This window comes from Tasmannia lanceolata, unplaced genomic scaffold (assembly GCF_043159265.1).
Source record: "Tasmannia lanceolata isolate RefF3 unplaced genomic scaffold, GAP_Taslan_0.1 ptg000044l, whole genome shotgun sequence".
In the NCBI taxonomy this organism is placed as follows: Eukaryota; Viridiplantae; Streptophyta; class Magnoliopsida; order Canellales; family Winteraceae; genus Tasmannia; species Tasmannia lanceolata.
Genome location: NW_027518721.1, coordinates 5,880,456 through 6,011,335, shown reverse-complemented (window position 1 = coordinate 6,011,335; position 130,880 = coordinate 5,880,456). Strand labels below are relative to the sequence as shown.

At 39.2% G+C, this 130,880-nt stretch overlaps 3 protein-coding genes across 4 annotated transcripts; 1 reads left to right on the top strand and 2 right to left on the bottom strand.

Moving 5' to 3' along the window:
* Positions 1-27,481: 27,481 nt before the first annotated feature.
* Positions 27,482-47,581, top strand: ICU2 (DNA-directed DNA polymerase). The gene is made up of 31 exons (XM_077374565.1): positions 27,482-28,633; positions 30,291-30,461; positions 30,561-30,644; positions 30,764-30,838; positions 31,098-31,162; positions 33,708-33,798; positions 38,124-38,312; positions 38,914-39,077; positions 39,206-39,320; positions 40,069-40,248; positions 40,364-40,477; positions 40,616-40,735; positions 40,818-41,138; positions 41,285-41,377; positions 42,990-43,108; positions 43,213-43,285; positions 43,411-43,467; positions 43,672-43,764; positions 43,947-44,069; positions 44,165-44,262; positions 44,384-44,429; positions 44,532-44,645; positions 44,784-44,867; positions 45,223-45,339; positions 45,750-45,839; positions 45,988-46,064; positions 46,165-46,381; positions 46,471-46,524; positions 46,655-46,774; positions 46,922-46,996; positions 47,097-47,581. The coding sequence occupies exons 1-31, from the start codon at positions 27,548-27,550 to the stop codon at positions 47,241-47,243; spliced, it is 4,572 nt and encodes a 1,523-aa protein (XP_077230680.1). The 5' UTR covers positions 27,482-27,547; the 3' UTR covers positions 47,244-47,581.
* An 804-nt stretch (positions 47,582-48,385) lies between these two features.
* Positions 48,386-126,789, bottom strand: LOC143863801 (nicotinate phosphoribosyltransferase 2-like). 2 transcript variants are annotated; one of them, XM_077374567.1, is made up of 15 exons: positions 126,433-126,789; positions 108,747-108,894; positions 107,808-107,927; positions 107,468-107,602; positions 107,325-107,386; positions 90,713-90,788; positions 86,336-86,437; positions 85,318-85,485; positions 61,316-61,374; positions 56,094-56,268; positions 55,572-55,706; positions 55,390-55,488; positions 54,129-54,237; positions 49,077-49,189; positions 48,386-48,953 (listed from the first exon to the last, which is right to left on the bottom strand). In XM_077374567.1, the coding sequence occupies exons 1-15, from the start codon at positions 126,594-126,596 to the stop codon at positions 48,876-48,878; spliced, it is 1,743 nt and encodes a 580-aa protein (XP_077230682.1). In that variant the 5' UTR covers positions 126,597-126,789; the 3' UTR covers positions 48,386-48,875. The 2 variants fall into 2 exon arrangements, with proteins under 2 accessions (XP_077230682.1, XP_077230683.1); XM_077374568.1 differs by having other exon boundaries at positions 48,388-48,953; positions 85,318-85,434; positions 126,433-126,788.
* LOC143863800 (uncharacterized) lies at positions 100,519-106,294 on the bottom strand. Its single transcript, XM_077374566.1, has 3 exons — positions 101,345-106,294; positions 101,050-101,254; positions 100,519-100,950 (listed from the first exon to the last, which is right to left on the bottom strand). Exons 1-3 carry the CDS (start codon positions 103,149-103,151, stop codon positions 100,656-100,658), a joined length of 2,307 nt encoding a protein of 768 aa, XP_077230681.1. The 5' UTR covers positions 103,152-106,294; the 3' UTR covers positions 100,519-100,655.
* Positions 126,790-130,880: the final 4,091 nt, after the last annotated feature.

The following is a 130,880-nucleotide window of genomic DNA, read 5'->3' as shown; positions in this document are numbered from 1 at the left end:
GGGGCGAATGCTCTTAGAGAGAATTTGATTTTTTTTTCTGAGCTTGGGGCAAATGTTATCAAGAAGAATTTGGTTTTACGCTCGGGGCGAATGGGTTCAAGGAGAATATGGTATTTCGCTCGGGGTGGATACTTTCAGGGAGAATATGGTATTTCGCTCGGGGTGGATACTCTCAGGGAGAATATGGTTCTACGCTCGGGGTGAATGCTCTTAGGAAGAATTTAGTTCTACGCTCGGGTTGAATGCTCTCCAAGAAAAATTGGGTTCTACGCTCGGGGCGAATGCTCTCAGGGAGAATATGGTATTTTTTTTTAATGCTTGGTTTGATTGCAAACTTCGCTTGTGAGGGGAAACTCCGCTGGGGATTATGAGTCAGACTCTCAATGAAATGATGAGAAAGACTCTCAAAGGATTGCTGAGACAGACTCTCAATGGAATTTAACTGAGGAGTTGAATTCAAAGACTGTGTTCAAGCTCCTCTTATCTTCATTTGTTGAGAATAGCCATCTCAATTAACATTGCTCACTTAATATCTTTTATGACCTGATTGCTCAGCTCATAAAAGATGCCCCTAGAATGATTTTACTTCCATGGCAAATTCATAAGAGAGCAAAACACAGGGAAATGATTAAAAAAAATTATATTTCTTGAATATCCAAGGTTACAAAGCTTTCTCATGTACAACAGACTGAATCTGGTTGCAAATTTTCATTTCTAAGTGGTTACTGCCATTTCAAATGAGTAGAGCTCGCCAGATGGGCTTAAAAATCTGCTGCCTTTTGAACTTTGTTCTGCTTTATATCACCTTTGAGAAGACACAACTTCATTATTCTTCACTTTGGCTTTCTTGCTTCTTGTTACCCCAGCTTTGGGAGGGATATTGGACTACACAGGCTTCCCCACACAAGACTCTAGAACTTGAACTTGAACTTGACAAAGAAAGGACTTCGACGGACACAGTGACTTAGACTCGAAGAGAGACTGAATTTGCTTCTTAGTCTGATAAGTGTGTTAAAATGGTACAGTCTACCACTCTTAGAATTTTTTGAAAACCGTATTTAAAGGTGTTTCATTCCTCTTTCTCGTATTTCCATCATGGTTATTATCCCTTTCGATTGCTTAGTCTTAACCCCTAGCTTAGAGAGTGTGAGAAGAATCTTTGCTGACGCTTACTTAGATTTTGGAGTAGTGTCGCAGAAAAAATGAAAGTCTTGTTGGCTTCTAGAGGTTTTGTCCTTTATGAAGTCACTGCCATGATCAAATCGCTTTTTCAGGTTTTCGATTCGTCGGACTGCATGCCTTAATTTTTGCCTGGACTGCCTGCCCTTACAGGTTTTCCATCCAGCAGGCTCAGCACCCTGATTTTTGCCTAAGCCGCCCTCTCAGGTTTTCAGCTTAGCGGGTGAATGACCCTAACTTTTACCTAGACCGCCCTTAAGGGTTTTCAGTCTAGCAGGTCTAAGAATCCATCATTTTTTCTTTTCTTTCTGTTTCTCTACAAACCTGGGCCTAAATACACCAGAAAGATTTTTAGTTAGGCTTGGGTTCAAACAGGTTAAACTTTGGTAAGTTTATGTATTTTGACCGAATCTGGCCCACTAGAGTGCCTACGTATCCCCAAAGAGAATGGGAATCAGGTCCGCGTAGTTCGCCCATTTGGGTTTCAAGATTTGTTTGTTCTGTTTGGTTTATTTCTCTTCTTTTGAAAGATTGCGAAGAATGTGACCGAACCCGAATTGATCAGGCTGCCTACGTACCCTGTAGAAAGGGATCAGGTCATAACGTAGTTCATAGGGCTGCAACTCGAGCCGGGTTTTACCCGACCCGCATCGACCCGACCCGAAAATAGCCTGGGTTGGGTTCAGGTTTATTGGGTTTCGGGTCGAGCCGGGTTGAGCATTCAAAAGCCCGAATGAATCTCGGGTCGAGCTGGGTTTGAAGGGGCCCGACCCGACCCGACCCGAGTTACATAAGTTATAGTATGTACATTTTTTTCTAGGGATAATTACATTTACACCCCCTCTAGTTTCTGATACATCCACTTCCACCCCTATAGTTTAAAATGTGACAAATACACCCCTGTAGTTTCAATTTGTTTAAGGTAGGCCCCCTCAGCTGAAGGTTCGTCCATAGATTGAAGGGTTAGGATGATCCGATGGAGCTGATTTTTTGGGCACACCCTATCTATGTCAGGGCCCATCAAATGAATGCTTTGGATCATCCAAACAATGTGGGCCCACATTATTTGGATGATTTTTTGGTAGTGTTTGGATTCGGGTATGGGCCCACATTATTTGGATGATCCATAGCGTTCATTTGATGGGTCCTGACATAGATAGGGTGTGCCCAAAAAATCAGCTCCATCGGATCATCCTAACCCTTCAATCTATGGACGAACCTTCAGCTGAGGGGGCAAACCTTAAACAAATTGAAACTACAGGGGTGTATTTGTCACGTTTTAAACTATAGGGGTGGAAGTGGATGTGTCAGAAACTAGAGGGGGTGTAAATGTAATTATCCCTTTTTTCTATTGTTAGTTAAAAGTTAAAAGTGAAAACCCACACACCCATTGTTATTGTAAGTGAGTGTAATTTCTGCTTCTATGAGTTGAGTTGATTCAAGTGTTTGATTCAGCATTGTATGATTGTAATTACAACATTGTTTGATTACATGATTGTTTGATTCAAGTGTAATGTGAGTGTAATTACATCATTGTTTGATTCAAGTGTAATGTGAGTGTAATTTCTGCTTCTACGAGTTGAGTTGCCTTGCCAAACAAGAATTTTCCTTAAAAAATTGCGTCAACGTGAAAAAACCTGACCCGACCCTCGATTTATCACGGGTAGGGCCGGGTTTGGGAATCGTGGGTTTTCCGAAAAAAAACCCGACCCGACTCGACTTGAGATATTTCTCGGGTAGGGTTGGGTTCTCCAAAACCTGACCCGCCCGACCCGAGTTGCAGCCCTAGTAGTTCGGGTTCAATATCTTTTATGACGCAAGTCATAAAAGATGCCCCTGGTTTAAGTTTATCAAAGAAAGATGTTTGTTTTTTAGGCCAAAAGGGTTTGCAAACAGTTTTTGACTTTGAGGTTGTTGGATTTTAAGCTCTGATCGACCAAGGACGGCCTCCTGGTGTATCTAAGCATAGTACTTCTTTAGTTGGTCCAGGTTTGTAGGTTATGTTAATTTTTCTCCATTTTCATCGAGGAGTCTTACGGCTTTTCCAGGCAGGACTTCATCAACAATATAAGGTCCAGACCAATTTGGCCTGAACCTCCCTCTGGGATCAAATACCGATGCCCTGTATGATTTCAAGACAAGATCTCCTGGCTTTATATCTCTGACTCAGACTTTCTTGTTGAAGGCCCTTTCGATTCTTCTCTGATACCCTTGGATGTGATATAAGGCTCTCAGCCTCTTTTCATCTATCATCTGTAATTCCTGATGTCTGGATCTTGCCCATTCAGACTCTGGCTGATTCGCTTCCATCATAACTCTTAAAGATGGGATTCTCAGCTCAACAGGCAAGACTGCTTCCATTCCATACACTAAAGAGTACGGAGTTACACCTGTAAAGGATCTGATCGATGTCCTGTAAGCCCATAAGGCAAAAAGAAGTTTATTCGACCAGTCCTTATCAGTCTCGGTCATCTTAGTGATTATGACCTTGACGTTCTTATTTGTTGCCTCTACATCCCCGTTTGTCTGAGGTCTGTAAGGAGATGACTTGTGATGCTTGATTTTGAACTCTTCACATAGGTGTACTACCTCTTTCTTGAAGTGAGATCCATTATCAGAAATCAGTTCAAGAGGTACTCCATATCTGCAAATGATATTTGCACGGATGAACTTCGCAACTGTATTCGAAGTTATGGAAGCATATGAAGCAGCTTCTATCCATTTCGTGAAGTAGTCAATGGCTACTAAAATGTACTCATGTCCACTTGACGACTTTGGATAAATTTTGCCAATAATATCAATCCCCCATACTGAAAATGGCCATGGCGAGGTCAAAGAGTGTAACTCTGACGGAGCCACATGAATAATATTTGCATATACTTGCCATTTATGATATTTCTTCACAAATGCGAAGCAGTCTGCTTCCATTGTAGGCCAATAGAATCCAAGTCTAAGGATTTTCCTTGACAGCATCTTACCATTCATGTGAGGGCCACAAACACCTTCATGTGTTTGCTCTATGAGCTCTGCAGCCTGATCTTCATCAACACACAGAAGCTGTATCCCATCAAATCACCTTCTGTACAACTCTTCATCACAAATGATGAAGTTGGCAGCTAACCTCTGAAGAGTTTTCATCTCTTTGCCGGAAGCCTCAGGCGGATGCCCCTTGCCTGAAATGAGAATTCTAATGTCTCTGTACCACGGCTTTCCGTCCGGACATCTAGCAGATATCTCTATGTCATTCACATGTGTTGGAGCCCATTGTAACCTCACAGCTAAAGGTTGAACCTCCATTATCGCAGAAAGGTCTAACATTGAAGCTAGAGTGGCTAGTGCATTAGCAAAATGATTCCTTGTCCTCGACAGATGAGTGAAGGTGATACTCCTTAACTTCTTGACCATAGATTCTAAATATGTGTTGTATGAAATCAACCTTGCCTCTTTTGTTTTTCAATCCCCATTTATTTGACAAGTGATCAGGATTGAATCCCCGAACACATCTATGTCTTGAATTCGCTAAGCCGAACCTGCCTCAAGTCCTGCGATGCATGCTTCATATTCTGTCATATTATTGGTGCATTCAAACTGCAACTTAATGGATATAGGGATATACCCCTTCTTTGGAGATACCAAAACTGCCCCTATTCCTTAACCATGGTTATTGACGGCTCCGTCAAAGTACATTAACCACTTGGTACCCAGAATCTCTTCTTCGACATCCATGATCTCTTTGTCAGGAAAGTCTGCTTTTAAAAAAAGCATTCTCCTCAACAGGAGCATCAGCCAACTACTCAGCGATGGCCCGCCCCTTAATTGATTTCTGAGTGACATAAGTGATGCCAAACTCAGACAACAATAACAACCATCTAGCTATTCTTCCAGTAAGAGCAAATTTTTTGAACAAATACTCTAACAGATCCATCCGTGAGAGCAAAAGTATCTTATTCGACAACAGGTAATATTTAAGCCTTTTAGTCGCCCAAACTAATGCTAGACAAGTCTTTTCCAAGATAGTGTACTTGATTTCATACTCTAGCATTTTCTTGCTGATATAATAGATGGGCTTAGTGTGGGACCCGATCCTGCAAGAGGGTCGCGAGCGCGCGAGGCGCCATACTCTCTTGGTCGTGTGCCTTTTTTTATTATTGATAACTCAACCAAGCCGGCAACAACCAAGCCATAGAGTGCAAACAAACGTGCAACCCAGTACCCACAAGGGCATGAGTAAGCCACCGAGCATAGCAATGTGTGATTTAATTCATCATTTCCGTGAACTTGGCATTACTAAAAGAATCTGAATTTCACACAAAGGAGAATGACAGAGTCGCCACCTAGATGAGGGATCTAGGACCCATAAATAACCATAAATCTAGACTCGTTACCTGGTTACGAGAATGGAAGGTATGGGGAGTTACCACCACATGCACCATCCTCGTACGATAATCCGGTCTTTGATTCCAAAAGTTAACTCTCTTGAATTTCTTTTAAATGGCTCATTTAACTCTATTGAAGTGCGAACTACGTGACATGCATCCTAAAATCTAATTTCTAAATGTGTATCTTGATTTTCGTAATTTGTTTGAATTCAATCAAAGTGAAAGTTCTCCTAAAATTCTAATTTCATAAAAAGTTCTAAGTGATTTAATTACTTTTAATTTAAGGATTAATATACAAAACCCTACCACTTATGTGTGGAGCCGACTCGGGCTTGGTATGCCACTCAAGTATCCAAGTTGCCTACGTATCCCAGCCTCATTGGAATCAGAGTCGATCGTAGTTCTGTGCACCTAAACTAAGCTACTTATGCCTAACTCATCTAGGACACCGATCTAGACTGGATTGACTGTTTCAACACTTTTAAGAGAAATTATTTGGTTCAAGTTGAAGATTTTATTGTCCTAGGACTACATCTAAGATGTTATATGGTCCTAGCTAAATGTAAGACGTCCCTTTGACTAAAGCAGGTTAACCTACATCCTAGGCTTGTCCTATGGGAAAAAGGGGTAACTAGTGTAACTAGATCTATGACTCAATTGCTAATAATAGCAATCGGTCATGATGAGGCTGAACTCCCTAACTCTAGGACACCCTAAGACCTAGAACACGACATGACATAAGTGTTCCTAAAGGGGACTCTAAAGGTTCATACGATGGAGACCGCAATCCAATGGTTCCGAAAGACATGGGGTAAATTAATTCAGTTTGTTGAAATTAATGATTTTCAGTTCTGTAAAGGTTTCCAACTCCTAAAATCTAAGGAATATCAAAGGCTTTAAGGCGTGACAAATTTTATGCTTAGATTGCATTCATGGAAGGGAATCGTGCGTTCTCTCCTTGCGCAATTTAATACTTACGTTATAGTATGTTATTTCCTGGCATGCTTCTCAGGATTTTCGTGGTCAGTAGACCTCGGAGCCAACAACAGACTATAATTTAAATACTCAAATTGTCAAGGATCTTGCAATTGGGATACAATTATGAATGCAGTCTCGGCATCTAAACTATCCTAGCATGACCATTTTACAAAGAAAATCTATGACTCCTAAGATTTCTGTTTCAACGGCTTAACGAATGAATACATGATAGAAAATTATAGTTCTCTGGAATTTTTTATAATGTTTTTGGTTAATTTCGATTTTTAATAGATTTTATCAATTTCAGATCAAATAGATGATTTTTCAAAGAAACTCATTGCAAACGAAATCCAAACAAGCAGAAATATTTACAGTAATAAGATATGAATGGATATAGCTTATTGAGAAAATTTCATGAATTTTTATGATAATTTGATATCAATTTCTGATTTAATAATATTGAGACCAGATTGTTGGAATTATAAATAAACTCTTAGCAATTGAATTTCAAATTAATTCAAATCTTTAAAATAACAAGGTATGAATGGATATAGTCTACTGTGATAATTTCATGAATTTTTAATACGATTTACTATCAATTTCGGATTTTTAAATATTCAGGTCAGATTATGGATTTACACAGCATACCCTAGCAAACAAATTTCAAATCAATTGAAACTTTTAAAGTAACATGATATTCTTAATGTAAGACTACTGTAAAGTTTTCAAGGATTTTAGTTATGATTTGATATTAATAACAAACCTCCAAAAATTTAGCTGTTTCAAAAGAAAACATCAAACAACATACCTAATAGAATCCTAAAATCATGAAAAATTCATGGCAGATTATATCAGTATCAAATTATGTTACTACAAAATTTCATTAATTTCAGAACTTATTTGGTATATTTTCCATTTTTCTTCTTGAAAAAGATGTCTTTTATGAGTTTTCTATTTTTTTAAACATGATTTTTGAGAAAATTATGACTTTGAAAGATGTTCTCTAACATTGTTCTGATATGATGAACACAAGAAAATTATAATATTATGAGAAACACATCATCCTAAGATAGCTATTTTTCTCAATTTTCTAATATCTAGCCCATTAATTCAAATTAAATCTCAAACTTCATTCAAATTCTAGAAACCCTTAGGTCTAACATCCGATCCGATCCGATAGTTCTTTTAGTCCAATTAAATAGATCATTGTATTAAATTTTGAGATGAATCGGACTTGAAACTCTCATGTAAAACACGATTTTGAGCCAACCCATATAATATTGAATTAAATAAGCGTAAATACTAAAACCATGCAAAAATACGTAAAAAATACGAAATAATTCTAGGAAAATCTGAGAAGAAACAACCTACCTTTGGTGGCGATCCGAGCCGAAGTTGTCAACTCAAAAAGTTTTCATCAATGAATTTTCTGAAATTTTGATGTTGAACACTTTCCCTAAAAAGGTGTTTTGGTTTCTCTGTTTTACAAAACAAAATTGGAGCTTTTTAAAACAAAACTGCATAAATGAAATCTAAAATCAGCCCAAAAATGGCCATTTGTCGGCCACTTCCGGCAAGAACTGGCCATTTGGATAGTGTGATTTTCAATACAAATGTTTAGCTTCCATGTAGAATGCAAATGCATGCTTTTGATACTTGATTCAAGCTTAGCCTCGTTTGCAGTGGAAGAGTCATCTAGAGCCCTCACTAGGAGACATACTCTGTCTCATTAAGGAGATTCTCCCTTGAAGACATGCCTCGTTGTCTAGAGCCTCCCCTTAGGGAGTCTAGCCTCATATATTGTACCTAAACTTGTACGCCCTACTAGTTGGAGACCAACTTGGTCTAGTAGTTGCTTTATTCCTTATTTATCATTGCAAGGGCGATGATAAAGATACTTGGAGCCCACCTTTGTGTCAAAGAGACTTGCCCAGTCTCACTAGTACCCTTATTTATCTCTTTTGTGTTAGTATTCATTCTTTGATTCATTTGCACCCACTTTTACAGTGTAAGACATTCTTTGATACATTTGCACCCACTTTTAGAGTGTGAGACATTCTTTGACTCATTTGCACCCACTTTAGAGTGTGAGACATTCTTTGACTCATTTGCACCCACTTTAGAGTGTGAGACACTCTTTGACTTATTCCCCTCTTAGAGTTGGTTGTCTAGGAGTCCGTTTTATAGATTTTTAGTTTGTCCTTAGCTTAGGAGTTTGCCTTTTAGAGTTGTTGCCACTCCCCTTGATTAGAGACTCACTCGGTTGTGTTAGAGCTACTTGGGATCTTATCATTTTCATGTTCTTGGGACATTAGTTTGTTGTTGTGTTTGCATGTTCCCTTTAAGGGTGAAAACATTTAAAAGTCCAAAAATATTTGAACATTTTAAAAATCTAAAAACACTTGAACATTTTAAAACTCAAAAAAATCAGAAACTCTTAAAAACTCAAAAAATAGTAGAAAGTTGAAACTTAAAAACATTGAAAAACTAGAAAATTTCATAGTTTTAGGAGTGTAGTTAGGAAGTTTGTTTCCGAACTACGTTGGCTTGATCCTCTCCCACGAGGTACATTGGTAGCTTGGGACCTTTATCCCAAGTCCAACCAAACTTTGTAAATAGGAATTTGTAAACCTTTAAAAATAAATCATATAAACCATTTAAAACGTTGTTTTTGAAAAGATCTTCGTCTAGAATTAGGAATTGTCCTAGATGTGTTGAGTGTTTTGGATGTTTTATGTTTGTGTCAGAGTTAGGAGTTTGTCCTAAATAAGAGTTTGTCTTCGCCTCTGTCCAGTCAGTTGGCGATTCACATCGCCGACTGATGACTAGAATATGGTGCGTTAGATAGCCCATTATTTTTTCCATGACGTACAGCTTAGTTACACATAGGATGTAGGGCCCATCTGCATTAGCATAAGGCTAACTTGCATTTAGTTAGGGCATATAGGAAGTCCTAAAATCTACAATTCACTTTAACCTAAATAACATTTAAGAAGCTTTAAAAATCAGTCCAGTATTTTAGGTTGAGTCTAGTTTAGTGGTCTAGATGTGTCAGGCATCATAATTTAAAATAGGCGTGCAAGAACTACGTGGCCTTGATTCTTGTAGAGGCGGGGATACGTAGGCGGCTGTGAATGAACATCAGACCATCCAAGATTATGGCCTGAAAAGTGCTTAGAGTTTTAGGGTTTGTTGTTAGCATTCTAGGATTTGAGTTTATTATTCAGCATTGTTTCTTGCATATGATCATGCTAGTGTGTTTACTCCTTTCTTATGATTATCTTTATTTCTTACATAGTTTCACATATTTGCGCACATCTAGCTGTAGTGCACTTTTTTTTTTACTATTTTCTTATTGCTATCTCACATGTTTAGTTATAGTTCTTTATTGCTTTTCATGTTGCTATCCCACATATTTAGTTATAGATATTTACTGTTTTTTTTTATTGCTATATCACATGCTTAGTTGTAGTCTTTTACTGCTTTCCAGCTTATTATATCTCATCATATCTGCTCTTTTATCACCTGCTTAGTTGTAGCTATGCATATACCCTAGATGTGATGAATTAGGACTAGATGGGATGTATAGAGACCAGAAGCAGGGTTATCTGTTATCGAATTGACTCTAGTTTTCTTCGCCTCTTTGAGAGACGATGGATTCTAGTGATCATTCTAATGATAGATGATACTGGTTCTAGCTCTCTTTAGGCATGGATGTTAGATGTGATGTATGGAGATAGATAGCAGGGTATTTGGTATTTGATGAATTCTAATTTTCTTCGCCTCTTTTAGAGACGATGGCTTCTAGTGTTTATTTCAATGTCAGGTGATACTGATATCAATTCTTTGTAGGACTTGGATGTTTTATTTTCTTCTGCCCATCCCCGGGTCATGCATGTTTAGGTAGACATTTACTCAGGGATACTTATTCCCATTTCACATGATTTTCGCCCAAAACTCTTCAAAGTTAATAAAATATGGCATAAGAGACCGAGTGCGCTCGAGCGAGTTGGATGCCTAACACCTTCTCAACTCGTAATCAGGCACGGACCCTCTCTTCTCTGGTTATCCGTTGCAAGCAGAGCATTTGCGATTGGTTCCATGGCCTATCCATGGATGGGGACTCCTTATCATTTTTAAGTACGTATTGATTTTCGAGCATTAGCTCCTGATCAAGAGGTATCTCATTTATCGTCATATGACGTTTTGTTTCGAGAGTTCCTTGGTAGAGCTCTCCTTCATGTGGAGATCCAAAGGACCGACAGGGACTCGTTCCTCACCGCCTCCTCAGGATTGGGGTCCACACCTACTAAGCAACAAAATAGGAAGAAAATCCTATAAAATAGGGAACTACCAACACATTTAGCAACCTATCCTACCACAACATCCTACCTCAACTTATCCAACTAACAACTTTATTCAATCTTCATTGGTTTCTCCTAAAAAGTAGCAAAACCAACTTATCCCTATTGATTGCACAAGTAACATTTCCTCCCCTTAGAAATCGTCCTTGTCCTCAAGGCCTTCTTCTTCTTCGTAGCATGCCTCCATGAGGAACAACTTCTTACACAGATGTCCCGGGACAAACTTCTCGTTACAGTTATAGCATAGTTGTAAGCCCAAGGGTTCCCATGGGTCTAATCATTCACCTTACCTTCTTGTTTTGATGCTAGCAAACTCAAATTGATTAGCATTTATAGACTAATGTGTTGCTTTGAGGTGTTGTGTTATATATAGGATTTTCATGTCATAATCGTCATTACACAACTCATTTCAACACATGACTTGTGGATCAAGAAGCAAATGAACCAAGAGCCTGCACCTACAGTGAAGACATCCTTATTTAAAGATGTTCAAGTCAAGAAGCTCGAATATGAAGATCCCACAAGTTCCTAGCAAGTGTCAAGAAGGAGTTTGGAGTTGAACATGTCATGGTGACACCTCATGTACCTCCAAACATGCTTTAAAGATTGGAGGGAGTCACAAGAGCCAAGACAAGTTCAAGATGTTTACTCAAGCCAAAAAAGCCCAAGAAAGTGCAAAGGAGCCGATACATTCTAAGAAGACTCAATGGTATCATTTTTAGAATGTATTTAGAGTCCTCTTGATTTATGCATGCACTTTCAAAAGGTTTTCAAATGGTTTTCATACTTAACTTTTTATATCTTTGGAAATCTTTAACAAACCCAAAAATGTGTTTGAAAACCTAGGACTAAAGCCCAAAAACCATGGCCCAAAATCCCTGAATTTCTAAAGTTAAAATGGAATTTTACATAGGGCCAGTCGACCGGGGGTATCTCGGGCGACCGCGGCAAGGTAGCTAGAAATCCAACACTTGCAGAAATTTAGCGGGCCGATCGACCGGGGTAAGCTGGTTGTTTGAAATATTAAATAACCGCAAGTGCACGGATCGTGTAAATACGGGTCGAACTCAAGGAAGAGAAATCTAGTTGTCAATCCTATTCTTTTACCGATTAGAATACTAGCTATGATATAATGTTGCCTGGAATGGACTCAGGATTTCCGTGGACTTAGACCTCGGAGCCAACACTATATATAAGCGTGTATTCTATTCAATCTAAGAATCAAATTCAACTACGATTTTGATTTGGAAATCTTAATTTAGGCAAAGTGTACCAAAATTCTAATGATCTTTATTAACTACTTATCTAATCTAATTAGAAAACTAAAATTCTAAAGGCCTAAGTTAATTGAAAAATTGCGAAAGTAATTTGGAATAGTGTAAAAACCTTAATTCAATATAAAAGATTACTTAGGGTTAGAATCCACCATGGGTTTGGATTAGATTGATTAATTAAAACAATCCTTTGAATTAGGTTGAAGATCCAACTAAACAGTCAATAAATAATAAGATCTGAAAGATGTCATTATTTATGAGTATTTTAATCGAATTAACCCTCTAATTTATATTAATTATATAGAATTTAATCTTTGTTAATCAACAATCATCCATACGAAAGGGGAAAGCCAATGGCATGAATGATTGGGATTTTCCAAACACAAAATCCTATACAATTTTTCAATTGAGTAGATTGATTTAATTATAAATATTTCTCCTTCCCCATGGCTTCAACTAAACCCTAAGTAAATAGGATTTAGTTACTCATGAAGAAGGGAAGAAAAACAAAAATAAACGAGATAGATAGGAGAAGAATTGCCATATAGAACTTGAAAGAAAATTAAACAAAAACTAATTACTTCTTCACTAACTTGAATTGAAACAAAATTACATCAAATTGAACTTAAAATAAATAACAAAAATTAAATAGAACTTAGTCTTTTTCTCCTCCAACTTTGGTTGCATCTTCCTCCTTCAAGCTTTAATGTCACCTTGAGTTTGAATGGTGGATGATGATGCCTTGGATTGAGAGTTGAAAAGAAAAAGAAAAAGAAAGAACAAGAAAACCTAAGGGAGAGAGCTTGAGAGTAGTGGAGAGAAAAAGAGAAAAAAAAAATAGAGTGAAAAAAATCTCTTCTTTTTTTTCCCATATGTAGCTTTCTAACGTGAACATAGTTGCTCGGTATAGGATGTAAGTGGGTCCCACTTATGCATGTATAGCAATTAGGAAATTGCTATTTCTTTCAAAAGGAAACGTGGGCTACTTCCTTATAATAATAAAAAATCCTTCTTTATTCCTCACCCATGCAAATGTAGCAACTGCATGTCCAACGTCCAAAGAAAAATCCCGTTTTCTTTGTTGCCCACAAATTAACCGAATATAGTATTCTTAAAAACAATCTTGGTGGGGCCCTTTGTAAATTGGCAACAAGATTTGGTCCAAGCAAATTTCCTTTCTATTCCAACTAAATTTCACTCTAAAAACAGCAGCCATCCGTATTTATTCTAAGGAATTCAAAAAGACCATTAGCATTGTTAGATTCTTTCTAAATTTGCATTCTTATATGCTAACCATTTTAGAAACACCTTAAAACTATTTGAGTGCCTTCTTAATATGGAGACTCCACCCGTGGACTGATTTCCCAAATTCAATAAATATCCCCACTTTAATCATATTACAAAATAGCAGGCCCACTTATTTTGGGTTGATCAAAACCGTTCACTTGTTAGGCAATATTGTAAATGGGTTATCCCTCTAACTCAATTCCATAAACTGATCTGGGCCGTCCACTTTATAAGCTGCAAAATAGATGGGCCATATCCCCTTAAATAATTCTCGTGGGCTGATCCGAGCTCTCCAATTGATTGCACAGGTGTGGCCAAACCTTTTTTCAGTGGTTAATCTAACCTGTCCATTTGTTAGGCCACATTTTTAATTAGCCACCTCCATCTCCACTAATTGTACACTTCCTGGATAAATTCAAGCTCCCATTCTTTTATTCTTGAAATGATCCAAACCATTTGTTTTAATGGGCTGGTCTTATGGTCGGTTGGGCTATTTTTATAAAAAGTGTAACCATAGTCAACTTTTATAAGGAATGTAAATACAAACTCTAAGTGGGACCCACCATTGAGGAGCAAGGTACCAAAAATTATCACCGATCTCAAGGACAGAGAGTAGCTTGCCCAATTTCTTCTTTTAATGGTATCACTTAAATGGCAAAACTACCCTTCTATGGTTAAATTATTAACAGCCTACTCTCACCAATTGAGATACAATAACAGCAGCCCACTCTTGCACGTTTCTGAATTGAATAAGGGATTTGAACTTTTACAAATAGTGGGTCCCACCATTGCCAAAACATGTAATTCCCCAACACAACCGAACCACCTTAGCAGGCCAGTATTTCAATTCAATATCAGCCCATCACTTTTGATATCCACAGCCCATCCAAAAATCTATAGGAATTTTGCACCCAAAATCCACTTTATCAAAACCATCAAAATTGTGAACCTAGATGGAATTAGTTGTGGCCCAAACCATTTTCATGCGCTGATCTAAACCTTTCAAAAAGTGGGATGTACTTTAAACAATTTGTACCTGAAACAATCAATTCTATGAAGTGATCCAAACCGTCCAAGTGATGGCCACAACATAAATGGGTTGCCCTCAAAAACATCGTTCTCAAGGGCTGATCTTAACCACTCATTTGAATGCCGTGATATAAATCAATTGTACTCCTCCATCGGGTGATCCAAAGTGTCCACTAGGTGGGCCAAACTGTTAATTGATCGAACCGTCATCTTAGAATTCTATCTCTTGGAACTAAATTTCCATTCCTTGAAAAATTATGGAAAGTTCTTCACTTTTTGGTCATCTTAGCTCCATTCTACGTGGAATTCATGAATAACCCTGAAACACCAAAGATACACAAAATATCTTAGTAGCACCGCTTTAATTATGAAAAATGCATGATTCCTACCACTACAATTCACACATAAATGTGTTCATCACTGGTCGACCGCAAAAATGGTTCTGTGAAATCAGAACCATTCCGTCATGAGTTTGGGCGAGCGACTGCCATGGTTCGGTTGACCGCAGATAGGTTTTTGAGCCAAATATTTGAGCGAAAAGGTAGCCCTCGCCGGGCGATCGCCATAGGGTCGGTCGACCGCGACGGTAAGAAATTTGAAAATTAAAAAGGGCGCCCGATAGGGGCGGCCGACCGCAGTGGCTCAGTCGCCCGGGACGGTTGGGCAAACTAGCTGTTAGGGCTTGCGCAGGTTGACTTTTTCAACCCTATTTTTTACAGTTTTACCCTCAAATGGTCATATTTTCAAATTAGCTATATATACATCATTAGAACCTATTTAAACAAGCTTTTGAACATTTGAGAAAGATCAGTTCCCATTTCTTTGAGCCAAAACCTTCTTATAAAAAGCTAAACCTCTTTGAACTTGCATTTGCACATTCTATCAAGATGAACTCCATAGGCTTTACATTTTATCTTCCTTGGAATGATTGTGAGCTAAAGAGTTGTAATCCGCCTATCAAGAGGCAAGAGAGTTCTTTTATTTTTTATTTTCTTCATTGTACTCGAGGGTCTTCTCTTCGGCCCGTTAAGAAAGTTGAAGACATAGAGAGGGTCTACTCTTCGGCCCATTAACAAAGGTGAAGATATTGTAAGAGGGTGTGACCCCTCGCCAAGGCTTCATGCAGAAAGGGTTTGTTCCATTTAGAGTTGGAGGAGATTGGGTGTACGGCTTGGAGATTCTCCCTATTGAAGAAACTCATTGTTTTAGTGGAGCGCCTAATGAGGTAAACTTGGAAGAGTGGAGAAGGTCTTGTGATAGACCGAACCACTATAAATCTTGTGCCTTGTGGACGCTTTCTCTCCTCCTTTCCTTTGCACATTGTGGTGATTGATTTTCTTGTATTTATGTTTTATTAAAACAAGGATTAGAGTATATAGGCTTAAAGTAACATCTAAACCCTAGATTTCACTATATTGATTATTTTAACAAGGGTTAGATTAACTAGTGCTTAATTAACAAATTAATTTCTAATAATCCAACTAATTAAGCCCAAAATTTTTAATTGACCAATTCACCCCCCCTCTTGGATTGTCACACCTACATTTCAATAGTCCTTGATTCCGTCTCTCTTGCAGCTCATTGGGTGACATCCGTCGAATTGGAAGCGTAGGACCACTGTTGGTTGTGATCGGTTTGTCGTGTCTGACGTTGGAATGGCGTGTTGTGATAAATCACGGGCCTCATACAGGCGGGCTAGTCCGATAGCACCAGATAAGGTCGTGGGTCTATTGGCCTGAACGTCAATTCTAATAGAATCTTGTAACCCACTAACAAAACAACTGACTTGACGATCTTGGGGAAGATGTCCGTCCTTCGTAAGTAACTTCTCGAACTGGGTTTGGTAAGCTCGTACTGATTCAGTTTGCTCCAATTTGGTGAGTTCTGCAAAGAAATCTAAGAATTGGCTTGGACCGTATCGAGAATGGAGCCCATCCTTGAACTCATCCCAAGTAACTACCTTCACTTCTTGCTTCAGCAATTGGTACCATAGTTGGGCGTCACCCTCAAGGTGGAAGGAAGCCAACGATACTTGTTCTGTCTCTGGGGTCTCATGAAATTGGAAAAATTGTTCCGCCCTACATAACCAACTCGTTGGATCTTCACCACCGTTGAAACGCGGGAAGTCCATCCTCACAAATTTGGGTGTGTATGAGTTGGTGGAACCAGCATGATGAGAGCCACCATTGCCATTAACCGGATCTCCATTTATTCGAATAGGAGCGTGAGAAGTCTCCCCGTCTCCCTGGCAGATTGATTAGAGATTTGATCCACACATGCGTTCAATTTTTCGAACATCTTTGCCATTCGATTCATCATGTCTTGCTGGCCTTTTGAAAGCGACTACAGTTATAGCATAGTCCTTGATTCCATCTCTCTTGCAGCTCAGTGGGTGACATCCGTCGAATTGGAAGGGTAGGACCACTGCTGGTTGTGATCGGGTTCGCCGTGTCTGACGTTGGAATGGCGCGTTGTGATAAATCACGGGCCTCATACAGGCGGGGTCAGTCCGATAGCACCAAATAAGGTCGTGGGTCAATTGGCTTGAACGTCAATTCTAATAGAATCTCGTAACCCACTAACAAAACAACTGACTTGACGATCTTGGGGAAGATGTCCGACCTTCGTAAGTAACTTCTCGAACTGGATTTGGTAAGCTCGCACCGATTCAGTTTGATCCAATTTGGTGAGTTCTCCAAAGAAATCTAAGAATTGGCTTGGACCGTATCGAGAATGGAGCCCATCCTTGAACTCATCCCAAGTAACTACCTTCAGTTCTTGCTTCAGCAATTGGTACCATAGTTGGGCATCACCCACAAGGTGGAAGGAAGCTAACGATACTTTTTCTGTCTATGGGGTCTCAAGAAATTGGAAAAATTGTTCCGCCCTACATAACCAACTTGTTGGATCTTTACCACCGTTGCAACCGTTATTTTTGAAGATGGAAGCCCAATTTTAATTATGTTACTCAACGAAATCATTTTCATCGTGATTTGGGACCCCGGTGGATTAAAGTGTTTTGTTCAATAATTCGACCTTGAGGGCAAGGTCGTTTCTAAGGGGGAAGGAATGATATGTGCATATAATTAGGGTTATTATGGGTAGTTATAATCTAGTTATTATCTAGTTGTGGGAGTATGTTTTAGAGTTATCGATGTTAGTTGTGGTTTATAGTGGGTGTTGGTTGTTGATGGAGTGTGTTGTAAGTGGGAAAATGGACGGGTTATGTGTAACTACTTTGTGTTTTGTATTTAAGTAGTTCTAATATAATGAAAAACGAGGAGAAATTTTACAGCACAAAGGAAACTTTGTAGGAAAGTCATGGTTCCTCTCGATTTGACCCACTAGGAGGTCCGGTTGCCTCGAATCAACCTCTCTCCCCCTCTTTTTCTATTTTCCGTTTGTTTATTTCCGTTACGGCCAATTAGGCATGTAACAGTTGTTGATGGAGTGTGTTATAAGCGGGAAAATGGATGGGTTATGTGTAACTACTTTGTGTTTGTATTTAAGTAGTTGTATTATAATGAAAAAAGAGGAGAAATTTAACAGCACAAAGGATCCTCTCGATTTGAACCACTAGGAGGTCCGGTTGCCTCGAATCAACCTCTCTCCCCCTCTTTTTCTATTTTCCGTTTGTTTATTTCCGTTACGGCCAATTAGCAATATTTTTAGCACTTATTTATATTTAGCAGGATATGGAGATTTGATATAACTCTTAGCATATTGGCTACTCTTAGAATAGAAAGCTATTATTTAATTAGGAAGTAGATTTGGGTAGGATTCTTATTAAGTAGGAAAGTTGATTAGGATCTATTGGTTATAAATAAGTTGTAATCTTCTATTTCATCAATGAGGAAATCTTATTAGAAATTGTGTCTTTTTGCACAAAGGATGATTGATCCTTCCCTTGAAGTGGATCAAGAGGCTGATCTTCCCTCTAAGAAGATCAATCGCGTTACGAACAAATTCGGGTTCGTAACAAGTAGTATCAAAGCGGCCGATCCTACATCATGGCCGCGTCTTTGGAGCTTTTGAAATCCATACGTGAAGATCTGCAGGAGATTAAAGCACTGGTTTCGAAGATGATGGAAGGACAACAACATGCCTAATTGGCCGTAATGGAAATAAACAAAAGGAAAATAGAAAAAGAGGGGGAGAGAGGTTGATTCGAGGTAACCGAACCTCCTAGTGGTTCAAATCGAGAGGAACCATGACTCCCCTACAAAGTTTCCTTTGTGCTGTAAAATTTCTCTCTTTTTTCATTATAATACAACTACTTAAATACAAACACAAAGTAGTTATACATTACCAATCCATTTTCCCACTTACAACACACTCCATCAACAACCTACACTCACTTTCCACTACCCACAACCCTAAGCACATAAACCACAACTAACACCCATAACTCTAAAACATACTCCCACAACTAGATAATAACTAGATTATAACTGCCCATAGTGACCCTAATTATATGCACATATCATTCCTTCCCCCTTAGAAATGACCTTGCCCTCAAGGTCGAATTATTGAACAAAACACTTTAATCCATCGGGGTCCCAAATCGTGGTGAAAATGATTTCGTTGAGCAACATAATTAAAATTGGGCGTCCATCTTCAAAAATAATGGTTGCAATCTTTGGAAAGCCACTTTCAAAATCCGTCGTGATCAAACTCGAAAAGAAATATGATTTTTCATCTTTTTCGGCATCAATTCTCACAGTTTTCTCTACACGAACAATAGCTTCCTCAAGTTTCAACTGTTTATCTTCTTTGCGCATTTCCTTAATCTCCATTCTGATTTTGTTCAAGCTTTCCGCAAATCGTCAGTGTTCTTCCATCATCTTCAAAGCCAGTGCTTTAATCTCCTGTAAATCTTCACGTATGAATTTCCAAAACTCCGAAGACGCAGCCATCGCACTAGATCGACGGCTCTGATACCACTTGGTACGTGCCGAATTGGCCGTAATGGAAATAACCAAATAGAAAAAGAGGGGGAGAGAGGTTGATTCGAGGCAACCAGACCTCCTAGTGGTTCAAATCGAGATAAACCATGACTCTCCTAAAAAGTTTCCTTTGTGCTGTAAAATTTCTCTCTTTTTCATTATAATACAATTACTTAAATACAAATACAAAGTAGTTACAGATAACCCATCCATTTTCCCACTTACAACACACTCCATCAACAACCAACACTCACTATCCACTATCCACTACCCACTACCCACTACCCTAAACACATAAACCACAACTAACACCCATAACTCTTAAACATACTCCCGCAATTATATAATAACTAGATTATAACTACCCATAATGACCCTAATTGTATGCACATATCAGACTCTTTGTAGGAGAGTCATGGCTCCTCTCGATTTGAACCACTAGGAGGTTCGGTTGCCTCGAATCAACCTCTCTGCCCCTCTTTTTCTATTTTGTTTTTGTTATTTGTGTTACGGCCGATTAGGCACATAACAAATTGGGCGTAACTACTATAAGTGACAATTTGTTATAACAATTTGTTATAGTTATAACAAATTGCCTCGAATCAATCTCTCCCCCTCTTTTTTCTATTTTCCGTTTGTTTATTTCCGTTACGGCCAATTAGGCACATAACACAATGACCATGGGCTTTGGAGGATGAGGACTAGGATCTTTCTGAAATATATGGAATAGGAAATGTAGACTAGGATCTTTCTGAAATATATGGAATAAGTTGAAAAATATGAAATTTATGGAATGTGTTATGTGCATATAACTATGGTGCATATGGGTAGTTATAATCTGATTATTGTCTAGTTGTGGGGATGTGTTTTAGAGTTATGGGTGTTAGCTATGGTGTATGGGTTTAGGGTAGTGGGAGTTAGTTGTTGAAGATGTGTCTCGTTCGTGGGTGTTGGTTACTTGTTATGTGTTATGTAAGTGGGTGAATGGGGTAGTTATATGGCACTACCTTCATTCTTGTATTTAAGAAGTTTATGTTAATGAAAATGAAAGAGAAAAGAATTTTCCAATAGCAAAGGAAACTTTGTTTAGGAGAGTCATGGCTCTTCTCAAATCGAGCCGTTAGGAGGTCCGGTTGCCTCGAATAAACCTCTTTCCCCGCTCTTTTCTATTTTCTTTATGTTTATTTGTGTTACAGCCAATTAGGCACATAACAAATTGGTATCAGAGTGGAAGATCCTGCGCCATGGCTGCGTTTTCGGAATTTTGGGAATATTGACGTGACGATTTGGAGAAGATTAAAGCACTTGCTTTGAAGATGATGGAAGAACATCGTCAATTTATGGAAGGCTTAAAAAAAATCAGCACAACGGTAGAGCAAATACGCAAAGACGAAGGAAGGCTAAAGATTGAAGATTTTGATGTCCGGACAGATAAAAAAGCGACAATTGATGATCATGAAAAATCGTATTTCTTCTCAACTTTGATCACAACAGATTTCCAAAGTGAGATTCGCAAGATCATGGTCATCACTTTTGAAGAATACGGAGGTCTAAAGTTGCTTGTGTTTCTCAATCGAAGTGTGCCCAATAAGATTTGGGACGCCGGCGGAATACAATCTTTTCTATAGTAATTCGACCCTGAGGACAAGGTAGATTCTAAGGGGGAAGGAATGTTATCTGCATATAACTATGGTGCATATGAGTAGTTATAATCTTATTATTGTCTAGTTGTGGGGATGTGTTTTAGAGTTATGGGTGTTAGCTATGGTGTATGGGTTTAGGGTAGTGGGAGTCAGTTGTTGAAGATGTGTCTTGTTAGTGGGTGTTGGTTACTTGTTATGTGTTATGTAAGTGGGTTAATGGCGTAGTTATGTGGCACTACCTTCATTCTTGTATTTAAGAGGTTTATGTTAATGAAAATGAAAGAGAAGAATTTTACAGCAGCAAAGGAAACTTTGTTTAGGAGAGTCATGGCTCCTCTCGAATTGAGCCGTTAGGAGGTCCGGTTGTCTCGAATCAACCTCTCTCCCCTCTCTTTTCTATTTTCTTTATGTTTATTTGTTTTACGGCCAATTAGGCCTGTAACAAGTTTTTAATGTTAGGTACCTTACCGATACGCCAAAAGCTCTAGAGCTGATGGAACACGTTAGGCAAGCCCCTTTAAACCTGTCCCATACCAGGCTGGGTCCCACCCAGTCACATACCTAGGCGGGCCCCCACTTAAGACCATAACATACCACCACGCTTCCGCCATCCTCGGCGGCCCACTCTGTGACGACTTTCACTCTGGCCTTTTTTCCAGGTAGCCCTTTTCACAGGTCGCCCCTTCCGTGACTCGAACACGAGACGTGGTGGCTGCTCTGATACCAAATGTTAGGTACCTTACCGATACGCCAAAAGCTCCAGAGCTGATGGAACCCGTTAGGCAAGGCCCTTTAAACCTGTCCCATACCAGGCTGGGTCCCACCCAGTCCCATACCTAGGCGGGCCCCCACTTAGGACCGTAACATAATGTGTGGAAAACTAAAAGAAATGGTGAGCGTGGATGTGTAGGCTATAGAGGATTATCACTACTACTAGTACTTATTTCTTTTCGGTCTCTTTTTGGGGGGAAAGAAACGTTGTTATGGTTTGTTTGAGATTTTATATGGTGTAAGCCATTATAGTCCCGTATTTTTCAAAAAGTACTGTACGGACCACATCATAGGATGATCTAGACCATCCATGTTATTGAACAAGAAGTCAATAGGTTGTGCCCCAAAAATCATTTCCATTGGATGATCCTAGCCCTCTGATCGATAGAGGTTTCCATAATATGCAGTTCCTCTATAGATCGGAGGGTTGGGATCATCCTATAGAAATGATTTTTTGGCCCTTTTTTATTGGTGGTTTGTTTATCTTTCTGTCTGGCCCCTTTTTTAACTATTTATTTGCAAAATCATTGCTTCGGATCAATAGACCTGATCACCTGATCACGTAAATGAAGCAGAAATGGGGGCCAATAAGTTTTATTTAGAGCCCTTATAGCAAGACTTTGACGTGAGTGTTTGACAACAATAAGAACCTGAATTGTCTTTCTCATGACACTTAGTCAACGGTCTGAAATCATTGGATGAGGGTGGGCCAGGGACTATAGGCTGAGCACACATGATGGCGAACAAGATTCACGCATCTCATTACCACGTGTGATGGGTTTAATGAATTTATTATCATTATTATTATTATTTATGAAAATGAAACTAGTTCTTAATTCACGAGAAAGGTTACAATTTCCCTCTCACTTGTTAAGGGGATTTTCTTTCATAACCGCTTTTCTCCGCTGAATAATAAGTTGCTCTTCTCTTATCATGAGTTTCACTACATATTTGTGAGTTATAATTTTACAAAGATTTTTTTTCGAACATGAAAATGAATTTTCCAACATTCGGTAAACTTATTTTTCATAATTTTTTTTTTCAAAAATAAAATTTTCTCTTTTTCAATGAAAGTTGCACACCTGCTAACTCCTGGATATTTTCTATGAAATTTTATTTTCATCAATTTTTTTATAAAATTTCCCTAGATCCAGACACCTCGCAAGGGCACGTTTGGCTACCATGGATTTATTTTCACGATAAATTACCTTCTTCAAGTGGTGAGGGAGGCTAGGAGAGGGATTTGTTTTCTATAATACGAGAGGGACTCAGTGGGGAGAGGGCAAGAAAAAGCCTGAAACAAAATCAAGAAACAAAAAATTCCACTTCAATTGTGATCGACTTTTTCCTGATTTTTTAGCCACTTCCCACCCGCAACTCGTTCCTGTCATCTCGAATCTCTCCTTCTCCTACTCACCCTACCCCTCTCACACCAACCAGTGTTTAAAAATGCGGATTTGACGCAGCCAAGAAAAATCCTTGTCTACTCAGCGCGGACGCGGCCAAGAACGTGGTTGACATAGTGGACGCGGTCATAACTCGGGAGAGTCAAAGGAGTTTATTGACTTTGTAGGGCAAAACGCGGAATGCGGATGTGGTGCAACGCGAAACGCGACTGAGGTAAAAAGGAGTCGACTCGGGCGAGTTCCTTGTCGAGTCAAGGAGTTTTTAAACACTGCGCCAAACATCTAATATTAAATGTGGCTTCCACACATACATATGTCTACATAAGTTTTCTTAAAATTACATTAATGCCCAACTTGTTCTAAGACCCAAGCCATTTATTTGCTGGGCTCCAATGTTAAATAGGTTGTGCCCTGAAAACCATGCCCATAAGATGGGCAACCATTGCATGTTATTTTTGCTCTCGAGGAGGTTTGAACTCTGATACCATGTGAAACGACCAATTACTCCAAAAGCTGAAGCTGTTGGAGATAGTGTTATTTAATCTTTTATACTTAAACAAAATCTGAAGGTTACGATTATCTTATGGAGATCATTTTTGGGGCACAACCTATTTAAGTTGGTGATCGTGGGATCTACATGATGCATGGGTTTGAGTTTAGCTATTTGATGGTTAAAATTTTGGACATGGCTTAAGTCTCTCTCCCCGATAAAACTTATCCCCGAAAATGCATCGATCATTACTATTTGATGGTTAAAAGACAATTAGGATCTTCTGAGCATTTGAATTTGAGGACTAGGGGTGCAACTCAGGTCGGGTTCAACCCGAATTTGGGTTGGGTTGGGAAAAACCAACCCGAATTGGAAATCGGGTTGGGTCGGGTTGGGTCGGGTTGAGGTGTCGGGCAACCCGACCCGACCCGAAACCCAAATTGTCTTTGTTGAATACCAAAATATTTTGAATATGCATTGAAAATAATGGCGTAATCTCTTTTCCGCAAAAGTAGAGAACTGTTATGCACTTTTCTAGATAGCCATTACTTCTCTTCCCATTTTTAACTTCTCCAGTTCTCCCAATGCCAAAAAATAAAGTAGGTTTTCCTCTCTTGCTACACGTGTAGAACGATGTAAGAAAGTTTACTTTTTTTAATGACTTTTATATTTATAACCTCTTTTCTAGAAGACATTTACTCATTTATATCCTAGGGACACCCGTTTTATAATTTTCAAAAACCACTTGATAGAGGTAGAAGCGACGGTATTTTTGTAATTTTCAAAAACCACTTGAGTTTCTTCTCCCCTCTGAAATCGGGTTGGGTCGGGTTGAGGAAATTGGAAATCGGGTTGGCTCGGGTTGAACTCAGCCGGGTTGGGTTGGAAAAAATGGGTTCCTCGGGTTGGGTCGGGTTGAGTTGCACCCCTATTAATGAGGACACTATGAAAAAAGTCAGTTTCACGTTCAATGTTAAAAGGCAATATTTGGATCTATGGGTTTGCAATTACGTGAAATTGAGACTATTGATCTTGATGAACATCACGGGTGACCCACATAGTCTTGGTTAGATAATGAGCTTCAAAAATTGGAAATTTAGGGTGTTCGGTAACCATTAGGCCACATTTGGATACCCACAAGATTTAGATTTGGATTTCTCATATTTGCAGTTGAGATTTGGTACTGGATCAGATCCTTAGATTTCCAAATCGGCTACAACAGTGAAAAAAATTCCGATTTTCAAATATGTTCTGCAAGACATTATTTGGAAATCAATGTTTGTGGCAATTACCTTCACCCTTGTTGCTCTTCAACCTTGCTGCTGCAGCAGCCAGCCCTCCCTCCCTCCCTCCCTCCCTCCCTCCCTCGTACAGCATGAGCATGATTGATGTGTTTTGTATCCAAAACTCAAATCCAAATCCAAATCCATGAGGCATCCAAACGTGGCCTTATGGTAATCACATTTCTCTCTTTTTTAGGTGCAGGGAGAATGGAAAAAGACGAGGATTCCTAAAATCTTGTTCAGCTCATCCGGTTCATTAAAGCCCGTTTCAAAAATTTCTCACTTTTACACGATTTACATCCGTAAAAAGATGGGATTCTGTGGGGCGATTCGGAGCCGCTTTCCAAATCTCATCAATCCGTTTCTACCCATTAATTTGGGCAAGAATGAGAAGCCTTGCCGAACACACCCTTAGCTTTTATTGACAAAATCCTAAAATGAAGCTTTACAAATCAAGGGCCTAGGATCATTTTGATCAAGGTGTCCTTGATGGGAATTGTTTGGACTAACTGTCGTTGCTCGGATTAACGGACTTGATCACATATATGAGGCCGAAGTGGGGCCCAATAAGTGTCATTTAGGGCCCGTATGGCAAGACTTGGATGTGAGTGTTTAACAACAAAAAGATTCACACACATCACATGATGTGTAGTAGAAATATAGATCGACCCCCAAAGCAAACCCGAGCATATTCGTGATTCACGACACATCATACACTTGTTCACTTGTTCGATTGGGACCATTGATCTTATGGGTCCTACATAGTAAACCTGGTATCATCTTTCTCATCGCCCTTGATCAAAGGCCTGAAAACATTCAATGAGGGTGGGACCAGGGACTATAGGCCAGCCATGTGACGGCCAACAAGATCCATCACCACGTGTGGTGATGGGTAAAATGATTTTTCTTAATGAAAATGACACTTGTTTTTTATTCAAGAGAGAGGTTGCCATTTCTGTGTCATTTTCTTAACTTGTTTGGATGGCAAGAATTTACCATCCCCATTCAAATTTTATTTAGAGAGACTTACCATTTATGATAACATCAATCCAAATTAACCGTAATCATATCATTTCCCTATAAACCATGGAAACAAAAAAGAATTCCCAAAATTTTTTTTTCCATCAGAAATGTTTTTCTTGCAATCCAAACAGGGCTCCGGCGTAAATATGTTCTGCCTCGGGAATCATCCCCATGCAATGATCCTAACCCTTTGAAATCATCCCCATGAGATATAACCCTCCGATTTGTAGGAGACATCACCATAAAAAAAATCCTCTACAAATTAGAAGGTCAGGACTTAGGATTATTCATAAGGAAATGATTTTCGAGACACAACCTATTTAAGTGGGCCTTTGGATCTTCAAACAAGACGGCCCACTATTTTTCTAGAATAAAAAAAAATACATGCACCTGCACTCAGACACCATATACAAACTCTAAATCTGGATGCTTAACGACCAAAAGCGCATGCTATTGATTATTATAATATGGCAAATATGGATCGAATGTAAGACATATCAAATGGATTGTTTAGATCAATCAGTGGTTAAAGTCCCGAGTAGAGGCCTGCCTAGGTATGGGATTGGGTGGGACCTAGCCTAGTATGGGATGGGTTTAAAGGGCCTTGCCTAACGTGTTCCACCAACTTTGGAGCTTCTGGCGTATTGGTAGGGTACCTAACATTTGGTATCAGAGTAGCCACCACCTCCCGTGTTCAACCACGTCCCGCGTTCGAGTCACAGAAGGGGCGACATGTGGAAAGGGATACCTAGAAAAATGGCCAAAGTGAAAGTTGTCACAGAGTGGGCCGCTGAGGATTGTGGATGCAAAAGTGTAGCGCGCCTAGGTATAAGATTGGGTGGGACCTAGATTGGTATGGTACGGGTTTAAAGAGCCTTGCCTAACGCGTTCCATCAAATCTAGAGTTTTACCTAACACAAAGGTACAATGAGGTTCTGCTTACTAAACATTCATCTATATGTAGACATTGGAAAATACTCATAGAGAGGAATAAGGGTAACCCTAGCCCAACTCAAGGTAGCATTCCATCAACCCTAATCCGATCCAACCCAGGTCGAGGAGGGTCAACCCCGTGCCAACTCGTCTAAGCCATATTTTCTAAATTGGGTCTTTTTGAGTCGACCATAACCTAATCCAATATCAAATCGGATTGGCTTTTTCTAACCCTAACCCAACCCAACTTGATCCGAAATTGGGTTGAACCCCTTAGATCCGGGCAGAGCCCGACCCAAGTTTTACCGCTACCCCAAATAGATTTATCGTTTGGATTGATCCGGACCGTACGCACTGTGAAATGAAACTCCATTTAAGAAGATCCAACGTCGTTTCCGTAATTTCATCAACAACACAGGGATGTTTCGGTAATTTCATATTTCGACAAAATAGAAAAAGACTTTCATTTGGCGCCAATCCTAGGGTTTTCCCGCCAAAAGCCCAAAACAAGCAGACCAGAACGTTCTCTCCTGTAGAGAGAGAGAGAGAGAGAGAGAGAGAGATGGACGAACCCATTGCTTCAACGCGGCGAAGAACCAAAGGCGCTGAAGCCACGGCTCGTACCGAAGCCCTAGAACGCCTAAAATCCCTCCGACAATACGGCGGCCGGAGATCCGAAGGCAGTTTCCAGGTAAAACTCGAAAACCCAATTTACGACACAGTCGCAGAAGAAGACTACGCTGCCCTAGTCGCCAAACGCCGCGAAGCGGCCCGCGATTTCATAGTTGATGACAATGGACTTGGATACGGTGACGAAGGCGAAGAAGAGGATTGGACCCAAACAGGGTTACCCCCTTCATCTGATGAATCTGATGGAGAAATAAAAAAATTGAAGAAAAAAAAGCCCGCGAAAAAAGACCCACGACCCAAAAAGCTCTCTTCGCTTTCGGCCGCCGCTGCCCTAATGGGGAAACAGCAGCTTTCTTCGATTTTTACTTCGTCGGTTTTTAGGAAGAGTAGGGATGATAAGAGTAAAGGGTCTTTGGCAGATAGTATAGTTGATGATGTTATAGCGGAGTTTGCGCCTGATGAGGGTGATAGAGAGAGGCGGCGTGCGAAGAATTTGGGGAATGTTTTTCAGGTTAAGAATGAAAAGCAACCCATTTTGTTTAATCCTATAGTTAGACCTGAAAACGACACAATTTTACGCAGCGATTTGGGCTCAGGCTTTGAAGAAAATGGTGATTTGGACTGCAAGAAAGATGAGAATGTTGTAAACTCTGAGCTAATTGTTGATCCAAATCCGCTACAGCTGAATTCATTGGAGAGTAAGAGTGTAGTTGTGGAGGGATCAGAGAATGGTGAATTGAAAGTGGAGAAGGCGAAGAGTGAGGAGGTTTTTTCGCTCAATGCGAAGATTGAGATGAATGTTGATCCTGCGTTGAGTGCTGCTGCAGGATGGAAGGCTGTTTGTAAAGGAGAAAATGGGAATGGTGCTTGCAATGGAGGGGGTGTAGTGTCAAATCTCAATTGCGATGAGAAGTCAGAGTTTGTGTTGGATTCAGATGGGTCACTGCCTTTCTATATGATCGATGCTTATGAGGAGCTCCATGGTGCTAATTTGGGCAATCTGTATCTCTTTGGGAAGGTACTTATTTTGATTACTTTGTGTTCTTAAAATAAGACTCTCTCTATTAAATCCAGATTGTAGAATTATGAATTGATTAGAGTAGCCACATGTGAAACTTTAGATCTAGGATGTTGCCTTTTGCCTTCTGATTTGTGCCCAGATGAGAATGCTATTTCATTTCCAGTATTTGTTCTCGACTTCTCGTAACACAGCTTAATTTATGTTGCATTCTATTATTAGATTCTGACTATATATATACACCTATGATTTGGGGACACGGACACGGCAAACCCCTAAAATTTAGAAAGAGGGACACAATTAAAACAGAAAGTATATATAATCATGATCCGTGGACATGGATTCATGTGTAGAGTTTCGACACGGACACGAGGTGTCATGACAAGTGTGTGCGTGTGTTTGTTGGCAAAGAAAATTGGCATATGCCCACTGGGATGGTCTCAGTTGTATTGTTGAGGATCTTGATTGCGTTTGCAGCTATATGAATTTATGAGTGAGTGGGACCCAATACCATGAGGGCTGCATTTTCATGTACTATTTGATGAAGAAAGACGGTCTTATATTTGATAAGATCAAATAAGAGAAGACAAAGAAATGACAAAAATAATCTCTAAAGGGAGATGTGACTACTTACACCATACTACTATAGTTTGTCAACTAAGCGTAAGGGTCAATCTTGACTCGTAGACATAGTGAATAGGTCAACAAGTTGCATGCTGGAAGAGATGTAAGGAAGCCCAAATGATATCTTGCAACTGTTAGAAAAAGTGATGATTGATTTCTATGGTTGGTTTACTTGCAAAACATTTAAGTGGGGGCAATGTTGATAAAACTCTGGTTGCCTCTGCTCTCTATAAAGTAGTGGTGGTACTTGGTAATATAAGGTAGATATCAAGGTCCCAAAGAAGTGTTGGAGCCAGATGTTTGGCCTCGATGCTAGATTTGGTAATTGTGCCTGTTCTTATACTTCCAAGATATTAGAGGAGCCAAGAGAAATGCAATAGTACTGGTATGCTGATTATTTGGCAACCAACCCAATTAATATTGGAATAGATGATTAGGCCTAGCTGAAATGTGGTACATGTAGAACATATCTGATGTGTATTGAATGACTAAAGAGGGATTATCTTTCATTTATATGGTCTAGGGAAAGAGTTAAGCTCCTAGGTAGGATTTTGTGTCCCAGGTAATTCTAAAGCTAAATTTGAGTTGTAATGGTCTAACTTGTCATTCATTATGAGTTATTTATGCAACTTACTTTGTACAAATTGACAGCACAACTCTAGAGAGCTTATCCTATGATTAAAATAATGTTAAAACGGGAAAGTTCAACTCCAGCCCATCACAGCGTATTTTGAATAAGATTATATTCTTTGAAATCAATGCGTCGGTAGTGTTCCATAGTTCCAGAGATGCTACATTTATTTTTGACCAATCACTTTGACCTTTACTTGAATTGTTGCTTTTTCTCACTTTGACCTTTGAATTGTTAGCAGAGTTTATATCTTCCCTAAAGTTATCTTGGTTTTTTAATTTGAATGTTAACTAAGAGTACATGGAGATGTTGTACTTGTCTATCCTTTACTTGAGGTATTTTATTTGCAAATTTGGATGGTAGGCAACCTTCTGACGGGATTACATCTGTATATGTGGTAAGGTTAAAGCAGGAAATGCATATCTGAGTTGCTGTGTAGTTGTAAAGAACATGCAGAGAAGCTTATATGCGATCCCAAATGGTTCCGTTTTCCCAGACAATGTGATCATGGAGCTTGAAAGAAATGCCAGTGACTCCCGAATATTACCCGCAGATTTACGAACAAAGCTTCAAGTAAAATTAAAAGCATTTATTATGTTCACATGGCATATTCCCTATTTCTCTTTTCTGCACACACATACATAGCTGATGAGTTTTTTTTTTTTTTTCTAGGAGATGGCATCGGGATTAAAGAATGAAGTAGCAAATCGGTTGTTGCGTCTGAATGTGTCAACTTTTAGCATGGCGCCAGTTAAGGTTTGAAAATCCAATCACTTAATAAGTAGTTAACTCTGGGTAAATCACTATACCTTATATATCATGCATTATTATACTCTTGTTTTACTTTCATAAAATTATCTTTGAACACATTGCAGCGAGCCTATGCATTTGAGCGATCTGACATACCGATTGGGGAACATTATGTTCTTAAGGTCAATTACCCTTTTAAGGTAATTCAGTCTGAATATTTAATCTGCTTTTATGTGGATATTTTTAGTTTTGTAAATTTTTTATTGCATGCTTTATTATGGAGTCAACATGATTCTGCACTCCTATTATTCTGGAGTTTGAATGAAAATTTATTGCTAGTGTTAGGTGTCTGTTTTTCTCACTAGGAAAATGGAATTCGTTGATTTGGGACTATAGATCTTTTCTAAACTTTGCTTGGCATGGCTCTCAAGTCGTTTCTATTGAATTCCACAAATGCAGGATCCACCACTTCCATCAGATCTGAAAGGAGAACATTTTTCTTCTCTACTTGGGACAAATTGCAGGTATAGTCAGTCATAATACGGCACATTGGATCATCAATTTTGCATGTCTTCTTTATGGATTGGTCTCTCTTTTTACATTTGATGATGTGTTGTGTTGACCTCTTTTAATTTTTTTTTTCAAACTTGATTAATCTCATTTGTAGAAAACAGAGAGATCTTTAATCTCTCAAAATAGGATCAAGCACAATGTGCATCAAGCGACAAGAATAGATGCAAGAAACACAATCACCCAAACAAAGAACACAAGATTTATGTGGTTCAGAAGTGTGACTACCATGGGAGAAGAGTCTCACTATTTTGGCTTAAGGTTACAAAACTCTCCTTTCCTCTCGGCCAAGAGAATGTACAAAACCCTTGCTACTTGTAACCCTAATACGGAGAAATTATATGGTGTAAGGCCTTACAACAATAAGGTCATTGACGGTCGAGGTACCACGCTTGATATTTGATCCAACAACAGCTGCTGTTGGTTCAAATACCGTATTGTTGTAAGGCCTTACACTATATAGAAACTCCTCTAATACGTGGCTTATATATATATATATATATATATATATATATATATATATATATATTAATGCCACTACATAAAAAAATTACCGAAATAAGCTTTAGCTCGGCCTGCGTGGTCGCCACAGACATTAGTCCACCAGAGTCATCAATCACAGCCATAATACAAGACATCTGCACAAAATCATTGAATGTGCGAATTGTATCATAATTTAATTGATATTGCGATTGCTTCTTTGTAAGACACAAAATAGTTCCCAGCAGAAAAAAAAAAAACACTATGGTAAAACATCACGACCAAGGATAAATAGGTAAAACAAAATGACAAATTATAAAAGAATGTTTTGTCATCTTTGAAGCAAATAAACCAGAAACCTATTGGTGTAAATAAATCTCGAAGCCTTATTTTTTGTTTATGTATTTTTTATTTGAGTGATCTCAAAGCTTTGCAAGAGCCTACTATTCAAAAAAAAAAAAAAAGCTTTGTAAAAGTGAGGGATATTTTCAGTTCAAAGATTATTGGGTGGTTGGCTATCCAAAATGGAGTCTGTGTGTTTTCTAGGGAGGATTAGGAGAAATTGGTTTGTCACTGTTGGGGGAGTGAGGCGAAGCAGGGGATAGTTGGGGTTGTGGGATTAGTTTGTCATTGAAAGGGTATTCGATTGGATTTTTCAGGTCTGGAGGGTGTCAGAGACTCTTTTGAGGCTGAAGCTCTTGCTCTCTTTCAAGGCATCAAGGTTTTCGTTGATCATCTTGTGTGCCCATTGGCTGATTCTGGTAGCATTATTCGATGTATGAAGGGGGATTCCAAATCTTCACGAAGATTGTTTGACACCACCAAGGAAATTAATGATAAATATAAAGACCTCCAAGTTTCTGTCAGCCTTTTGCGTAGAAATGTTAACAGATGCATGCATATTAGCTAAGAGGGAACGCTAAGAGAGAAGCCCACTAATGTTTCTTTCAGCCACACTCATAGAAAAGTTAACAGATTTACGTTCTTATTCCTGAAGCTTCCTGAACGTTTCTTTTCATTCTTTTATACACGCGTTCTCTCTCTTCTGCATAGGGAGAAATATCAAATACACGCGTTCTCTCTCTTCTGTTAAGAGCAAAAGAGTAGTTAAGTAGTATTGTTTTGGTGTGATTTTTTGATGATTTTTCACATTAGTAGGATGGGACCCATCACGCATGGTCCTAATAGCACCGATGTTAATTGTGTGTATGTAAACTATAGTGGGTCATGCGGCTGGAATTCAACTCCCATGAACTCCATTCTCTCCTCTTTCTTTCTTCTTTCCTCTTCTCTCATTCATTATCACAACTTTGGTGCTCCTCCATGGTTTCTCTCTTTTCCTTTTTTACTTTAACAGTTGCACTAGTCACCAGCAGTAAACACTATGTTTCAGACTTAATGGAAGATAATAATTGCAACGAATTTTCAGTTTAGTGACAAATTAGTCCCTTTCTCTGGTGCCTATTGATCCACTTTCTGATGTATGTGTGACAATTAACAAGGAACTGCTATCAAGTGTCAGATTTTGAGAAGAAGCTTCTAGTACAGGTCAAAATATGGCATATTAGCATCCTGTTTGCAAATTAGCTGTGATATATGTATGGATTTCTGCCATTATCCAATGCAGATTTCACTCTCAAGTGGCACCGTTAATAGAATTTTACATATCCTGCCCCTGAAATTGTAATTGAATTAATTTGCCCTAAATTAGTAAAAACTCAAAACTTCAATGTGACCACAAACTCATATTTCGACTTTTTTATTCATGATTCTGCATTATTACTCTACTGATTGTGTCTCCGTTTCGAGAATTTTTTACATGGTGCTCACCGCTTAAATATTTTTGCTTCTGGAAGGATTTGTATATAGAATGTTTCAAGGAAATTGTGCTTGGTCACTAACACATTTCTCCCTCACCCAATATTGATCTCTAATGTCTAAACATGCATGTGCATTTGTACGTCTTACTATTCATCACATGCGTATTTTGAGAAAAGATGACTGAGGTTGTGCTTGCAGTGCGTTGGAGCTTTTTTTGGTCAAAAGGAAAATAAAGGGACCTTCTTGGTTATCAATTTCAAATTTTGTCAGCTGTTTTGCATCCCAGCGGGTGAGATTTTCGAGTTTGGTCTTGTTTATTGTTTAGCTTAAATTGTGGGCACAAAATAAAAGGTTATTTAGCTAGTTCTTGTACAAAGGCCTGTTTGGGTGCACTATAAAATATATGGTGTAGGATTAATAGAGGATGTTTAATTTTATCTCTAAGCTATGCAAAATCCCCAATATTATGTTTGACAATCTGAGTTTTACACACTTTCTAAAAATAGCTTTAGATCTAACCTTCAATATGCTTCAAAATTCACACACAAGGTTAATCTCGTCAAACAAAGTTGAAATCAATCCTACCAAACCGTTGGATCTTGAGATCAACACAATCTATAAGCCTAATGGTTGATACCAACTCAGATCAGCCGTTAGATTTGCGATCAGATTCATTCAGATTGATTCTTTCGATGACAATAGTATAATACTAACTTCCAAGGGAATTTTAAATTTCTAAATCAATAAAATTAGAAGGGTTCATACCATCCAATGATTGAGATCAAATGTTTCTCCCATTGTATACAATATCGGATTCGAACAGATTACTCCAATTTAAGCTCTTAGTAAAATGCCTTGAATCAAACTAACAACCCAAGTTGAAAGAAATCATACGAAAGGAATCTTGAAAATTTTGATCAAGTGAAGAACAAATAACGATGAAGAGAATATCTTGAGAAGTTGGAATATGGAATATAGAAAGGTAAAACCATAGGCCTCTCACCAATGGGTGATTAAGATATCCCATCAAGAACGAAAGAAGAGAAAATCTTCATTACAAAAAGCTTCATATCACTCATAACATCATATCATCATAGGAGTGCCTTGAGGGTACATACATACAAAAAAAGAAAAAGAAAAGAGAACTAGAAAGTTCTAAAATCCTAAAAAAGAACAACACTTTTGGACCAAGATACCTTCTCTAAACCCTACGGAAAAATACCAAATTCCCGGCTTTATACGAAACGAGCATCTCCGCACCCCCCCACCCAACCACACACACACACACACACATGAGAATGAGTGGACCGTCCATTATTTGTAACTTAGGTGAGTTTAAGTGATCCTTTCAAAATGCTTCTAACTAGACTTCAAGGCTATCCGATACCGAATTCAAATACTGAACATTCTTAGGAAGCTCAAGATGCTGATAGTTGATCACTGTGTACTGTGCATAGCGGCAGGGGAACAATGGATCATATTTTCATCCATTGTAAAGTTTCCAGGCAAGTGTGGAGTGGCATTCTTTCGAGGTTTGGAATCTCTTGGGTTTTTCCTTCTACACTTCACGAGCTAGTAGAAGGATGGTCCTTAGTGCCTTGGAAGAAGAAAGGACAGATTTTGTGGAATATGTGTCTTCTCGCTACTTTGTGGGTCCTTTGGAAAGAAAAGAATGCTAGATCATTTGAATGAGTCGCCAAGTCTCCTCAATTCTTATTTATTTAAGAATGCCTTCCTCCCTGCCGGTTCGTGTCCTCCTTTGACTTATGGGAAGGGTGGAAGGAAGTCTGTTTCAGCATCGGGAGGCGTGTTCCCATTTTGCAGGTTTGGGAACTCCCTGCCAACGGGTTGTTAAAACTAAATTTTGATGGGTCCAATCTGGGCAATCCTAGTCCAGCAGGTATAGATGAGGTCATTAGGGATTCAAGGGGTGAAGTTTTGTGGGCATTTTCAGGGTCAATTGGTATATCAGATGCTAGTGAGGTGGATGTATGAGCTGTACACTAAGGATTCACGAGTTTAGGAAGAGATGAGATGAATAGCGTGATTGTGGAGGGCGACTCCCTTAATACCATCCATTGGGTTCGAGGTTCTACGGTTCCTTCGTGACGTTTCACCCATTTATTTGATGAAATCTTTGATAAAGTTGCAGGAGCATCGGTTATTTTCCTGCATGTTAGGAGGTCGACTAATAGTGTTGCAGACCGCTTGGCTAGAGAAGACTGGTCTAGAGTTGTATGACTTTCTTCCCCCGTGATATGGGCTGTTTTTGTATTTCTTTCTATAGGGTTTCTTTGTATCTTTTGGGCGACCCCTCTTAGTCGCCTTCTTATTAATGAAATCTGCTACCATTCAAAAAAAAGAAAAACTACTCTTCTAGGCCCAGGATGGGGCCCATGTATTCCCAATCTTTAATGAAGCTCCAAACGAAGGCTTAGGGTTGACCTGAAAATGACCATTTTTCCTTTTTCTATTTTTGCAACTATAATCCTTGAATTGATTCTTGTCATTTCTCCCTGACTTGAAAGAATTCGACTGTCGAATTCTTAAACTTATAGTGGTCATAGAGATTGAGATTGATTTGTTGGAATTCTGCAACAGTAATCAGCATGCACTCTGACAACAATATTCCTTTCCAATGAACAAGGCACTTTTGGTATCCATCATTCTTAAGAGACACAATTCGATAGTTGATCACATCTTCATTATACGTCTTGGGGCTAGTGTTAGGCGAATGGCTTGCTCGACAATTGCAACATCAATCTTGCTACTCTGAACCCAAACCTGTTGCTGCACCCGCGGTCATCCAAGGAATGGAAAGTAAACGAAAAAGAATCTGAAAAGGGCACACCTAAGATAGGGAGCAAGGAAGTATCAAGAGCATCTCTTCTCTAAAGGCAATCCCCGTTGGCACATTGTCTGTCATGGTTTCACCAAAGGAGGATAACTCCTGGCACCTCATTTGTCACATGCTCCCTAGTTGGTGAACTAATAGAGTTCAAGGGATTGACTTTGAGATCCTTGTCCCTCTAAGTTCGAAAGCACAATAAACTCCGAAGGGCTCGAACCAATCCTGGATATGCAGGAAACTCCCCCTTTTCTCAAACATTTAGTAGCCCCGGCTCAACTCCACCATGAAGTGACCAATCCCAAGTGCATAAATTTGTAGTCGATCGATGAAAAACCAGCCCAATAGGGGGGAGGTGCGATTTGTCAAACATCAAATAGACGCCCATCTGAGGAGCCCTCATGAATGTGGTAGTCTATACTTGGGCTTGGACCAGAAGTACATGGCAGGCCTAGCCAGGTAGGGCTCTAAAGAGAGAGACTAATGAGTCGGTCCCCAAAATTTGGCCCAAGCAAAGAGTCTTGGACTAGACCCGGTGCAAGGCCGGTAATGTGGTTGGGCCTTAAAAGGTCATCTATTGGTGGTCCAACAGATCCTTTGTCTATATCACTTGGTCTTGGTTTCGCGGGTGTCTGTCTTGAGTCCCCACCTTGAACATGATTTTCATCACAAATGGCGTATTCCCCAAGAGACCTACCCAAACCTCCTTCCCCATTCAAACTTTGCACTCAGACAGCCCTAGCGTCGACAAAGCAAATGTCACAGCCTGGAAGTAGTGACCCACCCTCAATCAGCCAATTTGAATTTGAAGACCCAAAACCACTGTTAGTAGGCCTACTTTCATTCCATCCATCTGTCCAAAGAGGATGGTCTCACTACTTGGGAAACCATAAGAAGAGAATGGCTGGTCGGACCCACCATCATCAGGTGACTATCCCTACATGTCGAAAAAGCACCTGTCAAAATGTATTTGTAGCCCCTACCGTCGTTGCCCGAATGAACAAACACTGCTTCAGATTTGCTGACACCTCAACATCCCTCTTTTTGAATGGGGCCAAAAGATCTGACGACTTCCACCTTCACCGATTAACCTAGAAAACTACCCACTTTCATCAGTGCCTTTCAAAATGCCTAACTTATTTACTTACAGCATGACTTGAAAGCTTTTAACTAGTCTTCTAGCTCCCAGATGGAGCCCATGTCTTCCAAATCTTTAGTAAACCTCCAAATCAAGGGCTGAGGTTGACTGGTTTGACTGGTGATGCCCAAGAAATTACTATTTTCCTCTTTCTGTTACACTATAAACGATCGATATATTCCTCTAATGTGATATTTTCCAGTCAGCACCACGAAAAATATACTGTATTTTTTTTTGAATAGCAAGGATACTATATTACAAGTACAAGAGAGAACAATTTTTAAGGTGGGATATTTTCTCGTCACAAACAATCACAATTAAAAAAACACAATAAATTCATTTATGTGTTATTTTTTTCACACAATATATTGTATTTTGCATTAAAAAAAGGGCGGCCCAGTGCACGAGGCTGCCGTCATTGCGGGGTCTGGGGAGGGCTAGATGTACGCAGCCTTACCCCTGCTTTGCAGATAAGCATATGTGAGAAAAATATCACGTAATATTTTATCGTGCATCCAGAGAAGCCCTTAATCGTTGATTTTTCTGTTTGAACTCTATGTAGTAGTTCTGCTAGTACTTTCTTGCATATTTTGGGTTTAAGAAACTGACTTGGTTAATTATGGAACAGGTAAGCTGGTGCAAGTTTGAAGTCACTGTTGATTCTTCCAAGGACATACGTATATTAACTTCTTCAAAGACCATACTAGAGATTCCTCCAGTAATTGTTTCAGCAATAAATCTAAAAACAATTATCAATGAAAAAACCAATGCGAATGAAATAGTTTCTGCCTCTGTCATTTGCTGCCACAGGGCTAAGGTATGCATTTGTTTCTTTTGGAAGTACTTTTTAAGAGTAAATGATTTTCCTAACCAGCTATGTCACAAATATCTCCGATATTTTCAAAATATCTCGTTTTTATCGCGACATTTTGATAAAACGATGACATCCCGAAATTATCCTGAGATTTTAAAACTATAGTGGTATTTTCATTTTTATTATAAAATGTCGCGATAATATCACGATATTTTTATTTTCTATTTTTCTTAAATTTTATATATTTATATTTTTAAATAATTTTATTTTTATTGTGTTTTCCCAATAAACCCAAAAAAATATATCTCGAGATTCTTCCTTGCCTAGAAATTCCCGAGAACGATATTTGTGACATAGCTTACCCGGATATTCTGCCTCAACTGGGTGGCACTTGTCAGTCAACAATTCTTGCTGTATGGTAATCTTTACCATCATCAAGAATTGATCAGTTAATCTCTTGTTTCTTTCAGAGTTGTTAGAGGTTACTATTTAGCAGTTGCTATTGTTTTGCATATCACAATTTTAGTTCAAACATTTAGCATGTTTTGATTCATGCTTTCATACTAATTATAGTCAGCTTTTTCTCTGAGTTTTTCATTTTCAGATTGATAGTCCCATGATGGCATCGGAATGGAAGAGACCTGGAGTACTTAGCCATTTTACTGTTATTCGCAAGCTTGAAGGAGGAATATTTCCAATGGGTTTCACCAAAGAGGTGGATGAAAGGAATTCAAAGGCTGGCTCTAATATTCTGGGCCTTGAGAGCAGGCATGATTCTGTTGATATGTGTTTCACGCCAATTATTGGTTCCATTTTTTTCTCTCATGAAGTGTCTGCTTTGCTCTGTCCTGTTTCTTCCCATTTTCATTCTTTTTTTTTTGTATCTTTTCTCACAGTGAAAGAGCCTTGTTAAATCGTTTTATGATTGAACTACACAAATTGGATTGCGATTTTCTTGTTGGACACAACATTTCTGGGTTTGACCTGGATGTCCTCCTTCACAGAGCTCAGGTTTGGTTTTCTCAACAGGCTAGCATTCATTGTTTGAAGTTTTGAACAGTGCCTCTTTCTAACCTCAAAAATATATGTTGTAGCCCTACTCACTCTAAACTCAATTGCACCACCTCCAGCAAAATTAACTTGTTCACAGAACATTAAGAATGTGATTGACAATAAATGATACCGAGCTTCCCAGGCTACTATGTCCTACCAATTACCGGTACTATTGAAGTTTCAATTGTGTTCATCACATATCTGACTTATGAGATAATATACGATATGCCCCAACTTAGATATTATTCGCCCAAAAAATCATCCCCATGGAATGATCCTAACCTTCCAATCAACTGAGGGATGGCATATTACAGAAACCTCTTCAGTTCAGACTTCAGAGAGTTCAGATAATCCTATTGAGATGACTTCTGGAGCACAACCTGTTTAAGTAAAGGACCCAACAAATTAATGATTTGGATGGTCCAAAGATGTGGGTCCCACTGCACTTTTTTAAAACAAATACATGAAAGTAAGTATGGGCATCACATAAAAACTCCTGATTTATCTAGATACTTTCAATTACCTGTCATTTTTTGAAAACTACCAGCACTTACTGGTCTCTACTAGATACCGTGCTAGATACCATCACTAATGAACTACCTACCTCACTACATTGTCCAAGTTTCGTCTGAAATCTGGCAAACTACTTTATCAAAAATGGGTTTAATTTTTGGGTAGTACAGCTCTTGATTGCCGAATTACGCAGGCTTGCAAGGTGCCAAGCAGCATGTGGTCCAAAATTGGTCGTCTGAAGCGCTCAGTGATGCCTAAACTTACAAAAGGAAGCTCCATTTTTGGGTCTGGGGCAAGTCCAGGAATCATGTCTTGTATTGCAGGTCGACTCTTATGCGATACCTTTTTGTGTTCGCGGGACCTCTTGAAGGAAGTAAGCCATACCTAGACTTACCATTTAGCTGTTACTCCATGCTTGAATTTTCCTTGTGGATAAAGTGATATGCTTGTTACTTTTAACCACACAAAAAATGTGGATCCTTTTATAGGTAAGTTACTCTTTGACACAACTCTCAAAGACACAGTTGAATAAAGACAGGATAGAGATTGTTCCACATGATATCCCCACGATGTTCCAATCATCAGGGTCACTTCTACAACTTGTAAGTTTTTGCTGAGCTTCTTTTACTTGTTTTCTAATGCTCTTGTGAGTGGGTCAGAATATATGCGCTACTAGATTATCCGTATCACTTGAAAACATCTCTTTGCCTACCGAATGATGATCCTTATAATGGAATTAGGTTGAGTACGGGGAGACTGATGCTTGGCTTTCTCTGGAACTAATGTTTCATTTGAGTGTTCTTCCCCTTACCCGGCAGCTGACTAATATTAGTGGTAACCTTTGGGGTAAAACTCTCCAGGTTAGTCCTCATTTATTTAGTTCTGAGCAACATAAAGTTTCAACTTAGAAAAGATTTTCACATCCATCCCTGTATTCTTCAGGGTGCCAGAGCACAGAGAGTGGAATACCTTCTGTTACATGAATTTCACGCAAAGAAGTATATTGTCCCAGATAAGTTTCCCTCACGTGGGAAGGAATCAAATTTAACAAAACGGAGGGTGAGCCACAGTGTAGAGGGTGGAGATGTTGATGATTTGAATAATGGCATCCCTTTTGATAATGATGCCCAACACATTGATCAAGCCAAAGGCAAAAAAGGTCCTGCCTACTCTGGCGGTTTGGTTTTGGAACCGAAAAAAGGTTTATACGACAAATATATATTACTTCTGGACTTCAATAGTCTCTACCCTTCTATCATTCAGGTTATTCACCTTTTTTTTTTAAGTTCTCACAACCAATCTTTTACTTCTTATATTAGGGAGATGTTAGAGTTTGGGATTACGCTGTTGGTTTTTATATAGCTATTATTTACCAATTTTCCTTCTGACACGCATCTATCATTTTATAGGAATATAATATATGCTTCACAACAGTTGAAAGATCCCCTGAAGGGTTGATTCCTAGTTTACCATCTTGTAATACTACTGGACTTTTGCCTAAGGTATTTTCCAGAAAATTACAATCTTAGTTGAATATTTTGATAATGATGTAGTCATATAGCTGTTTAGTTATCTTCATGCATTCTGCTTACCATCATCATATTTGCTCAGGATGTATTCTGTAATTTGTTTTTCTGTTCTATTAAAGTTTTCTTTTACAAGTATTTTAAAAAAGCAGATGTCATTAATTTCTCTCTCTTTTGTATATCTTTTTGATTTGTCTTACTTTCTTTTGTACATTTATAATATCTAAAACTTCTTTAATGCTGTTATTATTCATGAATGTTAGATGAGTATTCTCTCTTTGTTTACAAAGTCATGATACATTTATTTGTGATCTCAACTTTGACATGGCAAAGGAGTTTGTAACTCTTAAATACTTTTTTAATGTGAATATTTTGTGGTTGCTTTATGATAATCTGTGGATTTACTTTATCTACTTTCCCATCCACTTGTCCAAGTATTTCTAGTAGACCTAAAGTGTAGGATTGTATAGTTACTCTGCATGCTGTTTTTCTGACTACGTGCCCTGAGAAAAGATTTTTAGTAGACTGTAAACATGTTCATCATACTGTCACCTACTCAGACATTTGCTAGGCCCATGTATTTGGTGATTGTTGTCGAAATTGTATTCTTGAGAAGCTTCGGTTATGAAATGTAGGGGGCTTCCATCAATATGAGTGTCGAGGAATGGCGCTCGGAGTGGAATACTGTTCTGTTCCTTGATTATCATCGATAAGTATCTATCCAAGGCCCGGAAATGATGTATTTGCCCCTTTTCTTCCTTGGGCCAGCCCCTTTCTAGTGCAAAAAAGTAGTCATTTTTTTTTTTTTCGGGGGGGGGGGGGGTGGTTGGCCAGGGGAAGAAAGGGGGGCGAATATATCACTTCCCTATTTATAATGTCTATTGTCAAAAAAAAAAAAAAAATGCAATTAGGGCCATCGTATGATGGGCCCTATCAAATTACATGAGTAAGCCACTTAAAGTGACTTAAACCAATCATAAGAGTATGTAAGCCCTATCTATCCTAAGTTCTTCAGCAAGTTTCAATTAAGGCTCCACAAGTTTCCAACATGAAAACTATAACTAATAATACCCATATATTTAAGAATTATGTGGATATAAAGATATATTTGGAATTAAAGTGCTGTTCTGGTGTGGCATTTATCTCTATGCCTCTATACTAAGGTTTATAAACTTGGTAGTCACTTTGGACTTAATCTGTTCTCGAGTGAAGTAGACTCGGTTGGGTAACATTCTTGCTCGATCAAGGTCTTCGAGTCTTGGTTGTTGCAAGAAAATTTGCGCAAATCTCCTGCTACAATTTTTGAGTTTTTAGCTGTTAGCTAATGTCACAAGCTTTGACCAAGTATCGGGAGTTGTTGACTGGGTCAAGTAAAAGACAAAGTTGGGGAAAACTCAATTCTCGAGCAAGAGTTTAATCACTGAGTTTTTTTTTTCGGAACCCTTTACATTTATTGTTTAGTTCTGAGGTTTCATGCATTCATGGTGCAAAGTTCTGTTGGCCTATTTGTGTTATTCTATTGAAGTTTTAATAGTAATTTTCCTGCACACCCCTTTTGTGCCTTACTGAAATTTCCGCCTTTGTTCAGTTGTTAAAAATATTAGTTGAGAGGAGGAGAAAGGTAAAGGAATGGCTCAAGACCGCCTCTGGTCTCAAGGTTCAGCAGTTTGATATTCAACAACAAGCATTGAAACTTACGGCAAACAGGTCCACACTTATTATTCTGTGCTGGAATTTTTTTACTTTTGCCTCAAATTTTACGCTGTATTCACTTCTTGACACTAATTTCACTTGTTTGACTTGCAATTCAGTATATATGGATGCTTAGGCTTTTCAAACTCAAGATTTTATGCAAAGCCACTTGCAGAGCTCATAACACACCAAGTAAGATTATTATTATTATTAAAATTTGAACTACACAAAGATGTGCTTATACATCTTAGCACACTTTATTGACTTAACCGGCTAGAATTATAGTTATGATTAGCTAAAGTATCTATTCCCTGCAGGGAAGAGAGATCCTACAAAGCACAGTTGATCTTGTTCAGAATAACTTGAACTTAGAGGTCTCTTCTCTTCACTTAGAGATTTATAATTCATGAAAGCAGTTTTTTTATGTTCATGTTGAAGGACTAGTTGACATATGTGCTCAAATAAATAGTTAAATAAATTACTTGGATTCTTCAAGTTTTAATGCTAGATTGAAGCTCATCCATGAAAACCAAGCCCAACACATGGTCACTGCACTAAACTCTTATGTGGCTCATCAGGTGATCTACGGAGATACAGATTCAATTATGATTTATACTGGATTAGATGATATTGCCAAAGCCAAAGCCATTGCAGGGAAGGTCATCCAAGAGGTGAGGCTTTTTTTGAATAATGCAAGACTATTTAGTTACACACAAAATCTAGACAACTACTAGGTGAGAGGCCAATGGTGAAATATTTGCTTTGAGATATCTAATTTCAAGATTTATATTTGCATTCACAATTTTTGAGGTCTTATCAAATGCCGAGTAAACTTCCATTATTTTCCAATTAGGTCAACAAGAAATATCGGTGTTTAGAGATTGATCTTGATGGCTTGTACAAGAGAATGCTACTTCTCAAGAAAAAGAAATATGCAGCTGTCAAAGTGCAATTTAAGGATGGGATACCTTATGAGGTTGTAATGAATTCTTTCAATCATAATTCCAACTGGGTCATACTCATATATGGCGTCTTGTTGTTTGACCGGTTGCTTTTTCATGCTTGAATTAGGTAATTGAACGGAAGGGTCTTGACATGGTTCGACGTGACTGGAGTTTGCTATCTAAAGAATTGGGGGATTTCTGCCTCTGTCAAATATTATCTGGAGGGTGTGTGCATTTAGATCTTTTGAGCATGTTAAGTGACAACAGTAGTCCAGTAAATCAATTCATCATATTGCATCATGGCCCTTATTGAATTTCCTTACATTTAAAATTCTTTTGATGATAGGTCTTGTGAAGATGTTGTGGAGTCAATACATAGTTCTCTTATGAAGGTATCACCAGGCACATTACAGGAAAATGATCCAAATCTGTTCAATAGATTCTAATTATCGCTATTCTTGAGTAGCATTGTCATATATTTGTTTGTCAAACAGGTACAGGAGGAGATGCGGAATGGTGAAGTAGCACTTGAAAAATTTGTTATCACAAAGACCTTGACAAAAGCCCCAGAAGACTATCCAGATGCCAAGAACCAGCCTCATGTGCAGGTGGTTTTTTGTTGTTGTTGTTGTTGTTGTTGTGTGTGTGTGTGTGTGTGTGAGTTCTCTGATGTTGTATTTTACTCACTCGACCATTTGTCTAGTTTCTGATTATTCTGCCTACATTTTACTTGGTGACCTGTTTAGGTGGCACTGAGATTGAAACAAAGTGGCTATTCCACTGGGTGCTCTCCCGGTGATACAATCCCTTACGTCATATGCTGCCAGCAGGTACCGTCTGTAATGTGAACTCTCCCTTAATTACTAAGTTACACCTTGTAATATTAGATTTGGTATTGCCTCTTTGGATGGTGCGAAACAAGCCATGGTCATACCTTAGAATTTGGAGTCTAGCAAATTTGGAGGCAAATGATTGGAAGGATTGTCAAAATTTCTTCTTATGCATATCAAATAAAGAGTTAATGACAGCTAAAGAAACGTGGGGGGATGAATCTATATAATTTTGAATCAAAGCTCCGGATCTTTTTTCATCCCTCGTAGTAATAATATCTTGGTGTTTGCAGTGATAAGTATGGCTTAACAATACAATCATTGTTTTTTGTTTATGGGATTTGCTTTTGGACAGGGCATTGATTCTGTTTCATCTACTGGAATAGCTCAAAGGGCTAGGCATCCTGATGAGCTGAAAAAGGACAATAATGACAATTGGATGATCGATATTGATTATTACTTGTCGCAGCAGGTTTGCCTCTACTTCATTGACTCTTCGCCTATTTGACTATTTCACAAATATCTCCGATATTTTCATAATATACGATTTTATCGCGACATTTTGATAAAACGACAAAATTCCGAAATAATCTCGAATATTTAAAAAATCTAGCTATATTTTCATTTATCGAGACAATGTCATGATATTTTTATTTTTTCTTTATTTATATATTTTTCTATATTTTAAATAATTTTATTTATTGTTTTTCCCAATATAAGCCCTGAAAAAATAAAAAAGGTTAATATATCCCGAGATTTTCCCTTGCCTAGAAATTCCCGAGAACGATATTTGTGACATAGCTCTTCGCCTGTTTTAATGGATGTAATTTCTTCTTTATTACCCTACAATGTGGCTTGGTATAAGATTCAACCTGTTTGCAGATTCATCCTGTAGTATCACGTCTATGCGCTTCCATTCAGGGTACTAGCCCCGCCCGCTTGGCTGATTGTCTAGGGCTTGACTCATCTAAGGTTAGCCTCCACCAAAACTAACAAGACATGTTCAGTGTTTGTACTTTGCTATTTGTATTATTGAGATGATTTTTTATTTATTTTTTGGAGAATGAAAGAATCAAGAACTAGTTATGTATTATTGAGATGATATGGCATGTTTTTTTAGTTCCAACATAAAACAATTGAAGCTGTCAGCAAAGATCCTTCTAGCACACTGTTGGGTGTTGCTGATGATGATGAGAGGTAATAAGTTCTCTGATATTGAATGCTGTAATTATCATGATTGTCATAAGAGAGTTTCAAGGATTAATAGGGTACCCCATTCCATGAACCAAAATTGCAGATACCGTGGCTGTGAGCCTTTGTGGCTATCATGTCCCAGTTGCTCTAGTACCTTTGAATGCCCTTCAGTCTCCACCTTGTTATTAACTTCCAACAATGAGAACCTGACCGAGGAAAGTAAGGAAACTAGCAGTAGTTTCTGGCGCAGAATGCATTGCCCTAGATGTCCAGACGAGGGTGATAGAGTTCAAGTATCTCCAGTCATGATAGCTAATCAGGTATGGAAATGTTGCATTATATCTTTAAATTTTAGTACAATTTATCTGTCAATTAGTAGTTTTAAGTGACATCATTACGTGATTTGCAGGTTAAAAGGCAAGCAGAGAAGTTTATATCCAAGTACTACACTGGCGTAATGATGGTATCTAGTCTTTCTACTTTTATCTATGGATTGGCTGTTGGTATACTAGTAGCATTTTGAGCTTAGTGGGTCTTTGAAATTTTAACTTTGAGTTATTAGTGGTTTAAAGGAAGTTAATTTTGCTTACCAGTGCGATGATGAAATGTGCAAATATACCACTCGTAGTCTGAATCTGCGGGTGGTTGGGGATTCTGAAAGAGGAACAATTTGTCCCAACTACCCTCGCTGTAACGGCCACATCGTTCGGCAGGTTAGGATCATGCCAATTGCATTCTAAACAAAATTAATCACAACTACTAGTGATTTTCTTGTTCACCTTTCTATGTAGTTATCTGTTAACTAAAACATGGGTGTACTGTTTTTTTTTGTTAATGGGTGTACTGTTTCTATGAAGCAGTATACAGAGGTGGATCTATACAAGCAGCTTATGTATTTCTGCCACGTGTTGGATGCTGTACGGTGCATCGAAAAGGTTAATTTTTACTGTTATTGGGTAGTTTGTATTTTGCTCAGAGTTTATACAGCTTGAAAGGTAAGATAATAGTTTCTCATCTAGTTATTGATGGTTGCAGTTAGAGTACAGTGCTAGAGTGCTATTTGAGAAACAGCTTACAAGAATTATGCCAGTTGTTGATTTGGCGGCTTCGACAATACAGAAGATCCGGGACCGTTCTGCGTATGGGTGGGTGCAACTGAATGATCTTACTGTAAATGTTTGATCCCACAAATGGAGTTAGACATTATTTCCCCTCTAGTGATGCAGAAATCTCAGGATTCAAGTTCTTCACTTGCAATTTTCGGCAATTTAAGTTGTAAATATCATATATGCAAACAGCAATGTATTCTATTGATAACTGAACTTTTCAATGGAGTTGAGCCCTTAGCTCCGGAGGATTCCGGATTTTACAATCTTGAGGCTACAATCCCACCTTACCTCTGAAAAGAAGGAAAAATAAATAGAATTCTTAAGAGGCTTGGCTAGTTAATAGAACTACAGACATGATGTGCACATATTATCACATATCAATACCGAACTTTTTTTCCTATATTTTTCCTATCTTGAAAAACTTTACTGTTCTTTTTTGGTACCAACCATTCATAACCAATTTAGCAAGCAGATAACAAAAAATTTCTTACAGGCTCTCCAGTTGCAACGTTCTCCAATGCAATACTTTGAATTTTTTATTTGAGGGGCAACTGTTCTCAATATCCATAACTTGTACGCAAGCATTCTCTCTGTGTTGACGGTGGGCTGAAAGGCTTCACCATCCCTTCTAGATACCATTTGCTTATTACCTTCACTTTCCACAAAGTGCCTATATTTTGAAGTCAATAGAGCAGCCATTCATCACTTTTGTTGTGGTATCTCTTTTGGGTGTTCTGTTTCATTTTGGCTTGATGATATAAAATGATATTGAAACAATAGTACTGATTAAAACTCGGGGCTCCACCTTTTGGGTAAGCAGGTAAGAATCTTCCATTGCACAAAGTCTGCCCCAAGGAGCATGTTGGTAGTCTTTTACAGAGAAAGGAAAGGAATTAAAACATGGTTCCACATCTAGAGAGATCATTTCGGCTACAAGAGCCTCTTTATTTCTAAGGGAACTGTTGGCTTGGGTGGGTCCTGGACCCAGATCTGAGGTTGGCCGAATGGTCCTACGCCTTGCGCCAGCAATGCCCCAGCGCTGTATTGGTGCTACTTAATAAAGATAATGGCTGTGCCTTTCCCATCACCAATTGGTTTTACAGTAATGGAGAGAAACTTTTGGCCAATGTTTTTACATTGTAATTTTTTCTCATAAAAGTCGGTCAAAAAAAATATTTTCTTGCATGAATCCTGTTCGCTTAACACATGCTTTTTTCTTGTTTAAAACAATTGAGCTCCTTTTCCTCTATTAATCTTTCAAAGAATTCATTAACCATTTCACCAAACTTGCCCTGTTTACAAAGTCGTTCTGAGTCAAATTTATTGGTTCACCAATCTGAGTCCAAGAATTAATCCAGACACTTTCAAAGTTTCTATTGTCTTTACAAGATGGGATGCTGATAAAGTGGCACAGAAGCTTTTCTGTGACATCCACTAACTCAAGCTGAGAACCTGACCAGTTTGGTGAAACTGGGCAATACTCGAAACGGATGAAGCTAAATAAGCACCAAATTACCATTTTTAAAAAAAAAAAAAAAAAAACAAGAAGCACAAAATTCTATGCAACTTCAATAAGAAGAGTGAATTAGAATGAAAAAACAAGTTCTTAACCAAGCAAAGATTTGAATCCGTTGCAACTTTTTTAAGGTGCTCTCTCATTTCACTGAGATCATCGCTCTCCCAGTTCGCGTTACTCTGTATACTCCTACTGCAATTCTCCAACAGGTGCCTCATTGAGCCATAAGAAGTGAATCAAGTCGTACAGTTTTGTGCTCACACTCACCTGCTCCAAAATGAAATAAATTTCAAGTTAGGAAGACAACTAAGAATTTTAATATTTAAAACAAAAAATGAATGATGAATTTTCCGAGCAGGGAAAAGATCAACGAATATAAGATTACATCACCTTGTAAGGTGTTGGATTCAACCTCCTCATGTGATCAGGCCGCATTTGATCAATCTGTTCAATGCAGCGATCTCTGATCTTCTTTAGTGGTGGTAGTGCTTCTCTTGCTTTATCTTCAAGAAGAGAAGCTAAGGTAAGAAATTCATAGATAAATGTTGTATTCTAAACTGTAGATTTGTATAAACCCAAAAAATTTCACACACAAACGCACACGTGCGCGCGCGCACATACACACACATATATTGGATTTGCTAGGGACCATCGCAGAAGGCATTTTGCGGCAGGGCTGTTGCATGTGAGAGCAGCCACCTCAAGTGAATTAAATGAATAAGACAAAATCTAAGCCTGTGTGGCTGCTCTCACATGCAATAGTCCCTACCAAATCGCCCCCCCACACCACACACACACACACTAGTGGGACACCCCGTGCGATGCACGGGGGCGAGGAAAAACCTATGCTTTAAAATAAAAATAAAAATAAAATCAAGTCTGTTGGGAAAATGAATAAAAAAAGTACAAATTAGTGTATAATTCAATAAAGCAAAGAAGGTCAGAGAATGGAAGTCATTCAATCATACAGCAAAAAAGGTCAAGAGGGGATAAAAACCTTGTATCATCGACCAGATTTGCATTCCATAAAAGGAATTCGGATACAACAAATGTAAAACCCAATAGGAAGCCATAGATATTCGCCTAGCTAAAACCATTTTGTCACTAAGTAGACGCTGAAAGAATTCAATAGATAAGCAGATCTACTAATCATGTTTTATTTCATACAATTCTCATGCTTAATACCATTTCATTTTCGAAACTAAAAGAGAAGAAAAATTAACTACATGCCTGAAAAGAAGAAATATAAAATCCCATTAAATCTATCAGAGGACATTAGAGAAACAATCATATAAACATTGAAATGAAAAGTAAATCTCTTCAACAAATGTTGAAGTAAATGAAAACATTCTGAAGAAGCTATGTATTGAAAGAAAAATTAAAGAATTACCATTCTATCATGAAAGGGGAAAGCTGATGGATTGAGAGAAAAAGAAAATGCCCATGATATGCACCGATAATTTCCATGGGTTAAATCTTTGACCTCCTCTCCTTTCTTTTTAAAGGCAAAGGAAGAGGTGGTGGTTGGATTGTAGAGAGAAAAGCCCAATGCATATGAAATTGCAAAGAAACAGAACACCAATTAGCTGAAATAAAAGAAAAGGGAAGAAAAGTTACATTCATAGGTGGTTAGATTGTTTTGGGTGAAGTGCCTTTAAAATGGTTCAACAACTGAGAGAGAAATAGAGATGGAGCAAGTAAAAACATGGGCATTTCAGGAAATTGAAGAGTAGTGACAGCAACTTATTGATCCCTGGTCTTTGTTATTAAGTTGCAAAATAAGGTAAAAATCCCTACAATCCAAAGCATGGTCTTCTTTTCAAACATGAGAGAGACATTAAGGTCATTGACGATACAGAAACATGCTAGAATAGCTTCATCAATTTGTCATTGTACCAAAATTATCCACCAAAGAAATCCATACAAATAAGGAAAACACTTTGCCAAAACTGCAAAGTTATGCGATAGAAAAGGTCCTCTCGAACCAAACTTCCAATAATGATTAGTACAGACAGCTAAAAAACCAAACATTAGACTTTTAGGCTTGGCCAAAACACTATATTAATTGAAAGGCTGAATTCAAAGCAATCAACAAATCCGTATATGAGGCCTCACTTCTCTTGAAAAAGAGGGGCTGTGAAATGGATTCATGCAAAATTAACTTCAAAGAACTCTCTGTGGCTGCATGTGGAAATATCTACTCCTAAAACCTAGAAAAAAGTGAACTCCATCTTCATTCCTATTTCATAAATTGTCTGTAAATGGAGGCTTTCTTTTTCACCTCAGTGTCACATTCCGAGAAACTACCCACCCACAGCACTGTCATGCCAAATTTTTTTTTTTTGTGTATCTTGTCTAAATTGTGTTTCAATCACATAGCGACCATGGTCTTCAGTTGATTTGGGACCGACAAATGAATTAGATGATCTAACACTTCAGAAAACACAATTTTTCACTAAAAATGCTTCAATAAAATCAGCTACTTGAGCATTAAGTATCTGATAGAAAAACAACGAAATAGGTTACTACTACTAATGTGGACTGGAATTGATCTTGCCGAATAAGATGATTCAACAAAAGCATGCGCTTGAGCATTAAGTATCTAAGGAAAAGGCAAAGAAGTGGATTACTGATATGGGGTGAAATTGATCCAACAGAAGAAGATTATCTTTGAGATATAAAACTCTAATACCCTAAATAACAGTTCATCTAAATCCATTTTTCAACCTTTACTGATCTGCAAACCATAGAAAACCAAACAGGAAACATAATTTTGATTAAACAAAACAGAGGCCCGAGATTAACACTGTAACGCTAAAAATATATGCAGAAGAATGCCTTCAAGAAAGGAGACATTGGGATTTTTTTTCCCTAATGAAAATAACTGAGAAAATTAGAAGTTAAATGAGGCTTGCGGTACAAAAATTACCTTCTAGAAGTTACAGATCCCTCTTAACGGAGCAGCTATATCTCAGATATTGCAGTTGAATGTCATGGGCGAAATAAGCTTGATATAAATTACCCAGTTGGCATTTTAATTTCAAACTATTCAGATTCTTCTAATGCTCCACATTGCACGGACATGTATGGAATAACCAAAATCCGAATGTGATAGAGAGCTACAACAACGATCAATATGTATGAAAGTAGGGTTGCAACTCGGTTTGATTTTTGGTGTGGGTTGAGGTTTGAGTGTTCTCATTGGCAAAGATACGAAAAATACCATGTCTAATTTCTCAATCAAGTTAGACACAGAGAAGATAAAAATGCCACTTTAGGTATCCATGTATTCTTTAGAAAATACAAATACCCAGATAAAAAAAACCCAAAAATTGAAGAAAGAGGAGGAAAAAAAGATCGGAAAATCCTAAAATTGAATAAGAGAAAGGGGAAGAAAGGAGATCAGAAGCACAGTGTGACTCATTGTTTTTTTTTCCTTTAGAGTTGGATTAAAAAAAAACACCCTAAACCGTAGCCATTAAAACACCTTTTCTTTCACAGCAGAACCTTAGTCATGTACATAAAACTGTAAAGGGAATCAAAACCGTAAAAATGAAGATAAACGCTAAAGAGAATCAAAACCCTAACCATGGAGAAAGAGATAAAGATAAAAGCCCAAAGAAAATTCGAACACAGAGAGATAAAGATTAAATCCCAAAGAAAATTTGAAACAGGGGAAAAGCCTTTTATGAATCTTTCTTTGAAAGCTAAGAAATGAAAGAGGGGGAAATTTCTAGCTTTGAAAGGTAAGAATAGAAAGAGGGCCAAATTTCTAGCTGGAGCTTTGAAATGTAAGAATAGAAAGAGGGTGAAATTTCTAGCGGGATCCATTGCCGCCGACCTAAACACATGTCGATTGAAGGCAAGAGGGAAACGAAGCAGTTGCCTGGCTTACTAATGAACAGAAGAGAAGAGGGGAAGAGAAATTTTGAGAGATGAGCAGAGAAGAAATTTCAAAAGAAAGAGGGAGGAGGGATTACGCGTGTTAGAGAAAGCAAGGGGCGCGCTTTCTCGAGGGGTTACGTGTGTTAGAGAGAGATTGCATAGCCGCATAGGGTGTAATTGCTATATTGACGCATGTAGTGGGAGGGATTAGATGTGTATTTAACGATTACTAAATCCCATTCTAGAGAGAGAAGATGGAGACCCCCCAAAAATAGTGATACGCGTGGCGAGAAGACACAAACAACTAAAAACACGTGGCCGGGTGGTAAAGTCACGGGATTAGAGGGGTATTTTCAATTTTAAAGGGACTGCAATGGTCCCTTTGAATGTGAAAGTACACTTGCCGTATGAATAGAATTTTGAAGAAAAAGAAAATAAAAAACTTAGTATCCATTCCTCTATATATATATATGGGAAAGTGTTTCTAGGGGATACCTTTAATAAGGTAACTAAGGGATCCCTCAAAAAACATAGGGGGCCCACATTGTTTGGATGATCCAAAGCATTCATTTGATAGGCCCTGACATAGATAGGGTCTGCCCAAAAAATCAGCTCCGTAGGATCGTCCCAAACCCTTCGATTTGTGGAGGTTAAAATGGACGGGTATATCTGAACACTATTTAGCTCGACAGCATGCATTGGCAATGGCCAAAGCCTCTTAAACATTGGGTATTTTGAAAAACTTAAAAGACAGAGTTATCCTGTCCCAGAGCATGTGACCTGACTCTACAAACTCCAAGCTCAGAATATCTTTGAATAAACTACACGAATTAAAAGAATTAAAATTACAAAGCTCCCACGCTCAAATGAAATCTACTGATCATGTCTTCTGAAATTTAAGAAGGCTACAAAGGGCTTTGGAACATCAAGAAGCAATGCCATTCATTTAAGATCAAGAACCAACAAAATAATAAGAATGTGCTAATCCAGGGTTTATCAGTTTGCTGATACATATAACTTCCAAAAATGAAGTCAAGAAGATCAAGCCTTTCCCCTACTGATATTCTCTGTTCGTGAAGTTTTTCCCCATCCCTTTTCAGTTTAGGTAGCAAAAGAAAAAAACAGTTATCATAGTTATAACTCCCTAAAATGTGTTTTCCAATAAAGCTTCTGAAAGAATTAACCAAAACAGGCATTTCTAACAGGCTCACCTTTTCATTTTCAGGTGGAGGCGGATAATTCTTGATAGGTTGGACTTGAAACCACCCATTTAGAGGCATTAGAGTGCCCTTTCTTCTTTATTGAAAAAGAGATAAAAAAGGAAAAATGGAAATACTTCAAATTTAACATTTTATTATGTGAAGTTCACATTTTTCCCAGTGTACTCCAAATTTTGCATTTTCTGCAGAAAATTGCTAAGTAGAACAATACAGTTGTGAAAAAAGAGCAGTGGATCCAAAAGTTATTACCCATGAAGCTAGAGGCAATATATTCCATATTAGTAACACTAATAGGAATGTCCTAGTCATGAATGTAACTCTATAAAAAGGTCTAAACCTGAATTTCCACGCCAATAGCAATTCAGAAGCTCCTCAACATGCTGTGGCACCACGTAAGCTCTCTTGGATTCATTGAAAGGGTGACGACATAGAATGCGCTCTGCTACCTGCATATTTGAAAAAAAAAAGAAATAAAGAATCTACGAAAAAAATAATGAAGGTACTATATCTGCTTACATTGCATGATGCCTTCTTTTTTAGTAGAATCCCATAACCAATCCGACAAAAATATTTGAATGGACTAGAACCAAAGCCACAATGTTATAAAGAAACAAGAAAGCATTTATACTACAAGTCGAAGCAGAGATAGGATAAATGAAGGCTCTATTTATTTTATTTTAATCTCTATACTTTGTTTAATTAGTAATGTAAGGAGGCAGGGCGAGGATGTAGTAAATATGACTGGACAGGAGGTACGGACAGGAGGTACCTAAGAGGGGATCTTTCGCTATCTTGGCTCAATCCTACATAAGGAAGGAGAGATTGAAGAGAATGTTAACCACATAATAAGAGCAGGTTGGTTGAAGTGGAAGAATGATTCAGGAGTTCTGTGCGACCGTAAAATACCTACCAAGTTGAAGGGAAAATTTTATAAGACACCTGTGGGGCCAGCCATGCTATACGGCTCAGAATGTTGGGCCACCAAGAAGTAGCATGTGCATAAGATGAGTGTAGCTGAGATGAGAATGCTTAGATGGATGTGTGGCCACAGAAGGTTAGATCGAATTAAAAATGAAGACATCAGTAAAAGGTAGGGGTGGCACCAATTGAGGAGAAGATGAGAGAGCACCGCTTAAGATGGTTTGGGCATATCCAACGTAGGGCTCTGGATGCTCCAGTGAGAAGAAGTGACTAGTGCCAAGTTGATAGAGTAAAAAGAAGTAGGGGCAGACCGAAAACAATTTGGGAAGAAACACTGAGGAAAGACTTGAGGGCTAGGAACATAACAAAGAACATGACCTTGGATAGGACAAAATGGAAGAAAATGATCCATGTAGAAGAACCCAACTAGTGTCATGATTAGACTTACTCAATTTGAGCCGGATAGACCCTTTCACATTCTTCTAAAGGATTCATTAGCCGACCCCAACTAGTTTGGGACAAAGGCTTAGTTGAGTTGAGTATACTTTTTTTAATGATATGATCTGGCGTGCTAGGCTCCATAAATTATTCAATTGCTCATCTTGTAATTAAAGTTTATTTTAAGTTAAAAAAACTAAAGAATATCATGATGGAAACATGCAAGTTCGATGAAATACCTTTGGAGGTGGTTCATTTTCTCCAGTCATTATGTCAACCAAAGGGTAACCGTCTCTCCCATACAGTCTGTAACATCGTTTTTTACATGGTATCGAGACCTAGAACAAGAAAACAATGAACCTCTAGAAAAAGCAGAAAAATAAAAGAATGCTAATAAGAATGCTTGATAGCATGATATAACCTTGGAACCATCTTCAGAGAGTTTGATGCGGGGCTGATTATTTATCACAACCAGTTTGAAGACACAACCGAGAGCTGCTTGGGAATAGCATGTAACAAGATAGGTGCCAATTCCGAATGCATCTACCTCATGTCCCTGCATGGAGAATACAACAATCCAATATAATTAAGAGGGTAAAAAAAAGCTGAAATATGAGCTTCTAGAATTTGAGTCTCAGAAGTGTGAAAATAGATTTAGTAGAAAATAGTCTTCTGCATGGAAAAGAGAGGGGAGGACGGGGGTGGATAAATATTATAGTAGTAATGGCATGCATGTTTCTACAAAATGGTTTTGAGATGGACAGGAATGAAAAAACATAAAAATGGCTTTCTGGTCATTTTCATTTTCTACCTTGGGACTTTTAGTAGGCATAATGAAAGGTTGTTTCAGGATATTTTGTAGCCTCAAAGAATGATTTAAATTTTGAAAGAGGTTCAAAACTTGAAGTAACTTCCACAACATGTTTGCTTTTTGAATGACTACCTGTTTGTTCAAAGCATCCAAAGTTTCCTCATTGAGGTCATTACTAGCAGTAATGGCCGTTTTGCCAAAGCCTGTCACATTGAATTCCTTTTCAATTGCACAAAAGAACTTTCGAGCCTCAATAGATAAATATGCCAGGTCACCAGAGTCCAACCTAATGCCAACTGCTTTATACCTGCATATTATGTAAATTTAACTCACCATTGAAAATAGTTTATTGCAATCATTTGAACAATTACAAGGTTAAAGTAAAGTAAAAAGTCCTTCAGGTAGCAGTTCAGATACATGAGATAAAATGATACTGAGACGATAGTAATAATTTCATGAAGTAGCAATTAGCAGTTCAGATTTTTGGGCAGTAGCAATTAGCATGAAGCAAACTCTGCCCAATTCACCATTTCCTTTAATCTAATCTACGTTGAAGTTTTAAAATTTCAAGAATGTTAACAACACTAAATTTTGACTTGAACTTATCTTTGAATTATACTCCTAGATCCATTAAAAGACATTCTACTAAATCTCACTAAAAGGAAAACTTATAATAATAAAGAATATTCTCAGAACTCCGCCCCAATATCCAATATTTCATAAAATGAAAATACCTCACAATAGGATCGAAACTCCATTAATCTATCTCAACTTACTAAAAATAACCATAAGTAATTGATTACTTATAAAATTACAACTACAATTTCTTTGGCAGACCTGTCTTGACTCTTGAATCTTGAGTATTGGCTTGTTCACTTGGTTTAGAGGTGCAACTTGGGTCGGGTTGAGGCCAACTCGAACCCTAGTTTTCAAGCTTACTGAAAACTAAAAATAAAATAAAAAAAAAAAAATGTCAAGTTTCACTCAGGTCGGATTGCCCAAACCCGACCCGAACTCAACCCGGGTTCGGAAAACCCAACCCGACCTGACTTTTTTCCGGGGTTGAACCTGACCTGAGTTGCACCCCTAACTTGGTTCCACAAGTGTGACAGTTTATCTGAGATCTTGGTACGCTATACTATTTTTTGTGCCTTTAGACTGCATCATACACACACATATGTACACACTCACACATACATACATATAGACAGGTTAAAGTATAAAAGATAAATAACGCCTTTCTCCAACAGCTTAAGCTTTTAGAGAAGTGGTTAGTTAACATGGTATCAGAACCAAAGGTCTCGAGTTCAAACCTCCCGGATAGCAAAAATCCACATGCGATGGTCGGCCCAAAGTGGGATCACATGTGCCATGTGTTTGCCAAGTGGGCCACACGTGCGGGGGAGTGTTAAAGTATAAAAGATAAATAACGCCTTTCTCCAACAGCTTAAGCTTTTAGAGAAGTTGGTAAGTTAACATATATATATATATATATATATATATATATATATATATATATATATATATATATATATATTCATATTGTGAGTAAAGTGTCATTGCCTTGGAGAAAGGCTAGGCCACTTTCGGATGACTCGGGCTAACATCGGGGTGTTGCAGAGTTCCACAAGAGTGTGTGAGGCTAAGGATTAGCAGGCCTGTTACACGTGGCTTACTTCCTTAAAGCTTCTTCCTCCAAATGATATAAGACCCAAGACTCACCTTTTGTTGGCCTTTGAGTATCTTGATTAAATTCCGATGATGTTCAAATAACCTTCCATTTGAAAACATTGATTCTGTTCCTTTGGATAACCGACCATCAATGCATGGTCTCAATCCCTCCCCATCTTCAAACATCCCCTTTTGAGTAAGAGAAGGCACGGGCTTCCATCTCACCTTACCTTCAACATGAGATCTCGTTATTACCTCTTCTTTCATCTTGATAACTTAGCATCAGGGCTCTTAGTTCCCTCAATTCCCCTCTTGAATGAAGAATTGGCACCTATATCCTCCAACCTCCCCTTGTCCTCCTCAGATTGTGAGGATACGCTTTGTGGCCTTGAGACCAAAACTCTTTTAAAAATACCCCTTTGGAGGATTTCTTACTTCTACTTAATGAGAAAGACAATCGTACCCTGAACCAATTGAAATTCGACTCCTTGGTTTTTCTTATAATTTTCCCTTACACCAACTTGATCATACTTTTTGCTCAAGTAGCTATCGTTTGTTGCCACCTTCTCCTCTTTCCGATAGAAATGATTCCCCCTGACATATCATCATCCCTACCCTTCTGCCTGCATCCTCTTCAAGGAAAGTTGTTTGACCCATACTTAGATCTCCATTCAAGAATATCAATCTACTATTTTCAGTGCCACACTTGATGGAATCTTGTGAATCAAGGTGATAGATCTTAATTTAGTCACTCCTGGAGAGTGTCTTTGATCACCGCCTTTGTCCTCTAGTCAGATCAAAACCAATGACTAACAACTATTAATTTGACATAGGAGTACAAAACCACCATTCCCATGTTAATACCTTTATCTTTGCCATATTGAACCAAGCACAAGTCTCTGTTTCATCATCCATCTCCAAGGCCTCACAAAAAACAGAGTTGACAACTGAGATCCTAAATGAGGATTTTGCTCAGGCATGCAAAGGAATGGCATGTCCATTATCCTTTCACCGCCTTGCCTTTTTTTGCATTCATTCATCCTTGCTTGCCATTGTTCAACACCTTCATTCAATGCATATATAATAAAATCATTACACTATCCCCTATTGTATACTGGATAAGAGAGAGAGAGAGAGACTCAAATAAAGACCAAGGTAAAAGGAAAACTGAACTCTATATATTTCAACCTATGTCACAAATATCTCCGATATTCTCAAAATATAGCGTTTTATAGCGAGATTTTGATAAAAGCACAAAATCCTGAACTAATCCCGAGATTTAAAAAATATAGTGATATTTTCGTTTTTATCATAAAATATCCCGATATTTTTACAATATATTTATTTTATATTTTTTCTTAAATTTAATATTTTTAAATAATTCTAATTTTACCGTTTATTTGCCGATATAAACCCAAAAAAATAATAAAAATTAATATATCCCGAGATTTTCCCTTGCTGAGAAATTCCCGAGAACGACATTTGTGACATAGATTTCAACCATACGTGGGCAAAGGTAGTCACGGATGCATTTTAGATCCATTGAGATTCAAACTCAAACATTAATAGTGCTTTTAAACTTTGAATATGTATTCATCATTAAATTTAATATATACCATTAGAAGAGCTATACATTTCTTATACCGGTTGTAGAACTCATGGCTCATAAAATATGGCTGAAACATTTCCAAGATTTAGGTGAGTATAGAAAAAAGGCTGGTTTACATTAATCTACAAATGATTAATTTATGTTAATCAAATAGATTGAAACAAAAGTTCAATTTCATTTATGCGAGAAAATCAAACATAAATAATAAAATGCCATTTAGTGAAAAAATATATTAACTATTCAGTAACATTTTTTTTTTTTTTGACAAAATGTAGTTGCAAGGAATATAGTAAGGATATCCAGATATGCAGATATGATTGATGAACTTTGTTTGAAGAACCTCGATCAGAATAATCTTATGTATTGACATAAGAATAGCTATGTAAGTTGGACAAAGACACTGCTCACACTGACAGGAAATGTGAGTCATCAACACCCTAGAAAACCCAATTTGTTCGCATAGCTGTATAGGTGTATAGCAATATTAAAATATATTTACATAAATATAAAAAACGGACAAAGACACTGCTCACACTGACAGGAAATGTCAGTCATCAACACCCTAGAAAACCCAATCTGCTGGCATAGCTGTATAGGTGTATAGCAATATTAAAACATATTTACATAAATATAAAAAAATTAAAAATATAGCTATATTAAATTAATATACAAAAATAAATTCACTAAACAGTGTCGATGCCCAGTATCTTGAATCATTAAATGTAACTGTACACTTTAGGAAGCACCATCCAACTCAAATATGGGAAACAACTTATCCAAAAACCAAGTCATTTTAATACCAAATTCTTCGTTTCTAGATCAGCAACTTTGAAACCCACCCACTAAAAGTATTGATGAATTTCTGGAAATATTATAACAAAAAACTATGTATTAACCAAGGTTACTTGGAACGCGGTTCGTTCCGGTACGCAGTACGGGAATGGGTACGGGGTACGATGGTAGCTCGGTACGAGATACTATGAGGGAAGGCTAAGTTGGTTCGCTATATGGGGTCGCGGGTCAGTTTGGAGCGCTAATTAGGGTTGCTCTGGTGCTCTCTCTAGTTTAATGTTATGCCATGAGATGCTAAAGCATTTTTTTGAAAGGTAGAAATGCTAAAGCATTGTTAGGCCTTATCTTAAACATGACTGTCAAGCATATCAATTGGTGGCTATCGACAGTTTTTGGGAAAGGTAATCACATTTGATAGCTATTAAAAAAAGAGATTAAAACTTGTAGTGCCAATGTCAGTTTTTGGGAAAAGGCAATAACATTTGACAACTGTTTAAAAAAGAGGTTAAAACTTGTAGTGCCAATATCAGTAAGCTTGTGGTCAAACTTTTTGTTTAGGGTTTTTAAGTGGCCGCATGCCTTCTACGATTTCCATTTTCCCTCCTCTCTTATGCCATTTACAACCCCTCTCTCTCTCTGCAAAAGCAAGGAAGCAGGGAAGGAGGTTTTACAATACTGTACATGGATTATATTATAATTGGTGATCTTCAGTGGAAGTTTCTATCGGAACAACAACTGTTTCAAGTTAGTCTCTTTACCTCTTCTTAGTTTCTTTTTTTTCAGTCTCCAATGAGGTATGATTAAATTCAAACTGGGAAGGAAGGTTGCTTTTTTTTTTTTGTTCTCTTTCCTCCTTCTCCCCTCTCTCTCTATGCAACTCTCCCTTTGGGTTGCCCGGGTCGCCATTTTTTGGCGATCCGGGTTGAAAACGAACCACGTTTGGGGTCGACGATCCCGGAACGCGGGTCGGAGGGTAGGAGGGCGAAACATTGGTATAAACCAAATAATATGCCTAGCTCAAAATTGAAAAGCATCTAATAAAAACGTAATATGTGAACTTGAGACAGGATCTTCACATCTATCCACTAAAAAGAGCCTAGAGTTGTATACAAAAGCATTTGGAGAAAGCTCTTACAAAAGGTTACAGGCATGAAAAATATTAAGTTCAATAAAAGCAAGGAACAATACAAAGATATGAAAGATGAAAGCCATTTTCTCGCATGTCAACAAAAGAATTTATCAAGAAAAGTTTGCTAGACAAGTCAGAACCTTCTTGACATACCCCAAATCGCTAAGTGCTAATGCAACTGCACAGAAATTAGGAAGTCCACTTCTTACAACCTGCTAATTCTAAAAAAAAATGTCAATGCCAAGTTGCTAACAAGCCATTATCTGCATAGAAAAAGCATATAAATCACATGAAAGATGGAGTATCACTCATATAACATACCGAAGGACATAATCCATCACTAGAGATATATGAAACCAATATAATAATTGGTGGTAAAACAAATTTCTTTTAACAAAAAATGACCAGTTTTTACAATATTGACAGATATGTAGAGTATGGATCGCTACAAAAATTGCTACCACCAACACCACCACCAATCTATAGGATTATCATATTTTTCCTTTCCTGTGTTAGACAATATCCACTGCAACATTATCACTTATCAGTTATTGGATGTTAGACAACATGATTGATCTCATCCTAAAAGAATAATTGCTACAGTTGATGTGCATTGATTTATATTAAGAAAACTAATTAATATGTTCATTCATCAATTATAAAACTGAAAATAAGAGAGACCACTTACAACATAGATGATCCAAAGTAATGTACGAAGAATGAGGACTACTGTCGCACACACTATCAAAGTGGATATACGGTAGTATTAATTCCTCTAATAGGCGATATGCTTGTTTAGGCTCTGGTAGGTACACTCGGGGTGAAACAGTTTAGGTAGATTAAGCATATACTGAGTATTTTTTTTTTCCGGAATGGTAAACAGCACATGCAAGTATATATGAGACAGTAATAAGAAAAAGCTTATGTTGTAACTTATATATGAAATTATGATTACTGCTATTATTATTATTAGGGAAAATGATAGAAAAAAATGGGACTTTTAACTGAAATTATGAAAAAAGGGTTGAGTTGGCCAAATTCTTAGAAAGGGGTGAAACACATCCCAAAGCATGTTTTAAGACAAGAATACCCTTTACTTGCTTTTCCCTCCACCTTTTTGAGAAACGGATCTCAATGCATTTCAAAAACCCTATTCACCGTTTTTACCTCTTCCCCACGCCAAGTGTTGAAAGTCCATTGCCTTTGGTAAAACTCCATTGTACAGCCCCCTTCTAGGATGAATTCAGCCCATATTTTTCAAAATGGACTATACAGCCCATACCATAGGATGATCCAAACCGCCCAATTGATGGGCCATAACGTAAATAGGTTGTGCCCCAAAAATCATTTCCATAGGATGATTCTAACCATCCGATCTAAAGAGGGACTTAGATTATGGAAACTTCTATAGATTGGACGGTTGGGATCATCTATCGAAATAATTTTTGGGGCACAACCTATTTATGTTGTGGCCCATCAATTGGGCGGTTTGGATCATCCTATGGTGTGGGCTATACATTCCATTTTGAAAAATACGGGGTGAATTTGTCACTGCCCTTCTAGAAATTGTGTTAAATTACATAAATACGCTTGGCTTTTGACTTGGTGGCAGGGAAGACCTATTGTTTCTTCATGAGAAAGAGTTTTTATAAGGTGTAAACCCGTATACTCAAGCATTTTTCAAAAATGACTGACCGTCCATTAGATGGGCCACAATGCCAATAGGATGTGCCCAAAAAATCATTTCCATAGGGTGATCCTAGCCCTCCAATCCATAGAGGAAATTCAGATTATGGAAACCTCTGTAGATTGAAGGGCGAGGATCAGCCTATGGAAAACATACTCAAAACTTCAAACAACATTTCATGTTCTGTATTTTTGTTTGGATAAAAATTGTCCATCCTCTCGAGTTTCTTTCCACTTTCTCTTGATCCCTAACTCTAAGCGCTAACTATATACAATATAAGTCGGACTTAGGGCACTTTGATGGATGGTCCCACTCGACTCAAGATAGATTGTGACCCGGACACCTGGACTCAGAAATTAAGATCCGAAAAGCACTCCAAAAAGGATAATGGATCTAATGAAATACTATTAGAATGTATGAACCACTATTTATACCTCGGAACCACTACTTAGTAGTAAATAGTAGTTCTGAGGTATAAATAGTGGTTTTCACTGTATGATTGGTGGTTCTGAGTGTTTAAACCACTATGTATACAATCATTCTCACTTTTTATAGTGGTTTTGACTGTAATTGTGGTTCCCAGGAATCTTGAAACCACAATTAGTGCTTGGAAGGATTTAATTGTTGTTCCTTTCATCTAAATGTGGTTATGAGTGTTTAAACCATTGTTTATAAATTCATGACAACTTTGACCCAATAAAATACTATTAGAATGTATGAACCACTATTTATACCTCCGAACCACTACATAGTGGTAAATAGTGGTTCCTAGGTATAATTAGTGGTTCTGAGTGTTTAAACCCCTATGTTGGGAGAGGTAGAGAAAAGAGAGAAAGTAAAGGGTGAGAGAAAAGATTGAGTTAGGGTTCTCCCCCTCACTCATGTAATATAAATAATAAAGAGTGAAGTACAAAGACAAGTATGCCCTTGGGCATTATAATAAAGACCTAAAGACCTGTTAACACTGCCCCTCAAGCTGGAATGTAGATATCTAACATTCCTAGCTTGTTACAATTATCAACTAACTTAGCTCTACTTAGAGGCTTCGTGAACATGTCTGCTAATTGATCTGTAGATCTGGTAAACACAGGAGATATGTAGCCTCGCTGAATCAAATCTCTAATGAAATGACAATCCACTTCAATATGTTTGGTCCTCTCATGGAAGACTGGATTCGTGGCAATGTAAATGGCGGATTTGTTGTCACAGTATAACTGAGCTGGAGAAGAAGAAGAAGGAGGAAATTCAATCTCTGAAAGTAAGGAACGTAGCTACATGAGTTCGCCACTCGTATGAGACATAGCTCTATATTCTGCCTCGGCACTGGATTTAGACACGACATCTTGTTTCTTACTTCTCCATGAAACAAGATTACCTCCAATAAAGGTGCAATATCCTGTAGTAGACCGCCTATCAGCCGGAGATCCTGCTCAGCCTGCATCAGTGTATCCTTCAATTCTCTAGTGCCCATGCCTCTGAAATAACAACCCTTTACCTGGAGAACTCTTCAGATATCTCAATATCTGAAGTACAGTAGCCCAGTGTGAAGTGCGAGGTCAGCTCATATGCTGGCTAACAGCGCTAACTGCAAAGGTAATATCTGGACGTGTAACAGTAAGATAAATGAGCTTACCAACTAAGCGTCTGTATCGCCCTGGATCTTCTAACATGACTCCCTCCTCAGGGAGTAATTTCATATTCTGGTCCATAGGAGTTGAGGCAGGCTTGACTCCCAAACAACCTGTCTCATCAAGAAGATCCAGAACCTACTTCCTCTGTGAGAGGTAGATACCCCTATCGAATAGGCAACCTCAATGCCCAGGAAATATCGAAGAGGACCCAAATCCTTAGTAGAGAACCCTGTCTGAAGGAAGGATTTGAGCCTCTAAATGTCACCTGTATCGCTACCAGTGATAATGATATCATCGACATATACTATCAATAGAACACAACCAGCCTGAGACTGAAAACTGAAGACGGAGTGATCAACTGCGCACTGCTTCATGCCAAAGCGAATAAGTGTAGCACTAAACTTCCCAAACCAGGCTCTCGGAGATTGTTTGAGACCATAAATGGATTTCCTCAAACAGTAAACAAGAGAAGATCTCTCCCCGTGAGCAACATATCCAGGAGGTTGCTCCATATAGACCTCTTCCTCCAAATCACCATGAAGAATGGCATTCTTTACATCCAACTAATGAAGATGCCAGCCATGATTCATAGCAAGGGATAGCAGGACACGGACATAAGGAATTTTCGCAACTGGTGAGAAAGTCTCGCCATAATCAATCCCATATGTCTATGTGTACCCTTTGGCAACAAGTCGAGCCTTAAGGCGCTCAACTGTGCCATCAGGAAGGTACATGACTGCATAAACCCAGCGGCAACCAGCAGGGCGAGCACCATATGGTAGAGGGATCAAATCCCATGTCTGATTGGCCTGAAAGGCTTGCATCTCCAGATCCATAGTCGCCCGCCAGTCTTGATGGTCAAGTGCCTCCTGTAGAGTCTTAGGTAAAGAAATAGAGGACAAAGACGAAACAAAACTATGAAATACAGGGTGAGAAAGTCATAAGACACAAAAGAGGAAATGGGATGAGCAGTACTGCGAGACCGAGTGCGAGAGGCAATGGGAGAGTCAGAATGTACCTCAGAAGTGAGGATCTCCGGCTGAGATGATGATGGCTCGGGCGGGGCTGAATGAGCAACAGATTTGGCCCGACGGTGATACTGCTTCAATGGTGGAGGTAGAGGGGCTGCACAAGGCGCTGATGTCGGCATAACAGTAGAATCAACTGTAGGGGAGGAACTGGACACCGGAGGTGTAGAAACAGGGATGGGATCAGGAAGAACTGGAAGAGGAAGAACAGGAGTATGCGAGGAATCCTCCTGAAGTGTAGAGGGGGAGGGATCCAACGAGATGGACGGACTAAAAAATGACTGAGTCTCAAAGAATGTAACATCCGCCAAGACAAAGGATCGTCGCAGGCGAGGGCTGTAGCAACGATAACCCTTTTGGGTCCGAGAGTAACCTAGAAAGATACACCGTTCGGCCCGAGGATCCAACTTATCTAATCCTGACCCAAGAACGTGGACAAAACAGAGACAGCCAAAAACTCGAGGTGTAAGAGGGAAAGGGTCAGAGGTAGGACGGAGAATCGAGAACGGAGAGGTGCCACCAAGGACCGAAGAGGGAAGCCTATTCGCCACGTAGCATGCTGTGAGGACAGCATCAGCCCAATAGGTCTTAGGGACCCACATCTGAAAGAGTAGTGTCTGGGACCCATCTAACAAGGAACGAAGCTTCCTCTCAGCCACTCCATTCTGCTGAGAGGTATGAGCACATGAGGATTGATGAAGAATGCCTCGCGAAGAGAGGAATTCCTGAAAACCATTTGAGTAAGAGAAATATTCCTTTGCATTGTCAGTGCGAAGACATTGGATAACACATGAGAATTGATTACTAACTTCAGCATAGAAATCACGAAACACATGAGAATTGATTACTAACTTCAGCATAGAAACCACGAAACACAGAAAAAACTTCAGAACGATCTTTTATTAAATAAGTCCATGTCATACGTGAATAGTCATCAATAAAGACCACAAAATAGCGAAACCCAAATAAAGAGGTAGTCCTCGCAGGACCCCATACATCAGAATGAACAAGAGCAAAAGGGTGTGAAGCCCGACTAACAGTCCTAGAGGGAAATGGCACATGATGATGCTTCCCAAGTTCACAGGCCTCACACTGAAAAGACCTAACAGTTGAAGAAGAAACGAAGGGAATCCTACGGAAACGCTCCATAGACGGGTGACCTACACCGCAGTGCCACTGATATGCATCGACCGAGCCATGTAGAATCGGATGGGACGGAGTGCAGTCGAGACGATAAAGGCCATCCACCTCACGGCTCGAGCCAATCGTCCTCCCAGTCGAGAGATCCTGAAAAAAAACAATATGAAGGAAAAAATGAGATAGAACAATGAAGATGCTTTGTTAATTGACTAACAGAAAGTAAACTGAAAGGTGACTTGGGGACACAGAGCACAGATGATAATGTAATGCTTGGTGAAGGGGAACAGCTGCAAACACCAGTGATAGGAGAGGTACTCCCATCAGCAAGAGTAATAGAACGTGAAACAACATGATGAAAATCATGTAAGGATGACTGGGTACCTGTCATGTGATGAGATGCTCCCGAATCAATAATCCAGGAGCTAGAACTAGAGAGGAACGAAGCAGGAGAACTACCTGGCTGAACAAGACCAGCAGTAGGAGGACGGCTGGCAAATTTGAAACACTGTAGCTCATCATAGTCGGCATGAGAGACGACCATCTGATCGGTCGGAGTAGCCAGTGGTGTCTATGAGGGGCTGTCAGTAGGAGCAGGCGAATCTGGAAGGGCAAGATGTGCAGTACGGCCCTGACGAGGATCTGGAGTGTGACGCAGCTCAGGATGGAGATCAAAGCATGTCTCGTGATAGTGACCCTCACGCCTACAATGAGTACAATAGGGCCGAGCTCGACCTCCACGGCCACCCTCTCGGCCGCCGCCACGTCCGCCTCGGCTAGTATCGCGACCACGGCTGCGACCAAAAGTGCCTCCTCCTCAGGAAGGGCGGTCAGCGGCTCAATAAGCAGCAGTAGTCTAGACATCCACAGGAGTAGGAACAGTAATGACAAGTGCACACTGCTGAGCACGTAAAAATACCTCCTGAAGAGTGGGTAGAGTACCAGACCCAAGGATGTGCTGTCGAAGATGAGTGAACTCTGGTCCAAGACCCTCAAGGAAATGAACAACACGGAGCTGATCCCGCTGCCTGGCTGCCGTGGTAAGATCAGTGGTGAGAGGCATAAGAGCATCCAGCTGCTGGCAATAGGAGACAAACTGTCTGTAGTAATCATGGACTGTAGAATCACTGCGCCTGTGACCCATCCAGCGCGAGTAAGTATCGCAGAGACGGGCGACATTCCCCTCACCAGAATATAATGCCGCAGTGTGCTGCCATACCTTTTTGGCAGTAGGGAGATCCATCATGGTGCTAGCAATGGCAGGGGTCATACTCTGCCATAGAAGTGTACGAATAAGGGCATCATCTACATCCCAATTATCAAATGTAAGGTCAGTCTCAGGAGGGGGATCACGACGAATAATAGAAATCTTTTGTTGGGCCTTCAGATATGTCTCCACAACAATCTTCCAAGTCAAATAGTTGGATCCATTAAGACGAGAAGTGGTAATCGGTGGGAATGACGCATCCACCGAAGACAAAGACGACGACGCAGCCTGACGCGGCTGGGAACTAGTAGCCATAACCGGAGTACGAATAGTAGGGTCCTCAATACTAGGGGTATCTTCCATAAGAGACCGGGAAGAAGACTGAAGAGGACCAACAACGAGCAAGTAGAGACAAGGATGAAGACTATAAGCAAGCTAATAGACCGCGGTTCGTGAGGAAAACATATGCATAAGGGAGGCATGAGACAGCCTCACGACATAAAGACAAAGTTGAGACAACTCCGAGCCACAAACATCGCAATGAGGTAAGTACAAATCCAGAACAACACCATGGAGATAGTGATCAAGCCGAACAAGAAAATCTAGGGCATAGCTATGACCCAAAAGAGGAAGAAGAGATTATGATGGATCAGATTAGGGCAAGGAGGAGTGGGAAAATAGGGTACTGTAGCAGGAACGAGAACCACTACTTAGTGATTCTGATCTTCTACATAGGGTCGTCAGTGTATTTCCACATTCAGAACCACTATTCATACCATTGGAACCACTACTTAGTGGTTGCAAGGACTAAATACTGATCCCCACATATCAACAGTGGTTACGAGAACTAAATATTCGTTCTACACATTTAAATAGTGGTTCTGATTGCATATAGACAAGAGTTTCAACCGGGTTTTACTCTAAACAGAAACATAGAGGGTGAGAGAGAGATAAAGAAATAGAGATAGAGAGATGATGACAATACACCATAGCATTGTAAAGAGGATGATAACAATAACAAATCCCTAACAAAACCATAACAAATCCCTAACAAATAAAGATGATGATGACAATACACCATAGCATTGTAAAGAACATGTTAAACCTAAGCAAATGTATGACAATGGACCTACCAGAGAACCTTATGTTTCATAGCCAAAGAAAATAAAGAGAGCCAATAAAATCTACATGTTCTCAAGGGGAGTTTCACCAGTCTTCAATGGAGTTTTAATGGAGTTTTACAAAAGGCGATGGACTTTCAGCACTTGGCATGGGGAAGAAGAAGGTAAAAAAGGTGAAAAGGGTTGATGAAATGCCTTGGGATCCGTTTCTTACCTTGGTGGAGGGAAAAGCAAGTAAAGGGCATTCTTGTCTTAAAACATGCCTTGGGATCCGTTTCACCCATTTCTTAGAATTTAGCCAACTCAACCCTTTTTTCATAATTTCAGTTAAAAGTCCCATTTTTTTTTATCATTTTCCCTTATTATTATTATTATTATTATTATTATTTCGACATATATGATTACTGCTATTATAAATGGTGCATACATTATATTTTATAAATCAAAGAGAGGGATTCTCAGGGAAAAGAGGGGCTTTGGGCCATGCTTAAGTTGAGTTTATGATTGAGCTGTTAACTGCGTGCTGGTCACCTTCCAGTGGGATGTAAACATGGAGATCTGGGCCAGAAATGACCCAAAAGTATGGTCGCACACCCCAGATAAAAAAATGCAGGAGAAGCAAGCACTTTTGGTATATTATATTTTTCATGAAAGATGTGTGTGCAAACAAAGCATTGCTCAAAATTTGTAAACAGATGTTTCGGATTTGTGATCTAACTTGATAGGAAACTTGCATTTTTCTGTTGATTTTGTAGATCAATAACATATCGAAGTGGTATTGGTTTCAACATATTAAAGTGCCTAAGTTTATACCCAATAGCACCTACTTGGATTGTGCGATGTTGGCACACATTCACTCTACGAAGGAAAAGCATATGATGCATTGTTTCACAACACAATGATTACTCAAGTAGATTCACTCTTCTGCTCAATTTGGGAGAGCATTCAGCCAACTCAAATGGTGCATGAGAAACAAGAGTGCTAAAAGGAAAAAGAAGTTTGAGTACTTTTACCAAAAGAAGAAGATACTCAATTAAAACATAGTGGAAGAACATTCAACCAACTCAAATGGTGCATGACAAACATGAGTACTAAAAGGAAAAGGAAGTTTGAGTACTTTTACCAAAAGAACAAGATACACAATTAAAACATAATGATAGCTGAGAAATATCAACTTTATCCTTAAGCAAACATAAGTCAACATAGTTCTCAATCGTTTTTTATGTGGATAACCATGGTTTTAAACTTCCATGGAAACTAACATGAAACTACTGCAATGTTTCCATTTCCATCCCCACGGAAATGATACTGAAACCGGAATGCATACCAAAACAAAAATTGGAAGTGCATTAATGGTATATTATATTAGTATGTGCTACATAATTATATTTATATGAACTGCAGGGAATATGCTATGAATGCACTGTCGACAGCAAATTTTGCGTGAATTCACTAACACGAAAATTCGAGGACAAATTACAAAGAAATTGTAATTAATAAAAAAAAATGGTACAACTTTCTACAATCCTCTGATTAACGATCAAAGTGTTGAAAACAAAGTTGAATTTGGTGAAGACGAGGGCTTTCGCAGCGTAATTCTCGTTCTTCGATATTTGCAGATATGTAGGCTTCACTCCGGGCTTCGCGCTTTATCGGTTGTGAAGGCGTGCGAATTTACTCCAATGAAGGGCCTTTGTGGTGGCTTGATCTTCGAGGAGAATTTCTTCAAGTACTTGATTGCTTAGTTGGGAGGAGAGTTTTTCTTCTCTTGATTTGTTTTCTCTTGGATCCTCTTGGCTTCTTCTTTTTCTTCCTTTGCTTTTCTTTCTATTGCTTTCTCTCCTTGCTTGCCTTTTTTTTTCTACCCTTGAAAAAGAGAGGAAAGACCCATTATATACTACTCCCACATGCAATAACTACCCACACAACCACTTGTATAGTGGTGGAAGTGGTTGTGGGTCCCACTACCTCTTTGTTTTTGTTTTAGTGGTGGTGAGTTGTACTTGAAATGGTGGCCCTTGGGCTTGCAACTTAGTGGACCTCCCATTTGGGCTCAAGTGGAACCATCTACATTTAAACCTCTTTTTAGGGTGTAGGGCCCACTTAAGAGAATTGGGGCGATTTTGTAATTTAATATGGACACTAATTTTTTAATGCCCACAAATGCCCCCAAGGATGCGATAGTGGCCCGCGTGTGTAGCGAATTGTTGCTGTCGCATCCATGTTTGTTTCCTTTTTTTTTCTTTTTTCTTTTTGAATTAATTTTAAAAATGGAAATTCGAAAGAGTCCTACTCAAAGTAAAATACCAAGGTTTAAGTGACTTTGAGTTGGAGTAAGAGTTTAGAGAAGATAAACCCTATTTAAGGAACAAACAACTTCCCTCTTCTTTCACTTTTGACTTCTTTTATTGTCGTGAAAATTCTGACGTGGGGAGAGAAGAGCGTTGACATCCTTGACTTCAAGATGCTTCCATTTGTGCCATTCAAAACCATCCTAGTTCGAGCAGCCAAGCTGTCCCTGTCTTGAGTCATGAAGGATGGATCCAGCCCTTTCGCGACGAGGTCTCTGGCGTTCAAGGCTTACTCATTCCTGAGGTTCGAGTCAAACATAATAATGAGGGCAAGGCACGACCGCTAAAATTTGATGTGTTCGAGCCTACTGCATGGAATGTCGAGATAGAGAGAGACTCGAGTCTTGACTTAGCAGTCGTGAGTGGTTGTCCACGACCTGAGGATATCCGACCAGAAGATGTAACTACAAATGCTCGCCTCCCTTCACTATGTCACCCACCTCACCATTCGATGGCTCAAAATCGCCCTACTCCGTTGATCATCGAGAAGCTCAGACAAAAGTTGACCAGGTGGGGATCATGCCTTAACACTCGTGGGCAAGTTCAATTTTTGAGCGGATTTTGGGATTGGGCTTTAGACGAACATGTGAAGCTTGTCGCAAGCAGGAAAGACACCGAGGGGTTAGTACACGTGATCAATGCTGCCATGTATGAGTACTGCTTTCCGAACCATGTATATCGAGCCCTTTGCGAGGTGTGGTGTCCCGAAACCAACACTTTCATCACAAGTCAAGGTGAAGTCGGAATATCCTTGTGAGAGATGAAGGAAATCACCGGTCTATCCATCCTTGGGGAGTACTATGAGGAGGTCGTCCTGTCATTTAGTGAGCTAATGGGCATAGATGGGGCCGAGGGACTTCCATTATCATGCCAGTACTTGTTCAAAGCATACTGCACCATCGCTCATTACAACAAAAGCGATCGAGTCAGTCATGGTCAATGGTGCGATTTTTAGTATACGGAAACACTACGATATCCAAATCCTCAGAGCTTCAAAGAATATAAGGATGCGAAGCGTTGTGATTTTGTGGGTGGTAAACCGGCGAAGACATGAGTATGCAGACCAATAAAGTATCCACCCAAGAAGCCGACAACACGCGCTTTCAAAGGCGATCCCTTCGCACAACTTGGTTTTAAGGAAGATAAGGAAGTGGAAGGAGAGGCAATGATTGCTGCATTCCTGGTACTTCTCTTATGTCGCTTTATCCTTCCTGTAGGGAGTGGAGACGTCATTCGCCCTGGAACTTTTAAGGCAGCCGTTTGAATGGCACGGGGTGCTACATACAGCCTTATGCCACCGATAATGGCGACCTCTATCGTGGTTTGAGAAGTACCTATTATGGCCTTCAGTCAAATGGAGAGTTGGAAGCATCGTCCGTCTACTGTCCTCTCCATTATTTGTTTACTTGGGCGGCAATGCATTTTTCTGGTGGGGTGTTTGCGTAGGTCGACAAGGAAGTTGTTCCTTTGATCTAAGGCACGCATGGACCCTTAGCGAGTTACATGTGGTTTGAGGACAAGTCTAAGCTACGTCGGAGCTTCCTTCGCGACCTGAGGTCTGATCGGTTTTCATGGCAGCCGAGGGTGTTCCAGCATTACCGGTCAAGAGCTTCACTCCAAGTTGATGACAAAGAGCAAGATCTGTCTTCAAGAGAATTCATGATCAGCTGTCGACCCGGGGTAGTGATGTTCCGTCATGGGAATATCTGCATTGCGGAGATGTATAGTCCTCATAGGTTTGCTCGTCATCACGGGTTTCGTTAGAGGATACCGGGGACTCCCTTGGCACTTACTGGGAGAATTGATGCGGTCCGCTTATTTAGCTTATGGCTCTTTCTTACGAGGATAGAGACTGGCGCAACATTCCACTTGCCCAAGTTTAACAAAGCCATTGGCGGTGAGCAGGATGAATCTTACAGCATCTGGTGGTGAACGAATGTCCTTCCTGGCTCAACGTTCATTTCCATCACTGATCTTGAGAGTAGTGAAGGGGAAGGTTATCTTTTTGACCCCACCAAAGCTCAAAAGGACTGCCTTGATTATTGCAAGGGAATCTCAACTACTGAAGTACCACAGTGTGTGAACACAAAGAGGCCATCCAAACCCTTAGGAGAGGGGGAAGAACAGAGGCCTTTGAAGCTTAAGCTTTCACGCACTCAGTCGACCAGAGTTTTTGAGCACCCAAACCGAGTAGAGTCTCGTGAAGCCCCAGCTGAACAAGTTAGAAGGCCACCGGTACTAAAAGAGCAGGAGATCACTTCGGCAATGGAAAGGTCCCGTCAACGAGGGATAGAGCTTGGACAAAAAAAGGCTCAGATTGCAAATCCTCCAGAGATGTCGGTACACATACAGAATCAACAACTAATGATTGTAGAGGGAGCTGGATCCTCGGCAGCTGGTGCCAACCATGGTGACGTTAACATGTCCCCCACTACCAGGAATAAAAGTAAGTTTATATTTTTTGTCATTTCATTTTTTATTTTATCATTGAGCTTGTAATGATGTACACCATGATCTTTATTTGTCCCTTCTTTTCTCTTTTTCCTTTCTCTTTTTAGATTTTCCTTCTATCCCAGAGGCTGAGCTCATGGAACTGTTTCTAGTAGCCGGGCGAGTTGGTGATGCAATAGACTTGGACGACCTAGCAGATGACTTGGATTCAGATTACATTTCAACTTCAGCTCTTCTTCCGGTTGGGATAGAAAATGTAATGGCTCATGTAGAGGCCACAGGTGGACATCCTCAAGACATCGTCAAGCAGGATCAGGTTGATAAAGATGGTGCAAACAATCAGACAGCTATGGAGACTTTACAGCCATTGTTGCCGTCAGCTCCACTACATTTATCGCCACCAGCAAGACAGAGTACCGGGTGGTATAGATGTCTCTACAGTAACTGGATCATATCATCCCACCTCTATTCGCTCAATTGCAGATGACATATTGAGAGTTGCTGCGGGGTAGTACGCTTCACAAGTGATTAATCGAATGCTTGGTCTTGGCCTTTCGAAGATGCGCGAGCAATATGAGAAGGAGCTTCCTGACATATGTTCCTGCTTCCAGCAAGTATTTCAGGTGGACCCAACCCATTTCACCAATGCTATGGTTAACTACTTGAGGCACATAGACGATTATCTCAAAAGAAGCGAGGCTATTATGCAGATTTTATTGCCAGAGGAGAAACAGAGACAACTGGGATCTGTTTCCACAGAGATTTTAGCATGTGAATGTGCGATCACTACTCATAGCGTGCGAGCGGATGATGACAAGAAGACAGCGGTAAATTTGTCCAAGGAGGAGGAACGTCTAAATGCTGAGATCGCGTAGGTCCAACAAGAGAAGGCAGAGGTTGTTGTGAGACTTCTAGAGATCGAAGAGAGGATGAATGAAGCAACGAGGAAGCTATCCCTTGTAAAGCGACAACTTGAGATTGAATCTAAACCATTGGCTGATCAGATGGAGATTGAGTCTTGTAATCGACTGAGAGAAGAATTGATCACAGACGGACGTGGCTTAGGATCAGTGATTGGAGATGTTAGACATAGATAGGATATTAGTTTGTATTCCCATTACTTCCTTATTTCCTCATTCATCATGACAGCCTTGTACATATATATATATATATATATATATATATATTTAATGACATTATTAGTTTCCTTTCTTTTTGTTTCATAATTTTGATGAACAAATGTAAGACAATTTTTTTTTTTCGTTCAGCCGTTCACAGTTTATACTCATGCGGGCCAGGAGTAGTACAATTTATATTTTTTTTGTGCGTGTGTGCCGTTCACAGTTTACACTCGTGCGGGCCAGGAGTATCATGCAGTTGAGGCCCGTGCGACATGGAGTGTCATGCTCCTAGGGATAGTATCTTTTGAGGTACTTTCCGTTGATGGGTCCGAGGAGAAGCCCATAGGGAGTGATGAGGAGGTAGGCACCACTACTGTAGACTTCCTTCACTACGTGTGGCCCATCCCACTTTGGATCGAACTTCTTGCCTGAGCGTCGAGAAAGAATGATGGGTCGTCTTACAGCGAGGACCAACTTGCCTTCTTGAAACACTTGGTCGGACTCTCTGGTAGCAATCAATCCTTTCTTGTGCTTGCAACCTCTTCTCGTCCAATGCCTCAAGTTTAGCGAGTCGCAACTTAATGTTGTCAACTTCAGTGAGACCCTCTTGGATGGCAATACGTAGAGATGGGATTTGGAGTTCCAATGGAAGAACTGCTTCAACCCCATACACCAAAGAGTAGGGCGTGAACCCCGTGGCATTCCGACATGAAGTGCGATATGCCCACAATGCTTCGTCTATCCACTCATGCCAGTCCCTCTTTGACTTAGAGATAACCTTCTCGAGCAACTTGCAGAGGGTCTTATTGAACGCCTCCACCAAGCCGTTGGCAGGTGCATTGTACATGGTGGAGTACCTTGTCTTGAACCCGAATTTAAGGCAGAGTTGGTTCATCAAGCTGTTGTTGAAAGCTTTCCCATTATCAGTGGTGATGAAGCGAGGGATGCCATATCGGAAGATGATGTGATTCTTAATGAACTGGACAACAGTCTCCTTCTTTACCTCCTTAAGAGGGACGGCTTCGGCCCATTTGGAGAAGTAGTCAGTAGCCGCCAAGATGTAAAGATGTTGCTTCGAAGACTTAGGCAATGGACCAACCACGTCGAAGACCCAGTTGTAGAATGGCCACGATGCCACTATAGGATGGAGCGGCTCAAGTGGTTACCGTATGTAGTCCCCATGAAACTGACAAGGCTTACATCTCTTAGCGAACTGCATTGCATCTTTCACCATATTGGGCCAATAGTACCCGATCCTCTCATGAAACTTTGGTCCTGACTGGTGAGCCTCACATACACCGGAGTGAGCCTGTTGCAAGACTTCATCAACTTCTCCTTCTCCAATACATGTCAAGAGAGTTCCGTTGAATGAGCGTCGATATAGCTGGTCCTTGTGATAGAAGAAACGTGGAGCACAGCGATGAATTTCTGTCTTGTGCTTGGGGTCTTCTGGAAGCTTTCCATGCTCTAAGAAGTCAATGAGGGGTTGTCTCCAATCTTCAATTTCAGTGTTGAAGACAAAGACACTCTCTATTTGTTCCTCAACCTCGATGGGGGGAAGAGGTGTCGACACGGCCCATCTTTGACATATGGGAACCATCTTCGTCTCATATGGAGGTAAGGCCATCGTGGCGGCCACGCTAGCTAGAGCGTCGGCTTGTTTGTTCTCATGTCTTGGAATGTGCCAAATCGTGATGTCATCAACTGTCTCATGAGTTGTGTAGCACGACAATGGTAAGGCACGAGGTGTGCCTTGCGCACATCATACTTCGTCAAGAGTTGGTTGATGACAAGCTTGGAATCCACATATACTTTGAGTTGAGGGAGCTTCATCTCTAGGCCCATCTCCAAGGCGATGATGTGGGCTTGGTATTCGGCAACATTATTTGAGCATGTATGGGTGAGGACGAACGATAAAGGCAAAATATCCTTTTGTGGGGTGACAAAGACAACCTCAGCACCCGCACCGTCTCTTCGAGCAGCCCCGTCAAAGAAGACTTTCCATGATCGCAGAAGGTCCACAACTAAGACTTCTTCATCCGGGAGATCCTCTTGTAACTCCCAATCTGCTGGAATCGGGTGATCAGCTAAGAAGTCTGCCAGTCCTTGTCCTTTGACGGCCTTTTGTAGGACGTAAATGATATCGAACTCTGAGAGAAGTAATGCCCATTTAGCTAGTCTCCATGATAGTACTGGTCTTGACATGATGTACTTCAACGGATCACCTCTAGAGATAAGGTGGACTGTGTGAGCCAACATGTAGTGTCAGAGGTTCTTTGTTGTGAAGATGAGAGCAAGACACATCTTCTCAATCGGAGAGTAGTTCAACTCGGCGCCCACCATAGTCCGACTAAGGTAGTAGAGGGCGTTCTCCTTCACCTCATCATTGGTTTGAGCAAGAAGGGCACCCAGAGATCTGTCTTGTGCTGCAATATAGAGGACCAACGGCTTCCCTGGGATTGGTGCGGCTATGGCTGGAGGCTTGAGGAGGTATTCCTTGATGCTGCGGAAGGCGTTCTCACAAGCTTCTTCCCACTTGAATGGCACACCTTTCTTCATCAACCTGGTAAAGGGGTGACACCGTCCTGCGAGGTTGGAGATAAACCTTCGGATGTATGCAAGCCGACCTTGTAGGCTCTTTAAGTCATGAATAGATCGAGGCTCTGGCATATTTTGGATGGCAACAATCTTTGCTTGATCTATTTCGATACCTTGAATACGGACTACGAATCCAAGGAATTTTCCCGAGGTAACTCCGAATGCACACTTCAATGGGTTCATCTTTAACTGGTATCTCCTTAGTCTATCAAAGACAAAACGAAGGTCCCTCAAGTGGTCCATTTTCTTTTTAGTTTTACCACGAGGTCATCAACGTAGCATTCACGGGTTTTTGGAGAATGTCGTCAAAGATCCTCTGCATGGCACGCTGATATGTGGCACCCGCGTTCTTGAACCCAAAGGGCATGACCTTGTAATAGTTGATTCCTTTTGGAGTGCGAAAAGCGGTGAGCTCCTCATCCTTAGGTGCCATCCGGATTTGGTTGTAACCAGAGAAGCCATCCATGAAGGAGAGAGCCTCATGCCCTGTAGTCGCATCCACCATGAGCTCCATGATAGGCAGAGGAAAATCGTCTTTGGGACATGCCTGATTCAGGTCACGATAGTCGACGCAAATGCGGATTTGTCCATTCTTCTTCTTGACCGGGACTATTTGCAATCCATGTGGGATATTTCACTTCTCGGATAAAGCCGGCTTCTTCAAGCTTATTGACTTCAGCCTCGATTTGTGGTACTAACTCTGGCTGATATCAGCATTGAGCTTGCTTAATTGGGCGAACGTCATGTTTGACAGCCAAGTGGTGCACTGGATCTTTGGGTTGAGTCCGGGCATCTCCTTGTAACTCCAAGCGAAAACATCCATGAACTTGAGTAGAAGCTTCATGTATTCGGCTTCTTCTTCTGATGTTAGTAAGGCACTGACGAAGATAGGTCTTGGATCTTCTCCGGTACCGAGATTGACTTGTTTGAGCTCGTCCACGGTGGCTTGCCCCCCTTCTTCAAAGGTGGGCGAAGCATCTTGAAGTCCTTCCCAGTCTTCATTGTCAGAGGCCTCCTTGACTGTGTTATGATGGACTTCAGCAACGTCTCTATCCTCACATGCCTTAACATCCTTGACCACAATGCTAAAAAGTAGGTTTGTGTGGACGACAGTGTGATTTCTTGCTATCAAAGCGCCATCCATGGAAACCTCCAAGATAGCTTGGCGATTCATCCTTGAAGGGATGATGCTCTGTGGATCATTCTTGGATTTTTGGGCGATGGATCTCGTCCTTTGTCGGCATCGCCTTCTCTTAGTCTTCTGTGAGTCTGATCTTTCCTTGCCATTGTGGAGGCATAGACGATCGCATATACGGGTACGAGAGGACGAAGCAGGGTGGGCCGCCATGGTGATGTTCTATTGACCCATATGATCAAACACCGAAGTACGATGTGGTTTTTCTCCAATACGATCGAAGACAGAAGTGCAAGTTTGGGTGGGGGTATCCATCTGGGAGTCTTCGACAGCCTCGACCGTGATATGTTGGACATTTGCTTTCTTATCTCGTTTCAAGGCTCGAATAGGAATTGACATATGATTACCGATACCGGCCTTGGAGGGGGATATTCTTTCGCCAGCTCTCACAAGATCTAGCTGTGTCTTGGTAAGGCAGTAAAGCTCTTGATCCGATGGGAGATCTCCAAGTTGTTTTGGCTATCCCTTCCCATATCCAGCTGCATGGAATAACTTTTCTACCTTGGGGTCAATCCATGCCATCTTGTCTTTCCGATTATCGGTTGACTTGTTGATTGGCATCTTTGACATAGAAGGCTCAACCGCTTGTGGGGAGGCCCGGAAGTTTGAGAAGAGGATGTTGGATAACCTTCGTCTCGGTGAGTTGGGTGACGGGAGGTTAAATTCCTGCTGAACTGTTGTGACATCCACTTTGGAGAGGACCCGATCAACTTTAGGAGTCAAGATGAATCAAGCTTGCCCTTCCTTACGTTGGGATTGTGGGACGTAATGGAAGACAAGACTAGGGGATGCTACGGATGCCGCAATTGAAGTTTAGAGTTGATGGAGGTTCAAGGTCCTTCTTTGTTGGCTAAGAAGAGGAAGGAGGCTGTGTTGCTCGTTTTGCTTCCACCTTTGGCTGATTCTTTGGTTAGTTGGTCTTGGGTACAGAGGCTGGTAAAGCTTCAACGACCGTCTCATTCTCTAAGTAGAACTTGGCATCAGCATAGTGGACCTCTGCCTTGGTGAATGGTTGCTCCTCTGCAATAACTCTTTTTAGAATCCGGTCTTGGCTATACTTGAAGCATTGGTGCCATGAAGATGGTACTACTCCGGCCTCGTACAACCATGGTCGACCGAGTAGGAGGTGGTAAGATGTCTTGGCCTTGATCACATGGAACAACGCCGTTGAGAATAGCTCACCAATTGTGAATTTTAGGCGAATCATGCCAAGCGCTCGTTGTGATCCGTTGTTAAAGCCTTGAATCACCAATTTGCTTCGAGTCAGGTCATTGACAGAGAGACCAACTCCTTCTAATGTCTCCAAAGGCATGATGTTAACAGCCGAGCCACAGTCAATAAGAATACGTAGGACTCTATGCTCTCCCACGTATCCAGTGACATAGAAAGGCCTGTTGTGAGGACGTGAGCCTAACTGGAGATCCTCGTCAGTGAAGGTGATGGTGGCGAAGAAAAAAGTATGTGCCTTAGAATCCTCGTCTGTGGGTGCCCTTCCTACGTACTGCTCCAGGTTAGTTAAAGCAACGTGAGCCTCCTTGGGCAGTTGCAAGGTAGTGGAAAGCTTGAGGTGAGACGGAACTTCGTCAAGATGTTTGGCCATCTCATTGGCTTCAAGAAGCGGCTCCTCTTTTTCGGGGCTTTGAGTAGTGTCGCTCTGAGGAGTGTCACTTTGAGGATCGTCATTTAGAGAAGCGTCTTGGTTCACGCTCTCGTTGGAAACAGCGTAGCAAGTAACAACGTTAACTGCTACACATTCTTCTGGAAGGAATTCTTTAGGCATGAACTCCAATAGGGTGACTAGCCTACGGGGAGGTTGTTGGAATATCTCTTGTGGGTCGGCAGGTGGCATTCGAGGCACCGCATTCTTCCTTGTTGCCTTTCTCTTCCTCGGCCTCATGTTGGTCCGAGTCCTCCTTCGTGTCCGTCTTGGGTGTTGATGAGGCATGATAGGTCGTCGGGGAGGCAGACATCTTCTACGAGGAATGACTGTCCATCCTTCATCATCCACGGGCACCTGTTGTTGTGGCAATGGAGTGATGCCCCTAGTTTGGGAAGGTTGTTCACTTGAGGAGTGGGGGCGAGCTTGCCTCGTGTGCCACCGTCTTTGTAACGAAGTTGATGACATCCCTATACCTTGATGGGGTGGTGCTGGATTGGGAGGCGATGCCAAAAGATGGGTCGGATCAAAGGGCCCAAAGACGACTGCCGTCATCTAAGCCGAGGTCGATTTTCCCATCGCGAGTCAGCTCCATTATCCTTTCCTTTAATATGAAGCATTTCTCGATCGGGTGGCTGACTACTCAATGCTAGCAACAATACTTCGGATCATTGACCCGTCCTGCTTCCTCGGGCCGCTTCGATGGCGGTAGCTCTAACAATTTGTGTTGGAGGAGTTCATCGAGCATTCCCGAGACTTCAGAATCTGGGAAAGGGTACTGTTTTTGTTCCAGCTTCTTAAGGCTCATCTTGGCCTTCCCTTTATCTTGAGTTGAAGCAGACTCAACTTTCTCTTTCTTCTTGCCAATCTTGATCAGATTGGTGGTAGTACTCATAACCTCCTTCGTTTTTGAGGTCTTTACTTCTTTCTTTGTTTCTTTCTTTTCTTTATCTTTACGAAGATCCACAGGCGAATATCTCCATGAGTGGTGATGCTGAGCTCCATGTCGTGAGCTCGGGTGGCTAACTCTTCAAAAGATTGGGGCTTGATCCCCTGGAGGATGTAAAGAAGACCCCAATGCATAACTTGTATGCATATGTCAATCGCCGATTGTTCGGCGAGACGGTCTTTACTGTTAAAGGCCAGGTTCCTCCATCGTTCGATGTACTCAATGACGGGCTCGTCCTTCCTCTGTCGAGTGGCAGCGAGCTCCACCATGCTTACGGTCCTGCGGGTGCTGTAGAAGCGGTTGAGGAACTCGCGCTCGAGTTGGTCCCAACTGTCAATGGAAGTAGGCTCAAGGTGTGTGTACCAGTCGAGCGCGTTGCTACGAAGGGAGCGGACGAACAGTTTGACCATGTGCACGTCTCCACGAAGTGGGAAACGTGTTGCTTCGGGTTACCCCTCCCTTCAAACTGTTGGAACTTAGGAGGTTGGTATCCGACGGGCATGCGTAACTCCTCGATGCGTTGGGTGTACGGCTTGGTGTAAACTAGTGAAGATTGAGGAGCCCCTCCATACTGGGCACGGATGGTGTCTGCTATCACGTTCTGAAGTTGTTGAACCGACAGCGAGGCCACGGAGGCCTGGGGAAGATTTAGTGTAGGAGTGTTCATAGTAGGGTAGCGTGCTCTTGCCTACTGTTGTTGTTGTCGTCTGGCGCTAGAGGCCTCCACTTGCAGGGTGAATCCCGGCAGGTGGGATGGGTCTACGCTTGATTCTTGGTGATGGGTCGACTCGAGCCTGTTCATGAGTCCGGCGATTTGAAGGTCTTTTTCCTCTACTGCCTTGTTGAGTCGTTCAAGTTGTTCAGCCATGCGGTGACCTGCTCCTCGAGGGTGGTGGCGTCAACCATCATCGCGTGTTAGATGGAGATGGGAGAGCTTCCTCGAGATGGGGAGGACGCAGATGTGGATCCGGTCCTCAGACTAGAGACAACTCTCGCCACTGGTCGTCCTTTGACATAATCGACAGGCTCCATGAGTTGGGAGAGTCCCGCCATCGTCTTCGCACGCGTTGTGGGGCCAACGGGAGTGTTGGTGGACGAAGACGGGCTGGGCGCGTTAATCTTCCTGCCCCCGGCGGTTGAAGCTGGTGTAGAAGAGTCTCCGTTCTTTCCGGCCATTTGAATGTCTTTAAGAGTAGTTGAAAGTTGGTTTGATCGAAAGATGAGAGGAGAAAGAGGTCCCACCGGGTGTGCCAGAAATTTGTCGACAGCAAATTTCGCGTGAATTCACTAACACAAAAATTCGAGGACAAATTACAAAGAAATTCTAATTAATAAAAAAAATGGTACAACTTTCTACAATCTCTGGATAACGATCAAAGTGTTGAATACAAAGTTGAATTTGGTGAAGACGAGGGCTTTCGTAGCATAATTCTCGTTCTTCAATATTTGAAGATGTGTAGGCTTCACTCCGGGCTTCGTGTTTTATCGGTTCTAAAGGCGTGCGAATTTACTCCAATGAAGGGCCTTTGTGGTGGCTTGATCTTCGCGGAGAATTTCCTCAAGTACTTTATTGCTTAGTTGGGAGGAGAGTTTTTCTTCTCTTGATTTGTTTTCTCTGGGATCCTCTTGGCTTCTTCTTTTTCTTCCTTTGCTTTTCTTTCTGTTGCTTTCTCTCCTTGCTTGCCTTTTTTTTGCTACCCTTGAAAAAGAGAGGAAAGACCCATTATATACTACTCCCACATGCAATAACTACCCACACAACCACTTGCATAGTGGTGTAAGTGGTTGTGGGTCCCACTACCTCTTTGTTTTTGTTTTAGTGGTGGTGAGTTGTACTTGAAATGGTGGCCCTTGGGCTTGCCACTTAGTGGACCTCCCATTTGGGCTCAAGTGGGACCACCTACATTTAAACCTCTTTTTAGGATGTAGGGCCCACTTAAGAGAATTGTGGCGATTTTGTAATTTAATATGGACACTAATTTTTTAATGCCCACATGCACTATGCATACATATTTATTTGAATTACATGTGAAATGTGGTATGTACTGAATTATTAGACATGTGTTGTTGCGCATGTCCCTAGGTGTTTGTAGTAATTAAACCATTATGAATGACTTTCTTTCTTATGTGATGGTTTTAGTATGTATTCGGGTTTATTCTAGCAATTCATGAAGTTTCATCTTAAAATTCTATCCTTTGAATATGTTTCCATATGTTTCTGTGATTTTACATGATTTCCACCGAAATTTTCAATTGAAACGGAAACGTGTTTTTGCATCATGTGGTAACCAAAATCGAAATTTAAAACATCGTGGATAAGCAATACCTCCATGCCCTGGAGACCATGCAATATTGTTTAACTGAACATCAACTGAAGACGATGCAAAGAAACAAGGTGAGTAAGTAATCCCCTAATCAACGATCTTCTTGCATGTCTGATATGGCGGGAGATTCAAGCCATTAAAGGCATTACTGAATTCATAATCCACACAATAGCTCTTGCGTTATTCATCTTCTACCGAAACACTCATTTTTGGATGATGGTTGTTTTTATCAGATCCATCTACCATTCTTTCTCTAAACGAATACGAGAAAATAAAATTCTCAAAGGAAATAATTGGTTCCATTGATCTTAACAGATAAGAAATCAAATCTATCACTAGAGGCCCCCATGATAGATCAAGAAAAGAGAGAAATAGACAAGTAATAAATGGTGATTACTGAAATAAAATTACAATAACACAAATCAGCAGTAGAGAGAGGAGTAATCCACCACACAAAGCCTTGCGAATGACTCAAGATTATCTTAAGTAGCTCAAATCACCACAAAGGGAATCAATATCAGTCACAAGATATTTCCAAATGATATTCTCAATTTTCTATAAAAGGATCCAAGATGGAAGAAGTCAGATCACCCCCTTGATCTGAAATAGATCTAGGGTATTATAATTCTTTATTTTTTGAAATGATAGGGTGTCATAATTCTTCCGAGCGATCCTTCGAAAACCCATCAAGTTCAGATTCAAACCCCCACATAAAAAACCAACAAAAAGCATTTGAAAGGCCCTCAAAAGTTAAACCCTACGAAGGGTATTAAGGAAACTCCCAACATTCATGAAGAGTATTAGAGAAACCCTCAAAACTCACAAAGGGTATAGGAACCAGATCCATATAGAGCTGAACTTTTCTTGCCCAAGGGGATGAAATCTGACAATATGGTTGGGTTTCTCCTCATGTATCTGTCCACTTGAATAGGCTGATTTAATCCCCATTCCTCCTAGATCTGATTTCTTGAACATTCTCTTTCTGTTCACAAGTCTGCAAGGAGTCTTGGATCTTCTCATGTCCGCCCAGAGAATATATGAAAAGGGTAAGAAATGGATGAGAAGGCAAATGGGATTCATGAATTGGGGGAGAGAGTTGGGTTGTCTTCATATAGTCTCCTCTCTTAATATCACTTTAGCAATCGTATGTGAAGTTAAATAAATACTCTTTCTAGTGGAAACATATTACACGTGAGTATAAATGAATAAAATGACTATTCTACGTATTTGTAGGCAACATAGAGTGACAATAACTTCATCTACTGCCTACAGAGACAACTCATGACTCAAGTGGGTCAGCTTGACTTGAAACCATTCAAATCGAAGTCAATCTTAGTGTTTGGTAGCAAGGTTTTTCTAATATCGTAACTTCTCTATTCATGGTAATGTTAAATAAATGTATATTAATGAAAATAAAGTTAAGGAAATTGCAAAAATGATAATACCATTATGTGATGTACGGCACAAGACTACGATTTAAAAATTGAGCCTTTTTGATTTTGCAATGCTTTATGATAAGCTAAAAAATGGCATAAACAATTGGAGGCAAGTAACGAAGAGGCAAATGGCCTCAGGCTTGAAGCTACACAAAACAAGTGATCACTACAGAGTACAAGAATAATCAAGAATAATGCAAAATATGTCCACATTAGCAATGAAGATATTAGAAAACGTGGAATGAAATAACATTTCACTTACATCATATGTGTCTACAAGGGCTAGAAAGTTGTTTGGGAATGCCAACGCATATGAGGTAAACGCTGCCAGCTCACTTTGGTTTGTCTCACCAAAAATGCCACGTAATGAATTTGACCACTGAAAAGCTTGCATAGATATGATTCTATTAAAAGAACTCACAAGCAGCTCCTACAAATAAATGAGTCCACAAATACAAAATATCATGTGGTCTTAACTCCCAGGTGAAGTGGCAAAGTACTTGCCTGAGGCAGCCATATCCAGAAAAGATATAAGTTGGAATCATATTAAAAAAACGAGACCAGTTTTCAGTTTGATGGTACCAACAAATTTTGTTTAAAAAGGGTTGTGAAAACAAATTAAAACAGACAAAAGATTCCAAATTCACTACAAGAACAATGAAGAGAGGCACTGTCAAGAATGGTCACCAGTGTAAATGAACAGCAAAAGAACAAAAAAGGCATGGCCCACATTCAGTGGGAAAAGTCTCCAAAACCAGAGGCTTAGAATCATATGTATGAAGAAAGTTTTCGGCATGGCACATCTATAGTAGGCCCTGAATGACTGGTTTGGAGCACCACACAGGTGGCCTGTACCTATATTTTTGCATGTTACTAGTTTCAAGGAGAAAATACATGCATCTATTACAGCTGCTACATACGGACAAGTAATGTTAAGTAAAGAATTGACAGTGGATATGCAATTAAGTACGTGTATGCATGTGTGAACATTTTTCCGTATTCTAATAAATTGTTTACATGATTTATGCCTTAATTATAGATTACTTATGCTAGGTACAAAAGTAACACAGACACATAAAGTAGACCCTCCGATATGTTGTATTCTTGGGGTTGGAGAAACTTATTATGGGGGTAATAAATTACCAGGACCCTCGTATTTTACATTTTGTACATGACAGGGTAAGGAGGAAGTTGTTAGAGTGAATGGAAGATCCAATAAGTAGTCTATACAGTTAAAAAACTAAAGAAGATAAGAGAAGCAAACGGAGACTGCCAATCACCTGAAGTTTACTTAGCCAGGTCTGCACTAGACTAACAAAATCCTCACAAGTAACTGAGCCATCGGAACTACGCAGTGCTTTGTCCACGATCTCATCAGGGCCCTACAAACCACTTGATAATTAGCCAAGTAGATAGACATGATTTCACGTGGTAAGAAATTAAAAATAGATTTGCGCAGTACCCTGACAATTGAAGAGCCAATACCGTATGCGACTAGCAAAAAAACAACATTAAATTTTCGGAAATGACGTGTAACCAAAAGAGCAGTTTAGAGAAAAATACTTGCAGTTTGACATTGTCCCAATAGGTGATGTAATTTCATTTAGAGACAGGAAAGGAAGAAAAATCCTTGACAAATGAACCAAAGGCCCTGGTAACAAGAATACCATCAAGATAGTGTAACTTGTAACATAAATCAACCCCCGCTGTCCCATGATTGATACATCCTCTCAGAACATGACCTTAAGAAAAATTGATACCAAGCAAAAGATGAGATATGGATGTTGATGAACAAGTATCTGTTAAAACACTGGTGTCATATTGGGCAGATCTGATATGAGAAATCACGGAATAGTTTCCCACTAAAAGTGATAGATAAAGTTCCCTGATAACACATAATGATAGTCAGATAAGCCATACGTTAGGTGTTGGCAATTAGTCCACACTAGGGCTGCACATTTAACCGCCTAAACCGATAAACCGAACCGAACCAGGCCTTTCGGTTTGGTTCGGTTCGGTTTTTAGTGGCATTGGTTCGGTCACGGTTTCGGTTTTCCATAAACCGTTTGGATCGGTTCGGTCACGGTCTAGGAAAAATTTCAACCGGAAAAACCGAACAGAACCGATGGACTGATGGTATTTTTGCCATTTTTTTATTGTTTGTTATAAATCATATATATATATCAATTTTCTTTACTTGGCACACCCAAATCTAATGTATTTAACTGGAAAGAGAAGAGACCGACCAAAATGGGTGGTTCCAAGTAAATAAATGGGCGGAAATATAACACCAAAGACCAAAAGAATAACTTATTACACGCTGAAAACTAAAAAGGGATAACCTCATAACCCTAGCTGACGGATTTTTCTCTCAAATCTCTACTCTATCTCCACTCTCTCTTGACCAAAACGGAAAAACCCTAGCCTAAGAAGGATTTTGTGCTTTTGATTCGCGAAAGAAGGATTTTGTGCATTTGATTCGGTAGCTGCACATTCGATCTGCGAAACGGCAAAACCCTAGCATTTGATTCGGATTTTTCTCTCAAATCTCTACTCTTTGAGGTATGCTTGAATATCCATCCCTTTTTCTGCATTCGATATGCTTGAATATATCATACCCCCTAAATCGTGTAAACTGATGTAAAATTTTGTCAAAAATGTTTTTTCTTGTAATCCAAATAAGGCATAAAAGTAGCAGCAATCCAACTCAAGGAAATTGGATAAACCGTGAACCGAACCGAACTGATCCGGTCAAGATCGGTTTGGTTCGGTTCGGTTTGACCCCCAAACGGTTCGGTTACGGTTTGGAAATTTTCCAAACCGATGGCATCGGTTCGGTTCAAGAAATCCCCCAAAACCGAACCGGACCGAACCATGTGCAGCCCTAGTCCACACATTACACAGATCTAGCTACTCAATCCATAAGTTGGTTCCTTCAATTCAAGACTAGCATGAAGCAAATTAGGAACTACTTTAATGCACAACACGCTATCTCAAATGGAACTAAATATGCCTTCTCCAGTTGAATGGCCTAAGGTGCACAGGGTAATTAACTACTGCACAAAATTTGAGACAAGAAGGCAATTTTTCTCTCTGGTACCCTTAACACTTGTTTCAACGGAAGGGAACCACAAATGAAAAGAAATCAAAAGGACAATTCCGCCATGAGCGTAGCGAATGGAGTACTTGTCTGCTAGGGAGACTCTGTTTGCCATGAGCGTAGCGAATGGAGTACGCTTTTGGAGCAATTGGTTGTTTCACATGGTATCAGAGCAAAGGCCCTGGGTTCAAAACTCCTTGATATTAAAAATCCATATGTAATGGCCAACCCAAAAAAGAGGGGTCACATGTGCCACGTGTAGGCCAACCCTAAAAAGAGGGGCCACACGTGAGGGGGAGTGTTAAAGTATGAAAAATTAAATAATGCCATCTCCAATGGCTTAAGCTTTTGAAGTAATTGGTTGTTTCACACCACAATATGGGTCTTGCAGGAGTCATGTGGATCACTATGTAGTTATTTTAAAGAAATTTTTTATTCTCATTGTGTGGATAGTGCATGTGATGACATTGTTATTGCATGTGATAATCAGAAGTGAACAAATACAAGAGGAGAAAAGTTGTGAGAATGAAATGCACACGACTTCAAACACTGCTCCTCTCTCTTCTCCATTTGTTATTATCCTCAATTCACTTCCTTTGCTTCTTATTTTATTTTAACAATCTCAATTATTGGGATTAGAATAAATGATATGAGTTTAGGGCTGATATTTAATAGTTAAAATTTTTATCTTGGAAAAGATGGCTACCTGAGCTCATAAAGGGTGGGATCTGTAGGACTAAGAGAAGTGGCTTGATGTTCGAGCCAGTGTCGAAGAATAGTTTGGTCACTTTGGAAAGTTACAGGGCATTTTGGTCAAAGATGGTTCTTCGAGGGTTTTCACAAATTTTTGTGTATAACTAATAGGACATTGCCAAGCGTTATATCAATGGTCAAAACAATTATTTTGCCAAAGATAGTTCTTAGAGGGTTTTCAAGAGTTTTTTTTTTTGGTAGGTAAGCTGGGATTGAACCTCTGACCTCTAGGTCGAAAAAGCAAAGCCTTGACCATTAAGCTAGAGAGTCAATCCCATTCTCAAGATTTTTTGTAACTGATAGGATATTGTCAAGCGTTATATCAATGGTCAAAACAATTATTTTTATGTTAGGCTCGACCAGAATGGGAAAAAATCACACTACAAAAGTGGGACACTTATGTTATGTGATTTTCTTAGTGATTAAGATTCTCATGGGTAGCTAGGTAGTTTTTCTCCAAAAATGGATACCAGGCTCAAATAGGGCTAACCCAATAGCTAATTTAGTAATTGAAATAATTATGAAAGCTTGGCATTTTCTATTTCCATCAAGGCCATTTGGGTATTTTCTTTTTCTTTTTTGTCAAATTTTAGTATCCTATGGGATCATGGAATTGCTATTGCTATGACTGGCCTATTCTGACAGTCTTGTAAAAATCTAGGAATTTGGTGTAGGTGGGACCAGGTGAGTTAGAAGGCATATATAAGGCCCTACGGGTCTGATCTGATCACGATAGATTTCTTGGATCTAGGATTTGGGGGTTATTTTGAATTTTGGATGCACATTAGGCTGGTTGTTGATCATATATATTCCTTTTAGAGCTGAGAGGTAAAGCAACCCAGCGCAATTAGTATGGAAAAGACCCTGGATTAGTTGGGCGGACCTTGTTTTAGGTCTAACAGAGCCAAGTAGCCTTACTAAAAAAAGGGATCACATTTAGATATGCATTAGGCTGGCTATTGATCCTTTGCATATTTATAGAAATAGGAATGAAGGTACCTCCACGCAATTAGGGTAGAGAAGAAAACTGATTGTTGGAGTCCAGCCCTGCTTATGGTCTAACGGAGCTCAATGGCCATACATTGAAATGGGATGTCTACTAAGCATGAGGGTGGATTACAGAGGTTGCCCTAGTGAGAATATGCTGAACTAGTTCTGGGGATTTTTCTTCCTCATCAGGGGACAGAAGGATCAGGAAACTATCTAACCTATGAAGGATTAGGGGTCTTAGACATTAGACCAAGTATATTTCCCATCAAGGTAAGGAAAAAAAGTTCCATCTCTTTCAGAAAAATGGCTCATACTAGAGGAATGACCTGAGCTTTACTTCCTCCCCTAGCTGATGAACCACGGTACATCTCCCTCTGCAGACCAAGGACCATTAATGTATCATTTCACTTGCTTTGGTTCCTCCAACTGGTATTTCATCTAGCATTGCCACAACTAGCGTACACGACTGGCATTAACCTTGAGAAACGATCGAGTGAGAACGACTAAAAAGGACTAATTGTACCCAACTATTTCTGTTGGAAACTGCCATTGGATCCCACATTATTCAAGTGCCACCTACAGTAACCACCATCGGAAGGTGAACACTTTAACATCATGCCAAGCACAAATGCATTACTATAGAGAAGGTACAGTCTAAGCAAGTTAGAAGACATTGACCATGTCGATGATAGAAATGTTAACTATGTCAGCACTCTAAACATCTGCCTAGAAAATATGGTTTAACTTTGATAGGCTTTCATATAGGTGCTAATTACCAACCAAGAATGGCCATTCAAAAAAAAAAATTACCAACCATGAATGAGGTAACGAAAGCATGAGAATGTGTTCCACGAAGTGGTATGCCAAATAACTTTCCAGCTGCAACGTTGCTGTCAAATTAGGACACAGATAGAGACATGAGAGCACTCAAAGTTTAATCAGAAGATCAATAAAACATTATCTGATCCTTAAAATGAATATACTCGAAAACAAGGAGTCACATAACAAATGCCAAATTAGTTATGATAAACAAAGGCATTGAATTCTGAACCATGAAGTTAACAATACCTGAAGTTATGAAAGTACAGCATTAGAACCTCAAACATTTTGAAAAAGACCAACTTTGTTTCGGAACAAACTAGAAATATATCAGGAAAGTTCTAGTTCAAAATTATAATTCCTTTACTTTTCTCATATAAATTAGAATCAATGAGCAGTAATGAATAAAGCATAAATAGTCTGAAAATATGTTTGTTCCTTAAAATTAAGGTGAAATCTGCCAAAAATTTACAATTAACTAAATGAATGATCATAAAATTATTCCAGGTCAATTTCCAGTACCTAGGATATGACAAACTACAAACAGTGGAAATGTTTTGTGAAAATCATCCAAGAAAGCTTCTAATGACATATGTTAACTTACCAACTTCTCCAAAAGCTCAAGCTTCTAGAGAAGTTGGTAAGTTAACATGGTATCAAAGCCAAAGGTCTCGAGTTCAAACCTCCCAGATAGTAAAAATCCACATGCGATGGTCGGCCTAAAGTGGGACCACATGTGCCACGTGTTTGCCAAGTGGGCCACACGTTCGGGGGAGTGTTAAAGTATAAAAGATAAATAACGCCTTTCTCCAACAGCTTAAGCTTCTTTTAAAGAAGTTGGTTACTTAACATGGTATCAGAGCTCAGTAACCCTACAATTCATCCACCCTGCAAGATCTGCATTATTTTCTATGCATATGTATATATGCTCAGTAACCCATATATTTATATTTTGAGTTTTTCTTTACAATATGGTCAAGAGTTAGATAGTTTATATTTGAGTAATATTTAAATTTGACATAATTCCTTTAAGTAGGCTTATTTCGTGTTATTAGGATAGCGTACATCTGGGATGGCCTTAATGGCATCAGTTGTAAATATTTACAACACACTATATATAAAAGCATCAAGTCGGGAGGTTGCACCTCCACAAAATTCTCATATGTCTTCTTGTCCATAAACTCTGATACCTTAGACATAATTGCCTTCTTCACTATCAAAGACGTCACACCTTGGACCTTGTCTTCTCCTCTATCCAAGGTTTCAAATTTCAGTTTTGGTTTCGGTCGGAAATGGAAGCATTTCGGTTTCGGTAGAAATTTCGGAGGGAATCTTGTAAAATCACGGAAAAGTATGGAAACATATGCAAATGATGAAATTTTTTAATCTTTCAAAAAAATATGTGCAAATGATGAAATTTTAGGTGAAACTTTGGGAAATGCTAGAATAAGCACAAATACATACTTAGAATTAATCAAATAAGCAAGAAAGACATCCATATTGGCTTAATCACCTCGACTCTATGTCAATACCACATAGAGTTACGAGGTATTATTGGTCCCACGCCAATATGATACCCCATGCATAAGACAGAGTTACTTTGCTGTGCAGTTCAATGATGTTGCCTACCAAATATCATTCTCCATATTAATGAAATGAAATACAAATAATGCCATCATTAAAATGCAAATAATGCCATCATTGAACTTTGCAAAGCAAAGTACAATGATGTTGCCTACGAGATATCATTCTCTGCATCAATGAAATTGAATAAAATGAAATGCAAATAATACCATCTTTCCATGTTTTCTGTCGCTCCGACCATTTTGGTTGAATATTGGGAATTTTGGTCGAATTTCAAGAATTTTGGTTGAATTTTGGAAAAATATCATGAATTTTGGTCAAAATTTTAGGAAAATAATAACATAAAAGGAAATCATGTAGATTTCGTTTCAGTGGGGATGGAAATGGAAAATATTACGGTTGTTTCAGGGAAATTTCAAAGAAATTTAAAACCATGCCTCCATCGAAGTCGTCGAGGCCTTGACATAATTACCTTTCTCACTAATCGAATTGTTGTCCTAAATCTGTAATCCGAACATTCAAGCACAAGAACCCTAATTTCTTGTGTACACCATTCAAAACCCCTAATTCCTTCTGTACACCATTCAAAAACCCTAATTCCTTCTGTACACCATTCAAAAACCCTAATTTATGTTCCCATCCACAAAAAAAACTAAGAAACATACACCCTATATCCCCCATTTCTCTTTCAAAACCCTAAATCCCACCTTTTTTGGGTAGGTAAGCTGGGATTGAACCTATGATCTCAAGATTGAGATTAGCCAATTGAGCTACAGATCCAACCCCCAAACCATACCTTCTAAAATTTGAAACCCTAAATTCACCTTCTCAAATCTAATTTCAACCTTTTTCACCATTTGAAACTCTAATTTCCACCCTAAAATCCAATTTCTGCCCATTTCTCTTCACTATAATGAAGCTGATTTGCTAGAGAACAGATTTATTTCTGGATCATTTTCCATACGGATTGCTCCATTCTCTTGTGGACCACTGTGCCCGACTATTGTACCTGTGAGATGCTGTGCTATTTGCTCGCGAACTAGGGGTGCAACTAGGGTCGGGTTGGGTTGGTTGAGGCCAACCCGACTTGACCCAAGGAACCCTTTTTTCCAACCCGACCCGACCCGATTTCCAAACCGGCGAGGTTCAACCCGACCCGACCCGACCTAACCCGACAAGGTTCAACCCGACCCAACCCAAGTTCAACCCGACTTAACCCGACCCAACCCGAGTTTTTAAGCTTACAAAAAAAACATTCATAAAAAATGTTAGGTTTCACCCGGGTCGAATAGCACAAACCCTCAACCCGAACTCAACCTGGGTTGGGAAAAGTCAACCCCAACCCGACCTGACCTGACCTTTTTTCGGGTTGAACCCGACCCAAGTTGCACCCCTATCGCGAACTGCTCTTGGCACATGGACTGTAATGCCATTCATTGAATGCTGTTGAACCGTTTCATGCACTGATGCGAATTTGTGACACACATCCATCAGGACTATATCACACCAAAATTCCTATTTGTACTTGGGTCCAATAGAAAACTAAACTAAGAAAAGAGCAGTGATAATTACATCAACAGTCTTTATGAATCATCTGATCTTGTAGGGTTGAGGGTATTCTTCTTTTAGTTGTCTGTGGTCCACCATTTCTCTTGAAATGACATTTCCATTAGATGCTTTATCTCTAATAAGATTACATAGGTTTCCTCATAAAGTACACCTTCTTTGGAAATTATTAGATCGTCATCGGTTTTCTTCATTGATGATATTTAAAGGTGATAAGAGTGTATTTTGAATCAACAAATACTTTATCTTTGATCCTCATGAAGAGAAATTCTACACAATTTATTACAAAATTCAGGTATTCTCACTATTATTCCTGAATCTCAATTCTGTAATTGCATTCGAACAGTTCAATCCTTGTCATAATTTTGTCCTTCATCCCCATCATGTTCTCGACCTCAAACTTCACATGTCAGAGCCCCAGGTTGATAAAAAGGGTTGTTGTTAGTTTACTCTCCTTCATTCAACTCCCCATTAATAACAACTTTGTTCTCTTGATTCCCTGCACGCGGTGAATCCACGTCGATTTAGCATCTACGGCCCCTTTTGGAGAATTTTCTCCAATTCAAGCCTTCATGTGGATCAATAGCCTTCGTTGGTGTCATCATAGTAATCCTCAAACAATAATCCACATTGAACTTGCTCTGATACCAATTTGATGCAAGTAAATTTGCTCTAGGTATTAAATGGCAGCTTCAGTATGCATGTCGGTCACCATAAAAATGAAAACATGGCCTGATTGCTTCGGTAATAGATTTCAGTGAAAATATTGTAAAATGAAATGCATGCAAATGATTAAATTTTAAGATAAAACTTCAAAAATTGGTAGAATAAGCACAAATACACGCTTAGAACCCATCATATAAGCAGAACAATCATCCATAATGGTTAATAAGATCAAGCGCCTAATGAAGTGCATTGTTGTACATGTCTGGAAGAGTAAGGCCCATACTAAACTGAAAATGTACGCAATCACATATACTTATGCTTCAATTAAATTCAAAATGTAGGAAAAAAGACATTGCACTGATTAATTTCACAAAGAAAGTATAATATAATGAAGACATACAATATAATGATGGAAATTTAAAGGATTTTCTAAATAGATAAAAAAATCAAATTTTAAAATAAAAAAATCTGACTCCGTTAATCGGTAGATCAGGAAATAATAACTCAAGCATATGTGTTAAGTTTTTTTTTCTTCGCAAATGTAGTTTTTTCCCATATTTTTTAATTATAGTTTTTCCATAATTTTAAAGTATTTTCTAAAAAAAACCATTAAAAAGGAAAAAAACAAAGGCGGCCCAGTGCACGAGGCTCCCGCCATTGCGGGGTCTGGGGACAGCTAGATGTACGCAGCCTTACCCCTGCTTTGCAGAGAGGCTGTTTCAGTGACTCAAACTCGTGACCACCAGGTCACAATGGAGCAACCTTACCGTTGCGCCAAGGCTCGCCCTCTAAAAAAAAGGCCATTAAAAATATTTTCTAAAAAATAAAATAATTAATTTAAGGGAAAAATACAGATAGACCCCCTCAACTATCTGACATTTTCACTTCTAACCCTATAGTTTCGAAGTCACCAACGACACCCCCTCAAGTTTCGTTGGGTTTTTTTAACGTGACGGAATGGACGGAGAGCAGAAAATGACTATAATGCCCTCATCTTCCCCAACTAAAAGTTAGGGTTTTTATACTTGAAAACTGAAAATTAGGGTTTGATTCAAACCCTCGTTCATTTATCAGCACAAACTCTCGATGTAGGGGTTTTATTTGTCTTCATTCACATCATTATCATGCTTTGCACATAAACGCTAATATTTTAGGGCTTTTTCGTCTTTATCAATGTTTTTTTCTTGAAATGTGGGGTTTGATGTAGCCATGGAGTGGGTTTTGGTTGTCTGTGGTGGGGAAAGTCTTCAAGAAGAGCCACTTGATGCCATTGAGGAGGATAGGAAGAAACAAGCTTGGAAGGAAATGGCGTAACCCTAATCCCATGGCAAATGGCTTAAAACCAGTGAGGAGGGTATTTCTGTCCGCAAAATATTAACCCGGGTTAGTTTAAGTCATTCCGTCAGGTTAAAGTGACGGATCGTCAATGGAGGGGGTCTACTTAAAATATGCCATAAAGTTCAGGGGGTGTCGTTGGTGACTTCGAAACTATAGGGTTAGAAGTGAAAATGTCAGATAGTTGAGGGGGTCTATATGTATTTTTCCCTTAATTTAAAGCTAAAAAATATGATTCATTATCAGTAGATTGAGTAAGAACTCACTTCTAATAAAATTAGAAGCTAACGTATTCAAAAACATAACTTTTTTTTCAAAATTTCAAAACCATAAATCTATGAAAAATAAAAATTCATGCCCTATTCCATGTTCAAATGCATCAAATCAACAATTAATTGATGCATTTGCACCATAATTGAAGAAACAAGAAAAAATACAAAATAACCACTTACTAAGCAAAAAAATGTAAAAAAAAATCAAGAGAATTGAACAATCACACAAATATCTGATGGATCTTCATACGTAATGCAAAAGGAGATAAAATGACAATAGATTTGATCAAAACATGATCAAAAGGATAAAACCCAAAACCCAAAGGAAAAAACTCGTAACTATTCATTACTCTATTAAAAATTACATCAAAACTTCATATGCATAAGTTCAAACACCTTAAAACCCTATTTTAATCCTACCCATTGGTATAGGATCAGTTTTAGCCCTTATGTCAACATTAATAAATCCTCATTGTCATTTTGGAGTAGCCCAAAATAAAATAAAAAGGTGTCTTATATGTTGTTGTCCTAAAAACATTATTCACATTTTCATTAGAAGTGGCCCACCAAACCCTACTTATATAAGGTCCACTATTGATCTTAACATGGTATTTCGGTTGCTTTCGGGCCTACTTTTGGATAATGATCGACCCTGTTCCAACTATTCATACAACGGTTTTGATATGAACACCAATCCCCATAGAAGCGGAAGCTTGTAGAAGTCCATGGAAATCTTGTAAAAAACATGAAAGTTTATGGAGGTCGATGAAAATTTTAAGATGAAACTTCAGAAAATTCTAGAATGATAACAAATAAAATGCACATTTAGAAACCATCAAATAAGCAAGAAATTCATCTAAAATGTTTAACAAGATCAAATATCTAGTGACATGCATTGTTGCCCATGCCGGGAACAGTAAGACTCATTCTAAATATAGACATGTAATATGTTTTGCAAGCTAATGATCATGCCATTTCTTGTCATTTTCAACTATCATATTAATAGAATCAAAATTAATAGTTCCTGGATACAACTCAACTCAACTCAACTAAGCCTTTGTCCTAAACTAGTTGGGGTCGGCTACTGAATCCTTTAGAAAATTTTCATGAAGAAGGTGAAAGGATCTACCCGGCTCAAATTAACTAATTCTAATCCTGACACTAGTTGGGTTCGTCTACATGGATCATTTTCTTCCATTCTCTCCTATCCAAGGTCATGTTCTCTCTAATAACACAGTCCCACCAAGGATCGGGAAAATTAATGATTTTAAGGTAAATCTTGGCCGTAGATCCTCCGATTGAAGATCAACGGTTTAGATCTTCGATTGGAGCATTTTGGACCATCGGATTTACACTTACTATAAATAGTAAGTCCGAATTTACTATAATAAATAGTAAATTTTGTTTTACTATAAATAATAAATCCGTTTTTACTATAAGTAGTAAGTGGGCCATATGTGCCACAAAATCTAATTTTCATTATTTTCTCACTTAAATAAAAGATAAGAATTAAAGAGACCTAAATTAAAATGGACTTACTTTTTGTGGACGGATTAGAATAGGAAATAGACTAAAATTAAGAGTCCTAATTAGGAACAACCTAAAACACCACAAAGGAGGATTTTATAAAGGAAAAATACAGATCCACCCCCTCAACTTTCCAAAATTTTCACTGATAACCCTGACTTTTCAAAGTCATCAACGACACCCCCTGACTTTTCACCGTCCATGAAGTAGCCCCTGACTTTTCACGCTAGTTCAAAATTCATCAAAGACACCCCCTGACAATTTCTTCATTCTCGTCCACCCCGTCACGTAACAAGCATTATTGAAAACTAAGGGGGTGTTGTTGATGACTTCGAAAAGTCAGGGTTTTCGTTGAAAATTTCAGAAAGTTGAGGGGGTGTACTTGTATTTTTCCCTTTTATAAAAACCCCAAAGTCAAGGGTTTTTCCCTACTTTGTGCGCGAGCCCTCTGCAAAACTGAGAGGAGAGAAGAAGAAGAAGAAGAAGAGAAGAGAAAGCGGGAGCTAGGTTTTCTTCGATTCGATCTTCGTTACAAGTAAGTCCCTAAAACTTGAATTTTTCTTTGTAATTTGAGACTTAACAAGATCCAAAACCCAAACCCTATTCACAAATCCCACAAAAAAATCCGTTTTGATAACTACACCAAATTAGTTTGTCTTTTATGATTTTATGTGAAAAACTGCCAATTCCAGCACATAATCCGTTTTGACAACTACGCCAAATCAGTTTGTCTTTTTTTATTTTATTTGAAAAACTACCAATTTCAGTACAAAATCCGTTTAGATAACTACACCAAATCAGTTTGTCTTTTCTGATTTTATTTGAAAAACTGCTAATTTCAGCACAAAATCCGTTTTGATAACTACACCAAATCAGTTTGTATTTTCTGATTTTAAGTGAAAAACTGGCAATTTCAGCACAAAATCTATTTTGATAACTACACCAAATCAGTTTGTCTTTTCTGATTTTATGTGACAAAGTGCTAATTCCAGCACTCAATACATTTTGATAACTACACAGTCTACACCAAATCAGTTTTTATTTTCTGATTGGGTGATGATTTTTTCACCCCCCTGTAGGATTATGTGCCCCCTCTTAACATGAATTGTGGCAGACTTCAACGTTTTTTGCCATCAAATCACTTTAAAAGGGGGCGCATAATCTTACAGGAGGTGAAAAAATCATATCCCTTTCTGATTTGATGTGAAAAAAATAGCCCTCTCATGTATGAAATAATAGTGATTTGGATATAGATAATGTGGAATTTTCAAACTTGAATATATGGGTTAGGTTGACTATTTGTAAAAACAATCTTTTAAGTGAAAATTTTATTGCCAAACTTGAATCTTTTGGAAAATAATCTGTGTATAGAATTTTAAAGAGGGTTAGGTTGATGAGTTCAAATCATAAATATCATGTAAGATTAAACAGGGGACTTTTAGAATGAAAAGAATGACTTAGGTAATATGTTGGAGTAAGTTAGGGAAATTACATCAAGGGGGAAAGAAGTAGGTTAAGAGGAACAAAGAGAAATAAAGAAATATTTGAAACACCAAGGATAATTGGGTTGACACCTTTGACAAGTTATGTTTATAAGCTGTCTTCCGAGTGACACCTAGAGCTTGGTATCTTATCTCTTTTCACTCACGAAAGACTCAAGGCAAGTGATGATTGACTCTATAATAACGATGATATTAATGTTATTGATATTATGACTTGTTCCTCTATCATATCATACTCACACCTATTATTCCTATGCCCTGGACATGCAAAATAACCATGAGGACTATTGTTAGGATTTTTATTTTTAGGTCCATATGTATATACTTGATGACCTTTTTATGTTATTGATTTATATATATACATATACATAGTATATATATATATATATAGGGAAATGTTATCAGCACTACTGTATTTTGATGAGGGCACTCCTCACTTTATTAAAAGTACGGTATGGCCCGCACCATAGGATGATCCAAACCGTCCATTAGATGGGCCACAGCCTAAATAGGTTGTTCCCCAAAAATTATTTCCATAGGTTGATCCTAACTCTCTGATCTATAAAGGGTATCAAACCTCAAACATTCGGATCAGAGAGTTAGGATCAACCTATGGAAATGATTTAAGGGGCACAACCTATTTAGTGTGTGGCCCATCTAATGGACGGTTTGGATCATCCTATGGTGCGGGCCATACCGTACTTTTAATAAAGTGAGGAGTGCCCTCATCAAAATACAGTAGTGCTGATAACACTTTGACCCGAGTATATACATTGGATGCATGAATTTGAACCGTATCTTTTGGATACAATGTGATTTTGGAAGTAGTTTGACTATAGCCATTAGATTCCTATACCATGAGCTATCCACGTCCTTTATTGCCAATGCTTATGCCTTTTTGCTACTTTTCACACCTTCTTGTTGAGACATTCATATACCTATTCTGTTTCGATTAACTGTTTATATTGATTTATGGAACATCTTTACAATGTAATTTCATTAATGCACTTTTATTATAAGAGTCATCTATATGATTTTGCTCAGTTCATACTGACCCGTATACTACTCTCAGGGTTTGAAGGTGGTGAGGAGGGAGCCTTTGCAAATGAACAAATATGAACCACACCTTAGGATGGGGAAGAGTCTTCGTCATAGTTGTAAATTCCGTTTCGGTCGCCATTTCGTTTTGGCCACCGAAACGGAATTTCGGTGGGATTTCGGTCATTTCGGTGCATTTCGGTCGAAACTTTTCGTTCACACAAAAAATATATTAAAAAATATGAGAAAAATCCAAAAAAATAAAAAATCAATAGAAAAAGATGAAAAACTAATAAATAGTCCAAAATATGTGTCCCAAAAGGCATATTCATTACTTAAACACATAAAGTCTTGCACAAGTGCAACTGATAGTCTGATACATAGAAAAACATTAAAAAAAAAAGATACATGAAAATGAAACATAGACAATAGCTAGTAGCAACAACTCTCAGTCATCATAACCCGGATGATCATACTCCATGTCTTCTTCGTCGTCGTCGTCGTCGCCGCCGCCGTCATCACCACCTGGACCACCAGTATGGACATCTTCTTCAAGAGGCATGAGAAAGTCGTCGTTGTCGTCCCCGGCCCCAACCACAACAGTAGGTGCTTCAAGATTTTCCCACCCAATGTCTTCCGGCGTGAATATGACATCTTCTTCTTCTGCAACCCAATCCATCATGACATCTAGATGGTCTATGCTCAAAGGGTCACTAGTGGTAGATGATTTCCTCAACAAGTCCCTGAAAAGGAAAACATTAAGTTTAATCAATGTCAAAGGTTAAACTTAAAAGCTTAAAGTGATGAGGTGAGAGTTGAAAACATTATATTACGTTGTATACCTTTCTCGAAACTTAAGATTGTAATGGACAAACACCAAGTCATCTAATCTCTGGTGCTCCAACCTATTTCTCTTTGCAGAGTGAATGTGTTCGAAGGTGCTCCAATTCCTTTCACACCCAGTCGCACTGCAGGTCTGACTGAGAATTCTGATCGCAAATGTCTGTAATTCTTCCACGTCACCTCCGAATTGATTCCACCATGCAACTGTAAAGTAACAAATAGTAAATCATTATTTGTTGAGAAACTGAAAGTTAAAATGAATTATACTTAATTAAACAAAAAACTCAAATATACCTGGTCCCAACTTCGTTCGGTTGCGGATTGCAAGCTTCATTCCAAACATACCCTTAGCCTCTCGATAATCCTCAATCTGATTGGTGATGAGGTCTTGTGTACCTTCATCAGGTACCAGTCGAGTGATGCATGCCAACAAGCCTCTGGAGACTTCACTGTGCCTAGAGAAGGTAGGAGTGAAAAAGAGAGCAGGGTTAAGAAAATATCCTGCTGCATGGAGGGGACTATGGAGTTGCCTATCCCATCTTTGGTCGATGATCCTCCAGATGGGATTGTAATCTAATTTTCTCTTCAACCTCTCCTTGATGTTCTCTTTGGCCTTATCCATAGCCTCATATAGGTAACCCATCGCCGGTTTGTCCTGTCGATCTACCAAGCGCAGCACTCTCACTAAAGGCTCGCTGATGTTTAGAATGTACTTGCATTGGTCCCAAAAAGATTTATCCAACACAGTACTAACTACCCCTTCACTCAGTGGGTGTTGGACAAACCTACTAGTACTATACTCATCAGACACAAACATCTGCTGAAGTGCTTTCCGATTCAACACCAGACTTTGTATGCTAATGAAATTTGTAGCAAATCTGGTTGCAGCAGGGCGGCACAACTCCTTCCCTCCTATGAACTTCTTCCTCATCAAATTCAAGAGGCTTCCATGGTTGTAGATGAACTTTGTAATCGTTCGAGCCCTCTCAATTGTGGTTGCTATGTGAGGAAATACAGTCGGTTTGCACAGATGCTCCAAGATGAGATCTAAGCAATGAGCTGCGCACGGAGTCCAGAAGAATGTACCAAACGCGGCTTCTAGTCTTTTCCCAGCAGCTTTGTAACTTGGCTCACTGTCAGTTACAAATTGCACCACATATTCCGGATTCACCTCTCCGACAATCTTTGCAAAGATATTGTATAATTCATCGGCATTCTTCACTATGCCAGAGGCATCAACGGATTTGAGGAATATGACTCCTTTAGGGCAGTACACCAAAAAGTTGATTAGGGAACGTTGTTTGGTGTCTGTCCATCCATCTGCCATAATGCTACAACCAGTGTATCTCCACGACATCTTAATTTCCTCCAAGTAGTTGTTTACCTCATCCACTGTATTCTTCAAAATGGGACCCCTTAAAGCATGATAAGTAGGTGCCTTATAACCCGAACCCACGGCATTCACAGCATCAAACATAGGTTGCCAGAAAGGTGAATTGGCAACGTTGAAAGGGAGATTGGCATCGTAGCAAAGCATGCCAACCGCCATGTCTGCTCTATCCATTGTTTCTTTAGTAGCCAAAGCACTTTTAATGCTTGGCTGGGCTCCAGGGGTTGTTCGTGCTGCAAAGAAATTCCTGATCCCTACTGTGATTCCCTTCTTCTTCCTTTTTGTACATCTCGGTTCTACAAGAACTTCCTTACCTCTTCGTTGAGGGACTTGAGGCAATTGTGTGCCAAGGTCTTCTTCATCCTGCTCTTCTTCTTCGTCTGGTGTGCCATAAAAACCTCCAACCTCTGCTCTGGATATGCTCATCCTAGCCCTTTCTTTTCTCTTTGCATCTAAAAGGTGCTTCATTCGATATTTTACATCTTCAGTCACTTTTTTGCATGATGCTACTTCACCAGGAACAGCCGCTAAATGTTCTTTCAAGCGGGTTATACATCCACCCGATATGACTTTGCCACAGAATATGCAAGTTATTTTATTTCTTTGACCCGGAACCAATGTACCGTAAGACCATGCCGGGTCATCCGATCTAGCGGGTGCTGAACCAATAGAGGATGCTCCTGCAGAAGGTCCCGAACCCGACCCACTCATTCTGAAATGAAGTAGAAGAAGGGGAAAAATGAATTAGAAGAAAGAAAATTGAAACAAATTACAAAAAAATGAAGTAGAAGGGGACAAATGAAGTAAGAAATAAAAGAAAGGAAATGGAAAGAAATAAAGAGAACCTTGGGGTTGAACTTGAGTTGAAGAGAAGAAGAAAAAATTAGCCTTCACTCACTTGAAATAAGCCTTTGGAAATAGTTCTTGACTTCTTGTAGTGGTAAGTTGAATGTATGCCTTCCCTTTGCTCCAAAATAGACTTGGATTGAGTTGAAGAAGAGGGTAGACTTGTAGGAAATTTAGTAGAATAGATAGTGTAAGTGAAAGTAGAGAAGAGAAGGAGAATCACTTATGTGAAGGTGGAGGAAAAGAAGGTAGGGAAAATGCTATTTATAGAGTTTTTTATTGATTGTGCATTTAAAAATGACTAAAATGCCCTTCCCAACAGCTATAAACGGTCACATTTTGAGGTTAAAATGGTCAAAAACCAAAAAGAGCCGTTGCAGGGGCATTGTCGTAAATTCTGCAAGTCAAACTAGCCGTTATGGACGATTTCGGCCGGAATGGAGAATTTCGTCCATTCCGGACGAAATTCCGGATTTCGGAAAATTTCGTCCGGAATGGACGAAATGGAACGAAATTTCGTCCGAAACGAAATTTTGTCAATTTCATTCCGGAATTTGAACGAAACCGGTTCGTTTCGTCCATTCCGGACGAAACGAAACGGTATTTACAACTATGGTCTTCGTAGAGTTTGAGTTTGTATTAGGAATGACGAGGTCGTCATATCCCGTAGTAGTAGGTGATTCTTTTATTTTCAAGAATTGTAGTAATGGAATTTTTAGTTTCTTGGAATTAATATAGATGTGTGTCAGTTTGTTTCCCTTTTTAGGGTAGCGATTTAGATTTTGGGATTTTAGAGAAAAGGAAAAAAATCATGTCTAAAAATTTGCCCCAAATCCAGGTCGTTACGTTCTCTGTTATGTTCCTAGCCCTCAAGTCTTTCCTCACTGTTTCTACCGAAGTTGTTTTCCGTCTGCCCCTACCTCTTTTTACTCCATCAACTTGGCACGAGTCACTTCTTTTCACTGGAGAATCTAAAGGCCTACGTTGGATATGCCCAAACCATCTTAGGCGGTGCTCTCTCATCTTCTCCTCAATTGGTGCCACCCCCACCTTTTTACGAATGTCTTCATTTTTAATTCGATCTAACTTTGTGTGGCCGCACATCCAGCTAAGCATTTGTCTCTCCTCTACACTCATCTTATGCACATGCTGCTTCTTGGTGCGCAACATTCTGAGCTGTACAGCATGGCTGGCCTCACAATTGTCTTATAAAACTTTCCCTTCAACTTGGTAGGTATTTTACGGTCGCACAGAACTCCTGAAGCATGCTTCCACTTCAACCAACCTGCTCCTTTTTTATGGTTAACATCCTCTTCAATCTCTCCTTCCTTATGGAGGATTGAACTAAGATAGCGAAAGATATCCCTCTTAGGTACCTCCTGTCCAGTCATATTTACTACATCCTCGCCCCGCCTCTTTACATTACTAAAGTTGCACTCCATATACTCTGTCTTAGTCCTGCTCAGTCTAAAACCTTTGGATTCCAAAGTAGCTCTCCATAACTCTAACTTAGCATTAACTCCTGCTTTGGTTTCGTCAATTAATACTATGTCATCTGCAAATAAGATACACCAAGACACCTCGTCTTGGATACCCTTCGTAAGTTCATGCATAACTAGAGTAAAAAGATAAGAGCTTAGAGTTGATCCTTAATGCAGTCCTATTGTAATCGGAAACTCATTAGATGGCCATCCGTAGTTCTGACACTAGTTACTGCTCCATCGTACATATCCTTAATCATATCAACATATTTAGTAGGCACTTTTTTTCTTTCAAAGACCCACCACATAACACTCCCGGGAACCTATCTTATGCTTTCTCCAAATCAATGAAAACCATATGAAGGTCCTTTTTATTTTCTCTAAATCTCTCCATTAGCCGCCTAATCAAGAAGATAACTTCTATAGTCGATCGTTCGGGCATGAAGCAAAACTGATTCTATGACACCTTAGTCTCTTTTCTTAGTCTATTCGCAATCACCCTCTCCCAAAGCTTTATTATGTGACTCATTAGGTTAATTCCCCGGTAATTGGTGCAACACCGAATATCCCCTTTATTCTTATAAATAGGTACTAATGTACTCTTCCTCCACTCATCATTCATCTTCTTAGTCTTCAAAATATTGTTAAATAATCTAGTTAACCAAACCAATTCCACATCACCCAAGCATCTCCAAGTCTCAATAGGAATACCGTTAGGCCCCATAGCCTTACCTAATTTCATCTTTTTCATAGCTACTCTTAACTCTTATGTTCGGATTCTACAAACAAACCTTCGGTTTGTATCATCAAAAGTGTTATCAAGTTCTCCCAAATTCGCTACGGGTTCTCTATTAAACAACTTATCGAAGTAACTTCTCCCAAAATTAATAGTTCCTGGATAAATGATTTTTTCTTATGTGGGTCCATGCAAGGAACCAAATTATCAAACTATGAACTTTAATCCATACTTCAGACTTCAATCCTCATAGATGTCGACACATATCAGCCAAAATCGACATGTGCCGGTGGAAGTTTAAAATTGTCCTCTTCTTCTCTTAGTTCATCTTGCCAATTATGTCCTAAGTTGTTCTTGGTTGATGCAACTTTGAGAAATTTGCGACATCATTGGTTAACTTCTCTAAAAATGGTTGGTTATCATGAATTGAGATGTGAAACATGGAAGAACAAGCCTACAATCAAAGATCTATGGTTTTCAAAAGTGAACTTGCGAAAGTTGGACAACTACACATTTTTGGCACTTGAAGATGCAATCCTGGGGGTGATTTTCTTCAATCTAAGGGAAACTGATACAAGCAAAGTTTATGAACAAATCCATAGCTTATCAAAGACGATTCAAGAGAAGAGGGTCCAACTAAAATCCAAAAGTACGTGGAAAGGCAAGCGAAACATAATGTACGTCAATAGTAGCCCCTATAGAGCTCCGTTCATAACAAAAATTGGCAAACTTAGTTATGATAACTTGTGATGACTTATAGTAAATTTTATTTATAATTTAGGAAAACTTTAAGTAGGTTTTGGCAGGCCCTAATGTTGTTAGGACATCATAGAAGATGCTTTCTATTTTTATTTTGGGCTATTCTAAAATATAAAGTAGGCATTATTTAGGTTGATGTAAGGGATGAAATTGATCTTGTACCAATGATTAGAATTAAATTAGGGTTTTAATATATAATTGATCTTGTAACAATAAAATTGATTTGTACCAATGATTAGAATTATATTGGGCCTCTATATAAAGTTCTGATGGATTTTTTAAGAGGTTGATGAATAGTTAGAACTACAAGTTTTCCCTTTTGGGTTTTGGGTTTTACTGTTTGACCATGTCAGGTCATAGAACTTTTGTAGCCATAGGTAATTTCAAACACATTTTAACATTAATGTTGGCAGCTTGGACATCTCATATTAGATCATGATAAGAATATGGAAAATAAAAACAAAAACCAATTATTCAATGCCACACGTGACCTCCCTTGTTCGCTATTTCATGTTTCTGTTCAGAATTATTAAATTTGATCACTACATTGTGCTTTTAGCCAATTTTCATTAAGGCTCAATCATCTTTTTCAGTTAACCTTATTACGCAAGATCCATTTTCGAAAACCTGTAAAGGATTATTGAAATTATAACATTATTACCACACAGACACACACACACACACACACACACACACACACACACACACACATATATATATATATATATATATATATATATATATATAGAGAGAGAGAGAGAGAGAGATTCAGAGAATAGATGCACAAGATGAAAAACTAAAAATCATTATGAGAGAAGAGGTACACCTCAATGTGAGAGGCATTTAACACAACAGTTCCCACTTTACTGGAAACAAAGTATTCAGTATTCATAAGGTAATATAGTAAAAATTTGTGACAAGTGAATGCTTTATCCTATTAAAGTATGCCTTATAGAAATTAGTGTGTTATAAAGGTTGAATTAAGAAATGTCAACCTATCGATCAAAATCCCAAACACGAGTTGCAAAAATAACATTCAATGTTACAGAAATAAGAAAAAACCTCGTTGCATCGAATCCACCCATATAGCAGTATTTTGATGCACTCATTCCACCATCGGGGCCCTACATATCAAATAAATATAAGCTATTTCTGATCAAACTCATAAGCCATAAGCATTTCAAGAGAAAATAAAGAGTTGTAACCTGTGCCCGGCGAAGACCAAACTCAAGCAGAAGTTTGGACTTCCCTGCGACAAATCTATGCCTTGCAGCATTCGTAGCAACTAAGGAAGCATAGTTGACAAGGTTTACAAATGGAGTTTCCAGTAGTTGAACTGCCTGAAATGCAATACACAAAAACCTGTGTTTTGGTGATGAAAATATCAAAATAACATTCAAGAATGCGATTGCAAGTTTTCTATAGAAGCATTAAACAAAAGTAAAATTTCATATGGACTGAAATTTGAAACACAATCTAGATTTATCAATAAAAATCTACAAGTTAATTATCTTTAACAAAGAAATTTTATTTGATGGTACTCACAGCAACAGGTCCTTCAACCCTCAACAAGGGTATCTTAGGAAAAACAACTGATCCCTCACAAATAGCATACACTTCAACATCGGAGCAGTCGATTCCCCTTAGATAATCGAAAAATCCATCCTACAGAAACACATATATAGATAGTCAAAGTCAACAATATGTTATGCTGGTGGTAACTATATAGGGCATGAAAAGGAACAGAGATACTAGGTATCTGAGTGAAACTAATCAGATCCTACCAATATATGAGGCAAATAATCACAAAGTTTGTCTCACATATGACGAAACAAAGACAGTTGGTCATGCTCCTCAGTTCAATTTAGTAGTTAATACAAGGTGGCCACTTTATTATGTGTACTTATTATATAGTCCCACTCTGCGTTCTTAGTTATCAGTTTAATAGTAAGTATCATTGTTTTAGACCTATATGTTCTCTATTGCGACGGAGGTGAAAGAGCCTCATGACAAAAACTTTATAGAAGAAGAAAAAGAGAATATAAGAAAGTCACAAAAGGGACAATGTTCTGCCTATAGTTGTAAAACCACTGCTAGATGATTATATATCCACCAACTTATACATAGATAGATGAAATGGCATACCTAGTGAACCTAAATATCCTTTAAAAACTGCAAAGTACATAAAAATGACTAATTGAATGGCAAGTACATAAAAATGACTAGCTGTTTAAAATGAAAGACTAATGCAATATTATGATTACACCAACCAAAATAGAAACTTCCATGTATTACTTAGGTTAAAATCTTGGCTTTTGAAATTTCCCTAGATGCATAAAATCCAAAGATTTGAAAATTTTCTCGTCAGTGACTGACTTTTTGGCTGCATCTATTCCATTCTGTTTTCTCTTCTCCTCAATCTATGACTGAAATAAAAATATATACTCGTAATAAATTGCAACATGATAACTACTTTTAATATACCTCACACGTAGATGGCAAGGTAGAGCGCAGGAAAGAGATCTCCTCTTCCTTAAATTTGAAATTAGCAATAAAACGAATACATTCTTCTAGGCCACCAAAGATAGTGTATTCACCTCCAAAAGGGTTCTTCCGGAAATATAAATCGAACCTGAAACATAACTAAGTTTAGGAACTAAAAGACTGGACAAAAGCTATGCGAAGAACCTTCCATAGATTTGCTTCATAATTCAGAAACAGCTCATATAACAGTTCGCAACTAAGAAAAGTAAATCCAAGTAGTAGTAAATCCCAGTAGTTGCTAGTGGTAGCTACTTGAGTAACCAATGCAAGGAAAATGATATGCTAGGATCTCATGGATGGAAGAAATTTTGAAGTCTGATGTAAAAAGAAAAATACACGCTTTCTAATAAGTTGGAACTACAGTCTCATATCTTATGTACTCCTACCACTCAACACCTAGTCAGAGCCGAGGTCGTTGCAGGCTAGAGTTCAAAATATCCGAATGCACTCCATAATACTAACATAGGGAAAATTCCCTAAATTGAGCGAATGTAGCAGGAAATAACGAAATGAGAATCCATTTTAAAACAACGAAATGTACTTACAACTGAAATGAGAAGAGTCAACTACAATAAGAGTGAGTATAAATCCATTACATTCTTATCATTACAATTTCTTTTTAACCCAGGGCACTCCAGCTCCCAACTAGCCTGTTGCCCTTGCCGACACGGCCAATTCCGCGTGGACTTATTACGGTAGATTATACCTCCTAGGAACTCGTGGTCTCCATAGGATTCCGGCATCAACGAGGGGTTGCGCGGTTCTCCCAAGTTGTTTATTCTTAATTCCGGGGATAACTCAATGGTTTCCCATCACCCTTCCCTATTTATTCCTCTTTGATTAGTTTTTCCACACTACTATAAAAGCCTTTCAATTATTTCCACGTAATAAAAGAAACAGACAATTTCAAAAATATATGTTAACAAAATTTGAATTTCATTCCAAATATATGATATAGGAACTATAATTCATTTAACATGAGCAGTTTAAAAAGGAAAACTAAATTTAGAATACTTCACCATCTCCATTGCAAAAATTGAAAATCCATACATGCGCAGTTAGCTATCACCTGCCTTAACTTACGAATGGGGAAGAATGGACGGCTTCTAATAGGTAGTGGAGTGTGATAGTCCGGAGTCAAGTGATAGAACATAACAGTGTCAATTTTTTTCCTTATGTTTAAGTTTTCAAAAATACGTACAGGTACTACGTTGAGGCCCCATCTTAGGTGAAACCCATGCACATAGACGTACCATTGCTGTCTTATCTTTGGACAGGAAAGATACACACCCAGAGAAGCACATAAAGGACACTATTGCTGCCCTGTTCTGGGGCGTAAAACTTATGCACAGAAAAGCCTGCTGCTGCCCTGTTTGAGGGCATGAACTCACACACAGAAACACATGACAGCTGCCCTGTTTGAGGGCATAAAACTCACACACAGAAAAACATCATTGCTGCCCTGTTTGAGGGCATTAAACACGCACACAAAAACACACGACTGCTGCCCTGTTTTGAGGGCATAAAACTTGCACACAAACATAGAACACTGCTGTCCCGTTTTTAGAATATAAAATACGCATATGAATGACGTAGAACATGTCCAGTTTTAACACACGAAAACATGCATATATCTGACTCTAAATCTTTCCAGTTTTGATACATGGAAACACACATATAATGGTCTTAAAATCTGTCCAATTTTAATATATAATAAAAATGCATATAACTGACTTTAAATCTGTCTAGTTTTGATACGTAAAAACACCTATCAACCGTACACAAATCTGGTTTGTTTTGGGACAAAGGAAACACATGTCAACAAGGTACAAATCTGGACCGTTTTGGGACCTATAAAGCATACATTAACAGGTATAACTCTGGTCCGTTTTGGGACCTATAAAATATAAATTATCAGGGTGTAAATCTGGTCCGTTTTTGGACCTATAAAACATACATTAACAATGCATAAATCTAGTCCGTTTCAGGACCTGGAAAACAAACCAAAACAGTGTTAAACCTGGTCCATTTTGGGACCAAGAACATCACACAAAACAACTCTTAATTTGGTCCATTTTGGGACCAAGAAGAACACACAAAAGCAGTGTTAAATCTGGTCTGATTTGGGACCAAGGAAAACAACTCATTACATCGTTAAATCTGGTCCGTTTTGGGACCAAGAAAAACACATAAAAGCAGTGTTAAATCTGGTCTGTTTTGGGACCTATAAGACAAGGAAGGTAATAAGGGTACTTACTTGTTTGATGATGACAAAAGTCAGAGAATTTCAAGCCTCCCTTTAACCTTCCACTCCTTTCCCTCTCTCTTTCTTTTCTCTTCCCTCACTTAATATCTCTCTCCCACGTTTTGCAATGAGGGAGAGGGAGACTTCTTTTTTCTTTCTCCCCCCTTTTTTTTTGTGTGTATGAATGATTTCCTAAAGGGAAAGGCCAAGCATATATAATTCTCTTAGGATTTTCATGTTTGACTTTCTTTAATTAAGGGATCTTTATGGTTAAGGAATAAACACTTTATGGAGGGTTGCCTTTTAGGTTTCCCTCCAAGAATTTGGTTGTTTAAAAAATAAATATTCTTTCCTAAATTAAAACTTGATTTATGTACTTGCTATAACCAAACTTTCCATGAGGTTTTTCCTCCTCTAATTCAAATTTTGTAAGTCAAATCTCATGCCTAATTAAAAGATATGCAAGCTAATTTTTCCTTAAATAAAAGTCAACCAACCTAAGAAATTTGCAAAATCTAATTCAAATGTCGTGAGTTGGCAAATTTTTCCACATGAGGAAAATTTGTCCCTCCCATGGGGGAAATGAATATTTTTCATAGAAAGAGGGTTTCATGGAAAATCTCTTGGTACATGTATTACTTTTAAATTTTAAGGAATTGAATGAAAGTAAAAAAAAAGAGTTTTAAATCACAAATCCCGTATTTGACCCATACCTTAATGGTAAATTGGTCATAACTTCATCAAATCACATCCAAATTGCGTGATCTTGGGCCCGTTGGATAGGTATTCGAATATCCCATCTAATGGGGCATAACCCACATCGAACGGATAAGTTTTGACGCACCAAAGTTTAGCTATAATTAAAATGACGAAAATAATAATAAAATAATACAATCAAGGAAAAAGTGACTAATTCTTACGATCGAGGGTTGATCAACGATGGATCAATGATCTCCACCCTCGAAAATATGATCTAATGATCCTATGGCCTAAATCTAAAGTTTTATAAACGAAAATTAAAGGCGGTCTTTACATTCTACCCCCCTTAAATGAATTTCGTCCCCGAAATTCTCTCTTCCATATCCTAGATAACACAATAATCTAACATCCATAATGAAATTAAAATAATAATGTATACCTCCCTCTCAGTTAATACCGCTGTCGTAATCATCTTCCTCGTACTTATCCAGTATGTTACCAAACACAGATAACCTTTGACGCATACTTGTAACTTCCTCTTCCGAGTATAGCGGCGTTTGATCGCCGATCGAATCCGAGGATATATTGATGATTTCTTGTTCTTGATGTGCAGATTCCTTGGGATCTTTCGGATCCTCTTCCGGTTCTTCCTCTTCTGATTCTTCTTCTGGTTCCTCCTCGAAATTGGATGAAATTTCTATGGTTTCCGAATCGCTAATTTCTATGACCTCTCTCCTTGGGATCTCCCTTTGTTCTTGCTCTTTGTGTATCCCAAAGTCTTGGTTTGAGCATGCATTTCCTCGTGGTCAACTTTGTACATGCCATCCTAAATTTCACAATATGAATAACAGTTATAAGGGTTAGTAATGAAAAATCCAAAAATTGTTTTCTTATGATAATGCATCACCAAAGCATTAAGGTACACCCAAATCAGTAATCACATCAATACGTATTTTCATCATTGACAGCATTTGTCTTCAGATCAAGAAACTACAACATTACACATAAGAAAATACTCACACATAATTATTTACTTATCCTTGAATCGAGTTCTCAACTTTCGAGAGTAACAGTTTGCTAATATTTTCCACATTATTCCTTTTCTATTTAGTTGATTTTTCCTTCATTACTCGCCGCTAAAATCATCTCTCAACTTCAATATTTATCTAAAGCCCTTAAAGATACTAATCTCTGTTAACATTCACAGTTGAGGGAAAAAAATTTAAATCTTATCAAGACAACTCCTCCAAACATCTCCGACTCGACACTTTAATATACCCAAGACGGATCCATCCTTTTCCTATTATCACACCCCTTCTCCAAGCGCGGAATTCATTAGTGAGGCGATCCTAATAGGGAAATACGGTCTAACTTTCTTCTGAACGAAACTTCGAATATTAGGAACGAAATATTCACTATTTATTAAATCTAATGGCACTAATCTCCCTTTCCAAGATCAAGGCCAATCACTGCAATTTCAATGCTATACATAGTTTTAGATTGTAACAAGGATAAAGTTTTAAGGAAAGGTATTAGTTGAATCCTAACCTTCTGCCGCCCCATCAGTATTGTCGTTGACTAGAGCAAAGAAACGCCTCTCAGCTCCCTGCGGCACATTCTTATCTTGGGCCAGAGGGCGGTATTGATTTCCCTTCCCTTGGTTTTGCTGATTTGATTGAACTTGCTGCTGCGGCGGCGGAGGAAGACGACGTTGAACATAGGGTTGCGACTTAGGGCAATCCCTCCTCCTGTGATTAGGGTCTCCGCAGTTGAAATACACCGCCATGGTTCTCCAGCACTGTCCAGCGTGAATCTTCCCACAGTGAGGGCACAAGGTCTTGGATTGTGAACCACCATCTGTTCTCGGCTTCTTGGGGGGAGGTCCCTGATTCCTGCTAGCAATTGACTGGGATTTAGTTGTTGTACTGATTTCTCGCAGTCCTCCGCCACTTCTGCCTTCTCACATGCCTCTGCCAAGGTCCAAGAACCAAGGTTAACAATACTCGACCTAATGGAAGGGCGAAGACCGTTAACGAATTTCCAAACCTGATCTGCCTCAGTAGCTGCATATCCAGGTGCAAAACGTGAAAGCTCCTTGAACTTGGCTCCATACTGAGCCACAGACAATGCCACCTGCTTTTGATCTGTGAACTGTCCTGCCAACTGATCTTTGATACGCCCAGGAAAGAACTGCTCATTGAAGCGGGCTTTGAATTGTCCCCAAGTCCCAGACATGACTGCAGGATAGTTCCGGACCACAGTCCGCCACCAGACACCCGCCTCTCCCTTCAATAGAAAGGAAGCAAGATGTATCCTCTGAACGTCGGTGCACTCCATCACGGCAAAGATTCTCTACACTTCCGTAAGCCAATGGTCTGCAGCCAAGGGGTAGCCTGATCCAGTGAACTCAGATGTATGATAGTCTTGGAACTGACGATGCACCTGTGAGGCATCGTCACGAGGTCTCGGCTCATGATGTGTCCCAAGACTGGCTGCAATGGCCTGAAGGGCAGCCTGATTAGCCTCCTGATTTGTTCTGAGGATCTCAACTAACACTAGTAGACCATCTTGATTTTAAGCCTGAGCTGGGCCCTGATTATTATTATTAGGTGCAGGAGCTTGGTTAGTGTTGCCAGCCCTGCTTGTTCTCCCCCTTCTTTGATACATCTATAAAATACAAGTAAATTGGAATGAGAAGAAACCTGTGGGTTAAAATTTTGTCTTTTTATTTCTTTACTGAAATTTCAAAGTATTTCCAAGTCTCTACTTATATATTCACTTACTAAAGCTTTTTAGGGTAGTTCTCTTATCTCGTTCGAAATTTTTGGTTGGCCCTAAAAGTGTGACACATCATATGTCACCTATTAGTTATCTAATCATAATTAACGACTCAACTCACAAGCACCAAGTCTTACGTAGACCTGGGCTCGATACCACAACTGTAGCGACCCGGTGACGGAAATAGGGTCGTTACACTGTGTGCGGAGAGGAGTTTTAAGTTTTCCAACAATTGATTTAGCAACTTTACCAACGATTGGAGCAAGAAGGAATAAGTCGAACCAATGATGCCACTGGAAACCTTAGAACCCCCAGATCGACAGTATATTGCATTTTCTGCTTGACCATGGGAATTATTGGGGTTTTGTGAATGAAGGAGCACAATTTCAGCAACATGAGCACGATGGAAGCGATTGAGACTCTTGCATTGATTAAAGTAGGCATACCTGATTTTTTTGTAGAGGACCCCTCGAAGCTAGTACTCAATTGGTTTGCCAAAATAGAAATGATTTTGAATATTTTGAGATGCCCTACAACAAAAAGATGAAGCATGTGACCACCAAACTCTAGGGCCATGCATCCACGTGGTGGCAACAAAGTTCAATCAGATAGGGTCAAAATCAGCTTATGAGAATGAAATCAATTAATTCCACATTTTTTCAAACCAACCATGAAGATATTCTCTATCAACAATATCAACAACGTCACCAACAAAATAGGTGGTTAGATAATACACCAATGATTTCTATCATCTCAAGTCTCATATGCAACTTCTAGAGACAAAAAAAACCACATCATGAACCACTACATCATGTATTTGCAAATTATCATTTGCAATGCCATGGAATTACATCAATGTTGGATTGTTTATCAATTAGTAGCTGTTGAAAACAAAGTTGAAAGCACACCAATCCAAAACAACTTTTAAGGTCTCTTCAAGTGATAGGGGGAGCATAGTAAGCCGTGGAAGAGGTGATGCTAGTATCGGGCCAAGCCCCAAAAATCATGGAAGAGGTCAAGAAGGCGGATGATGTAGGACGATCTAGGAAATGTAACTTATGTTTGCGAATTTTAATCATAGATGGAGGGGAGGGGTTTATGGTAAGTTCTTTAAGGCATTTGGGTTGCAAAGAAATTGGAAATTTTTGGTGATATAGGGTTGTGCGAGCATAGGTTTGGGAATGGGGGTGAAAAGGATGGGTAAAATTAGAGTTTTGGATTCTAAAATATGTGGTTAGGTTAGAAAAATATTTCTACTAGGTTTAGGGTAGTTTTTTTTCTTTTTCTTTGGGTTTGTTTTTTTTTTTTTGGGGGGGGCGGGGGTGTTACAGATGCATGCCAAAAAAGGTGCAAATGTCTGTCGGAAAAGGTGCATACCTATGCTGGAAAGGTGTAAACATATGCAGAAAAGGTGCAAGCAAAGGATTTGGCAAGATTAAGGGACTTAGGGTTTAGGGTGAGAAGAGATTGGTAAAACAAGATCAAGGATGGGATCAAAACCATGTGAGTCGCCTAATGATGCTCTACAACAAGATCAACTATCTTGGTCTCACTACATGTTATAAATCATTGGATAGCTATGTAGAAATTTACATTTATAAGGTTTTAATTAAAGTAGAAGAATGGATCGTACAAGGGAGCATTGGGTGGGGTGCATCACGAGGCAACTCGCATGGCTTGTTTCTAAATGTCGGCAGTAGAAATCGACACAAAACGATCAAAACATTTTTGTTTCCCACCCCACAAAACAAAATCCTTTGATAGAAGCATAGATTTTCATTTCCAGGGATTTATGGTTTTGAAAATTGGGAAAAGTATATTTTTAATAAAAAATAATCACCTCGAAAATAGCAATTACAAATAAGTGGAAAATGTGTCTTCTCAACAATATGGAACACCAACAAAATCACCCTTTGAACTCAATCCTAATCAGTAATGAAACCATATAAGTGATAAAAGGAATCATGTTGGATGGCTAAAGGTGTGCCGATTCTAATGAGGCAGAGATCAGAGCAGTGTTGCAGGGCCTTAGATTCCTATGGTATCATGATTTATCTAAGGTCAATATTGAGGGTGACTCTTCAAATGCTATCGGATGGCTAAGGATAGCAAGGTGTTCCCTTGGAGATTAGCCTGTTGGATTGATGAAATTAGGGATCATATTGGTAGATCAAAGGCTTCCTTTATCCATGTTAGAAGGTCCACGAATGTAGAAGCGAACAAACTCACTAGGGATGGAGTAGCGAGGCAAGATCTAGGTTATTTTGATTTTCTTCCTCCCTGAGAGGCTTTCGTTTTATTTTCCTTTTCCTTCTCCCTATTTTCTTTTTCTGTTTTTTGCTGACTATCTCGATCGACCTTCTATCTTCTTTTTCTTCACCAATGATATCTTAGCCATTCAAAAAACAAAAAAAAAGGAATCATGTTGGAGGTTTTAGAATGTGTTTAATTCATGGTTTTAAATTTCCACCGAAACAAAATCTCAATGGATTCGTTCCACTTCATTATTTCGAACGAAATTCCAACCAAAATGATTGGAACGATAAAAAAATTGGACGATGTTCCGATTTATAGTGTATAAAGCTGTTTTTCTCAACAACAAAAAAAGAAGAAAAAAAAAAAAAACTCATACCCTAATCTATCGCAGATAAAAGAAACCATGCAAATCAGATAAATACATTGTTTCTTGCTTTTCTAAGGAATTTTTTCCTTAAGATGTGTTTCTTTGATTTTTTCTTTTTTTTTTTTTTACCAAGACCCTTTTTTCAATTTAGAAATTTTCTAGTTTTTACTAAGGCCCCGCTTTTCAGTCATTGATTTGTTGCATTTATAGATAAATTTTCATTTTAATGTAAATGATGCAAACAATGGTTCCAATACCAATTGTAAAAGTAAGAAAAATTAATACTTTTTTATCTTTGTCAGTATGCTTTGTGGGTCCATCCTAGTTGAATTGGAGGTGGGCCCACTTTTTTTTCAGTGTGAAAAGTCACGGGAATTTCGAATTTCAAAACCTATGCATCATACTAATGATGAGTCTCTAACTAAGCACATAGAGGGAAAATGTTTTCTGTAAGCCATATTACGTTACATTTTTTTACTTTACATTTTATTTCATTTCATTAATGCAAAGAATGATGTTTAGTAGGCAACACCATTGGACTGCACAACAAAGTAATTGAATCTTATGCATTGGTTATCAAATCTACATGGACCAATACCATCTCATAACTCTGTGGTATTGATATAAAATTGAGGTCCTTGGAGGGATGACTGGTCATTGTACCATCTTATACTTCATTATATTGTACTTCTTTATTGACTTTTCTATTCCAAGCGTGTGCGACAACACATGTCATTAGGTGTTCCATGTGATTAAGCCATTATGGATGGCTTTCTTGCTTATATGATGGTGTCTAAGTATGTATTTGTACTAATTCTAGCATTTCCCGAAGTTTCATCTTAAAAATTTTTCATTTACATATATTTCTGTGACTTTACAAGATTTCCACCAGAATTTCCAACCGAAACAAAAAAAATTATGTTTCCAACGTAAACCGAAATTTAAAATCTTGGTTTAATTTCATCCACCCATTAGAGGCATAACTTCATCTCAATTCCATGCAGACCCAGTATGTCCTTGTTAGAGCTGCAATTTAAATTTGGCCCACTGACAGTGGTTGTTCCACCTAAAAAAAGTACAAACCTAATCTTTGATTGCAGTTAAAAGCTTACAAACCCACCTCTGAGATAAGTGACACCCTAATAAGTAAGAATAGGTCATTGGCCACATAAACTCAAATTGAGCTACATAAGTTGCACTTACATTATTAGTTGGTCCAACTATTATCATGTTTCCAATGCAGAGGTCCCCGCATTACAAATTGGAGACAAATCATATCTAGGTTTTAACAAATGATAGTTTGGGTCAAAGGAGGCCCTCTGAGCCTCATTAAATGGTTTAAGAAAAACACTACCTCGCCCCCATATTGTTTCTTTGCAGAAATTTCGGGATTTCTCCTTGTGCTCTTATTGGCATTAGTCAATCAGAGTCCTCTAACATCTCAAATCCACGTGACACAAATCATAGCGTTGACACACTACCAAATTCTGATGTTAATTCACACACACGCGAGCGCGCACGCACACACACACTTGGATAGTGGTGCAGGTATTATATACTACAAAGATTTGATTTGGGGACTCTCTAATTTCCAAAATCTTAGGATATATATATGGAAAGGATCTGATATGTGAGTGTGGGATGTGTAAGGATCTTAGAAGCAGGAATCTTCTCTCAGGGTGCCGCTCCCACCTCAGAACCTCGATTCGGCGCTCCTTAGGAAGGAGCTTCCAGGGAGCGTGACCCCAAAGAGATGGGAACCTCTCATGATGCTCCAAGCCTGCTCTCGCTCCCAGCCTGCCTCTATTACTCCATAAGTCCTACCATCATCAACTTTCTTGCATCAAACTCCTTCAACTCTTCAAAGTACTTTATTGGAGCAAGCACAAAGGCTTGTGGATCTTCAAAAGGTACGAGGAACGAGTGAACGAAAATGAAGATGGTTAGAAATTACTGCTTTTAAATGTACTTAAATTTTGAAAGATACATATGGAAATGGTTAGAAACTATTATTTTTTGATGTACTTGAATTTTGAAAGATATATAAAGAAAATACTACATACACGCTCCCACGGCGCTCCCAAACTTAGACTCTTCTAGACCCTCATGCTTCCTCGCCCCCGCTCCCACCTCCGCCCTCGACCCCGCACCCGCTTCGTGCTTCTAAGGTAAGGATCCTTCAAGGATATATTATAATTATTCGAACCTACGGTGGTTTGAATTTTGGAAAGCATGCATGCCTCTCTCATACAACAAATCAACCCATCATTTCTTAGGGACCTCTCTCTGTATCTTAGGATTCTCATTTCCTTTATGACAAGAAATATAAAAAGAATAAAGAAGTATTTACAACTTCGGATCATTTCTTTTATAATGTGGAATATAAAAAAGAATAAAGAAGACTTGTGCTCAAAAGGTCATCTTTCTTTTGTTTATACATGGAAGGCCACGCACCTAAAAAATAGCATTAAAATCCAAAAATGAGGATACGGATCAGCCACATAAGACATGCATCCCACACCCTTATCCTTATTGTATTGTGTTGAGTCAGGTACTCCAGCTCATTGAGAAAATTCATAGGGAAAATCTGATCTGATCGTGCACAAATTAACAGAAAAGTAAAAACAAGAAGCAAACCACAAGATGAACACCAAGATTGTATGTGGTTTGGCCAAGATGCCTACATCCACAGGCGAGAACACAATCTTCCACTATGAGAAAACAAAGTTACAACAATTACAATGGATTAAACCAAAACCCACAAACCCTTTCCCTTTCCCTTGTATGTCTCAATCAAGAATGTACACAAGAGAGTCCCCAAGAAAAATCGCAAGAGAAAACCTGAGACGAAAACCCAAGAAGAAACCCTAAAGAAGATCCATCTTCCTCTTTATCCTTCTCTCTCTCTCTCTCTCTCATGCCCAAGACAAACCCTCTCTTGCAGCTGCCCCTCACCTTGGTTGTGCAAAAAGGCTTTATATCTTAGGTTTTAGAAAAAAACCTAAAAACACACTTCTAATTTTGTCTCCCATCGAATCATGGGAAACAAAGCAACTTTCCCAACAATCTTCCCCTTGGCGTGTTTCCCAGCAACATGAAGATTTTCAGTTGATGTCACCATCGGTCTGCTGTAGCTACAAACCACCATTGGCCTTCCAAAGTAAGTACTACAGACCCTCGAATCATCCTGGTTCCGACTCCTCCCAATTTGATCAACATGTTGGCACATGTGTAGCTGCCAACCTGTTGACTCATCGAGTTAACCTTGGAGAGGGATCTAAATCCATCCTCCCCATTGTAGGTAACACCATCGTTTGCAACCTGGAAATCTGTCTCTACAGCAACTATTGAAGAGACCCTACGCATGTGCAGGCCTAGGGGTGCAACTTGGCTCGGGAGGGTCGGGTTTTCCAAAACCCTACCCTACCCGAGAATTATCTCGGGTCGGGTCTAAATTTTTACAAGAAAACCAAAGATTCCTAAACCCGACCCTACACGAGATAGTTTCTCGGGTCAGGTTTTCATTTTTTAGCATCGGATAGTGACTAATTTTAAAGATTGTAGGGGGGGGAAATCTTCACACCAAAAATTTCTAATTTATGTCATCAAGTGTACTTTAAGAAGGACACTGCATTTTCACATAACAAACTTGATCACCTCAATGAAAACAATTGTATCAATATTGCTAAAGTATAAAAGATAAACAACGCCTTTCTCCAACATCTTAAGCTTTTGGAGAAGTTCGTAAGTTAACATGGTATTAGAGCCAAAGGTCTCGGATTCAAACCTCCCAGATGTCAAAAAAATCCACATGCGATGGTCAGCCCAAGGTGGGACCACATGTGCCACGTGTTTGCCAAGTGGGCCACACGTGAGGGGGAGTGTTTAAGTATAAACGATTAAATACTGCCCTTCTCCAACAGCTTAAGCGTTTGGAGAAGTTGGTAAGTTAACACGGTTTCAGAGCCAAAGGTCTCGAGTTCAAACCTCCCGGATAGCAAAAATCCACATGCGATGGTCGGTAGGGGTGGCAACGGGGCGGGTCGGGGCCGGATGTTGGGGTCCCCTTCCCCTTCCCCTCTGCGGGGAATTTTCCCCCTCCCCTTCCCCTTCCCCTCTGCGGGGATGGTGGGGAATCCCCCTCCCCTCCCCGCGGGGAATATCTAATCCCCTTCCCCTTCCCCTTCCCCTTCCCCTCCCCGCATCCTTCGGGGACAAAATCCCCGCCCCGCCCCCTCTTTGGAACCCAATCAAACCAGCAAACAGAGCTTCTTTCTTCTACGTCCATTACAGACAATATTGTGATGAATGCTATGATTCTATTCATGTGATCAACAAACAGATGGACAAAATCAGAAATGCATGGATGAGACAACAAACATAAATAACAACAGGACCTCATCTTTCAGCAATTTTCTGCATAAATTATGGAATGATAAATAGGAAATGAGCACCAGGATTACCTTCATTAACAGGCAGCCAATGTGCAAAAAGTAACTATTTCAGTAGTCACAATGAACTTTAAAAGTCCATAAGTGGGCGCTCACACACGCAAAATAATGTTCATTAGTTCATTCTGTATAGCATGTTAACCCCCAGATGAGCATGAGAAATGAGAATGGAGAAGAAAACAAAATCAACAAATGACTTATTTCTTTAACTGCAATTCAGTCTAGTGCTGACATGAAACAAATTTCTAGTAGCTAAATTTTTCTTGTTGAAAATTAAAACCTGCAATCCAACCCTAAAATTTTGTCGGCACTACGATTTTTTGATAATTGCATACACTCAGCGTCTCAGGCTCTCAGCTTGTCTTTATTATTTCAACATCTGTGAAAAGGTTATTATAGTTCCCAAAATGCTCTCAGAAGCTAATTAAAAGGAAAAGACAAGCTAAGTTTATGTTTGGGGGAATCTTGTAGCCGATCCACAGAGTTTCTAGTAGTTTTCCTTAAAAAAAACACTTAAAAATTTACAAAAAAATGGCATTGATTAGCGGGGCGTAGCGGGGCGGGGACAACCCCTTCCCCTTCCCCTTCCCCTTCCCCTCCCCGCACCGGGGAATTTTTATAATCCCCTTCCCCTTCCCCTTCCCCTTTCAAATCGGGGAATCCCCTCCCCAAACGGGGCGGGGCGGGGCGGATCCCCGCTTTTTCGGGTGAAATTGCCAGCCCTAATGGTCGGCCCAAAGTGGGACCACATGTGCCACGTTAGGGGTGCAACTTGGGTCGGGTCGGGTTGAGCTTGCAAAACAATGAATTGGAATCAACCCGAACACGACCTGATTTTAAGGTAAAAGCTCAACTTGAATTCTGAAAAATCGACCTGAGTTTGCCAAGTGGGCCACACGCGCGGGGGAGTGTTAAAGTATAAAAGATAAATAACGCCCCTCTCCAACAGCTTAAGCTTTTGGAGAAGTTGGTAAGTTAACAAATATATTGTAAAATAATTTTCTATGTTTTTCAAGAGATATTTAAGAAAGTCACAGCGCACCCATATGAGTTGGGTCGAGTTTCGGGTTTTTTTTCTTTAAACCCGGCCCCTACTCAAGATTGAGTCGGGTTTTCTAATTTAAAACCCAACCCAAGACCCATGATTTCTAAACTCGACCCATGTTATTTTCGGGTCGGGTCGATGCGGGTCGGGTTTTACCCGACCCAAGTTGACCGACACCGAAATCAATGAAATCCGAAACGGTATTTTATTTCGGCCGAAGTTTCGGAATTTCAGTCAAAATTTCACCCAAAAATCTGTTTTTTTTTTTAATTAATTTAATATTTTACAGATATTACCAAAATCTTATATCCAATAAAATCGTAGTTTCCTTGTTTCGCCGGATTTCAGCCAAAATTTTGAAATTTCGGTCGAAATTTCGATTTCAGTGGGTTCCGAAAGCGGTACCGAAACCAAAATTTCAAACCATGGCTGCAGCCCTACGCAGGCCATTACCATGTTTCCAACTACCCATCAAGATCTTACGAACACTAGTCACTGCCATAATTTTAAATTTCGTCCCAAATTCAAATTTTCAGATTTCGGTCGGGTCCGAAACCGAAATTTCAAGAAATCCGAAATTTCAGATTTCCCAAATTCCGGCCGAAGTTTCGAGAAATTCAAATTTTTTAAAAAAATTATTATTATTATGAAATTTCGGCCAAAATTTCATAAATATTAAAATATTCCTTTTTTGTGTACCTGAGTTCGGCCGAAATATCGGTTTCGGGCCGAAACGTATACCGAAAGCAAAATTTAACACCATATTCACTGTGTCTCCGACTAGAGATATAATAAGCCACACTTCTCTCCTTTCATCAAAACCATACAGCCACGCCTGTGATTTTCATGGCTCCACCTGCAACCCCTGGCGCCTGATCAGCCAAGTGATACTAGATTCTTTCATAGCTTTGGGAAATATGTCACACCAGCTAAAGTATGAACCACTCGATCAAACATCTTGATCGTCAACATCCCAACTCCCGTGACGTTACAAGTAGACCCGTCACCTAAGGACACTACACCCGCTCTTATCTCTTGTAACGTATCATCATATTCCCTCCTAGAGCATACATGAACAGAGCAATCTAAATCTAGAATCCACTCATCATGAGGAGAAGTGTGATCATAGTTACCAGATTCGCCATCCGCCCTCCAACCCACGATCCCAAACATGGTTTGCTAGCAATCCGGATCGCCAAACATGACGACCCGCGGCGACCCATGGGAGAGAAAGAGAGATGCATGTTGACTAAGGGAGAGATGGAGAGAGAGCTACAAATTTTATATATTTTGGGTTGGATTTGGAACTAGAGCTTTCTTTTTGAAAAAAATATGTAGGGCATACATGAGTTTTTTTTATTTTGTTTATTAAATGGATGTAGTATGGACTATGGAAGGATATTCATATATTCCAACAGGAACTTTCTTTTTGAAAAAATATGTATGACATACATGAGGTTTTTATATTTTGTGTATTAAATGTGTAGTGTGTACTATGGAATGATATTCTTGTAAAAATATATGAAATTATATGTATATATATATATATGTGTGTGTGTGTGTGTGTGTGTGGAGAGAGAGAGAGTCTGAATTAGAGCTTCAAACTAACCCGTGACCCCGAATAGCGAACCAACATAGCATACCCTTATTGTACCGCGTACCAGGCTTATCATCAAACTTCGTACCCGTTCCCGTACCGCGTACCAGGCTATCATCAAACTTCGTACCGGAACGAACTGCGTTCCAGGTAACATTGAGTGTGATTACCTGTGGAGACTGTGAGAATGTCTCCAACCTCTTCAGTCTGCTCATCCCTTACGGCCATTGCTGTTTTCGTAACACCATTGTCCGACTGGTTTTCGTAGCACCATTGTCCGACTGGTCAACTCACTTCGGACAATCCGGCTTGATGTGGTCGTATTCCTTTCAACGGTAACATTGTACGCCCTTTCCATTGACCCTAGATCTTGACCTGCCTTTTCTTGATCCTCTGTCAGATGACCTTCTTCTTTGATTCCCACAATGAACAACTAGCCCATGCTCTTGACTCTCATCAAGAACATTTTTCTCCTGCATCTCATTCAATAAAAACGATGTCATGACTTCCTCTAGCTTTGTTGTATCCTTCCCATACAATAAAGTCGTCACCAAGTTGTCATACGAATCGGGAAGCGAAGTAAGAAGCAAAAAGGGCATTGTCTTCTTCCTTCAACTTTTCACCAACCTTGTGGAGCTGATCAACAAGCCTGTTGAATACATTAATGCGTTCTAGAAGATTTCTGCCTTCCTGCATCTTCAGCTCGTACAATTGCCGCTTCAGATGCAATCGATAAGCCAAGCTTTTTTATATGTTCCAAGTTCTCCGACAATTAAGGCGCTTCTTTTTCTTCCATAATATTATCTGTCAAACATAGTCGAATCGTTCTGACCGCCTTTGACTCGGTGTCTTCCCACTCGGCATCCGTCATCTTCTCTGGCTTCCCATCCTTTCCCTTCAACGCTTTGGTCAAGCCCTGTTAAACTATGATGTCCTTCACCCTCATTTGCCATAGGGTGAAACTGCCCTTTCTGTCAAACTTGTCAATGTTGAACAGGGTAGAACTCGATTTTACCGCCATCTCATATTACTTTGCACTTCTTGGTGTAGCGTTCCACCTCGAACAAGAATCTTTCGGAAAATCTTTCTACCAACACTGATCGCTCTATCCATGATCCAACTCCAACCACGACACCCACAATTGCGCCAACCCGGCCCAACGACGATCGCTGCAACATGTGCTATGATACCACTTGTTGCGAAATTTCGCTGAGCAAATCCGATCCAATTGTGCACAAATTAATTGAAAAGTAAAAACAAGAAGCAAACCACAAGATGAACACCAAGATTTTACGTGGTTCGGCCTAGATGGCTACATCCAAGGACGAGGACACAATCTTCCACTATGAAAAAACAAAATTACAAGGATTACAATGGATTAACCCAAAACCCACAAACCTGCAACCCTTTCCCTTGTTCTCTCAACCAAGACTGTACACAAGAGAGTCCAAGAGAAGAATCCCAAGAGAAAACCCAAGAAGAAACCCTAAAGAAGATCCATCTCTCTCTCTCTCTCTCTCTCTCTCTCTCTCTCTCTCTCTCTCTCTCTCTCTCTCTCTCTCTCTCTCTCAAGAGAAACCCTCTCTTGCAGCCATCACTCACCTTGGTCATGCAAAAGACATTTATATCTTAGGTTCCAGAAAAAACCTTAAAAACACTTCTAATTTTGCCTCCTACCGAATCGTGAGAAACAGGGCAACCTTCCAAACACACCTTTTCTGAAGGATCCTAGTTTCATAGTATGTACGTATGCGTATATACCTTCTATATTCAATGGCAGTGTTCCTCCTCCCTCCTATGATTGCTTACAGCAACCATGAAGCTGGCCTTTTAACCTACCATTTTTAATGTTTTATACAAAAAAATACATAACAAGCATCATGTACTTTAATTAAACCAAACATGAACATAATTTCATCAAACAGCACATCTTCACATTAAACCTCACAATTCATCAGTTAGTTCATTGGCTCCATCAAGATTTAAAAATAATGTTAAGATTTAAAAATAATGTTAGAAAAACAGATTTCTCAAAATTAATAGAGATCATTTGCATAATTCTAATAGCAAACTTGACGAATTTCAAAAGAGAAAACATTCAATCTGACAAAAGCCAATCGAAACGAACACAAAACAGAACAAATCAAGAAAACAAATAATCTGTAATTCAGAAAAATTGAATACGTACACGGCGCGATCGAGATGTTTCCCAGCTTTCCAATAAGCATAGGCCATAGTGAACTGATACAGATCCGTAAGAAGCGGAGATACCATTGGATTCATCGGTCCATGAATCGGAGAGAACGAGTTCTGCTCTTCATTCGATCCATTTGCATTCGAGTTAGTCTCCATTCTTTTAAAAAATGACTCTTCTCTTTTTTCTAGGGTTTTGTTCTTGAGTTTCTTATTCTGCTTATGCTAAGAAAGAGGGGAAAGGGGAGACGGAGAAAGGGAGGATTTGTTGTTTACGGTTATGACGGGAACAAGGAAATGGGAAATGACGTTAGCAACGAACACGAGTGAAAGATTTTTAATATCAGAAAATATGTGAAGGGGGAAGCTTTTGCTGTTTGTTTATTTTGGGGAGAGAGTTTTATTTGGTGACACGTGCAGGAAAGACAAGAGGTTCAATGTTTTTGTTAAATGTTTGCTTATCCAAAAGGACGAAAATAACGGTGTATTAAGGTCAAATTTTAAAATTCAAAGAACCTAGATATGGCATTTATTAAAAAAAATCAATCCTTAAAGTCATGGGTGATGATAAATTCGCTCCCCTGTAGGATAATTCGCACCTCAAGAAGTCAACAACTGTTAAAGTCTGCCACATATTCTCCTTTAAAGGGGTGCAAATTTATCATCACCCTATCATTTAAGTAATTCATTATAATAACTTTTGGGTGATGATATTTCACCCCTGCATTACGTGCGCACCCCCCTTATAACCTGATTTGACATGAAAAGTGGGCAACTTTATGTCAAATCACATTATCAGGGGTGAAAATATCATCACCCTAACTTTTTTGTATAAACTAAAACTCATCGTCCCATCCTTGATATTTGATCCAATAGCAATCTACCACCCTTGATATTTGATCCAATAGCATCTCCTCAAAATTTCTCTTATTCGTACCACCTTTACTTGTTTATATTACTTCCCTTCGTCATATAATTTCTCTTATTTCTCGAGAAAGTATTGTCCAGGGCGTCTTGCATTAGTGGGAAAAAGAAAAGGAAATGACATGCGACATTAGTAAGAAAGGAAAAGGACACGATAGCTACCTTTGATAGCATCATGCATTAGTCGGAAAGGGAGACGAAAGGAAAAGGAAATGACATTGCTAACTTTGGCAAAAAAAATATCAGGAGTTTTTTTTTTTTTTTTTGAAGGAGATTATTGTAAAGTGATCATAATTGGTTGATTTCAACCATTCATGGGAAAGTAAATGGGATGGTTACATAGACTACTTTAAAGTGGTATTTAAAAAGAGTGGATTTCACCTATGACTAAGCATAGTTAGCAAAACGTGATTAGGCAAAAAAAAATGGAAGAAGAAAAGGTTGAGTTTAATACGGTATTATATAGTTAAAAAGACTAGTAAAAAAAGGTTTAAAACATGTTTAAAATGTGGTATTAGATAATGTTAAATTTAAGGAATTTCAGTAATCTCTGGATCAATTTCATTAATCATAACAGGTGCTTAAATAAGCACTTACAGATAAACAAGTAAATAGATAAAAATGGAGATGGAGAGAAATTATCCTAATCTAATTAGTTACCTAAACTAAGTAGGTTGCCTAATCTACCACCGAGATCAAAGATCCGATCTTATCATATCATATCATCTCATATATCTTAACATGCCCCCTCAAACGTATATTGATTGAAAATATATATAAGTTTGCTTACAATGAAAATTCCCAGATTGATTACAATCAAATGTCCCGACGTCCCCTAACAATTGCAATAAAATGTCCTCCCTCATGGTAAGAACAGAAAATGTCCCCAAATAATTAGCAGTGATGCACACCCAAGCTGATGACGAAGGTCCACTTGCTTCTCGCCAAGGGTCCTCAGATGCCTGTTGTCGCTTACCAGATGAATAACGAAGAGAGACTTAAGGCCTTAATGGGTAGTCTAAATGAGATGGGTCACTATAGACCAATGCCATAATTGGCGAAAATGAGCCGATGGGCAAGACAACTCTCTCAGGCACGCACTCCAAGGGTTCGAGGCATACACCTCAATGGACGGAAGCACCTCAACTGAATAGTGTAGCTACTATTTCAGGCACGCACCCAAGGGTCCGAGGCATATACCTCAATGGACTGAAGCACCTCAACTGAAATAGTTTGGAGAAATGAAAACTGAGGAAAAATAGGTAGGTAAGCGACAACAAGCGGCTTAGGGACACTAACTATTGGCAAACATCAAAGGAAATATGAAACCTTTTAAAAGAAATGGTCAGTGTCTACACAAAGAGGGTGTGATTACCAACTGTTGCATAAAAGAGAAAGTGTGGGGATTAAAAATGTGGTATCTATTTTGCCGTCCCATCTTTCCCTTCATATGGCAGATGATAAGGTAACCAAAAATGGAAGGCTAGTGGATTACAATGGAGATTTTGCCAGATTTCTCAAAAATTAGAAACAATATGGGGAAATTTGTGGAAGTGGAGAAGGATACCACACGAATTCAAATTTATCCCCACCAGCACCTCCATGTTCGGCCAACAATGGGACTCCAATGGAAAGCATTACTTTCTGAAAAGGGGCTTTTTTTACAACATGTCCATGGAATACATCAATGATTTGTTCCTGGTCCGTTGAATCGAGAAGTTGGCATTGTTCCATTGCTAGCAGCCATTTTTTGTTCGGTTGAATTGGTTGGATCAATTGTAGTGGGAATCATGTTGGAAGTGGACAACGGTGATCGGATATGATCTGTTGAAGAAGATCTAAGTTGGGATTGCAAAGAAATTTGGGTTTAAGAGAGCAATAAGCAAAAAGAAAAAAAAAAGGCCAGGCGGACGGCTAGATCGGCCGCCCGCCGGAGATGGAAGTTCTTGTCTTGTGCTCAAGGCTAGGTCAGATCGACCTGCTCTGATACCATGTTAAATTTAAGGAATTTCATTAATCTTTGGATCGTTTCATTAATCATAACATGTGCTTAAATAAGCACTTACAAATAAATAAGGAAATAGATAAAGATGGAGATGGAGAGAAATTATCCTAATCTAATTAGTTACTAAACTACGTAGGTTGCCTAATCTACCACCAAGATCAAAGATCCGATCTTATCATATCATCGCATATATCTTAACAGTTAAAAAAACATAGTAAAACGTAGTGAGAAAAGCGTTCATGCGCTGCAGCGCAGGGAGCTTAACTGCGCTTTAGTTGTTTATAAAGCCTCCCATTGGTTCGTATAGCGGGTCCTCCTTTGAAACATATAGCGGGTCCACAAGAAAGGAACCAATGGGAGGCTTCATAAACAACTAAAGCGCAGTTAAGCTCCTGTGCTGCAACGCAAGAACTCTTTTCTCTTAAATTAAATGTTTAAAACACATTTTAAACAATGTTTTCCTAAAAAAATTGGAATTTTTTTTAATGTAAAAGTTTTAAAATGGGTATTTAAACACAAAAAACATGTTTTTTTTTCTTTAAAAAACTACTATTTAAAACAACATTTTGCTAAATATGTGACTAGTCTTATTGGTTGAGATTAGTCTAATTGAAAAACCATTTTTTTCAATTTCAACCATTCACGGGAAAGTGAAGTTTGCTTCTTGATGTGAAGCCCATTTCTTCTCTCTCTTTCTCCTCTTTATTAACAAAGACCCAAACCCTTCTTCACAGCTGTGAGAGCTCGTAGGCTTTTTCAACCAGTAGAACAACCAGGAAGTCTCCACCACACATTTAGCATATGAGCTGCATGATAATCCGACGTCCAACAATTGCAATTAATGTGAAATTGACACAGCTTGTGTCCGTTGTTTTTTCCCGTTCCAACCTCTGTTGTAAGATTTTCCTCCAAATATAAAATTGCATACCTGTATTTCTGCCAAAAATAGAAAAGAAAACTGATGAGTAGAACCTTTTCGATGAGGCGAGATGAGGCACAGACTAGGTCGCTCTCTTTAAGGTGATTTTGCGCCTCTGCGGAAGAACCTCCGGTGCAACAGATCTAAAACACAATCACCCCAAGGATACAACAACCCGACACACCGTCGATATCTATCTGAACTGCACTATCAGATAGATCTAAACCACACGGTGAACACTCTGATTGCCCAACTAAGATAGAAGATAGAAGAAGGCAAGATAGTTTGAAGTACAGAAGGTGAAGATTATATTCTGTTAACAATAGAAAGAAGGAAAAGAACGTTCTGCTAAGAACAGTAAGAAAGCAATGCTCTGTTATGAACAAAGAGAGAAGACAAAGAGAATTGTGTATCAAAAAACATTGGTAAAGATCCGAATTTATAAGCAAAACGTGTCTCTTAAAGACACCCTTTTAAAAATAGTAAACACATCCCCGTAAACGTACCCCTTAAAGCGTAAAGACATAACCCTTTAAACGCTATTAAAAAAATAGAGCCATTTGTTAAAACGTTTTAAAAAGGGTTTTAACAGTCA

Bases quoted from the DNA above. Each gene is read 5' to 3' on its own strand.
- ICU2 (XM_077374565.1), top strand. From the start codon at position 27,548: ATGGACGAACCCATTGCTTCAACGCGGCGAAGAACCAAAGGCGCTGAA. The intron at 28,634-30,290 runs GTACTTATTTTG...ATATGTGGTAAG, and splicing joins ATCTGTATCTCTTTGGGAAG to GTTAAAGCAGGAAATGCATA. The intron at 30,839-31,097 runs GTAATTCAGTCT...CCACAAATGCAG, and splicing joins AGGTCAATTACCCTTTTAAG to GATCCACCACTTCCATCAGA.
- LOC143863800 (XM_077374566.1), bottom strand. From the start codon at position 103,151: ATGAGTGGGTCGGGTTCGGGACCTTCTGCAGGAGCATCCTCTATTGGT. The intron at 101,255-101,344 runs GTATATTTGAGT...GTTACTTTACAG, and splicing joins CCGAACGAAGTTGGGACCAG to TTGCATGGTGGAATCAATTC. The intron at 100,951-101,049 runs GTATACAACGTA...TTTCCTTTTCAG, and splicing joins AATCTTAAGTTTCGAGAAAG to GGACTTGTTGAGGAAATCAT.
- LOC143863801 (XM_077374567.1), bottom strand. From the start codon at position 126,596: ATGGAGACTAACTCGAATGCAAATGGATCGAATGAAGAGCAGAACTCG. The intron at 108,895-126,432 runs GTACGTATTCAA...GTTATGTTTCAG, and splicing joins AAACATCTCGATCGCGCCGT to GTTCGATTTATATTTCCGGA. The intron at 107,387-107,467 runs GTTACAACTCTT...TTTGATATGTAG, and splicing joins TTGGTCTTCGCCGGGCACAG to GGCCCCGATGGTGGAATGAG.